The following is a 137,030-nucleotide window of genomic DNA, read 5'->3' as shown; positions in this document are numbered from 1 at the left end:
TGAGACTGACAGTCCCCAGGAACAATGGGGAAAGGCCAATGATTGACAGGGCAGGCAGGTTAATCAGGGAGGCAGGAGGCCAGGGAGGTTCTGTCCTCTATGTTGAGCTGGAATTGCCTGGGTCAGACAGAGTGGGGTTGAGCTAAGGAGAGAGCAGGGGCCCGAGCTGAGCTGGGGAGGAAAGCCTTGCCAGCCAGAGGGGCCAGAAAAGCAGCCCAGGAAGCATGTCAGTGCTGGGAGCAGAGTCACAGAAGCAGCCCAGAGAGCAGATCTGCACTGGGAGGAGGACTGTAGCGACGAGAGCCAGAGGGGCCAGAGAAGTAGCCCAGGGAGCTGGAGGCAGAAAAGCAGCAGCTGTGCTGAGGCAGAGTGGAGCTGGGGCTAGGGCTGGAGCAGTCCGGAGCTGGGTGCGGTGAGCAGCTGGGAGAGCGAGGGGGACCCTGGGCAGCGGGCCCAGCGCAGGGAGACTCCCTCAGCCAAGAGGCATTGCAGGCCAGACTTGGAGGGGCCCAATGGGGTGGGGGCGACGCTAGGATGAAGGGTCCTGTCACCTAAAGCCTGAGGGCATGTGGCCACCCCCAGAGCAAGTGTCCAACCTGCAGCATCCCTGCAGCACTGCCAGGGCCTGAGAAGGAGGTCTGTGTCTTGTGAGGAACAGACTGAACTTCTCTTACATTCCAGAGACTGCTAGTTGTGATGTCCCTGTGCCACTGGGCGAGGTTACGTGTTTTCCTTTAACCTTTCCCATTTTTTCCTTTTTTTAAAAAAAATTGATTGCTGTTTAATCAATTGTATTTTCTTTTAACTGTATATAATGATCAGTGGGTCAGGGAAGCATCCAGTGCAGAGAGAGCACCCCGGAGTGGGGACACCCTAGCCCCTGCCCTAAGTGACCACGACAAGGTTGAGGGGTTGAGCCCCTCAGGAATCCTGGGCCCAGCCTTGTTGGGGTTACGAGGACTCTGCCACACAGGAGAGTGGCGGGGAGCCCTTGAGGTCAGGCAGGCTTCTGGGTAAAGGAAGTGGGAGCGAGGACTCAGATCCTTTTGCTAGCCCATTTCACCTGGGTATTGTTTCCCACAATAGCGGGACCATTCCCCCGCTTACATAATGGCTCAAAGCAAAAGAAAAAAATCATTCTATGGCACAATAGGGCCAAATTTCACAAGATCCCCTAAAATTTCACAACAATGCTAATCATTTGTATCCATGAAAAACCCTAAGGCTATGTCTATACTTAAACTGCTACAATGGCATAACTAACATGTCAGTGTAGCCACTCACTAGTTAATCCACTTTCCTGAGAGGCAGTAGGCCTTCCATTAACCTAGTGCTGTTTAAACCAGGGGTTAGGTCAGTTTTACTACGTTGCTCAGAGGTGTGCATTTCTCACACCCCTGAGTGACATAGCTGGGCCAATTTAGCTTTTTAGTGTAGACCTGACTTTAATTCTCATCCCTTTCACCCCCAGACAGCACTGGATGAAGGCATAGACAGTGTAGGCCTGTGCCTAGGGTCCCAGCTCCTGAAGTCATGTGATTACATCAGTATCTTAGCTTTCATTGTAAAACATTTTTCTAACTCTCATGGGTGCAAAGGAAAGCTTAAAAATGTGACTATGATATCTGCCTGTGTCTGTGAACAGCCTAGAACAACAGCGCTGATGTGTGGAACACCCCCATGTGCAAGGGCAGAGTGTTAATTGCAAGATTCCCTGCTCAAGAGGTGGGGGACTTGCCAAGACCACCCCAGCAGAGGACTCTGTAAAAGAAGAGCTCTAGAGGCTTTGCCCACCCACTCAGACACATGCTGACTACTGGGACAAGTGGCACTGGGAGGCCCCTGCTGCCGTTACTGGCAAAAGAAGGGGACCCCGTTACACTGTCCCTGACTCTCTGGGAGTGGAAAAGGACACTCTGCCACTGTCACTCCAAGTGGGGGCAGAGCCATGGCGTAAGAATGGATACACCAGAGCTCTTCCCTCACCCATCACTCCCCATGTTTCTTTAGAGTGCCTTAAAGCCTTGCTATCCCCAAACGCACAAAATGTGGCCAATAGCTGAAAATATTTGACATAACATTTACCATGCAGCAATATTATTTCTGAGTAGAGGTTTTCTCTGTAGGTTCTCTAGGATCCATAGGCCTTGGCAGTCCAGGTGGCCTGGCTCAGAATCTCATTGCTCCAAGTTAAAGTGAGGGAGAGAGCTTGCAACCAGTTTCAGCAGCTCATCTTTTGGGTTCCCCTGCATTGCTGCATTGTACTATAGCTAGCCCAGCTTACCAACCTGCACTTCTGGCTCTCTGTGATCCCTTGTTGCTGCTGGACTCCAGCTCTGACTCCCCCAGCTCTCTGCTTCCCTTACTTGCAGAGTGCTGCAGTTTCCTTAGCAGTGTTAAGACAGTATATCTTTGCAAATACATGACATGGGCAGCAGTCAGATATGCTGATCTGTTAATAAAAAAGAATATGAGATCACTGTTATGGTTTTGCATTAGCGTGCAAGTTTGATGAAGTTAGGATACGTATTGTTTTTTGGTATCTGTTGGAAATGTAAGTGAAAACCTTATGGAGCGTTGGAGTAAGTTCTCTACAGTGTTGTAGGCAGCACGAAGGTGGAAAGGAATGTACAAATCTTTCCCCTTATTTCTATTCTTTTAAGGTTTTGCGTGAATGGGGTGTGTTCTGATGCAACCTTCCCTGTCACTAAATGTTAGCAAACGAAAACCATTACAATAAAATCAGTTTCATTGGAAAATGGTATGTGGGATGACTGTATTGAAGGGACCATCAAAGCCCTATTATAATGAAAAAACAGATTTGAGGAAACTCCTGTGCAAATATAGGTGACTCGAATACTAAATTCAAGATAACAATTTGATAGATTTGTCTAGGACTATGACTCCTTGTTCAAAGTGGGATGATTTTGGATATCACAGGGTTATAGTAGCTGACAAATTTATATCAGGAGCCCAAAGACTTTGATATATTCTGTATGCAATGATAGAAGCTATGAGCCAGGAATGGAATAAGATGTTAAGTGATGGAATTAATGAAGAAGTGCAAAAAAGGACAACAGGTGCCAAAAGGTAAATTGAAAAAAATAGATTGTGTAGATATAAGAAGTAAATAAAGTTATAGGTATAGAGCACCTGTGCCCTATGCCTAATAATAATAGTATGCTCCAGGCCACATAAGGCTCAAAAAATTACATTAAATTATATGCTAGGAAAGGTTTGTGGCAAATAGTCTTCCCTGAATCCATTCAGATCTCAGGGATGCCTTATTCTGCAGTTAAATTCTATAGGTCCTTTAATGTCCTGGGTATTATGCAGGAGGTCAGACTAGAAGATGTAATGGTCCCTTCTGCCTTAAATTCATAAATTGTTACTCACCATTGCTATTACACATTGTGTAAAGTTCCCCTTTGATTTTTCAGTGCTCCTGAGACTTATTAAAAGGCAATGGATTCAGTACTGTATAATTTATCTGGAATGGTGGGTATGAATTAGAACTGGTTGGAAATTTTCCATCTCCACTTAGTTTATTCAGAAATGCAAATTCACTGGAGTAAAATGCTTCAACTAATCTATTGCAGATTTGACAAAATTTTTGCCAAAACATAGGCAGGCTTCCACTGGAAGCTTGATCTTGTTCCAAGGTTAACAGTACTGCTGAAGGGAACCTGCAGGCTGATAGACTCTCCAGTTGCTAGGTTTCCCTTCTATCCAACCTGGGGATGAACTGTGGTTGTATAGATAAGGAGGCTGTTGTCTGTAGAATCCCTGCCTCGTTTGTTGCAGAATTGAGATGTGTGTACTATTTGTGTGTAGTGGGACAGGCAGGTCTATGCCTGACCAAAGCCAGAGGCTCACCCCTCAGCTGAGAGGGAGGAGTCATTGGACCCAGGCCACAAGTCAGTACTGGGGACAATAAATGAAATAAACAGGGACAGGAGAATTAGTGGGTGCTTAGCACCCATCGGCAACCACGCTCCCCTCCCTTCCCCCAACGCCTCCCATCCAAAAATCTGCCAAATTCTTGGGGAAGGCACACACCCAGTTGGATTTTAGGGCATTGTTTATTAGGTGGCCATCTTGGTCTGCATAAGAACAAGGTGACCTCCATGTTGTGACAGTTTCTTGTTCCCCTAATCTGGGCAAAAGGCGTGAAAGTGAAAAGAGCGTGAATCAGTTGTTGCTAAGTAACTGGTTTCTATATAAACAAATGAAGGGCAGGGTCAAGGGCTCTTGAGCGCTGGAATCTTTGGTGCTCAGGTGTCCAAAAGCTCTCTCTCTGTGGGGTGGTACACCTTCCACATTGGTTACTAGTCTGCAGTAGCCACTCACTGAATGAAGTTGTCATCTTGGGGTTTATTAGTTATTTTCCTTTGGGAAGCAGACGTGCACTCTCAGACTAGATCCAGTTAGTCAGATCTGACATTCACCCATAGATGACGCAAAGAGGGATAGGGTGGGTCTGAGATAGGGTTACTTACCTGGCTTCGGCACCTGTGATCTACCGTTGGAGATCGCAGCAGACTGGATTCTGCAGCCTCGCCACCATCAGTACCTGAAGGAGGTAGAAAAACATCTTTGCTTTATTGAGTGTGTGTGTGTGTGCATGTGTATGCTTATATTCCAAATTTCCAGTGTCCTTAATCCATTTCCCTCCCCTTCCTTCCTTCTCCTTTGGTAAATAAAGTGTTGTTGTGAGTTCATATCCATGTGGTGGTTTCTTTTTTTGCAGCTCCGATAGATGGGCTTAAGGGGGGATCCAGCTGGAGGTATACTGTAAGGCTCCACAAAGTCTTCTGGTCAGATAGGCTCCCTAAAAATCCTTACAACGGGAGATTGTGAACTGTGCCAGGTACACTCCTGTGCTTACAGCTCCATGGAGGAGCTGCCAACTAATATCCCCAATAGGCTGTGGAACACCAGAGTGGAGTAGAGACTGGCCCACCAGGGTTCCCCACCCTCCTCAGTTGGGGCAGGACATGAAGGCCAGGAAGTGGATGATATGAAGTACCAGCTTGTACAGATGTTTTCTGGGCGTGGCTCAGAGACAGACTGGCTGGATGTCATTCAGCTGACTCAGGTGGCATGTTGGGGGAGGCTTGCAGGATGGAGCTCATTGATGAGTTTTAGGGGGCCAGGTTTAAGGGATGGGCAGGGAGCACCCTCCCAGATGACCTGATCTCCAATTCTGGTGATCTCCAATTCTGGTGACACCAGCCAGGATCATCCTCTGATGCACCAAAGTGGACTCCCTCACCTGCACACAAAAGTGAGGGTTGTGTGGCAGAGCTTCTGTGAGAAGATTGTCCCCCTCAGTGGCTACAGATTTAGTTACTGAAACTAGCTTCCAGGTCCTAAGGACATCCTGGTAAAAGACTGGCGGCTCAGAAAAGTCTTGAGGGTGACCTCTTGGGTTATGACAAAAGTGCCGCCAGTCATATTGGAGGCATCAGAGGGAGAAGCACACCAGTATGCTCCATGCCGAACTACTTGCAATGTAAAGGAGTCTCTGCAGGGCCTAAAGGTGGAAGGTGTGGACCTGGCTGCAGATGCATAACACGTGATATGCCTTTTGCCCTCCCCCTGTTTTTCTCCAAGGTGTAGAAGAAACAAGACCCACAATCAATCCTCCAAAGGAGCTAGATGCAGAATTGAACGAAAAGCAGCCCTGGCCCAATGGTCATCAAGGGCCTGGAGCTCTTCCTGCTTCTCCTGACACGCTGCAGAGAGATGGATCCCTGGGGTGAACGGACAGGTGCTTCTCCAGCTCCAAAACCTCTCAGCCCCAGGTGTCACTGCAGAAGAGCTGAGCAAGTGCCTTCTCCACATCCTATACCCACTGTGCCAAAGGAAAGGTATGCCTCTGTCTCTGCCAGGCCAGCCAGAACTCCCGGAAGGACGCTGCAAAGTCCATGCCCTCCAACAGGCTGTTACTGAAATGCCAGTAGGCCAGCCCCAGCTGCTCAGGTGTCAGCACCACCATCAGGTGGTGGTCCGAGAATGGGATCAGTCTGAGGCTGGAGAAGTAGGCCTGCAAGTTGTTAAATGAAGAGACATAAATGCATTCCAACTGTGAGTGGCATGACTCAGCGTCCTCAGACATAAGTGCTTTTCACTGCAGTATGTAGCTATATGTACGATACATGCTGCCACCAGTGGCATGTAGTGTAGCCATAGGCTCCAGCTGAGTGGGTGAGATGAAATGGTGACCTAAAATTGTGGATCAGCAGTTTAGAGAAAACACTACAGCCCATATCTTCTTACTAACCCTCCCAACAGCCCCCTTTTGTAAAAATTGATGAAGAGAATAAAACAAAACCCTATGCAATTTCACAAACAAGCTCCCTCACAGAGCAGGAACAGTTTCTCACCATTACCTTTTGAGAATGCTTTACAAGGAAGAAATGGAGCTACTCTAAGACGCATGAGCCCCTCTGTGACTCACAGTTGAGTCATCATCTCATAATCAACAGGCAACTGATCATCATCCATTGTCAGAAATAGAGTATCTGCCAATGCAACCAACAGGGTCCCTGATCTGTACCCAGATCAGTATCTCATTTTACAAAGGCCTAGATTTGATACTAGATACTGTGAGAGTTGTCTTGCCACAACACTTTCAATAATCATAACCAAAAATGGAAGATGGAACATGGTGATAATTGGTTAGAATGTCAATGTGAAATGAAGATTTCTTGAGCAAGCTGCACAGATGCCTCTTTAAGTGAAGCAGACTATCTCCTCTCCTGCAAAGAGGCATTAACCATCTCTACTAACAGTGGGTCCAGCACTTCCCCACAGGCCAGACAGGAATGATATGGATCCCAATCACAAGTTATTGTATAAAGTTCTCTCAACTTCCCCAAAGTGAGACACTGGCCATAACTCAAGCAGAGAAGATTGGCATTTGTCCCCTAGAGAATTTGCCCTACTCCCATGGAGGCATACAGCCATGACTACCTTTGAGTAATTTTATCTGCAAAGTAAGAATAAAATTCCTGACAACAGGATGTACTCACCTCAATAGCCAAGCAGAGGAAACCTGGATTAAACGTGTTGCCCACCATTTAAAAAAAAAAAAAAAAAAAGATTAACTCACTCTTTGCAGTTGTCTTCTTTGTTTACTGCAGAGACACAGCAAAAGACATTAAAAATCTTTATAATCAATTGGACAATTTAGGTCTGAGACTTCTACTGTGGTTCTAACTGTCTTTGCTCTCAATTTATTTGTCACAGTTAATCTGTAATCCAAGGTGACCTATGAAATTAAACTAGAAAGATGCCATTTAGAGGCCCCTCAGGAGAGGTGATCGTCTATCTTAAATAGAACGTCATGACAAGTGTCTAATTTACAACTTTCTCACCTTCAATTCCAATCCCAAAACTAAATCCGAAGTGTGCATGAGGACTGAGATAATCCCATGGTTACTATAGTGACCATGAAATCCTGGGCTGTTTCAGAAGTCATGCTTAACCTGGGCATTGAAGGCACTCTAGTGTCACTATAGGTTGAAGAATATCTGGGTTTGCTGTGTCTCTGGGTGACTGCTTAGATAGAGTTGGCTGAATTCAAGAAGGGATAGCATTTTGGACAGAACGAACAGGCAGAATTTTAAGGGTGTTGGACTAGGATGAAATTGGTCAGATTGGGATAACTGTACTGAAGAAGATGGACTGAAGAGGTTACTGTATGGGGGTAAGTGTGGAAGGAAGAGTCTTGGATGGAGGTAACTGTACCAGGGAAAGGAGAAACTTAATTGGGCAGTAGTTGGATTGGATTGGAGAAGAGGCTGGGGTGGGCTATGATACTGAAATGGGAGAAATAAGGTGAATGAGTTTAGCTATTGGGGTGGAAGTGAGAATAGGGTTGTGACCAGGATCCCAGGAGAGCCAACTGAGGTCACTCAGTTAGGGTGAACTGCAAAGAATGGGGCAGACAATCCACATAAAGCTGGTGGATATTCCAATACCTAGATTTACCAAGACAGCATAAAACAGTTTCTGTTATATCTCACTGGTTACTCAGAATCCATCAACACAGTTCCCTTAAAGTAACCCAGCCTCAGGCCTCCACCCGATACCCAATTCAAGAATGATGAAGATTACTGACAATCTTATTTCATCATATAAAAAAGAAAAGGTTTTACCAATCCAAAAGGATCAGACACATTACCTCCCAGGTTAATGAATATTCCAGATCTTACCCAAATACATGCTTACAGCCAATTCTTATTAACTAAACTAAAATTTATTAAAAAAGAAAAGAGAGAGTGTTGGTTAAAAGATCAATATACATACAGACATGAGTTCATTTCTTGAGGTCCAGATTCATAGCAGAGATGGTGAGCTTTGTAGCTGTAAAGAGTTCTTTTAGAAATAGTCCAAAGGTTATAGTCCAATGTTTATATTTCAGGGTGGTCCAGTCAGAACTGGGATCTCAATCTTGGACCTCAAACTTTTCCCCGATGAAACTTATGCAGATCTGAAATAAAAAGGATTGGGACCCAAACATCTTTTATACAGTTCAGGCCTTCTTTGACAGGTTGGAGTCCCTCAGGGAACAATAGGCCCTCATTTCCTAAGCATTGTTAATTATTTACACAGATTAACATAAGGCAATTGCCTGTTTTTCCACCATTCACAAATGATTTGCTATACACTTTAAAGAGAGATGAATACAGCGATTTCCTATGTTTACAGTTCTTTTGATCTCTGAATAAACAGAATACAGCATAGACAGGGATTGTTTGATTACATTGTTAACCTTTACCAAAATATATGTGTAAATATACAAAAACACAAACATTATCTCCCCATATGTTTTTAAGGGTTGAATTTGAGTCATTCATCCTGCAGGATGCTTAACCTTTTCTGGTCATGCGTCACAAGAGTGTATCAGGTAATTATAGGTACTGACGAGCATGGATTTTGAGGTAACGGGCTTGGGTTAGAGAGGGAAGCAGCAGCATGGGGGATATATATAGTGGGGTGGAGGGAAGTTGTTTGATTGTGGGATTACTGTATTTGGGTGAGTACTGAGGTGGGGACAAGGGGCTGTAGCGTAACAAGGACTCCACAGATGTAGGAAGACAAGGTTATGTTGTGGGAATGGAAGTAATAAGTGGGGTGGGAAAGGAACAGTAATGAAGCTCTAGTGTGGTGGTGACTGTAATGGCTGAGGGAGGGCCTGTAATGTGGGGATGAGAGTACAGAGTTGGAGGAAGAGGCTGTAATATGTCTGTACTGGGTGACAGGAAGAGACTGTGCCATATGCAGAGTCAGATTAACCCATTACTGGACCCTATGCAAACATAAATTTTGGGCCCCTGCCTTCTACTGTGACTAACAACAAACAGCCAATAAATGGAAAGAAGGGGGAAAAATACCCGCCCATGATGTTCCCTCCCATGTGCCACTGCAGTAAATTCCCATCCAGCCTGTTCACTTACTGCTGTTGGAAAAGGAAGTTGTTTCTTTACCTAGTCCCTCCTGTCTCCTTGGCTCTGTTGGGAATGGCACAATGAATCTCAAGCATATGTGAGGACTATCCCTGCCCACTCACGCACAGATGCAGATTTGTGCATGAACTAAAAGAACTTCACTCGAGTGAGTGACATTGGGACCTGGCACATGGGGTTGTAACACCACTCAAGTTTGGTCTGGCTACCCCTCCATCATGATGGAGGAATAGCCAGGCCTAATTTTGAGTGAGTGGTGTTGCATTCACAATGCCTCTCAAATTTGGCCCAGCTGCCCCTAAAGTCATGACGAGGGATAGCAAAGGCAAATTTGAGTGGTGATGTGACCCCATGCATGAAGTCACAACGCCACTCATTCAAGTGAATTAAATTATTTGAGTTTGCGTACAAGTCTGCATCGATAAACAAAAAACCACAATTTGCCCCCTTCACTACAGTCTGGGACCGAGGCATGTGCATAGTTTGCCTATGCATTAATGCAGCCTTCACTCTATGAGTGACTTGGGTGGGGAAAAAGGGTTACAGTGGGAGGGTGGTAGGTGGTGTAGATCAGGGGTGGGCAAACTTTTTGGCCCAAGGTCCACATCTGGGTATGGAAATTGCATGGTGGGCCATAAATGCTCACAGTTCCCGGCCAATGGGAGCCACGGGGGTGGTGCTTGGGGCAAGGGCAGCGTGCCCTGACTGCCCCTCTGTGTAGGAGCCAGAGGCAGGACGTGCCGCTGCTTCCGGGAGCTGCACAGAGCCACAGCATTCATTGGTAGATCAGGGCAAACCCTGGACCCTGCTCCCCGTCACGAGCTCGAGGGCCAGATTAAAATGTCTGAAGGGCTGGATGCAGCACCCAGGCAGTAGTTTGCCCACCCCTGGTGTAGAATGTGGGGGTGGTTGTATTGGTTTGTGGGAAGAATAACTGATTGAATGAAGGAAAGGGACTGTAATTTGGGGGTGGATGTACTGTATGGAGGAAAATGTCTGTAGTCAGATGGTGAGTGCAGTGAGCTGTGGTGTGGGGGTGAAATGGGGGGAAGAGATAGTAATTTGAGGTGAATGTCCTGTGTTTGGGGGGGGAGGGATAACTCAGTGGTTTGAGCATTGGCCTGCTAAACCCAGGGTTGTGAGTTCAATCCTTGAGGGGGCCATTTAGGGATCAGGGGCAAAAATTGGGGATTGGTCCTGCTCTGAGTAGGGGGTTGGACTAGATGACCTCCTGAGGTCCCTTCCAACCCTGATATTCTATGATTCTATGAGACAGTAATGTAGAGGTGACAATAATGGGCTGGTGGAGGGCAGGCGGGGGGGGGGCTATGGAGATGACTATCACATAGGAAAATATGATGTAGACAAGTGTGGGAAGAGGCTGTGTGTGAGTGGCTGCACTAGGTTGGGGGAAGGGGTGGTTGTGTGTATGTGTGCCCTGGGTTGGAGGAAGGGGCAGTAGACTGTGCGTGTGAGTGTGGGATGCACTGGGTTGGGGGAAGGGGCAAAAGTGTGTGTGTATGCACTGGGTTGAAGGAAGGGGGAGTAGAGTGTGTGTGTGTGGGGGGGGGCATGAGTGAATTCACGGGGTTGGGAGGCAATGGGGAGGCTGTCTGCACCAGGGTGGATTTGATTTAAATCATGATTTAAATCACTAGTCAGGAAGACTTGATTGAATAGTGGATTTCTACATAAAAGTGCATACTTGTTGGTTGTTATAATCTTAATACATATTCTTCATAACTCAGAGATAGATGTAGGTTTCATTTTTAGAAGGTACACACTATACATTTTTAAAGTGATTTATTTTGAAAACTGTTCAGATTAGTTTTACAGCTATATCAGAAAATGAATGATTGTTTGGTTATTTCATTTACCAAAAGTAATTGAAGCAGATAGTTCACCTCCCAATGACTTCATAAACATCTCCAATTCAACAGGTTAATCATTAATATTTGGAGGATTTTCTTGCCATGCTGTCTTAGGAGGAGAACACCACCAGATGGACATTTAAATTGTTTTATTTAACTAAAACAACGACGTTATGTATTGTGGATTTTTTTCTTCAACAGCAAACATAATATTTTAACAAAACAAGCATATGATTTTTGAATTTAGTTAAACATTCAAGTTTTTTAAAATCAGGTTTGGTTTTGTTAACATTGTTTTTAACTAAAATAGTTAAATGAAATATTAAAAAAAAATAATTATTGAGTATGTCAGCCAGGTCAACATGAGAAACTTAAAATATTCGCTTCTGCACCTAATGCCGTTGTCTTCACCTTCATTTTCCTGGTGTTGTTCATAATCTGGAAAAGAAAAACAAGCTTTCCTGCTTTTTGAGGTCCCAAACAATTTCTCAATTTGGAATGAATTAATCCAAAGGAAGAAAATATTCTTTGTACACGGGCAGAAGAAGCTACTGCTGTTGAAAGTGAGATTATCACTTCAACAGTCTCTGAATCCAAGTGCTTAAGTGACTTCCAGTGACTTCCTCTATTTCACTGGTGTGACTTTCTTTAAAACATCATCAGCAAACATCTATTTCTTGAATGGTTCACCTTTAGCTCTGAAGTTTATTATAGTTGCCATTATGGAGGGATGATTGCTGGATATCCATGTCATAGCCGACTCCTCTTCTTCAGCAGATAAGGTTTGACCCTTGTACTAAGTGTTCAGAATATTTGCAAGAAAATGTGCTTGTCCCATTCGTTTTTTTAATGCTTGTCATTTAACTGTCATTGCATATTTCTCTTTTTAAAATCTCACTCAGTTCCTTCTAAATTTCAACAGCTTCAGCAATAAAACAGCTATTTCCCTGCATTTTGTTCAAGGCTACAGAATATATCTCTTAAGACCAATGTTGAGAATTTTGGCTGTGATGGTGCCATCTATTTTTTCACGATTTTGTTCATAAACTGTCATCAGATTAGGCCAGTTCTTGCTATAGTGCTCAAAACCGTCCACTACTGAGTTCCATCGTACGTCTTGTGGGAGAGTTAGCTTGGTTCCTCCCACTTTTTTCAGAGCAGCTGCTGCAAAGTGGTTGTTACAGAAGTATTTTGCAATTTCAACATTAGCCTTTATTTCTGGAACACTGAAATCTTTGGCTAGGAGGTTTCAGAGTAGCAGCCATGTTAGTCTGTATTTGCAAAAAGAAAAGGAGTACTTGTGGCACCTTAGAGACTAACAAATGTATGTGAGCATAAGCTTTTGTGAGCTACAACTCACTTCATCGGATGTGCACTGCACATGAGCACTGCAACCGTACGTTATTTGCTTGGGACTCTCTTCACTCTCTTCTAAATAATTTCTTCTCATCTTGGATACATTTGCACCGTTGTCTGTGACCAAGCTGAGTACTAGACATTTTAAATTTTTTTCACAGTTTGTTATAGCTTTTACTGCTGCAACTTGTAAGTATTCTGCTGTGTGTGCATTTCCTCATGTATCAATTGTTTCGGTAAGGAAAAAGAAAAGGAGTACTAGTGGCACCTTAGAGACTAACCAATTTATTTGAGCATAAGCTTTCATGAGCTACAGCTCACTTCATCGGATGCATTCAGTGGAAAATACAGTGAGGAGATTTATATACACACAGATCATGAAAAAATGGGTGTTATACACACTGTGAGGAGAGTGATCACTTAAGATGAGCTATTACCAGCAGGAGAGCCGGGGGGATGGAGGGGGAGAAAACCTTTTGTAGTGATAATCAAGGTGGGCCATTTCCAGCAGTTAAAAGGAATGTCCGAGGAGCAGTGGGGGGAAATAAACATGGGGAAATAGTTTTACTTTGTGTAATGACACATCCACTCCCAGTCTCTATTCAAGCCTAAGTTAATTGTATCCAGTTTGCAAATTAATTCCAATTCAGCTGTCTCTCGTTGGAGTCTGTTTTTGAAGTCTTTTTGTTTTAATATTGCGACCTTAAGGTCTGAGATCGAGTGACCAGAGAGATTGAAGTGTTCTCCAACTGGTTTATGAATGTTATAATTCTTGACATCTGATTCGTGTCCATTTATTCTTCAACGTAGAGACTGTCCAGTTTGACCAATATACATGGCAGAGGGGCATTGCTGGCACATGATGGCATATATCACATTGGTAGATGTGTAGGTGAACGAGCCTCTGATAGTGTGGCTTATGTGATTAGGCCCTATGATGGTGTCCCCTGAATAGATATGTGGACACAGTTGGCAACGGGCTTTGTTGCAAGGATAGGTTCCTGGGTTAGTGGTTCTGTTGTGTGGTGTGTGCTTGCTGGTGAGTATTTGCTTCAGGTTGGGGGGCTGTCTGTAGGCAAGAACTGGCCTGTCTCCCAAGATTTGTGAGAGTGTTGGGTCGTCCTTCAGGATAGGTTGTAGATCTTTGATGATGCGTTGGAGAGGTTTTAGTTGGTGGCTGAAGGTGATGGCTAGTGGCGTTCTGTTATTATCTTTGTTGGGCCTGTCCTGTAGTAGGTGACTTCTGGGAACTCTTCTGGCTCTGTCAATCTGTTTCTTCACTTCAGCAGGTGGGTATTGTAGTTGTAAGAATGCTTGATAGAGATCTTGTCGGTGTTTGTCTCTGTCTGAGGGGTTGGAGCAAATGCAGTTGTATCGTAGAGCTTGGCTGTAGACGATGGATTGTGTGGTGTGGTCTGGGTGAAAGCTGGAGGCATGTAGGTAGGAATAGCGGTCAGTAGGTTTCTGGTATAGGGTGGTGTTTATGTCACCATCGCTTATTAGCACCATAGTGTCCAGGAAGTGGATCTCTTATGTGGACTGGTCCATGCTGAGGTTGATGTTGGGATGGAAATTGTTGAAATCATGGTGGAATTCCTCAAGGGCTTCTTTTCCATGGGTCCAGATGATGAAGATGTCATCAGTGTAGCGCAAGTAGAGTAGGGGCATTAGGGGACGAGAGCTGAGGAAGCGTTGTTCTAAGTCAGCCAGAAAAATGTTGGCATACTGTGGGGTCATGCAGGTACCCATAGCAGTGCCGCTGATTTGAAGGTATACATTGTCCCCAAATGTGAAATAGTTATGCGTGAGGACAAAGTCACAAAGTTCAGCCACCAGGTTTGCCGTGACATTATCGGGGATACTGTTCCTAATGGCTTGTAGTCCATCTTTGTGTGGAATGTTGGTGTAGAGGGCTTCTACAGTCATAGTGGCCAGGATGGTGTTTTCAGGAAGATCACCAATGGATTGTAGTTTCCTCAGGAAGTCAGTAGTGTCTTGAAGATAGCTGGGAGTGCTGGTAGCGTAGGGCCTGAGGAGGAGATTGTCTACATAGCCAGACAATCCTGCTTTCAGGGTGTCAATGTCTGAGATGATGGGGCGTCCAGGATTTCCAGGTTTATGGATCTTGGGTAGCAGATAGAATGTCCCAGGTCGGGGTTCCAGGGGTGTGTCTGTGCGGATTTGTTCTTGTGCTTTTTCAGGGAGTTTCTTGAGCAAATGCTGTAGTTTCTTTTGGTAACCCTCAGTGGGATCAGAGGGTAATGGCTTGTAGAAAGTGGTGTTGGAGAGCTGCCGAGCAGCCTCTTGTTCATATTCCGACCTATTCATGATGACAACAGCACCTCCTTTGTCAGCCTTTTTGACTATGATGTCAGAGTTGTTTCGGAGGCTGTGGATGGCATTGTGTTCTGCACGGCTGAGGTTATGGGGCAAGTGATGCTGCTTTTCCACAATTTCAGCCCATGCACGTCAGCAGAAGCACACTATGTAGAAGGCCAGTCTGTTGTTTCGACCTTCAGGAGGAGTCCACCTAGAATCGTTCTTTTCGTAGTGTTGGTAGGAAGGTCTTTGTGGATTAGTATGTTATTCAGAGGTGTGTTGGAAATATTCCTTGAGTCGGAGACGTCGAAAATAGGATTCTAGGTCACCACAGAACTGTATCATGTTCGTAGGAGTGGAGGGGCAGAAGGAGAGGCCCCGAGATAGGACAGATTCTTCTGCTGGGCTAAGAGTATAGTTGGATAGATTGACAATATTGCTGGGTGGGTTAAGGGAACCATTGCTGTGGCCTCTTGTGGCATGTAGTAGTTTAGATAGTTTAGTGTCCTTTTTCTTTTGTAGAGAAGCAAAGTGTGTCTTGTAAATGGCTTGTCTAGTTTTTGTAAAGTCCAGCCACGAGGAAGTTTGTGTGGAAGGTTGTTTTTTTATGACAGTATCCAGTTTTGAGAGCTCATTCTTAATCTTTCCCTGTTTGCTGTAGAGGATGTTGATCAGGTGGTTCTGCAGTTTCTTTGAGAACGTGTGGCACAAGCTGTCAGCATAGTCTGTATGATATGTAGATTGTAATGGATTTTTTATCTTCAGTCCTTTTGGTACTATGTCCATCTGTTTGCATTTGGAAAGGAAGATGATGTCTGTCTGTATCTGTATGAGTTCTTTCATGAAGTTGATAGATTTCCACTCCATACTCCACTGCTAAATGCAGTGCCTTGCATAATGACAGGTTTCAGAGTAGCAGCCGTGTTAGTCTGTATTCGCAAAAAGAAAAGGAGTACTAGTGGCACCTTAGAGAAACTATTTCCCCATGTTTATTTCCCCCACCCCCACCCCCACCCCCCACTGCTCCTCGAACGTTCCTGTTAACTGCTGGAAATGGCCCACCTTGATTATCACTACAAAAGGTTTTCTCCCCGCCCCCCGCTCTCCTGCTGGTAATAGCTCATCTTTAAGTGATCACTCTCCTTACAGTGTGTATGATAACACCCATTTTTTCATGTTCTGTGTGTATATAAATCTCCTCACTGTATTTTCCACTGAATGCATCCGATGAAGTGAGCTTTAGCTCACGAAAGCTTATACTCAAATAAATTGGTTAGTCTCTAAGGTGCCACTAGTACTCCTTTTCTTTTTGTGAATACAGACTAACACGGCTGCTACTCTGAGTTCTGTAAGGAAGACATTCCCTTCTTCTGTTGTCACACAAGCACATATGTCATAAATATAAAGGGAAGGGTAAACCCCTTTAAAATCCCTCCTGGCAAGAGGAAAACTCCTCTCACCTGTAAAGGGTTAAGAAGCTAAAGGTAACCTTGCTGGCACCTGACCAAAATGACCAATGAGGAGACAAGATACTTTCAAAAGCTGGGAGGAGGGAGAGAAACAAAGGGTCTGTGGGTCTCTCTTTATGCTGTCTTTGCCAGGGATAGACCAGGAATGGAGTCTTAGAACTTTTAGAAAGTAATCTAGCTAGGTACGTGTTAGATTATGATTTCTTTAAATGGCTGAGAAAAGAATTGTGCTGAATAGAATAACTATTTCTGTCTGTGTATCTTTTTTGTAACTTAAGTTTTTGCCTAGAGGGATTCTCTGTGTTTTGAATCTAATTACCCTGTAAGGTATCTACTATCCTGATTTTACAGAGGGGATTTCTTTACTTCTATTTACTCCTATTTCTGTTAAAAGTCTTCTTGTAAGAAAACTGAATGCTTTTTCATTGTTCTCAGATCCAAGGGTTTGGGTCTGTGGTCACCTATGCAAATTGGTGAGGCTTTTTATCCAACATTTCCCAGGAAAGGGGGGGTGCAAGTGTTGGGAGGATTGTTCATTGTTCTTAAGATCCAAGGGTCTGGGTCTGTAGTCACCTAGGCAAATTAGTGAGGCTTTTTACCAAACCTTGTCCAGGAAGTGGGGTGCAAGGTTTTGGGAAGTATTTGGGGGGAAAGACGTTTCCAAACAGCTCTTCCACAGTAACCAGTATTTGTTTGGTGGTGGTAGCGGCCAATCCCAGGACAAAGGGTGGAATATTTTGTACCTTGGGGAACTTTTTGACCTAAGCTGGTAAAGATAAGCTTAGGAGGTTTTCATGCAGGTCCCCACATCTGTACCCTAGCGTTCAGAGTGGGGGAGGAACCTTGACAACATACAACAGGATCATTGTGGACATTGTTCCACCCATCAAGACTCAGGTTAACAATTTCACCCTCTAGACCTTTTTTATTTTTTTTGGACACTGCTCAATTTCTCTTTCATACACTTTATCCAGCAATTTGCCTGTGACATCTGCTCTGTTGGGTGGACTGTATCCTGGTCTTAATGACTGAACCATGTTAATGAAGTGTGGGTTCTCAATCATATGGAAAGGAGAGTTGTTTGAATAAACAAACCGGGCAATTTTTTCATCAATTACCTCTTTTTGTAATCTGCTGGTTCTTATCACAAACTTATCTATGGTTGTTTCTGGATGATGGAGATTTTTTTTTCTTTTTGCTACAGGTGATATACTGTGGCTATGTGACATACATGATGTGACTGAAACACTATCATTGGCAGATAACTCTGAAACTATAGAAAATGATGGTAATCTTGAAGGTGGATAGTCTTCAGAATCCTGTATGTTGAGGATGGATTCTCCTAAACAAAATAAGTCAATGCATTTATTTAATTATTATTACCATATTGCTCATTTAGTATTACTCATTGCATTCACTGACAGTACTACGTTAAAGGTGAAATTGTAAAAGGGAGATCTGCCTATTTCGGCTATTTTTTTAATCATAACTGCATCTAAAATGTACCATAGAGTAACAATTATATTTTTTACACAGAAATAAGAATTCAAGAATAGTCCAGAAGGAAGAAGGCAGTCGTTAAGAAAGAAGTATGAAATAAAAAAAGTTTACCAACCTGAAGATCCTGCATGTTTGGACATGTTCCTTTCATCATCTTCAACGCAGCTTCCTCCTGAGAAGGAACACTTCTCATGATGTTATGTTTCAGAGTAGCAGCCGTGTTAGTCTGTATCTGCAAAAAGAAAAGGAGGACTTGTGGCATCTTAGAGACGAACAAATTTATTTGAGCATAAGCTTTCGTGAGCTACAGCTCACTTCATCGGATGATGCTGTTTCATTCAGGCAACCAGGCCTTGCATTTCTTTGTTGCACTGTTTGCATTTTGCACGCATGCCTGTCTTACCCACAGGTAAAGGAACTTCATTAAAATATTCCCAAACTGGGTCTCTTTTACGGCCTGCTGCCATTATAGGTTTTCCCTTCTAATGAGAGAATGGTACAGTAGATCTCAAATCAATGAAGGCTACTCTCAGAAAGACCTCAAGACTTCTGGAATATGCTGCTCAAACAGTTTCACTTTTGTTTCTAGTGCCTGTCCCTCCCGTCTCACATTTATCTCCAGACTTCTTCTCCTTGTCCAGATCTATTTCATCCCCAACAATCCTTCTATTCATTGAACTTTTTGGAACTTTGCACTTTTAGAGAGAGGTAAGGGATTGACTCTGGATACACAAATTTGCACCTCTATATATTATCTATTTATTTATTTAAAAACATTTTTGCTGTTAACAAGCATGTTACCTCTGGAGACACAAATCCAGTTTGAGAACTGCAAAACTAAGCATCTCTGATGGTATCTTCTAGACTGAGCACTGAGTCCCATTGGGTAGATAGAAAGATTAACCTAAATAGTCTATACAGAAGCCCCTGGAACTCCATGAGATTGGGTCTCTAATCCATGAACTATTGGAACTCATTTACAAAACTTTTCTTACATGAATTGTCTCATACTATAGAATTAAAATTTATAATCCCTATTCCATGATGAGATATCTTTGAGCTATAGTGTATCTTAATTAAAACTATCTTTAGGGAGGTTTTTTCCTCAAAAAGCATTTTATCAAAAAAATTCAATTTAAATAAAAAAAATCTGATTTTTAATTTTTTTTAAAAAAAGAATTGGTTTTTATCCACCCTGATCTGCATAGATGGGGGGGGGGGCTGTAGTGTGGGGTGACTAATGATCAGGGGGATGGGATCAGGAGTGAGGGGGGTTATAAGGTGAGTGTTTTCAGCCGCTCCTATTCTGAGCGACAGCCACCCCTGCTGCCAGCGGACATAGAAGCGGTGCTCTCCCCTGGCCACAGGAGCAGCCCCGCTCTGCAGCCACCCCCAGGTCATATTACAAACTGCTGCCTGTCACAATTTGCTGTTTTGCTGTTACTGCACATGCACAGTAATATCTGCTGAAGCCTCTGCCTTCCCTGGCCTTTACAGTCTGCTCCCTCCCTGTTGCTCTCGAGGGCTAGAGGGGTCAGAGGAGGCCAATCGGACGGGAGGGTTGGGCGGAGACTGTGCAAGGGGCTGAACTGAATGGTGGGGGTCAAACAACTGGGGGCAGGGGAAGGAGAAGGGCCAGAGCAAAATCAGTGATGGAGATAGGAGCTGGGGTTGAGTCAGTGGCAGAGGGAAGCCCTGGGATAGGGCGGGGCAGAGGGGATGAAGTTTATCCCCGATGAGGTGAGGTGAGCCATCAGCAGTGTTTCTAAAAATGAGTGTTGAGGGGCAGAGCAGAGGGGCTTTCCCCTCCACACTTTCATAGGACAGTACAGCTCAGCACCAGCTTCCCAGGGCTGTGCTCTTTAAAGGCACAGTGTGCTCCAATGCCTAGGCAATACGGGCTCTTCCCTATCTGATATGATGTATTGAACTGCTGAAGGAAACTTGATTCAGCTAAAATATTTTACATATTCTCAACCCCTCCAAAAAGGAAAATTGTCAAGTGTTTAATACAATCCCTTATCAGTTTATATGTCTGTATAAAGCCTCATAGCAGTTCACAAATTTGTCTTAAGTGGTGGTCTGATTGCCTGAACTGGATCGCCTTTTTCTTGTAATCCACTGTAAACAGTGTGTCACGCCTATATTTACTTTTTAAAATGTTATTTTTATTACCCTTAGCACGTCATCGTTTACCTTTGTTAACATAGCGTAGATGGATATCTTTTGTGCGATTCAATTGATATTTTTAATAGCAAATAATCCCTGAAAATATGAATAGTTGCTCGTCACCTCAGCAATCACATTTCACGGTAATTCTAGTATAGCTCTTCCTGTTTATATTGGGATATTAGTTATTCATTCTAAATATTTGTTCTTTTTTCATTTTTTATATACCAGTTTATTCTTTGGAATCATATGACATCAAGGCAGGCTGATTTCCTGGTTTGGTGTCAAAACTTCTTAAGTTTCCTTTGATCCACCAAAAGGGATTGCCTTTATAAACTGTTATTTTGCCTCTCTATCCAGCACCATAGTGCTTTTTCCCATGTCATATGTGTGTAGAACTTGGTTCCCATATATTCACCACAGGCCAGAATTTTAAAGGTTGAAAGCACCTAGATGCTTTTGAAAATCTCACTAGTTGCCTAAATACCTTTAAAAATCTGGCCCGAAGGGCACTATACTATCTTTTATAAAATCCTCCTCAAAGTAAATTTCTACTGTATTTTTTATTTAATATAGGTTAGCTATACAACCCCAAGACAGATTGACAACCACAAGTATTCAAAAATCATGAATTATATTTCCAAAAATCATGACATTAAAGTAGATAGATAAATACGTTTGGGGTTCTTTTAATTTTCCTTTCTGTTTTTGAGCCTTTAGGGCACATTAGCTCAATACTTTTGCTGTCACCTCACCCTAAGAATCATATACCTAAAAGAGTTGTACATTCCCATAACATTCCATACCATTTTGGACTTCCAGTAACATGTGATTTCTACCAACTACAAAAGCAGTTTCTCCTCCCTTGGTGTTCACACCTCAACTGCTAAAAGAGGGCCTCATCCGCCCTGATTGAACTAACCTCGTTATCCCTAGCCTGATTCTTGCTTGCATATTTATACCTGTCTCTGGAAATTTCCACTACATGCATCTGACGAAGTGGGTATTCACCCACAAAAGCTTATGCTCCAATACGTCTGTTAGTCTATAAGGTGCCACAGGACTCTTTGCCGCTTTTACAGATCCAGACTAACCACGGCTACCCCCTCTGATACTTGACTACCTTCTTTTGTAATTGAAAATGTTTTAAAATTCCTTATTTCTGTAAGTAATTCCCTATCCTGAAAATACCGAAGTGCACATTTTACTCTCCTATTACTTCATTTGTTGCACAAATAAATGTTGATTTTTCTATGCAATTGTTTATATTTCTAATTGCATATTTTAATTTCATAGCCTTTTATGTATGCTACATATTTGATTATGATACATTTCAGTGATGTTCTTCTTTCTGACAAGTTTACTGTTCTGTAATGCTAAACCCAAGGATTTGTAAGATGATTTATCCAGTTGCACCTTGCATTGGTTGGCTCGGGTGGCATAGTGCTGACCTCACCTATTTTGCCTTTGGTGAAACTATGTCTAGATACGTCTGCATCCGATGAAGTGAGCTGTGTTGGGGGCTTACTCCTTCACCCACTTACTTCCCTGGTCCTTCTCGCATGAACAGAGAGCAACAATACCCGAAGTCCAAAGGTGCAAACAATTCAATGTTTATTGGGGTGAACTTCCAGCAAGCATGATTCCAGTTTCCTTCCTTAGTATCCTCCTTCCCAGCTCTGACACCACAAAGCCTTACACCTGTGTCCCTGTTCCCATTCCTGCCCTTAGCCAAACATGATTCCAACTTCCTTACTCCCATTCCCTGTTCCCATTTCCCCCTTTAGCAAAACATGATTCCAATTTTCTTACCCCCATTCCCTGTTCCCATCTCCCCCTTTAGCAAAACATGATTCCAATTTTCTTACCCCCATTCCCTGTTCCCATCTCACACACCCACATGCCCACGCCCACCCACGCCCCGTCACTTCCTCATTGACTACAGATTATATAGTAAAACTTGAGTTCTGCTTAGCTATACCTTAACCAATCATTTTCCTGAAATTTAACTAACCAATCCTAACGTATTGTAACATGATTATGTAACCAATTATATCCCACCACCTCAATTAGTTTACACCCAGCAAAATTAATTATATAGCAGACAGGAACAATCACAGAACCAGACAGAGATTATACAGACAAACAACAGCAAAGTGGGAACTATAATGACAAAACAATACAGAAGTGAGGATTTCACATCCCAGCTATTGATAAGTGAGTTCTTGCCAGACAGGATGCTATCAATCTAAGTTTCCTTTTACATTTTCTAGGCACTTCCCTTTCTCTGGAGGTGATAGGAATACAATCCTGTCCTGATAGTGCCTAACAGCCCAATAGCACCTTATTTCAATGTGACTAGTTTGGAATGTGAGGATGTGACCGTTCGCTTCCCAGCTTATGGCTGCCTCTGCTGCTTAGCCAAAGGCCTTAGCCTAAGCACAGGGCCACAAACTGTCACAGTAAGAGAAGGCCCTTACACCAGCAGACAGTGATTTTGATTCTTTCTTTTATACCTCTATCACTAGCCAAGTGATAAGAATACACCTAAATTCTTAGAGTACAGGCCTTTGCAGACAGGCCTGAATATCTATATCCTAACGAAAGCTCATGCTCAAATAAATTGGTTAGTCTCTAAGGTGCCACAAATACTCCTTTTCTTTTTGCAAATACAGACTAACACGGCTGTTACTCTGAAATATGTCTACACTGGCAACTGAACGACAAAACTTTTGTTGTTCAGAGATGTTAAAAAAACACCCCCCCAAAAGACAAAAGTTTTGCTGACAAGTGCCAGCGTGAACAGCTCTTTGTCCGCAGGAGCACTCTCCTTCCGACAACACTAATGCTGCTCATTGGGGGTGGAAGTTTTATGTCGGCAGGAGAGCGCCTGCTCTGTTCCTCTGGCTCCCAGCCACGCCGCCGGCGAGTGCTGGGGGGCAATTCCCCCCAAGCCTGAGAGCCAGGGGACTTCAACTTCCCACAGGAAGTGGCCAGCCCCTCCCCTGCCCATCCCCTGCAGAGGCCTGGGGCCCCACACAGCCCCTCCCTGCTCCTGCCTGCGGAGGCCTGGGACCCCAGGCTGCTCTGCTCTCCTGGCTCCCAGGCTTGGGGGGAGGGAACTGCCCCCCAGCACTCGCCGGCGGTGTGGCTGGGAATCAGGGGAGGGGAGCAGGCTGGAGCCGGGTTGCTCTACTTACTGGTGAGTGCAGGCCCAACTGCTTCTGGAGTCATCAGGGGAGTGGGGGCGGGGCTGGGGTGGAACGGGGCAGAGGCTTAGGGAAGAGCCAGTGCGTGGTCTGGAGCAGCACACAGCTGTGCAGGGCACCAGGGAATTTGGTGCCAAATTTCCTGGTGCCCTACACAGCTGCATGCTTCACATATACGTAAGGACGGCCCTGAACCGTGTAATGCTGTTGCAAAAAAGCAAACATCATTCTGGGATGTATTAGCAGGAGTGTTGTAAGCAAGACATGAGAAATAATTCTTCTGCTCTACTCTGCACTGATTAGACCTCAACTGGAGTATTGTGTCCAGTTCTGGGCGCCACATTTCAGGAAGGATGTCGACAAATTGGAGTCCAGAGAAGAGCAACAAAAATGATTAAAGGTCTAGAAAACATGACCTATGAGGGAAGATTGAAAAAATTGGGTTTGTTTAGTCCGAAAAAGAGAAGACTGAGAGGGGACATGTTAACAGTTTTCAAATATGTAAGAGGTTGTTACAAGGAGGAGGAAGAAAAATTGATTTTCTTAACCTCTGAGGACAGGACAAGAAGCAATAGGCTTAAAGGGAGCAAGGGAGGTTTAGATTGGACATTAGGAAAAATTTCCTGTCTGGGTGGTTAAGCACTGGAATAAATTGCCTAGGGAGGTTGTGGAATCGCCATCATTGGAGATTTTAAAGAGCAGGTTAGACAAACACCTGTCAAGAATGGTATAGATAATTAGTCCTGCCACAAGTGCAGGGGACTGGACTCGATTACCTCTCGAGGTCCCTTCCAGTTCTCTGAGTCTATGAAAAACACAGTGAGGACAAGGCACTTCAGTTTGAAGTGAGGAAAAGGCCTGAGAAAATGTCTCTGAAATAAGAGCTGGGGCAATATACTCATATGTTTTGCCAAAGTGGGTAAGGAGATCAGGTTGAAAACTTGATCAGTATGTGTAACTGCCAATAGGGAGGGGGAAGGCTGCATAAGAAACAATGGAAGTTATTCTGCCTAACAGCTTGTGTTTAAAATGACAGGTTTCAGAGTAACAGCCGTGTTAGTCTGTATTCGCAAAAAGAAAAGGAGGACTTGTGGCACCTTAGAGACTAACCAATTTATTAGAGCATAAGCTTTCGTGAGCTACAGCTCACTTCTTCAGATGCATATCGTGGAAACTGCAGCAGGCTTTATATATACACAGAGAATATGAAACAATACCTATTCCCACCCCACTGTCCTGCTGGTAATAGCTTATCTAAAGTGATTTCCAGCACAAATCCAGGTTTTCTCACCCTCCACCCCCCCACACAAATTCACTCTCCTGCTGGTGATAGCCCATCCAAAGTGATAACTCTTTACACAATGTGCATGACAATTAAGCTGGGCTATTTCCTGCATAAATCCAGGTTTCAGAGTAACAGCCGTGTTAGTCTGTATTCGCAAAAAGAAAAGGAGGACCCGTGGCACCCCAGAGACCAACCAATTCACTAGAGCACAAGCTTTCGCGAGCTACAGCTCACCTCCTCAGATGCATATCTGAAGAAGTGAGCTGTAGCCCACGAAAGCCCACGCTCCAACAAATTGGCTAGTCTCTAAGGTGCCACAAGTCCTCCTTTTCTTTTTGCATAAATCCAGGTTCTCACATCCCCCCCACCCCCATACACACACAAACTCACTCTCCTGCTGGTAATAGCTCATCCAAACTGACCACTCTTCAAGTTAAAATCCAAGTTAAACCAGAACATCTGGGGGGGGGGGGTAGGAAAAAACAAGAGGAAACAGGCTACCTTGCATAATGACTTAGCCACTCCAAGTCTCTATTTAAGCCTAAATTAATAGTATCCAATTTGCAAATGAATTCCAATTCAGCAGTTTCTCGCTGGAGTCTGGATTTGAAGTTTTTTTGTTTTAAGATAGCGACCTTCATGTCTGTGATCGCGTGACCAGAGAGATTGAAGTGTTCTCCGACTGGTTTATGAATAATTCTTGACATCTGATTTGTGTCCATTTATTCTTTTACGTAGAGACTGTCCAGTTTGACCAATGTACATGGCAGAGGGGCATTGCTGGCACATGATGGCATATATCACATTGGTGGATGTGCAGGTGAACGAGCCTCTGATAGTGTGGCTGATGTTATTAGGCCCTGTGATGGTGTCCCCTGAATAGATATGTGGGCACAGTTGGCAACGGGCTTTGTTGCAAGGATAAGTTCCTGGGTTAGTGGTTCTGTTGTGTGGTATGTGGTTGTTGGTGAGTATTTGCTTCAGGTTGCGGGGCTGTCTGTAGGCAAGGACTGGCCTGTCTCCCAAGATTTGTGAGAGTGTTGGGTCATCCTTTAGGATAGGTTGTAGATCCTTAATAATGCGTTGGAGGGGTTTTAGTTGGGGGCTGAAGGTGACGGCTAGTGGCGTTCTGTTATTTTCTTTGTTAGGCCTGTCCTGTAGTAGGTAACTTCTGGGAACTCTTCTGGCTCTATCAATCTGTTTCTTTACTTCTGCAGGTGGGTATTGTAGTTGTAAGAAAGCTTGACAGAGATCTTGTAGGTGTTTGTCTCTGTCTGAGGGGTTGGAGCAAATGCGGTTGTATCGCAGAGCTTGGCTGTAGACGATGGATCGTGTGGTGTGGTCAGGGTGAAAGCTGGAGGCATGCAGGTAGGAATAGCGGTCAGTAGGTTTCCGGTATAGGGTGGTGTTTATGTGACCATTGTTTATTAGCACTGTAGTGTCCAGGAAGTTGATCTCTTGTGTGGACTGGACCAGGCTGAGGTTGGTGGTGGGATGGAAATTGTTGAAATCATGGTGGAATTCCTCAAGGGCTTCTTTTCCATGGGTCCAGATGATGAAGATGTCATCTATATAGCGCAAGTAGAGTAGGGGCTTTAGGGGACGAGAGCTGAGGAAGCGTTGTTCTAAATCAGCCATAAAAATGTTGGCATACTGTGGGGCCATGCGGGTACCCATAGCAGTGCCGCTGATCTGAAGGTATACATTGTCCCCAAATGTGAAGTAGTTATGGGTAAGGACAAAGTCACAAAGTTCAGCCACCAGGTTAGCCGTGACATTATCGGGGATAGTGTTCTTGACGGCTTGTAGTCCATCTTTGTGTGGAATGTTGGTGTAGAGGGCTTCTACATCCATAGTGGCCAGGATGGTGTTATCAGGAAGATCACCGATGGATTGTAGTTTCCTCAGGAAGTCAGTGGTGTCTCGAAGGTAGCTGGGAGTGCTGGTAGCGTAGGGCCTGAGGAGGGAGTCTACATAGCCAGACAATCCTGCTGGTGGAGGGTGAGAAAACCTGGATTTGTGCTGGAAATCACTTTAGATAAGCTATTACCAGCAGGACAGTGGGGTGGGAATAGGTATTGTTTCATATTCTCTGTGTATATATAAAGCCTGCTGCAGTTTCCACGATATGCATCTGAAGAAGTGAGCTGTAGCTCACGAAAGCTTATGCTCTAATAAATTGGTTAGTCTCTAAGGTGCCACAAGTCCTCCTTTTCTTTTTGTGTTTAAAATGTATTTCAAATACTGTTTACAATGCTTTGCACTAGTTTCAGTGTTTCCTGTACATAAAATGTTTGTTTACTATAGAAACTATATGGCCTAATCTACAATGGAAAGAGATTAAGAAAGAACATCTTCATTCAGAGTTTTACATACGCTAGCCCTGCAGTTTAACTCTGTGGAACGGTTTTCCAGATTACCAAAATGTCTGTCTTTGTGTCCAAATTGAAAATGCAGGTTTCACAGTAGTAGCAAATTGTGACAGTGCACCCCCAACCATCGCAAGGCCCTGCCCCAGGAGCTGGGGAAAGGGAGAGCCAGCTGGTTGTGACACTTTCAGAGTCTGTACCCGCAAAAAGAAAAGGAGGACTTGGGGCACCTTAGAGACTAACCAATTTATTTGAGCATAAGCTTTTGTGAGCTACAGCTCACTTCATCGGATGCATCGGATGAAGTGAGCTGTAGCTCAGAAAAGCTCATGCTCAAATAAATGCGTTAGTCTGTAAAGGTGCCCCAAGTCCTCCTTGTCTAATTGTGACAGGCCTTCCCACCTCAGTCCCCATTCGCCGCCCTGGCCCAGAGGACGGGGAAGGCGAGGGGTAGCAGAGCGCCAAGGAGCACCAGGCTGTCAGCGAGCGCGGGGTGTAACACTACACCGGCTGCCCTCCCGCGGGCGGAGCGCCGAGCCCCCCTGCCAGGCCGGCGAGGCCCGCGCCGGGGGCGGACGCGGGGAGCGGGGCCGCCAGCTGCCCGGGGCTCGCACGCCGCGGCGGGCGCTGCCGATGGGGGAATGCGGGGTTCCCACCCAGGTCCAGCTGTTTCTCCGCGCCTGCGACCAGGGGGACTACGAGAGCGCCCGGCGCCTGCTGGGGCTGCCCGGGGGCGGCGCGGAGGCGGCGGGCGGCTCCGCTTGCGGGGCGGAGGAGGCGGCGGAGTCCGGGGCAGGGGAGGCGGCAGCGCCTCCCCCCTCGGTGCCAGTGGACTGCACGGACGAGGCCGGCAACACGGGGCTGCAGTTCGCCGCGGCCGGGGGCCACGAGCAGCTGGTGCGGTTCCTGCTGCGCAAAGGGGCCTCGGTGCAGAGCCGGAACCACTACGGCTGGAGCCCGCTCATGCAGGCGGCCAGGTAGGGCCGGGCCCTGCCCGTATCCGCTCCCGCGCAGCCACTGAGCATGCTCCGGCCGCCCGAGCCCGGCGCTAGGGTGCCTGGGGCTGGGTGGGGACCGCCCTGCTCCGTGGCCGGGGGGCGAGAGCGACTGGAGCGCAGCGGGGCCCTGGAGGGCAGAGGTTGGGTGGCAGCGGCCTGGGCAATGCCGCCTCTCTAGCAGAACGGCTGCTATTGGGGCTGCTCCTCCCCCTTCCCCCCGGCCCGGTTTGACCTGGGTTTGGTGTTCATAAAGGGGCCCTGTTGTTTCTTCATTTCAAGGAAGCCAGTTAGAAAACAAAAAGAAAAGGAGTACTTGTGGCACCTTAGAGACTAACCAATTTATTTGAGCATGAGCTTTCGTGAGCTACAGCTCACTTCATCAGATGTAGTGAGCTGTAGCTCACGAAAGCTCATGCTCAAATAAATTGGTTAGTCTCTAAGGTGCCACAAGTACTCCTTTTCTTTTTGCGAATACAGACTAACACGGCTGTTCCTCTGAAACCTTAGAAAACAAAACAATCCCCACGTGCCCTGCTGAAGAGCAGAGGAAACCTGGGGGAGTGGTCAGCACAGAGCAGAGACATTCCTTCCTGAGCATCCTCACTTACACACGACCTGGAGTGTGTCTGTTCCTCCACTTACCCGTGGTTAGAGCCCATAATAAACCATAGTCAGTTTCCCTAAGAGTAGCCAAAGTATCATAGACCCAGTCCTTTGGGAGAATCAACCTGCACTCTGGACAGATCAGGGATTCTGTTTTTGATCCATTCAAGCTATTAGCAATAGCTCCAAACATCTTGTAAATGGGGTCCTCCTGGGGAGCCAGCTGTGGTCAGTCAATTAGGGTGAACTGCAAAGAATGGGGCAGACAATCCCCATAAAGCTGGTGGATATTCCAATACCTAGATTTACCAAGCCAGCATAAAACAGCTTTTTTATTGTTACTCAGAAGTCCAAACAACACAGTTCCTTTAACGTGATCCAGCCTCAGGCCTCAGTCCAGGTACCCACGTCAAATATGATGAAAATTTCTGTAAATCTTATTTAATCATATAAAAGAAAAGGTTCTACCAATCCCAGAGGATCGCACGCATTACCTGCCAGGTTAACGAATGTTTCAGATCTTACCCAAATAGACTCTACAGCCAATTCTTATTAACTAAAAGCTCAAGGTTTATTTATAAAAAGAAAGAAAGGTGAGAGTTCAAATTGATTAAAGGAATCAATTACACACAGTAATGGCAAAATTCTTGGTTTAGGCTTGTAGCAGTGATGGGATAAACTGCTGGCTTAAGTCAAATCTCTGGAGTACATCCACATCTTGGATGGGTCATTCAGTCCATTGTTCAGAGCTTCAGTTTGTAGCAAAGTTCCTCCAGAGGTAAGAAGCAGGAATGAAGACCAAATGGAGAAGATGCAGCTGCCTTTTACAGTCTCTTGCCATGAGGCCTGTGCTTCCTTTGTTTCAAACACAAGCTGCCCAGTACATGGCTTGGAAGCCTTAGAGTTCTCTCCATAGGCATGTCCCTGCATGATTTTAAGTTTGAAATACAGACATGTCTATAACTCATAATACAAACATATAAACAAGATTGTCATATCTGGCAAATAATAACATTTTTGCAGATATCTTGCATGGCATATCTGGATGATTACTTCTTGGGCGTTACCTCAGGAGCCAACATTTGAAATCCAGGCATAGAGTCAATACTTATAACTTTAAAAACAAAAATGGTACATGCATACAGATAGCATAATCATAACCAGCAAATCATAACCTTTTCATAGACATCTTACTCTACAACCTTTGTACAACATTTTCTGCAAATATATAACAGTAGTTGCAACAATTATCTATATGGTCAAATTTGTATCTGTACATGTAGGAGTCATAATGTGCACTTCTGGATGCTGGAATATTTTTGCTTTTAAAAAAGTTATTTTAAAATATTAGTTTAAACAATCCCATAACTTGCAAGAAAGTTACATTTTGCTCGTGAGGAAAGGCACAGCAAGTGTGAAATTGAATAAATGTCAGAATTTAGTGTTAGCACATTTCTTTTCTCATTGGCCTTTAGTTTATTATAATTACAGTAAATAGTGGTACAGGTCATGAATAGAGATCTATAAATTACATAAATTTTACCAAATCATAAGTGAAACCTGTATTTTTAAAAGTGATGTACAAATAAAAAATAACTGTTTTGCACCTCTTTCTTCCCCTGTGGGAATACAATATGCCTGAAAGTTTATTTTATTTGGTTTTGTTTCTTTGGTTGACTTAGAGAACTTGATCCAAAGCCCACTAAAGCCAGTGAAAAGACTCCTATTTCAACGGGCTTTACCTAATTTTTCTAAAAGTCTCACTGGACAAAATGGAAGACTATTAGTTTATAACTGTCAATAAAGAGAATCAGATTTCATCTGCTGTATCAGTCATAGAATTTACTATAGCATTTGTCACTGTACTGTCTAAGGCCCCAACCCTGCAAATGTTTGCATGTGTTATCTTTAAATGTGTGAGTACTTCATAGGTCTTAAGTCTTTTGCAGGATTGGATTGCAGAACCTAAGAGTTTACTAAAATAATCGAGCACTTGATTGAGAGGGAAAAATATTATTTTTTAGTCCATTGCTTTAAAACATTTGAAGAAAAAAATCTTGTCAAGAGTCAACAGCTTCAGCTAAAAACCACAGAAAGCTCCCAATGTACAAGTCCTTCAACTAGTTCTCAAGTAAGAACAGGGAAGACAAAATTTAACAATCCTGGTATTTCTGAAATAAAAAACAAACAGAAACCTTTGTTTGTTTGTTTTCCTTAAAAATAATATACACCTTCTCTAAAAACAATAACACTGCAAAAAAGGGCACAAGACTTCCTCAGGTCACTTTTTAGAAACTGTCATTTTTTAAAATACTGCACAGAGATTTCTGCTTCATTAAAGCTCATGGAGAAAACTGAAAGTGGCTGGAGAATAGCCTTTGTCTTTAGTGAATTATGTCAGTGGCACAACAAAAAATACTAAGGAAATTTATTGCTTGCACACCCTGTACTTTCACTGACTAATGCTTTCTACAGTCCTTAAAAAGATAGGCTCCAGATCACAGACACTTACTCATATACACCTCTACCCCGATATAACGTGACCCGATATAACACGAATTCAAATATAACATGGTAAAGCAGCGCTCCGGGGTGGGGGTGGGGGGCCTGCACACTCCGGTGGATCAAAGCAAGTTCGATATAACGCGGTTTCACCTATAATGCTGTAAGATTTTTTGTCTCCCAAGGACAGCGTTATATCGGGGTAGAGGTGTACTTAACTTTATTTATGTACATAGTCCAGTTGAAATCAGTGGGACTGCCTATGTGTGGAAGTCAGTTGGGTGCACAAGTATTTGCAGGATCAGGGCCATATTGGGGTAATTTATTGCTTGAAGATTATTTTCTCTGATACATTTCTTCCACAACTATTTCATATGTACCAGAGAAATATGGATGTTAAACCCCACCTGTTAGCATAGTTAGTTCCCTTCTCCTCTTTATTCTAATAATATGGTGATTCCTCAAATATATTATAATTGTATTGCTGTAATGCACAAAGGCCCCTTTTGGGTGCAGAGCTCCATTGTACTAAACACTGTATAAACATATGTAGGAAGACACCCTAGCTGTGTCAAGCAGCTTAAAATAGATATTGTTTGCTGGTTGTTTATAAAAATATGGGCTTCATCTCCATAGCTGAGCAGAGAAAGGGGAGTTCTAACTCACCTTTCGATTTTCACATCATGGGGTCTGCTTTGGCATAAATTCCTGCACAGTAAGTGGAATAGGCCCCTTGGGGGTCATGGGCAGGTAAGAATAACAAGAGAACAGTGGTGCTCGAGCCAGGACATGCAGAGGCAGATAATGGTTTTGTGGGGCCCTGGGCCAGAGCAAATGGGGGCCCCTCCCTACCCCTTCCACGCAGGGTTAGGGTTGCCAACTTTCTAATCACACAATACCCAACACCCTTGCCCCGCCCCTTCTCTGAGACCCCGCCCCACTCCATCCCCCCTCCCTCCGTTACTTGGTGTTCCCCACCCTCACTCACTCACTCATTTTCACTGGGCTGGGGAGGGTCCCTTTTTGACCAGGTGTTGCAGTTGAAAACTGGACACCTGGCAACGGTCCCCCCCACATCCTGGCACTCCTCCCAGGAAGTGGGGTCAGAGTGCGGGGGCTGAATTGGTGCCTGGGGGATAGATTGGGTTTTATATAAATAGAGAATCAGGCTTATTATAACAGAAGTGCATATTTTATCACAATCTATGATCCAGAATAAATACTTTCCTTAAATCTGTACTCTCAGAGTATAAGCGTAATGTCAAATCCTGTGTGGAAAAGGAACAAATTATTTTATGCTAATTGATGATACACGATCACTCTCAAATGCAAATTCAAACACCTTATTAAATTTACCATAAATCAACAAAGTTAAACATTTCTGGTTAACTTTTATATATATACAGTAATACATGAATTACCAAAAAATACTCTTATGTGACAAATATAAAATTATGATAATTTACTGTGGTAAGAAAGGGCAGCATGTTTTATGGGGCAGATGATAATTGTTGTACACTCAGCTACTGGTAGCAAAATCTGACAGGGAGGCATTTTCTGGCTATGCTGTCATTGCTTTTCCTCTTGGAACTTACGAAAACCTCTTTTGTCAGGAGCCAACGGGGGAGATTGTGGGGGAGAGAAGGTGAGGCAAGAATGAGGGAAATATCCTGATTCTTATGATATAAAAAAATATCATGGTAGTGTTTAAACAAACAACAAAACAACCCCCCCTTCCTCCTAACCCTCCCCCTCATACTTGCCTGTTTCCAGTCTCCTGCAGGATACTGTGACTGAGATATTTATTAAAAGCCCCATGCATTTGAAACTGAAATTATTGTACTTGAACATTTCCCCCTTCCTTTGATTTGTACACTGAACGCCAACTTTACCTTTTTTTAGTATCTTTCACCACAGCCAAGCTTAGGTCTTTCTGGTTCATCCCCAATAATAAATATTCTGTAGTTGTAACTTTTTTGTCTCACCCCCCCACCCCCCCACAGGATGGTTAAGAATCTCTCTCATTCTCTCAGAGCTATATTGGCTCTGCAGAGCTCACAGCAGTAGAAGCTTATTTATAGGAAGAAAAATTGAATTTGAAGTTTTGAACTACTAAGCCAGTTGTTAATTGGACTGGTAATTTAAAAGAAACAAATAAAACCTCCCTTCTAAACTTTCAAAAGCTTGGGGGTGGGGAGAAGTTTGTGGTGAAGAAAGATTTCTATTTGGAAAGTGAAATAACCCCCCTAAAAGTGACTATATCTGATCATAGGGATTTACAATGAAAACACCTGTGCACAGTGGCAGATCAACCAGTAATAGTATTAAAACAATACTTTTATTTTTTTAGGCCCTGATTCAGGAAATTCCTTAAGTATGTGCAGAATTTTAAGCATGTAAATTCAATATGGGATTATTCACATGTTTAAAATTACTCATATTCTTAAATACCTTCTTGATCTGGGACATTTGTGTTTTGTTCAGATCTTTACAGTTCTGTGGATTCTTCTAAATCATGGAATCATAATCGGGATTGGAAGGGACCTCAGGAGGTCATCTAGTCCAACCCCCTGCTCAATGCAGGACCAACCCCAACTAAATCATCCCAGCCAGGGCTTTATCAAGCCCGACCTTAAAAACCTCTAAAGAAGGAGATTTCACCACCTCCCTAGGTAACCCATTCCAGTGCTTCATCACCCTCCTAGTGCAAAAGTTTTTCCTAATATCCAATGTCAAAGGATGGGGGCTGGGCAGCGGTGATAGCCTTGAGTCCAGATGGTACATTTTCAGTTGATGTAGGTACAATATGAGAGGTTAGCATACTGGATATCTGCTGTAGCAAAATTTTCTCACATGCTCTCTATAGGAGATATTTGTTACAATAGAATTGGTTCTTTTTTCAATTCTTTTTCCTCCTCTTAAGGTTTGGACATCTAACCGTGGCTCACATCCTGTTGGAGAATGGCGCTGATCTCAATGCACAGAATAAGCTGGGAGCCAGTGTACTTACAATGGCTTCTAGAGGTGGCCACGTCAGTGTCGTGAAATTGTTGCTGGAATCTGGAGCTTTTGTTGATAATTATGACCATTTTAATACCAGTTTGGTTGACAACAGCAAAGAGGAACTTCCCGATATAACACCACTAATAGCAGCTGCACAGCATGGATATGAGGCAGTGGTGCACTTGCTGCTGGACTGGGGAGCTGATTGTAATTACACTGTGAAGACTGTGGGCTGGAGTCCTCTAATGCTGGCAGCTGTTAGTGGAAAGGTGAGCTTGGCACAACAACTCATGGACAAGGGAGCCAATCCTAACCACCTAAATGTGCTGCATAAAACACCTTTTGAAATCTCCAGTGGCTTCAAAGATAAAGACATGAAAGATTATTTGGAATCACTAACAACAATCAGGCGCCTGACAGGTATGGGCTACTATTCTTCTGGTTTCCTTGCTGCAGGGTTTAGGTTAGACATTTTGAGACATAAGAATCAAAGAAGTAGTTATTAATGTATATTTTGTACTTCGAGGCACAGGGATCGTGATCTAGATGTTCTTGGAATGGATTTACTCACCTTTGCCTGCAAGCAGATTTCCTCCAAATAACATGGAGGCATGTTGGTATTTCCATAGTTTTATGGCAACAAGACTGTGAATTTGACTTGAAAAATTAAAACAAAAAAATTGGTGTTCCAAGTGGGATCCTATGTGTGCTCTTTTAGGGGGAAAATAAAAAGATTTACCCAAAGAGGCAAAGATGTTGAAAAACTGAAGACAATTCAGAGAAGCGCTACAAGAATGATTCAAGTCTACAAATCCTGCCTTACAGTGAGAGACTAAAGGAGCTCAGTCTTATTAGTTTAACAAAGAGAAGGTTAAGAGGTGACTAGATCAAAATCTAAATACATCTCCATAGAGACAAGAAATCTTATACTGGAGGGCTCTTCAGTTTAGCAGACAAAGGCATAGTAATGTTGGAATGGAATGTCTAAATGGAAATAAGACTATTTTTTAACAAAGAAAATAATTAACTTTTGGAACAGACCGCCAAAGAATGTGGTAAATTCTTTATTGGTTGAAGGCTTTAAAGCAAGAGTGAATGTGTTTTTAAAATATATACTGTAGTTCATCCACAAATTGTTGGGTCTGATGCAGGAATTGTTGGGCAAAAGAAATTACGCCAGCAAAATATATGTTGCTCAGGGGGTGTGTTTTTTCACATAAGTGCTAATGTAGACAAGGCCTTAATCTCTGCCACACACTGGTTCTAGCTATATACTCAGACACGAAGGGCATTTCTCTTGAAAGGGGCAAGGCAGCAGAAAGGGACACTCACATGAGTTCTGCAGCTCTTAAGTCTCTGCTAATATGCTGTAAGATGGCTGGCTGATGCACCTGGAGAGGGAAGGAGAATTCACCCCCTAAACAACAGGACACTTCAAATTTTCTTCTCAGGGTTTTTTTAAATCTGCAAAATTAAAACAAAAAATCCAAAATATTCTGACTGCCCTTCAGGGTGTTGTCTTAACCCTTGTCTCCAGGGCTTCACAGTCCTTATATGCCTTTGTCCAGGGGGTCTCCAGCTGAAGTTTTCTCCCAGCCAACCGCAGTTCCCTGTAGGTGTCTTCCTATCTGGACTTTAACTAGACAGGTGCAAGGAGTTCCCCTTTCCAGGTCCTTTCCTGACCCAGAGTCTCTCCTTTCTGGCCCCTTGCCTCTAGTGCATGTGACTAGAACCAGGTATTACCTACTGCTCCCAGTTTTAAAGAGACCAAGGAATTCAAATTCTTCCTTTGGTTCTTCCTCCCAGCATTTGACGCTATGCAGTATTTTGGAATTACTTCCTGTGAAGTCCAGTTATGGACAGAAAGCTGTCTGTGTAAAAATGGCAACTTCTAACTTAGTAGGTCTGTCCAGCTTTTCTTGATTTCATTTCAAATATGTCATTACTTTATACTCCTGTTAGCACTGACGTGCCAATAACCCTCTGGAAGAGGGAGCTGGATTTATTATCTGACTTGTATACACATAACAGAATATATCACTTTTTTCCTTAATTATGTGGTGCCAACAGTTCCTAGACACTTCACAGAAATTTATGAAGACAAACTCCATGCCCTAAAAAACTTAAAATTGGAATAATTTCATTTGCAGAATTGTGATCCGCTGACTGCTTGATGCTGGGACTGGACAGCAGGGGATGGATCACTTGATAATTGCCCTGTTCTTTTAATTCCCTTTGAAGAATCTTGCACTGGCCACTGTTGGAAGACAGGATACTGGGCTAGATAGACCATTGATCTGACCCTGCCATTCTTATGTTCTTTTATCATTGATAAGGATGGAAATGAAGGCCTTGGAAACGGAGTTTAGAAAAATAATTTTTTATATGGAACTGAGCAAATTTGATGTGGAAATCCATGAGTAGGAATGAAAATGGAACGCCACAAAGCCATTTTTAGTTATGTTTCAGAGTAGACATGCACTTTGGGAATATTTACCCCAGCGCAGAAGCCCATACATTTTATCCCAGAAATTCACACTAATGCTTTGAACCTTACTGTGGACTTTCTGAAGTGAATGTCATCCTTTAACAGATATTTTACTCTTCCAGAGAGTATACATTTACTGTATAAATTTAAAGATTTCTTTCCCTTATACAGAATAGATGTTGAGTGGCAAACAACTCTACTCAGTCTGTAGTCCTGATCCTGCACTGAGAACCTTGCAGGTGGACCTCTGCTCCCACAGGACCTATATTATTTTCTTTGTGCTTTCTTCTTTACTGATCAAATAGAAGCCGAAATGTACATAATTATACGTAGAATATTGTGACGGTGGTCCCAGGGAGCCACAGTGGGGTACTCAGTTAGGGTGAACTGCAAAGAATGGGCCAGACAATCCACAAAGCTGGTGGATATTCCAATACTTAGATTTACCAAGCCAGCACAAAACAGCTTCTCTAATATCTTACTGATTACCCAGAAGCCAACAACACAGTTCCCTTAAAGCCGTGGTCACCAACGGGTCAATCGCGATCAACTGGTAGATCCTAGAGGATCTCCCAGTTGATTGCGATCTCCGGTGGTGTAGCGTGGCTGCCGCTAAGGCAGACTCCTTGCCTACTCTGGCCCTATGCTGCTCCCAGAAGCACCACCCCTGCAGCTCCCATTGGCCAGGAGAGCTGCAGGGGCAGTGCTTGCAGAGAGGGGCAGCGCGCAGAGCAACATGCCCTGCCCCTCTCCCCCGCCCCCCAGGGGCCCAGAGGTGCATTGGCCCCTTCCGGGAGCAGTGTGGGCCGGCGTAGGTTGGGAGCTTGCTTTGGCCTGGCTGCACCTGCTGCAGACAGGGAGCAGCCGGAAGTAAGTGCTGCCCGGTGGGAGGCCACACCCCAACACCCAGCTCTGAGCCCCCTCCTGGAGCCAGCACCCCAAACCTCCTCCTGCACCCCAAGCCCCAGTCCTGACCCCCCTCCCAGAGCCAGCACCCTGTACCTCCTCCTGAACCCCAACATTCTGCCCCAGCCCTGACCTTCCTCCCAGAGCCAGTACCCCATGCCTCCTCATGCACCCCCTCCCAAACCCCAACCTCCTACCCGAGCCCGGTGAAAGTGAGTGAGGGTGGGGGGGAGCGAGCGACAGAGAGGAGGGGATGGAGTGAGCGGGGCAGGGTTTTGGGGAAGGGGCAGGGCCTTGGGGAAGGGGTGGGGTAGATCCTGGGTTGCCCTTAGACTCAAAGAGTGATCTTGGGCATAAAAAAGGTTAGAGACCACTGCCTTAAAGCAACCCAGCCTCAGGCCTCGACCCAGACACCCAAGTCAAATATGATGAGGATTACTGAAAATCTTATTAATCATATAAGAAAGTTCTACCAATCCCAAAGGATCGGACACATTACCTCCCAAGTTAATGAATACTTCAGATCTTACCCAAATACATGCTTACAGCCAATCCTTATTAAGTAAACTAAACTTTATTTAAAAAGAAAAGAGAGAGAGTATTGGTTAAAAGATCAATGTACATACAGACATGAGTAGAGTTCTGAGATCAGATTCATAGGAGAGATGGCGAGCTTTGTAGTTGCAAAGAGTTCTTACAGAATTAGTCCATAGGTTATAGTCCAATGTCCATATTCAAGGTGATCCAGATGAGACTGGAGATCTCAGTCTTACGACTTAAGCTTCCCCTGCATGAAGCATCAAGCAGATCTGAGATAAAAAGGATCAGGACCCAAGGGATTTTTATACAGTTCCAGGCCTTCTCTTGACAGCTCAGAGTCCTTAGGCAAACAATCAGTAATCATGGAGATTTTGAAGTAGACCTATTTCCTAAACATTACCGGTAATTAGCTACATGGATTAACATAATGCAATTTATCCATTAGGCAGTTTATCACAAACTTTAAAGAGACATATAGACAATGACATTACTTCACCCAAGATTCATCTAAATGTTCATATTCCCTTTTGATCTCTGCATGAATAGCTATAGTGACAGATAGGAAAGTCTGTTTGCATGGATAACATCTAACAAGATATAAGTGAACATATACAATTTGTATCACCTCTAATTCTCTTACAATACAGGTTTGCATTTCACAATTCTAGCCTATCTAACACGGAATGGCTCTAATTACCATTTGCGTACTTTTCTAACATGTCTCTAGGTTGACTCTGGGTCATTTAGCCTGCGAGCCGCTTAACCCTTTCTGGCCATGCGTCACACTTTGTATAAGATTTGTTGCAATTATATAACAGTGTTAGCAACAATGATTTGCATGGTCATACTCTAATCAGATAACATCACCAATATATTTTTACTTTTTATGCTAAACTAATTGTACTACAAATTTTTGGCTACATGACTCAAATTTTAATACAGATATTTGTATTTTCTCAGATAATGACAAGAGGCAGCCTGATGTCTTTCATGCTTTGAAAATGGGTAAGCATTAAAAAAAATTCACCAGCACATCTGTTTCTTGAGACTGTAGGGCATTGTACTTGCTAACATGGGAAATTGAGACAGTGTGTACTGGAGTTATAGGCTACTTTGCCCTTTCCTTACTATTTAGATAAAGATATGAACAAAAGCTACATCAATACTTAGAGTATCAAAGGACGTAAAATCAGAGGTTCTGACAAGCTAAAAGAGACATTCACTGCCTGTGATTTCTTTTGACACACTGGGAGGATATCAAAATGAGAAATCCACTCCGACATTTTCAGGACTCAATTACAAGGAAATACCAAGGTGGATAGGGTGACAGTCATCAAGAATTCTTCTTGCAGTGTTGCAGGAGGACAGTACTGTAACAAGAGCTGTGCCATGCTGATTCTGTCAGTCTTTCAAAGTTTGTATATAGTCCCTCAGTTCCTGCCAGTAGACTAGATGATGTGTAACTAGATTAATCTACCTTTGCCCTGGCTGAGACTGATGACCAGGCTGTCAGGGGATGATGGGGTGGATGCTGATGTCCCAACTGTTATTGACAATCAACTTCTCTAGATGACAACACTGGAGTATCTTCTGTATCCTCATGAGACCCCAGCAAGTCCAGGATATGGCTGTCAACATGGATGAGACTTTAAACCTGTAGACTCCATCAGTACAGGAAGAGACCCATGCATTCTTGAGCATGGCCCTGATCAAACTGACCATCTACATACACCCTTATCTGATATAAATGTTATCAAGAAGTATAACACTTAGGAACACAGGAAGAACCCACCAGTGACTAGAAAGATAAGCAGATAAGAAATTTAAATCCAGTGTACACAGCAAATAGACTACCCAAACAAAGTCAAAACAGATACATTAAAATATTTCAGCCTTATGCTGATCAGTAGAAGTCAGCAGTCAACCATTCATGCAAAATGAGTTACCTAGTCTACATCATAGCAACCTGGCTTGCTGACACCATTTGTCCCATGCTAGGTCACTTGGGCCCACCAACCCAGTCCACAGAATGCAGATTAGTAGGTGATATAGCCATAATTCTCACTTCCAGGTTCAAGTGCAGGAAAAATATACTTGAAACAAAATCTTTGCAATTCATCTATCTGACCTATAAGACCAGGGACAAATCCAGTGACTTTTTAGAAGAGCAGCTTGTGATGCTATCTGACATAGTAATGAAGAGCTGAAGATCTGTTGTCTTAAAATACCAACATTCAAATGGATGATGCCACAGATGCAGCAGCACAAAATCTCTTATGCCTGCTATCAGGTGGGTTCTTTACCTTTCTTCTGCAAACCTGAGGTGGTGTGGTCTAGGTCATTAAGGACAACAAGTCTGTAATATACTAAGTCATCAAGCAAAGAGGAGCAACAATAGCAAAGTGTTGTGGCACTCAACAGTGAAAAAGTTCTTGAAGGGCCTAGCTAATGCTTTTCTACCAGTCAAAGACCCAGTTGCCGTCTGGGATCTGATGCTCACTATCCTATTGAGAAAAAGAGGCTTCCTGATGACGGTGACATGAATGAGGAGAGTGAGTAAACTATAGAGTCTTGTGCCTGACCCTCCATTTCCAGTTTTTCACAAGGCCATGGTTGTTATATGTACCCACCCCAAGACCTTAATGAGATAATTAACTTTCTGGTGTGTGTGTGTTTCCCATAAGCCTCATGCACCTGATGAAGAAGTTAGACTTTACACTGTGGATTTTAAGAGGGCGTTGAGTTATTACTTAGATAAATGTAGAGTGTTTAGAAAATTACTTAGATTTCTTTTTATTCCATATGAGAAACATTGTAAGGGAAATGTCATTGTTTCTTGACATCTGTCCAGATGGATTAGATTGTGCACAGAGACTTGTTTTTATTTTAGCTAGTGTTCCCAAATTAGAAGGACTTTGTGCCAGTTCAACAGGAAGTACCTCCTGTGGTTGTCTTCATCACATTCAAACTGAGAAGCATAAGATTATGTTTACACAATGATAATACCTAAACTTACCTCCAGATCTGATGCTTTTACAATTGATGTTAAATTAAAAACTCTTCAGCCCACCATTTCTGGAGTTTGTACTGCTTGTCAAACTAGTATTACTGGAAATGGGCAGATATTACCCTGACAAAGAAAGAGATGATACTTGTCAATAACTGCAGTTCTTCAAGGGTGTTGCTTCCCTACATTCATGCTATCCACCCATCTTCCCTTTTTTCCTCAGAGTCCTCTCAAATCTGTTAAGGTGCTAGAGTACAGTAGAAGTAACACGGCCTCAGAGGCTAACAGGCTCCTTGGTGGTAAAGTTTTGACACCACGTACAGTCATGAAAGTGAAACAGGATTTTAGGCCTGGTTTAAGTGCAAATCAAATTGCAACCTTAACTACAGAGTCAGTACCAATGTCTGCATAATATTTAATATACCATTTAATACACCTGCTCTAGGGATTTATCCTTGGAATTATGGGATAGTGCTGTGGTGCACAGGAAAAGACTGGAGGGAGCAATTTGTATGGATACACTCCGCCAGTTTATGCAAAACAGGACAGATACGCTGATCAGCTGAAGGAACAAATAGCACTACAAATTCTTAGTTGTAACATTTAAACTTGAAATAGTGCAGTTCTCTAATGTAGATGGAGCTATAGTGTATGTGAAGTAATTATATTTCTGTTGATGTTGCTATTTCATTTAATTTTCATAGTACAATAAAACATTTTAAAGGTGATACATATTTTGATTCTTTATTTTTCTTTTTAAGTAAGAATATTTTTGTCAATGTTAGCAAATCAAAATATATATTAATTTAGAGGCTGAGAAATTGTCTATTCCTAATATACAACATTATTGTGTTTTGTGACTTTCTTCATAGGAAATTTTCAGCTGGTTAAAGAGATTGCAGATGAAGACCCAAATCAAGTTAATATTATTAATGGTGATGGTGCTTCTCCACTGATGATTGCAGCTGTAACTGGACAGTTGGCTCTTGTACAGCTGCTTGTTGAGAGAAATGCTGACATTGACAAACAAGATAATGTTCATGGCTGGACAGCCCTAATGCAGGCCACATACCATGGGTAAGTGATTTTTCCCCTTGATTAGTGGTAGGAGAGGGTTTATTCTACTTCCTAGATATGGACTCAAAAGTAATCAATTAGATATTGGTTCAGAAAAGCAGAGGGCAAGCTAACTAAAAATTCTAGATACTGATGCCAAGGAACAGTAAGTCCTATGCCGGTGAGAAACAGGCCTCTCTTAGGTGCTGAAACTTGTAGTATTGTTGATGTGATTTTCCTTGGTGCTAGCTTCAAAAGAAGCATCAGTTTTGGTATTGGGACCCTCAGGTTTCTCTAGTGGGCCCTATCTCCAGTAAGTGGCTTGGAGACCCAGGCTACCAAGCTGGTACCAAGTGGAACCCTGTCAGTGCGGATTAGCACTGGGTCAGAAGCCTCAGTCTCTAGTTCCATCAACCACTCCTCACCCCAAGGAGACTAAGAGGAGGAAAGTACTTAGGGAGCCCAGTTATTGAACCAGAACTCTCTTCTGAAGAAATAGCAGAAGAAGAAACATTGCGACTATGGATCCAAGAATTGAATGGCAGATCTGGGGACTTCAGTGCTGGAGACCCTGAGTGCCAAACTTGTTCTGCAGATAGCCAGGAGCATTCTAATTTGTTGCAAAGATTTTGATGTGAGGGGTCCACTGTTTTCCCCCCATCAGCAGTGATGCCTCACTTTCTATGTTAGAAGGTTCCTTACTGGCGCCAGTCCCACAGAATTGAGAGCCACCTAGGTTGTCTATAGACAATATCTGGACAAATTCTAATTCAGAAAAAAGAGTGTGGCATAAGAGGGAAGAGATGGAACATTAACACTCTTTCACATATGTGACCAATTCTTTTTTCCTTAAAGAAATAAAGATGTTGTTAAGTATTTGTTGAATCGCGGAGCTGATGTCAATCTACGTGCAAAAAATGGATACACAGCCTTTGATCTGATAATGCTACTGAACGATCCAGGTATGTTATGTCACAGAGCCCAAAGGAAATGCTTGCAATAACAGCATATGCAACAAAGAAAACATCCCTTCTAATTTAGAAAATACACTTGAGTTGTAGAAAATAATCTCCCATGAGTTCCATGTGACAGAGAGAGATTATTTTCTGGAAACAGTATGCTTACTGGATTAAAGGGTCAAATAGAAATGTACGGAAATATATGGGGTATAGCTTGTCCTTTTAGAATCTGTTTATTCCTGCTGCCTGATTTTTCAAGTGTGGTGTAAAAATGCAATGTTTGTGTCACCAATGTCTTTTCAGTGATGTGAATTATGATGGCCCAAAGACTCTCCTGTGATATCACTAAAAATAGAGAGTAAAAATATAGAATAATTATGAAGGTGAAAGCGTCCACTTGCACTGATGTTTTAGTAACCGACAGTAAAAGGAAAGGAAAGAGTGGGTGCCATCATCTGGAAAGTGGGGAACTCCTGGGCAAATCTCTTTTTTAGTTTTGTCAGATCGAGTAAAAGTCACATTTGAGGAGTCCAACATCTTTTTATTGAAAAACATCCTAGAAAGAAAGGAAAAACACCTTAAATGAAGCTTTGTTAAAATGTTTTTAATGTTTCTGTTAAGCTATCAGATAAATGACTTTAGCTTACATTATTTGGCACTTTTCTGTTATTCTTACCTGTATCTGAACTGGCTTTTCTGAAGTCAAAGAATACTGTTTCTGATGGAATTAACCTTTGCTATCTCTGTATTTCCTTCACTCCTTCCAAGAGAGAGAATGAACGAACAGGCAGAGGACTTCAACAAAATAATAATAATAAATAATAATAATAATAATAAGGAAGGTGAAAAAAACTGAACGCTAAATAGTTCTTAGTTCTGTTATCACCCAGTTGACTAGTGTTGAATGGCAATCAGTAGAGCTGTACTGACATCTTGATTGGACAGTGTTCCAAGCTATACTATGGGTTATTGACAGTACATATTGTGACATGTTGCAGCATCACAGGCAAAAACGTAGAGAAAGAAAATGAATTCAGGAAAGCTACTGCTTTGACAGGTCGTTGGCACTCGTGCTGATACAGTGCAGGCAGGGAGCAGAGAGGAGGACTGCAGCAGAAGGCTGGGTGATCTGCAGGCAGTTAAACCCTCAGGCTCACAGATCCCAGTCAGCCAGGCAGAGCACCTCCCACTCCATGATCTTTTTCATTCTGGGCATCACAACAGAGACTCCTTTCTCAGCTGTGTTCTCTAAAGTTTCCCGCTATTGCAGAATCACTTGTGGGAGCTCTGGTGTACACAAGGGTCTGAGGATTGTCAGTTCTTTAATAACTGACAGGTACCTGTATTTTATCTGGATTGGAGCTCTCACTAGTAGAGCTGCACCCAGGGCAGCAATAGTGGGGAAATTTTTTTTGGGGGGGGAGGAGGAAATCTACTGAAGTGTTTTTTCTTGTGGTGAATGTCAACTTGCAGAGCTGATGAAGGCTTCCGGTTTTCTACTCAGTCAGGCTACTGTGTAGGCCAGTTCATTCCTTCTGAAAGTCTCTTCTGGTTCTGCTGGAAATAAGAAAGTTTTACCGAACTTTTTTCAAGCATCAGCACTGCAAAGACACACATATTTAGTTCCAAATACAAAATGTCTATGCTCCCCTAAAAGTCATGTTATTCCACTCCTTGTGCTTACTAACTCTGCACACTCAAGTCTCCCTCCCAGCCACTGTCAAATCTTCCACTAGTCCATCTCCCCTTAGATCATCCTGTCCCTTTCCACTGCAGCATGTAAAATAATCTGGGATTAGATTTTCAAAAGCGCTTAAGTTAGCAAAACCAGTCCCACTGAAAGTCCTAGCTCCCTTAGGTGTTCCTAATGCTCTTGGATCTTGTCTTTGTGACACGTTACTGCTCAGCAAGCCAGAGTGTGACTCTAGAGTGCACTAGCTTTCTGTGCAGTAACATCCCATATAGACATTGCTACAATACACAAAAGGTCCACAGTGTGCTTTGACATATGACTGTTTGAAACAGGTGGCCACACAGTAATCCTTAGACACTTTTGCAGATCCCATCTCTAACCCTTGTGTATTTCATTAAAAACTTTGGGTGAAATCCTGACCCCAGTGAAGTTAATACTAAAACTCCTATTGTCTTCAGTGCTGTCAAGGACCCACACTTTGTTTTGAGAATACGTATTGCCAGTACAAAATACTACTTTGCTAATGTATGTCTCGCTTATGGTTTATTCTCCTCTATTTTTCCCCTTCCATTCACTCTACTTTGTTTTTTTCTGCTTTGTGTCTTGGTGTATTCTCGATCATTTTCACTATCTTGTTTCCCATAGATTAATTTTTACACAGTTTTTAATGGCTTTTAAAATGTGCAATTTATTTTTTCTCTAGGTTCATTGTCATTTTTTTTGTCTCCCAGATACTTTTTTTTATTCTGTCTCACTCTTCAGCATTTTTTCTCTTCAGCAGTCTCTCTCTTTCCCTCATTTTGCCCTCCCATCTTCACCCTTATATTCATTCTTTCCTCTTCCTCTTTTTTCTGTTTTTTCCGTCCTTTCTTTCTTCCACATCTTTTCAGTCTTTTGTTGTGTAATCTGAGCATTGCTCTTCCCTCTGGAATTTGTCTTCAAACTTCCTCCCTCCAGCCTATGCTCAAGGAAAGAGAAGAGAATATCCTTTCTCTCTGCTCTCTTCTTCTGTCTCAGGTAAGAAAAAGTACCTTCTTGATGTTTTTCTTAGCCCACATCAAGCAGCTGTTAGGTTCATTTGTTAAAGTGATTCTCTTGATTCTGACTGAGCAGAGCTCTCTTCTTGCTGTTCAATACTCTTTAGTCTAGTTCTAGTGAATCAAGCACTGATAATGCTTCTGTAGATCTGGTGGTATAAGTACCACAGTGTAAGTCAGCAGCTCACTGCGCGCAGGGCCACCATTCAGTATTTGTGGTCAATCCACCTTTGTATCTGAATGTTACAGAAGTTTCACCTGGACAAGAATAAAGAGGGAGGGCAAAACAGGGAGCCCTTGGCACCAGAATTTTAGGCCTGTGTGTCTGGTGCTGTTGCCTTACACTCTCACAGAATGCATAGGAGCAGCTTCAGCACATCAATCCTGGTTATACATTTGAGATGAAAGGACATTTACAAGTAAAACAAAACAAAAACTGAATTTGTTTTTTCTAGACACAGAACTTGTACGTCAACTAGCATCAGCCTGCATGCAAGTAGACAAAGACAAGGGTAAGCAGAACAACAAATCATCTTTGCCCTGTTCTAGAAGTAGACAATCTTTAAATACCCCGATGTTGCCAGATGACAAGGGAGGATTAAAGGTAAACAAATTTCATATGTACTCTCTCTTTGATGATTTCTGCATAAATAACAAATGTACAATTTACTCCAAGGTATGAAGTATGGAAAGACACCACGCGAAAGTGTTTGGGACCTAGGACATAACTAACATATTTGCTTTCTGCAAGCCAAGTATACATTCGTCCTCTTTGATTTTCTAAGATGTGGATTGTGGTAGACTTTTTGGCTGCTGGAGTGGTGGTAAGGACAGGGGGTGGAACTGTTTCTTTAATTTTAGAGGAAAGTTGATATAAGCACCCTTACAAAGAAACTTATTCCAGAGTGGGAAAAGTCACTGTATAGTTAAGGTTATAACTGAGTTTCCATTTCAATCCTGATTTTGGTTCTCATTCTGAAAAAAGTTGTATTGGCCTAAAATTGGTTAGGTTACATCTGCAGCCAAGTTAGAAGTTTTCTACAGCATTCAAAGTGAATGGGATATGGGGTTTAATTAGTATTGTGAGCGGAAGAGGGGGATGTGGGCTGCTCTTATCCTGACAGTAAGATCAGTTCCCTTCACTGCAGCTCCAGCTCTGCCCATCCCCTCTCTGCCAGAGGAGGAGGCTGAGGCAGGGGCAGAGGTGTAGCAGTAGGGAGGACCAGAGCACTGCTTCATGCTCTGCAATAGAGGGAACTGCTCTAAGTATCAGTGCAGGGCCAGCTGTCTGGCTCCAAAGCTCAGGACTTGTGTGAGGAAGGGAGCCCCTGCCCTGAAAAAAAAGGGACATTAGTGGAGTTCATCTCTGAGAGTGGTGTCAGATCTACATGTCATCCTCTTTCTGTGGTCTCACATGCAGCATCAAGGGTAAGGTGATGGGAGCATTCAGACAGCCACACCAGACTGTCCCCTCGTAGCAGTCCCAAGTGTTGGAGTTATGATTCCCATCCTCTCAGGTAGTGCTGTATTCCCTCTGCCTGGGACTGCAGGTGGGTCACCAGCTAAGGGAAGCTGTTAGAGGAGCTGGGCTGGCACCACAGCACTAAAGTTAGTTTTAGAGGCAAGTCGTCCATGTGCCAGACAGCTGAAGCTGCTGTAGGAGGAATATTGCTCTGCCAGCAGCAGGCAGGATAGGTCTGAACTCTGCATTCCTTACAGACCCCCAGCTCCTAGCTCCTCCCTCTCTTTGTTCCCTCTAGGCTCCTTGCTAGGCTCTGAGGGGGCAGGGAAAGGAAGAAAGCAGGTGGTAGCAGAGGCATCTCAGCTCTATTATATAATGGAGTCTGTGCACTCATGTTTGCATTCCATGTAGGGATCAGAGTAGAGACTCGAAGATGAAGAGCATAACCAGGAGCTCTTTGAATGGGACCCAGGATCCCAATATGGTTGCAGAGGAGGCAGCTAAGCTGGGTTGGTAAAAGGAGGAACCTCTGGGTGAAGGGACTGCTGCATCAGATATGCAGCTTTCTATTGTAAAATGTACTGATGAAGGCTAAGTTTTGTAGGCTGGGGAAATATGGATTCCATCAATGGCTCCTGCAAAATTTGGGAAGCACAATTATTTAACTTCCTCAGTATCTGGTGCATTGGCCATCTGGATCACATGCTGCTGTAATGCACTATAGCCCTGCAGACCTTCACCACAACGACACTCATTGCATATTTCAACCCCCAAATGAGACTCACCTGATTGGTAATTATCCAGAACAGCTGTCTTTCACAGAGCAATTCCCATTTTTTGCAGAATGTCTAGTTGGCAGCCGGTATCAAGTGGAGTGCCCCCAAGGGTCGGTCCTGGGGCCGGTTTTGTTCAATATCTTCATAAATGATCTGGAGCATGGTGTGGATTGCACTCTCAGCAAATTTGCAGATGATACTAAACTAGGAGGAGTGGTAGATACGGTGGCAGGTAGGGATAGGATACAGAGGGACCTAGACAAATTGGAGGATTGGGCCAAAAGAAATCTGATGAGGTTCAACAAGGATAAGTGCAGAGTCCTGCACTTAGGACGGAAGAATCCAATGCACCGCTACAGACTAGGGACCGAATGGCTAGGCAGCAGTTCTGCGGAAAAGGACCTAGGGGTGACAGTGGACGAGAAGCTGGATATGAGTCAACAGTGTGCCCTTGTTGCCAAGAAGGCCAAGGGCATTTTGGGATGTATAAGTAGGGGCATAGCCAGCAGATCGAGGGAAGTGATCGTTCCCCTCTATTCGACATTGGTGAGGCCTCATCTGGAGTACTGTGTCCAGTTTTGGGCCCCACACTACAAGAAGGATGTGGAGAAATTGGAGAGAGTCCAGCGAAGGGCAACAAAAATGATTAGGGGTCTGGAACACATGACTTATGAGGAGAGGCTGAGGGAACTGGGATTGTTTAGTCTGCAGAAGAGAAGAACGAGGGGGGATTTGATAGCAGCTTTCAACTACCTGAGAGGTGGTTCCAAAGAGGATGGTTCTAGACTATTCTCAGTGGTAGAAGATGACAGGACAAGGAGTAATGGTCTCAAGTTGCAGTGGGGGAGGTTTAGGTTGGATATTAGGAAAAACTTTTTCACTAAGAGGGTGGTGAAACACTGGAATGTGTTACCTAGGGAGGTGGTAGAATCTCTTTCCTTAGAAGTTTTTAAGGTCAGGCTTGACAAAGCCCTGGCTGGGATGATTTAATTGGGGATTGGTCCTGCTTTGAGCAGGGGGTTGGACTAGATGACCTCCTGAGGTCCCTTCCAACCCTGATATTCTATGATTCTATGAATAAGGGGAGCCCTCATATCTGTGATCTGGCACTGTACTGTCAGGACTTGCTCACCACTGAGCTACAGAGCAGACACTTTATTCTGAAGTTACATCGCTGCTACAGTTTAGCCCAGGTTTCAAAAACAATTCTGCCCCACCAGCCTGTGGTTGTGCGCCAAACCCAGAAGTGTCATGCCATCTACAGAAGAACTGCAAATAGCATATAAGGCCATCTACTCACACCCCAACCACCAACTACCTGTTACATGAATGCTCTGAATTGCTGGTCTTGTCTCTTTCTTGCCAGAGTTGCTCTCAGAGCCACTACCACTGCCAATTTGCCACTCACTTTCAGGGACCTTGCTGAGCAAGGAACAAGAACAGAGCTTTCATCCTGGCTTCCATTTTTGAGAAAAAGGACAGGAAACAGTGCTGGCATCATGGGATTAACAGGATTTACCCCCAGAGAATTATGGGAGTTTGACTTCTCTTCTGGGTTTTGAGACCCTCAGTAGCTGTACTGGAACTGTAGAGAAGGTAGACAGAGGGCAGGTGGACTGCAGTGGTGTAGTATAGTGATAGTGTTGATGTGAGACAAACTGTACCTGAAACTGCCTGGCTCATATGGACATTGTACACTGTAGATACTCACAGGGGAACCATCCCACCAATTTAATTCCCAATTGTTCAATTATTCCATGTAGGCTAGGCCTTTGGAAGAAGTTAATAATTGCACAATATTGCTCCTTATGTTGCTGTGTAATATACCTTATGAACATAAAATTATTCACTTACTATCAAGTGATGTACTATGACCGAGTACCTCCTCTCGTTGTCCTTGTAACAGTGACCAGGCTGACACTGCCCACATCTGCAGGATCCACAGTAGTCAGAGAGAGCTAGGCGTCACTGCTTCCCCTAGTGTCTCTGAACTGTCATATCCTGTTTATCAGGTCCCCAGCTTACTACAAAAAAACCTGTAGGGTTTGCCTGGAAGCTCCAGTCCTTTCAATCCATTTGAAAGCACCAATAAAAGTATATGGATGTTTGTATTTTAATGCTTTTTCTACCATCAGAGCCATCCCTTGGGAAGGGTGAATTGGGGTGACTGCTCCAGGCCCCACGCTTTGGGGGGCCCTGTGGGCCGGTGCAATTGGCCAGCGAGGTCAATCCCGGAAGAGATGAATCTGTGCATTCCACCCCCGGCCCTGCACCCCCCTAGGGATGGCCCTGTCTACCATAATAAGTTCCTTTGCTCAAGAAGTACAAAGAATTTTTTAAAAATAGTCAATACACATCCCAGTTTCATCAGCCTTTGCTCTAATGCAAAACCTTAACAGCCATCTGTGCATTGTTAAAATAGAATAACTTTACACAGGTATTGATGTTATGACAGTAAGACGTGCTAGATCTTGATACTGGAGAGCATGACGTTAGAGTATGAAGTTGTGAGTTGATTGGAAGATTAAATTACAGTACTTAGTACTGTAGTTTTAAAACTTCCCACCCAAAGTACCTGAGTAAATGCACATGCTTCGCTTTCGCAGACAAAGTGACTATAGTGGAAAAAAATATGGAAAACTATTTACTAGGTCCAAAAATTGATGAGGTAAATCACATCCCTTCAAATTCACAATTTGACAATGAATTTCCTGTGATAGAAAAAATGTGGGGGGGAGACTGAGAGAGATTTTAAAATGGAGCTTGAAAATTCATTCATTCATTTGTTCATTCATTTAGATGTATTCTACTTCAGTGTAGCTTTATATACATAATATTTTGTATGTAAAATTAGTTTTACTTTTTATTAATTTAATAAATACTATAAATCAGATGTTCATGTTAACACAGACAAACCTGTAATTTTTTATACATCTATATCTACCTATATCTGTACATAAAGCTGCAATTCAGTCTAGGGCAAAGGTTCCCAAACTTTTCTTATTGCGTACCCCCTTCCAGATCTACCAGCTGCCCATGTACCCCTACCTTTCTCATCACTGGTACTTTGTGTGTTCTTCTTAACACCCCATGTCTTTAGCCATCTATCCATATTTCACGGTTACATACCGATATCGGAGCTACATATACAACCAAAAACAAAACCCCTGCCTAAGTTCTGAGCTCAGACTGGACAGTTGCTGGGCAACTGAATCCACGCTATACTGTGATTAGAGGTGAAGGCTCTGTACGTCAGCATCTGTATCGGTGTTCTCGTTGGTACATCCTGAAGTAAATTAACTACCACATTTTATGTAACAAATTCCCATGGAGTTTTAAAGCTTCATCTGAGTAACCTATTATGAAAATGTAATAAATTAAGTAATTAATAGATAAAATCCAGCATTATACAATTTCTCCCGTGTACCCCCCAGAGATGTCTTGTGTACCACCAGGTCTAGGGTATTGGGTGACATTGATAAACGGCTCCGTCAACTCTTGTAGTTTATCACTAAAACTCCTTGTCAGAATTATAGCTTTGTGCGAAGCTGAATTAATGTAACTTTTCTTTTACTTATATGTTAGAACAAAGTTGTCCTGTCTTCTCATCCCCCTAGTCATGGTGGAACAGAATGTCCAATAGATTCCGCAAGCTGAAGTTGACCCAAACGTTGCGTCATGGATTTTCCACCAGTCAGTCTGTGCCTTTTACTGATGAGCCCGAGTCATCTCTGAATTCCACAATAAAAGCCACTTCACAGCCAGATGTGAACAACTCTGGAAACTGTGATGCTGCAACAGCTTGGACCACAAATGTCAAAGCTAGCGGTAAAGTCAGAACTGCTTATATGCTATATGGGAAGTGTTCTATCATCTGGTAGTTTAGGTGGTACCATATTTAATGTAATGCATTTGCTACAGATGAAAACATGTAATAAGAATGCAGTATGTGGAAAGATGCTGCACAAAGAGTTATTTTATCAGACTTGCACTGGTTTTGGTTAGTGATTGCCGTTGAGCAATAAATTTAGCATCACCCATGCTTAATATCATGTCATGCCATTAGTGCAGTGGTTCTCCAACTTTTGTATTGGTGACCCTTTACACATAGCAAGCCTCTGAGTACGACCCCCCCTCTTATAAATTAAAAAAAACACTTAATATATTTAATACCATTATAAATGCTGGAGGCAAAACAGGGTTTGGGGTGGAGGCTGACAGCTCGCGACCACCTGAGAGGTCCCGACCCCCAGTTTGAGAACCCCTGCATTATTGTATGCTAGAAAATACCCTTGAAATGGGCAGTCGATTCATATTAGAGAGAGAAGGTGGGTGAGGTAATATTTATTGGACCAACTTCCGTTGGTGAGAGAGACAAGCTTTTGAGCTACACAGAGCTTTTCTTCAGGTCTGGGAAAGGTACTAAGAGTGTCACAACTAACTACAAGATCGAACAGATGGTTAAGCACAGTGGTTCTCAACCAGGGGTACATAGAGGTCTGCCTGGGGGCACATCAACTCATATAGATATTTGCCTAGTTTTACAACAGGCTACATTAAAAGCACTAGCGAAGGCAGTACAGACTAAAATTTCATACAGACAATGACTTGTTTATACTACTCTATATACTATACATTGAAATGTCAATACAATATTTATATTACAATTGATTTATTTTATAATTATATGGTAAAAATGAGAAACTCAGCATTTTTTCAGTAATAGTGTGCTGTGACACTTCTGTATTTTTATGTCTGATTTTATAAGCAAGTAGTTTTTAAGTAATGTGAAACTTTGGGGTATGCAAGGCAAGTGAGACTCCTGAAAGGTTGAGAGCCATTGGGTTTAGCATAAGTAGTTAGCACGTTTTCTAAGGGAATGTGCCAGGATGGGTAAGGAATGGTGTCCCTAGCTTCTGATTGTCAGAGGGTGGAGACGGATGGCAGAAGAGAGATCACTTGATCATTACCTATTAGGTTCAGTTCCTCTGGGGCACCTAGCATTGGCCACTGTTGGCAGACAGGATACTGGGCTGGATGGACCTTTGGTCTGACCCAGTTTGGCCATTCTTATGTTCTTATGGGAATATTCAAGGTGAATTGGCCTGTTAACACCCCTGTTAGTCATAGAACAAAAAGGGGGGTTAGTGGGTTTGAACCCTGCAGTTTATGATGTAAAATACAAAAACAACAATGGCCCAAATTCATCTTGGATACGTTGCCAGGAAAGTCAATGGAGTTGCATGAGGGATAAATTTATGCCATTGTATTTACTGAGTGAAACTGTTGTGGCATACAATACATTTGTCAAAGTTATCCTTGGGAATAAGCATTTGGAGTTTTTAAAAATATCCTTGATGTGTTTTTCAGGTGTGTGCACAAGAGCAGGAAAGGATGATGAATTATTGACAACCATGGTATGTTACAGTGCTGTCAATGTGCTCAACACTGAATAGAACATCATGCAACTCTCACTCAATCATTTACAATCCAAATTAGATAGGCAGTACAGTTCACTCATATTATCATACAAATGATACAGTGGTCACCATTAATAAAATAAACAGCATTTGCTGATGATCACTAGACAGTTGTATCCAAACTGCTGTATTTTTTCTCTTTAGTGAGAACAGGAAATAACTGCAATATTGCAGATGGTATGGATTGGTAATGCTTGGTAAATATTGACTTTTGTAGCAAGTACAATCCATTAGTTGATGGATGAACTTTTTATGGTCAATAGTGACTTAAAAAGAGATCACTTGAATAGTTGGTTTATTGCTGAAAAGCCACATGAAATACTGTGTTCTAAGGAGGAATTTGAATGTAGTAAGGGATGTAACTCAGACTTATTTCACAACCATTTACATGAATGAACATGCTCTGTTAGATAAAAGGGTAAGCTATAGTAAAATTCACGAAGAACAAGGCATCGTGCATTTTCAGCAATTTTTTACCTATCTCAAAACCTTCACTTTTTGGAGAAAGTTACAAAGAGGGTATAATATAGATTCCTCCTCTCCTTTGTTATACTCCAGCTTCAGATTCTGTTATAGCCTAGAGACTGCATTATCTTCAGTTGATAACCCCTTCTTGGCAATTGTAAAAGATCAAATTACCCATGTTGATTTCATTAGATCTTAAAGAACCATTTATTTGATATGAGGGACAATGTGTTGACTGAGGGAACTGGGGTAGAAGAGGGCTTCAGTTTTTCTTCTTCTTTTTTTTTAGGAGACCCCAAAGAGACAGAGTAAGCAATTGTTCATTCTTTCCCAGGGTCTCATCTAGGAACCCACAGAGTTTTTATCTTGTCACTCCTCCTGTTTATCATTTGGAAGTGACTAATTAACTAGTTAACACTCCTGTTGACTTCACTAGGAGCCAGGATTAGGCCCAAAGGAAGGAATGAAATAGATTTATACTTAACAGGGCAACTTGCACTATTTAAGTGAGCCAAGTTCAGTATATTACATAAAGCTAGTGTATGATAACAGCTTTAATGGTCATTTGCATTGCTTCTGTTTATTATTCTGTATTGTACATCTTCAAAGATGTTTATGTCTTGATTAAATTGTTCTTTTGCCTGTTTAAAATACCCTTACTCCCCCACCATCCTTTTATTCTGATGATGAATATTAAAAGTCTTCCATTCTCTACATAGCTTCATTTCCTATTTTAAATGCATATAATTAGAGTCAAATACATCTTTCTAAAAAGAGGTAATTTCTTTTTCTTCTCAGTTAAGAAGTGGTGCTCCATTTACTAGGCTACCTAGTGATAAACTGAAAGCAGTTATTCCTCCTTTCTTACCTCCTTCAAGTTTTGAGCTGTGGAATTCTGACCGAACACGAATGAACAAAGATGGCAAGACTGAACAGATGAGGACTGCCTTGCCACAGCGTGGGATCAAACATGATTTTAACAGCAGTGCAAACTCTGACATAGTAAGTGAATGCATTGTACAACAAAATATTGTATATTGTTACCTCCAGGAAATTTTGGTTGATAAGACACAGTAGTTTGATGCTGTCCCTCAGACTTATGGTCCTCTTGGATTCTTGCAACATGTAGCTGTGAGAACATCTTGTAGAATCATGTATTTTCCATTGTGAGTTTTTTAAAATTTCTATATCTTTAGAATGGGTAGTCCCTGTAAACTCAGCTACTCAGGAGGAGAAGCATTAGTAGAGTAAGAGCTTGCATGCCACACTTTTCCTTGAATACAATAAGCTCCAGCATTAACATGGGTTTGTCACAAAGTTCTGAGGTGATCATAGATTCCAAGTGAGATGGTTTAGTCCTCAAAGTACGCTGCCTCGGTGTATCAGAGCAGGGGTATTTTGAGTTGATAATGAGTTCTAGAAGGAAGGAGGGGGAAAAACAACTGAACTGAAAGAAAACAGATCAGTTACCTGTAAGTCAGTCATTATAAAGATCACAGCAGCATGAGTGGATAATGTGTGGAGGGAGCAAAGCAAAAGAGGACCAAGAATGGAGTCAGGGAGGCATTCACTCAAGGGCTAGAGGAGTGGAGAAAGACCCACCAAACCAGAGACTGAAGGAGCAATCAGACAGGTAAGAGAACCACCATGAGAGGAGATAACTGCAAAAGCCACTGGAAGATGGGATTTCAAGGAGTAAGGAGTGGATATTGATGTAAAAGAATTCAAGGAGGATGTTGATAGAGTTGAGACTTTAGGATTTGGCCAGAAAATCATTAGAGCCTTTAGTGAGAACACTTGCTGTGGAGTGAAAAAGGTTGAAGTGGGATTAAAGAGGTCAGAGGAGAGGAACTCACAGCAGTAGTTGTGGTTTAGTTAGAGGGGATGGTAGTGAAGCAGATAGTGAGCCCAAGGGTGTTTTCGTAAGATGGGGGAATCTAGAGCAGGACTTTGTATTAGATAAATTTTACATGTGATTTTATGTACCGATCTTGAGACTTTGTATTGCTCATGTTATACTGATGACATTTTTAGACAAAAATCAGAAGAAGAGGACTATTTTTATATTACTACTTTATTCCTTGTTGAATTAGGATTTTGTAATGTTCAAGAAAATCATATTCATTTCTGATATCCATTTTGATCCTCAGAGAAAGTCACTATCCTTTGTGGTAAGTAAAATTGTGTTTAAAGCTTTATCTGCCATTTCTTCAAGAAAGAAATTTTAAAAGTGTATATATTTCTTGCTCTTTTAGACATCTGTTACCAAAGGAACTAGACCCATCAAATTGCCAGCCTTTGCAAGAAGACCTGCTTCTCCCTCAAATTCAAGCAACTTCAACCACTCGCCACACTCTTCTGGTGGATCCAGCAACATCGCTGGAATTAACAGACATGGTGGAGAACTCCATAATAGATCAGGTGGATATATATTTTTTAATTTCATATATAAAAATTAAGACAGATTCAGCTAGGTAATCTAAATTCACAGGTAAGGTAGAAATTACACAAGTGCCTGCAAAACTGCCATTAACTTTGCTGGAACAGGAACCACAGACAGTCACAGTAGGGGACTGTAGCAGATCGAGCACTCCCTGCCACCTCCTGCTGGTTATCCGGGAATTAGCTCATTCCAGCACTCGGAGTGCCTCCTGCTAGCCGGTGTCTCTCCTGCCTCAGGCCCCCGTGTCCCTCCCTGATCCCGGTGCCATCTTATCTTGGGGTGCTGCCCCACAGCAATGCCCCCACACTCTGGGTCTCCCCTCCCAGGGGAACCCCCAACCCTCTAAGCCCACCTTCCTCATCTAGCCCCGTTTCCCTGGGGCAAACTGCAGTCTGTAATGGCCACTCATCACTGGCAAGGGGCTTGGACCAGCTTCCTCTGCCTATCCCCGGGCTGCACCTCTGTAGCCCCAGTCCCTCCTTAAGTCTTTAACAAGGCCTCAGCCTGGGGAGTTGCCTGGCTGGAGCTCCCCAGCTCCTTTTGCCCTTCTCCAGCACTGCTCTGCTTCAGGTACCCTTGTGCTCCCAGGAAGCTAGGTCCTTCCCACTCCACAGCTGAAGTGAGTCTCCCAGCTCCTCCCTTAGCCCTTCTTATGCCAGGCCCTGATTGGCTGCCTCAAGCCCACTTATGATTGGCTCCCAGGGCAGCCCTTTTCCACGGCTGGATTTAACCCGTTCCAGACTGGAGCGGGGTGTCTGCCACGCTGCAGGGACTATGGGCCCAGTCATGCATTTGGAACCACAGAAGCTGACCCTGAATCTGAGAAACCTCAGTGACTTTAATTGGGGTACATCCATGTAGCTTAGATTGCAGGAGTGGGTATGCTGTCCGAAAGGACATGTTTCTACCTTAATATTTCTTTAAAGAATTTTAGTCTTTTTTTTCACATATCACTTTTTTTCTGGGTGAAAATTTCTGATGTTTTAATTAAAAGAAAGAAAAATCAAACTACCAGCATTCATGCCAAGCCTATCCAAAAGAAGACATTCCAGGCATAAAAGCTATTAAAAATACATGCCTGCTTTATCCCATTTTTGCATATATTATGGTAGACTTTCATAGCATGATCGTATAACATTGGATAGTGTAAGATACTGAAATTGAAAAATATTTATTTTGTAAGTATGGGTTAAGTCTGTGGAGGTACATACATATTTCATAAAGTAATTGTGGTAATTTTAACATGCCAGAAAAGATTTTAACTTCAAAACCTGTTGTAGTAATTTAACATGTGACAGGTTCCCAAAACACAGAACAAAAGATCATATCACTAAGAAATGTATCTGATACACATCTCTGGAAAGAATCTAAAGATTAAACCATTTTCTCAATATAAAGAAATATATTTGTAATATTTTGACACAGAACAGAGGGTACTGGCACCTGTCCTCCCAGGGGCATGAACCTGTCTGTAGCCAGCTGAGGATTCTTTACTGATTATTTCCAAAAGAGCTGCATTTACTAGGACGTATCACTACGTGAAATTCTGTGGCCACTGTTATGCAGGAGGTCAGACTGGATTGTTGTAATGCTTCTTTCTCGTCTTGAAATCCATAAAAGTAATACTTCTTTTGTCTGCCATTTTCCTCCGCAGTTCAATGGGGTTATATTATTGCAGCTGTAGACTGGGAGTTTTTTCCATGTATTTTCATCTTGAATGTAAAATGTGTTTTTCACCAAGAGGGGAATAAATGTAGTTTAATCAGAATTGCTAGGGATTTCAGATCTGGGGTGGATAGAAACACCCATTTCATTCTACGCATAGATCAGAAACCACTTCAGCTCATGGTGGAAAAGAGCTGAATTATCCTTCTCCGTTGCATCAAGCATTGGCCACCCCATGTCCTCAGGAACTGTTGCTGGGTCAGATAAAGCCTAGCCTTACTAGGGGGATGCTATGATTTTTGCATTCAACAACAGATGATCATTGGACATTTTTGGGTTGTTTTAGAGTTTTCTCCTCATCTACCAAATATATTTTATTATTTGTACCAGGGTAGTGCCTAGAGGCCCCAATCAGGATTGGGACCCCATTAAGCTAGGTAAAGCACACAGATTAAAAGATGGTCACTGCCCCAAAGGGTTTACAGTGTAAACTCTCAACCATGAGAAGAAAGAACCCTACTGGATACCCTCTGTAACTCTGAAATGTTACTGCCACTGCCCAAATTCTTCTGACAGCAGCATCTTCTCCCCATATTTTATTATCACCTGAGAATTAGATGGGCTTCTCCCTATTCTCTACCTCTCCCCAGCCAATCTGCTGAGTCAGAAAACTAATGTATAGATGGAGTTTAGCAGCCCTACTCCAGTAGATCTCTGCTTAGTTGATTTAATAGGATGCACCTCCTCCCAAACACAAAAGTGACCCCCAAAGACCTACAGGGAGACCACCAACAGGATCTCCAAGGGGCTGGCCTATAAAAGGTCTCCCACCTTGGGGAAGAGAAGACCAGGAGCAGCAGAGTGGTAGAAACAACGTGAATGTGTTTCACAAGCCCAGTGACCTGGTGGGTTCATCAGAAACATCTGAGTGATTTTCCTTCCTGCAGGCAGTGCCCCTCAGTAGGATTTGAGGAAATACTTGCAGCTAACAATGTTTGTCTGTCATCATCTCGATCACTTTGCTTACATGCATCTCTTTTCTCCACACTTTGTTTGTATCTTTTCATATTAAGAAATTCTTCAGGATAGAGACCAGTGGTTCAATTCTGGTTCTGTTAAAACCAGTGAAAATTTTGCATAATGTCAGGTTTCAGAGTAGCAGCCGTGTTAGTCTATATCCGATGAAGTGAGCTGTAGCTCACGAAAGCTTATGCTCAAATAAATTTGTTAGTCTCTAAGGTGCCACAAGTACTCCTTTTCTTTTTAGTGAAAATTTTGTTGTTAACTTCCATAGATCCAGAATTTCACCCTATGTCTTCATAAGGCCCCTCACACAGTAAGACCCTGTTACAGGGAAAGCTGGTCCTTTAAGGAGAATTTAGGCCTATCTCTTAGCAGTGCCTAATTTCGTACTGGATCATGGGACTTCAAGTCCAGGAAGCATTAACTGAGAGTGAGCAAGTCCACTGGGAAGGAAGAAGCATCCTATCAAGAGCTTCATGCTGTCAGTAGTGGGAGAGATTCAAGAAGAGTAGCAGCTGCTCAGGGAAACTCTCCAGGATCTGGTGTCTATATCAAGGCTGACATGTTTCCCTGTGAAGGAGCCAGAAACAAAACCTGTGAGAGGCTTGGCTGAAGAGACCTGAGCAAGACCTGACCAGAGACAGGCATTGTAGGGGATGTCCCAAGGAAGATAATGGAGAATGGCAGTCTTGGGTTTGGAGCAGATTGCTGCTCATGGTGTAGGGGCCTGTAGTAAATGGAGGGCACAAGACACCTCCTAGAAATGTCATGTGCAAGCTCCTGCATTGAGGAGAAAAAGGACTGTTAAGCCTGAGGTATTACAAAGTCTTACTGATCCCTGCAGTGGAGATTATTGTCAGCTCTTGATACAAGGGGAGAAGGAGGTCCCCTGTGTCAACGGGTGAAGGACTACATAGCCAGTGAGGGGAAAAGGACTGCTGAAGCCTGAAGCACCTATATTTGTGTGTTTGGACTTATTTACCCTGGAAGGAGAGAATTTTTACTTTGACTGTTGGGCCAGAGAACCAGATCATCTTATTAGTCCAGGAAGACAGTCTCCAGTGGAGGAAATGAGGCAACAGCCACACACCTGACACTGAAGAGAGAAACACAACCTCAGCATGCCCCAGTTGTGACTGGGACCTTTTGGCGCGACAAGTAATAGTAAGGCCAGCATGACTACTCGTGTGTCAACTAAACACTTCCGCCTTGCTCTCCTCAACCCAGGCAGCATTTTCAAAGACGTTTATGATGCCTGACACCCTTTGTCCAGAAGGCAAACCCATCTCTGTTAGCAGTACATAAACCTGGAACTGGTACCTGGAGCCTGTTGTCCTTTAGGGTTCAGTGACATGGATAATGAAAAAAAGTTTGACTTTGGATAAAAATAATTGAAAAACGTTAAATTTCATTTATCAGGCATCCCCCTCTTCTGTCCTGCTGGAATCGCAAAACAGCAGGCGAAACCTGGAGACAAAGAGTCGTGGAAGCCCAAGGATATACATAGACTGACCCCCCACATCCAGCCTTTTAGTCTTTGCTTTGCCGCTTTCCTGGAAGCATGGAGAGCAGCTCTCAGCCTTCTGTCTCCAGCGCTTTAGATAGTCTTTGCTGGCTTTATCTTTCCCCTCATTTGTCTGCCTTTCAAGTATTTTCCCTCTCCTGGTGTCTCTGTTCACTTGCGCTGGTGGCAAAACAGGCTACAGCCGCTGTGTTGATACTGCCCAAAGGTGGTGGCTGCCTTCCCATATTTTTTGCTCCTACTACACCTGATACGCTAAGGGCTACCACAGGATTTTGGGACCAGCAGATTAATAGGTGGGCAGGTGAACAGTTTCTGATAATAATGCTTTACCATTTATATTGTGCTTCATGCATTCAAAGCACAGTACAGAGATTAACAGATAAATGAGGTGGTGGATAAGTATTATTGTCCTCATTTTACAGATGGGGAAACTGAGACAGAAGGTTGAAGTTAATTACCCAAGGCCACTCAGTGAATCAGTAGCAGAGCCAAGATTAGAATTTAGGAACACCTATACTCATGTATCAAGTCCACGCTGCCTTCAAAGTATCTGCAACTCTTTTTCCCACTCCCCCACAACAGTGGGAATTTCTTGCACTGAGACCAGGGATTTGGTGGATTTTCCCATTCTTGCTAGTTTGCTTCTACTTTCCTGCCCCCCACAGGCCAATCCAAGAAAGACAGAAGGCTTTCCTGGGAGCCTAACTTTTCCCCCGGAAGAAACAGTAACTCCTACAAGGACTACCAGCACTGGTGTGGAGAGATTTTTGTCTATGCACTGAAGTTTTTTGGAGGGTGTAGGGTGGTGGAGGAGGTGGCTAGAACGAATCTGTTTTTTTTTTTAATTATATCAATTTATTTAGTATGTTGCTTGTTGGTACCTAACTTTTTTTTTTTTTTTTAATTTATGGTTCCTCCTCAGGTGGCAGTGCAGATAGTGTTTTGTCTCAAATTGCAGCTCAAAGGAAAAAAGCAGCAGGCTTACCTGAACAGAAACCCAGCCAGCAATATAGCTCAATCCACACAGCTGCTTCATCCACTCTTCCTGAGCTGCAGCAGTGCACTCAGATAGCTGGCAATGGACGTATTGCAAAGGTATATATATGACTTTTAAGTTTTCCTGTTGCTAAAATACCTAATACTTAACAAAGCAGTTAATGAAACATGCCTTAGTCATGTGTGGTAGGAAACACAATTACACAACATATAATGGGGCTAAAATGTGTGAATGTCTGACACAGGGGTAGAAACATGTCAGCTCCACCAAACTTTCCCTTAGTAACAAATCTGTACAAAGGCAGGCAAAAATAAAGGGAAGTTTTTATTTATTTTCTGCTTGGTTCATTTTAAATAAATGTAATCACAGCCCAGACTTTAATAGATTTCCTGAAAATAACTCTGTCAGCCTGACATGGGCCTGCTTAGCATGCAAAGCCCCCTGAATCTGACTCTGCTCAGCAACTAATTCTTTGGAACAAAGTTTTCACAACCAGACTTGAATATGCACAAAGGGGGTTAGGAGGCAGCGTTTTCCTGGAAATTTAAAAATAAATAAATAGCAACGTTGACATCCTTTCTCTGTAGCAGAGGCAGTAAAACAAGATGGGATATGCAGCTGTAGTGGAGTATATGCCCTTTCCAAGAATTAAGGCTCTGATTTGGCAAAATACTTAAGCATATGCTTAACTTTAATTTTGAAGCCAGTGGAACTTAAGAACATGTGTGAGTGCTCTCCTGAACTGGAGCCAGAGAAAAAAGCTTGTGTAATAAGGAAGAGATAACCCAAACATTTTTCTAGGGAAGCAGAATAATATAACTTTAAGCTTTAGCTTCATGAAGAAATTTATTTGTAAGCACTTAGAAAATGTCCAGCTGAAGCTCAAGGTTCATAAACAGCTAATTGTGGCAAACAATTCTGATGACCTTTTGCGATACTATTACGAGTCAGAGCCACAATTCAGCAAAGTACTTAAGCACATACCAAAATTTAAACACATCAGTGGGACTGTTGATGTACCTTACTGAACAGGGGCCTTGGTGAAAAGAAGGAATCCAGATTAAACCCTATTATGTCCGGTGATCTTGTTACAGTTGTTTCACACTGCTTTCACTCTAGTGACTTCAAGACAGTTTTTCTTAATTTACACCAGTCTGTGATCAGGATCAGGTCCAGTATTCTTAGATTTTGGTAAAGTTTTTGATGTGGTCCTGCCTGAGAATCTAATGGAAAAGTTAGAATATTTTTTTGCAACAAATTCCAGGGAATGGATACAAATTGACTGATAGACCATTAGTGGAGAGAGAGAGAGAGAGAGAATATGCATGTCATTTTGCAGGGATTACTTTAGCACTCAGTATTGTATTAATATTATTATAATTGATCTAGAGCAAGGTTTCTCAACTTCAGGGCTTTGGAGCTGTGCTCCGGCTCCGCTCCAGCTCCAGCTCCAGGCAAAAACCTGCAGCTCCACTGCTCCGGAGCTGCTTCGCACTCCAGCTCCAGGCTCCGCTCCAAAGCCCTGCTCAACTTCTCCTCTGCTACCCCCAAACCACTATTTTTTTTCTTCTGTGATTGTATAAACAAGAATCTTTTATGCAGTTTCAGCTAAAAAGGCCAAAAATGCTGTAATAGGAACAGGACTGCATTTGTGATTTGTGTAACTGTAATAATAGCTGTAACATTGTCTGGCAACCATATGTCTGATAGTTTTTTGAGAGTATGTCAATGAGGATCCCAATGTAGGTGCACATGTGGCTCATGCACAAGTCTTTTGAATAGCAGTGTCTATTGAGGCTATGCATGCGCCCTGTGCCTCCTTGTGGTTTTGTGCAAGAGTATAAAGGATGGAGCTGCCACAACCTTCCCTCAGTTCCCTCTTGGTAGCAGGCAAGGAATCCGGTGAGTGTCTGAACCACTGCCCTTTTCAGAGCTTTATAACCTTTGTTTTATTCTCAAATCTACTGTGAGAAGAGCACTGTCCTCCCCCTTAATCTGTACTTAGGGTCCTACCAAATTCATGGCCATGAAAAACGTGTCACAGACTATGAAATCTAGTCTCCCCCGTGAAATCTGGTCTTTTGGGTGCTTTTACCCTATACTATTCAGATTTCATGGGGGAGACAAGCGTTTCTCAAACTGGGGGCCGCGACCCCAAAGGAGGTTGTGGGGGGAGGAGGGGATTGCAAGTTTACTGTATGGGGGTCGCCATATTGCCACCATTACTTCTGCACTGCCTTCAGAGAACGGTGGCTGCTGGGCAGACACCCAGCTCTGAAGGCAGTGCCTCACCAGAAGCAGTGCAGAAGTGAGGGTGGCAATACCATACCATGCCACCCTTCTGTGCTGCTGCCTTCACAGCTGGGTGGCTGGAGAGTGGCAGCTGCTGGCCAGTGTCCCAGCTCTGAAGGCAGCAGCACAGAGGTAAGGGTGGCAGCACTATACCATGTTATCCTTACTTCTGCACTGCTGCTGGCAGGGGCGCTGCCTTCAGAGCTGGGCTCCTGGCCAGCAGCTGCTGCTCTCCGGTGGCCCAGCTCTGAATACAGCGCCACCACCAGCAGTAAGGCTGGCAATACTGCAACCCCTCCACAATAACCTTGCGACCCTCCCACATCCCTATTTTGGGTTAGGACCCCTATAGTTACAACAGTGAAATTTTAGATTTAAATATATGAAATCATGAAATTTACGATTTTTAAAGTCCTATAACCATGAAATTGACCAAAATAGTGAATTTGGTAGAGCCCTATCTATACTTGATTGCTATTGGCATTAAAAAATTAATCTAAATTAATCTGACTACTCCCTTGTCCAGCGAAGTGAGGCATTTTGCGCCAACCACCTTCTGGACTCTAAACTGTCTGGATTCAAACCTTGTCCATCCTACGATGGCCTTATCCCCCAGACCGATGGACACACTTGATGCCTTTTATGCCTGTCACAGGTACTCAGTTTGCTGGTCTATCTCCTTGAGGACCCATAAGTCAAGGGACGTTTGTCTCAAGCTATACCTATTGAAGAAGTCCAAGAGGGTCCCTTTGGATCTGGAGGCAGTAACTGCAAAGCCAGAACTGAAGAAGTCACCTGGTGCCCCCTCAAGCAGGCACCATGCTCCGGGATCCAGTAGTGAGAAGAAGACACCCAAGAGGGTGCTGAGAACACTGGGACTGGCTACCTCAGTGCCAATGGCCTCAATTCCACCAACCTTAGAACCAGCAGTCTCAACACTGGCAGCCTTGACATCGACCCAGATACCAAAGGATCCAGCACCTACGGTCCCCACACTTCAGCCCTTACCACCCAAGAGACAAGCCAATATGTAGTATAAAGATTGCTTCAAACATCAAGCTGGTTCTTCCTGAAGGAAGCATACCAAACAAAACTACTCAAAGTATTTTGCCACCCTAAGGGCAGGGGATGCAGGCCAGACCACAAGTGCTGTGCAGGAGTGATGACACTGAAGATGACATCGGTACTGGTGATCAAGCCAATCACAGCCTCAAGATTCATGACACTTGAAGAATCAACAACACCTCCCAAGGCCTGCTGCACATTGAGACCTTGGTGGCATAGGTATCATCAGTACTGGGGCTGTACATCCCACATCACCACCGTTTGAGGAGGTATATTCCTCATTCCCTTCATCAAGCTATTCATTTTTGCCAGTGTCAAATATGGAATCAGGAAGTGACCCCAGAAGGAGACCAGAGGTCAAGGCTCCGCCTCAAGCCTGATGTGAATGGCAGTAGACTGCCAACTGCAACTGGACCAGTATCCATATGCCACCCTGGCCATTTTGGTCTTACTGGGAAACATCGTCACATGAGTCCTGGAGCAGATCCCCTTTCCACGCTTAAAAAAAGTGAAGGAGTTCTCACTCACTAGTGGTATTGTTTGTTAATGAGGCCTCCCACATCAGAGAGAGACTGGGATCAACCGTAACCAACAACAGAGGGACAACAGGAACCCCAGACCTTACCCAAGGAATCAGACAAGGCAGTGACACTGGTGTCCACTTCAGTGACTGATGATTTCATGGTATTCCATGATCCCCTGACCATGGAGACCCTGGGCATTGAAACCACAGTGATACAGTAAAAGTCCCACAACCTCATTGACATCTTGAACTCTATGACAATGGCCAATATCACCCTTTCCATCAGCAAGGGTATACTCAAGCTGGTGAAGGGGCTTTGGCAGACTTTCTGCCACATCCAAATGGGTGGAAAAGAATATCAAATATCTCAATAGGGCTTTGAACACTTCTATGCCCATCCATACCCAGGGTCCCTGGTGGTGTCAGCAGTGCAAGAGAAGTCCAAAACTAGAAAGGGCACCCTGAAGGACAAGGACACTAAGACACTGGACTTCTTCGGACACAAGGCATACTCCTTGACCTCATTACAATTTCACATGGTGAACTGTCAGGCCCTGTTTGAAAAGTATAACTTTCTCACATGGGTGAAAGTGACTCCCTTCCTATCCAAGTTCCCACAGGAGTATAGGGAGAAACTGAAGGAGGTTATAAAAGAGGGCCAGAAGTTCATTAGAACAGCATTGCAAGTGGCTATGAATGCATCCAGTGCTGCTGCTAGATCAGTGGTCATGGCCATAACCATTATATGGGCTTGAAGTGTCTAGTGTCCCCAAAGAGGTCCAATCCACTATAGACTATAGAGGGGATAGAGCTCTGGAGCTCTTCAGCAGCCTCACTGATGAAGTGCGCCATTCACCTAAGGACTCAAGGGCCAAGCTAAGATCCCTGGGGATCTATACCGCAGCCCCTACCACAAGGCCCATAAATACCAGAACCAACAAAGGCAGTGAACACTGACCTACTCTCAAGAGTGACAGCATCCATCATTCCATCCCTTAAGGCTAAGGACTGGTTTGTGACTTTTGACTTACAGGACTTATAAGTCCACATAGACGTCTGTCCAGCCCACAGGATGTACCTCAGAGTCACTGCCACCAGTCATTTGACTTTTCACAAGGACAAGGTGAAACCAGATTCTAGGTTCATCACCACGGGGTCTTTGATTGAGATGGAATTCTATACATTGATTTACCTGTTTTCTTCCTGAAACCTCACTGTGCACTGGGAGAGAAGAAGTTACATACTCTGGATGTTTTCAGAGCCTTACTCTATTACATCAACGGGACCATGCTGTTCAGATGTTTCCCCAGTTATTTCTAGTGTGGCGAGGCACCTCCTTCACTCATCGGGCTCAGCTTTTCCCCTTTGCACATGCGGGGACCTGGTGTAAATCAGTCCTACTCCAGAGAGTTTTTATTCCTCATGGGGGTGGTTATTTTCTGATACTACAAGTTGGGCCACAGGGTAGGCCCAAGCAGTACTCTTCAGCCAAACAAAAAAAAAAACAAATTCATAACACGAAAAGGGAATACCTTTCTCTTCTCCCTCTCTAGGCTGTTGCCCTGTTATACTGGCTTCTGGGTGCCAGTTCTTCCCCACACAGCAGTTAGCTTGGTTGCTGCCCCTACAGGGAGTAGAGGAGCCTTCCACCCAGGAGAAGCCTTTTCTCCCTGTTGCCACTACCCTTGCTGCATCTTGTCTCTCCTCTCTCTCTCTCTCTCACAAGAAAGAGGGGGTTTTAAATGTCACAGACAGCCATTCATTGGACTCAGGTGTCCCTAGTTGACCTGAGGTATTCTCTTTTCAGCTCATAGAGAAAAGGGCCTTTACCATTCTGTTGCTGATACACCTGCCTTCCACCACTCTCTCCTAGCTGTCCAGCCTGACTTTGTCACACTGGGGATGGCCGGCGATTCCATAAGTCAGACCATCTCATCACAAAGAGTATCTATGTTGATAAAACAGTGCATCTCGCTTTGTTACCACTGGTTGGTCTAGACCTATAGAATGCTAAGGGTCACTCCACTAGAGCTCAAGCAACATCCTCCACCTGCTTCTGATATGTATTGCTATCTGAAATCTGCAAGACAGTGATGTAGAGTAACCCACTGACCTTGCTGAACATGATGCATTGGACTTAGATGCTAGGTCAGTTGCTAAGTTTGGGGGAGCAGTACTGATGTTACTATTTGACTAGTGAAGCTGAAACTCCTCAGTCCCACCATCTGATGAGGATACTGCTTGCCAGCCACTTACAGTGTGATCCTCACTGACACACACTGGAATAATAAAGAATGGTACTTTACCCTATAGTAACTGTAGTTCTTTGAGAGTTGTTGGAATTGTGGGATCCACAACTCCCCTCTTTTGAAGCCCATAGCACACATGGGCTTTGAATTGCAAGGAGGAAACTCACAGAAGGTTGCAGCCACTCCACCATATGTTCCCTCACATGGGAAAATGAGGAGAGACAGGCGCATGTGTGGCCCCAGCTGACGCTGCTATTCAAAAGACACCCCTGTTGCACACATTAAGTGCATGTGCCCCTACCGTCGGATTCAAAATCTTGAAGAACCTCAACTACTTAGGGTAAGTAACCATTCTAGGTTGAAAAAAAAGGGCTCTGACAGTTTTACATATTATAAAAATGAAGCTCGTCTGTATTTCTCACAGAACTACTCAGGGCCCAACTTGAGGGTCACAGCCCCAAATCTGAGAATGACTAGTGTAGGAGGTGTAGTGATTTTACGTTGATCAAGGTTGCAGGCAGTGTCAAACTAGAAGAGATTAGAAAAGCCGCGCAGAAAGGAAAGCAATTGAAGAATAACCTACAGGACTAAGGATTAGAGAACTGAGCATAAATCACTGAGATTGTAATTAATTTAGGTAAATGCAGACAATGCACTTGAAGAAAAAAACCCTCTGAAGAACAAAATGACAGATAATAGGATAGAAAGAGGTAATACAGAGAAGGATTTGGGGATTCAATTTGAGAGAAAAAATTAGATATGGGCTTGGAGCTGCTGCTGCAAAAAAGCAAATATCCTATTAGACCAGCGGTGGGCAAACTTTTTGGCCCGAGGGCCGCATTGGGGTTGCGCAACTGTATGGAGGGCCAGGTAGGGAAGGCTGTGCCTCCCCAAACAGCCTGGTACCTGCCACCTATCCACCCCCTCCCACTTCCCACCCCCCTCAGAAACCCCGACCCATTCAATCCTTCCTGCTTCTTGACCCTTGACCGCCCCCTCCCAGGACCTCCACCCCAACTGCCCGGGGACCCCACCCGCATCCAACTCCCCCTGCTCCCTGTCCCCTGACTGCCTCCCCCCACCCAGAACTTCCGTCCCATCCAACCACCCCCTGCTCCCTGTCCCCTGACTGCCCTGGGGACCCCCTGCCCCTTATCCAACACCCCCGCTCCCCGCCCCTTTACCATGCTGGAGCCAGCCACCCTGCCGAGCTGCCTGGCAGGAGCAGCAGGCCAGAGTGCTGGCAGCACGTCGAGCTGAGGCTGTGGGGGAGGGGCCGGGGGCCAGCCTCCCCGACCAGGAGCTCAAGGACCGGGCAGGATGGTCCCACGGGCCGTAGTTTGCCCACCTCTGTATTAGACTATGTAAATCATGGCTGTTTGACATGCAGGACTAAGGAGGTAATAATATTAATAAGTAATAATACAATTTCCAAAGGACCAGGGAGCAAATTTGTCCCTGCATAAATTCCAAGATGTGCTGGTGGCTAGCTCAGGCTAGGGTGGCCTAAGAGCTTCACTAACTTACAACCCTATAGCAATGACCTATATGAGCTTCTGCAAAGATACAGAATCACTAGGATATTATGTCTTATGTGTGCCTTATAGCCCCCTTGCATCAGTCTAACTAGCATAAAGGGGCCTTAAGACAACTGTGAATCTAGGAGTCCAGGGGAAAGTCATCTAGATTCCTTGGGCCCATATATAATGCAAACTTTAAACTAGGTGGTGCATGGCTTCAGAGTAATTTGTAAGATGAGGTGTAATGGCTCCGTTTGGCAGGGTCTGTTCAGAAACATGTATGCTCACATTCATCATCCATGCCATTTTTCCATTTCCATGCTGTCATATATTTAATAAATATATGTGAAATGAATATATACAGAACAGTTTGTCACTTGCCCTAGTGTTATATAATCATATAAATACTAAGGATGTAGTGAAAAACTTCACACATCATGGCTCCAGTTCAGCAAAGCACTTAAACACATCTCTGACTTCTAAACTTTTAATGAAGTCCTATTGATGGTGTGACCAGGATTCCAGGGGAGCCAACTGAGGTCACTCAATTAGGGTGAACTGCAAAGAACATGGCAGACAATCCCCAAAGACGGTGGATATTCCAAGACTTAGATTTACCAAGCTAGCACAAAACAGCTTCTATAATACCTCACTGGTTACCCAGAAGCCAACAACACAGTTCCCTGAAAGCAACCCAGCCTTAGGCCTCCACCCAGAAACCAAGTCAAATATGATGAGGATTACTGAAAATCTTATTAATCATATAAGAAAGTTCAACCAATCCCAAAGATTTGGACACATTATCTCCCAGGTTAATGAATATTTCAGATCTTACCCAGATACACACTTACAGCCAATTCTTATTATCTAAACTAAAATTTATTAAAAAAGAAAAAAGAGTACTGATTAAAAGATCAATATACATACAGACATGAGTACAGTTCTTGAGATTAGATTCATAGGAGAGATGGTGAGCCATGTAGTTGCAAAGAGTTCTTTCAGAAATAGTCCATAGGTTATAGTCCAATGCCCATATTCAGAGTGATCCAGGTGAGACCGGAGATCTCAATCTTATGACTTAAGCTTTCCCTGCATGAAGCGTCAAGCAGATCTGAGATAAAAAGGATTGGGACCCAAGGCATCTTTATACAGTTGGATAAGCTCGGAGTGCTTATCTTTATACAGTTTGACAGCTCGGAGTGCTTCAGCGAACAATAGGCAATTATGGGGACTTTTGAATAGATCAATTTCCTAAGCATCTCTGGTAATTATCCACACAGATTAACATAAGGCAATTTATCCATTCGACAGTCTATCACAAACTTTAAAGAGACATATAAACAATGACATCATTTCATCTGAGATTAATCTATATGTTAATATTCCCTTTTGATCTTTGAATCAACAGCTATAGTGACAGACAGGAAGTGTCTGTTTACATGGCGAGCATTAAAAAATATATGAGTACACCCATACAATTAGTATCACCTCTAATTTCTAACAATATAGGTTTGTATTTCAAAGTTCTAGCCTATCTACCATGGAGTGGCCTTAATTACCATTTACATACCGTTCTAACATCTCTCTAATGGCTGACTCTGGGTCAATTATCCTGCAGGATGCTTAATCCTTTCTGGCCATACATCGTACTTTGTATAAGATTTGTTGCAATTGTATAACAGTGGTAGCAACAATGATTTGCATGGTCAGATTTTAATTAGATAACGTCAGAGATGGTCAATCAGATGATCTTAAGTATGTTGTTGAATCAGGGCCTAAATTATGTTTTTAAATCAGTAGTGTTTTAGTTAAATCTGTGAATGAAAAACTTGTATCCAAAGTTAAGATAATGTTATCCTTTATAAACAGTTATTTAAATGAACATTTACATCTCTTTTTGTTTGGAGTGGGGAATTACTGCTTTATTCTAGTCCTGAGAGATTAACAAATATCCTTTCCTTTTGGGGTGATATTTTCAGTTGGTATGAATCAGTGTAGCTCCATTGACTTCAATAAGCACAATCTTAAAGATCTGTTTAAGTGCTTTGCTAAATTGCGACCTTAATTAAAATAATTAATTGAAGGTAGTTTTAGTTAACAAAAACATTTCTATTTTTAACTGTAGCAGAAACTGGAGATGAACAAAAGACCTCCATCTGGGACCTCATCTACATCTAAAAGCACATCACCAACTCTCACACCATCCCCGTCTCCATCCCCATCCCCTAAGGTTCACAATGCGGAGTCCTCTCTCTCTTCCTTTCACAGACAAGCCAAGAGCAATGGTGGCTCCAGCAGTGGAACTATTACTGATGAAGGTGCGTGGATCACTATTGTCAAGAAAATAAAGTTTTAGAAGCCATAATGATACTGGTTTTGTGTATGAGGGGAAAAAATGAGTCTTGTTTCCTTTTTAGAAATTTAAAAGTATTCTGTTTCTAACAGTTTAAGATTGGCAGCTCCTTAACTCTTAACTCTTCAGCTGCTCCATCCCCCAAAGCCTTTGAGTCCCATCCACATGGAAGAGTTTCTTTGGTGTGTGATGGGCAGGACTGATCATGTAGCAGCGCTACTCTGCCCCACATCCTCTATTATGAATCCTCTTTTCTACAGTTTGCACAGTGTAATTTGAGCGTAGCAAGTGCCTTTTTGATTACGTTCCAAATGGAACTGAAATGGATATGGTTCTTTTTATTGAACAAATTCATTTAAACGCTACATTATCTTATGACAGTTTGGGTTGATGATGTCAGCAGGTACTAATAATCTTTAATTAGAGCAGTGCATTATTTTTATTTTATTGATTTATTATTCTTTGAGAGAGTGAGGGGTTTTAAAAAAATGTTTAGGACTTTCCCAGTTAGATTACAACTTTTTAAGTTGAAATTTTGGGCCTAAGCTATTGTCCTGATAAAAATTACCCTGTTACGCTGTTGAAAATAGAAAATAGTTGATTTTGATATTTCTGGAAATTGGATTGTTAATATATGAGTCCTCTTAGAATTTTAGGTAACACATCCTTAAATGTTTTGTATCATTTCTGTTGATGCACTGTATTCATTTTGAGAAAGTCAGGACTGATTCTACTTTCACATATTCTAATTTTATTTTGGTGGTTTAATTCCATTTACTTTAGGGAGTGACTTCCAATTTATATTAGCATAAAGGGGAGCAGAATTTGCCTCACTAACTGTTCTTGTACTGCAGACTGGCTGTTATAGAGAGGACCTACTAATGGAGGAAATCTTTTCATATTTTAGTTCATGCAATTTTAAGGGGACGGCTTAGTAGTGTAAAAATTTTAGGTTTCCAATAACCTAGAGACAAAAGACTCATAGACTTTAAGGTCAGATGGAACAATCATGATCATCTAATCTGACTTCCTGCACATTGAAAGCCACAGAACCTCACTCACCCACTCCTGTAATAGGATTGCCAGGCATCTGGTTTTCGACCAGAACACCCAGTCAAAAAGGGACCCTGGCGGCTCCGGTCAGTACTGCTGACTGGACTGTTAAAAGTCCAGTCGTCGGTGCAGTGGGGCTAAGGCAGGCTCTTTGCCTGCCCTGGCTCCGCATGGCTCCCTGAAGCAGTGACATGTCCTCTGGCTCCTAGGCACAGGGGCAGCCAGGGAGGCTCCTCATGCAGTCCCTGCCCTGAGCGCTGGCTCTGCAGCTCCCATTGCCCGAGAACCACGGCCAATCGGAGCTGCGGGGGCAGCGCCTGCAGGCGAGGGCAGCACACAGAGCCTCCCTGGCTAGCCCTGTGCTTAGGAGCCAGAGGACATGTCGCCGCTTAAGAGAGTGCCTCGGGCAAGCGCCACCCGGAGCCCACCTCGCACCTGAACCCTTTCCCCAGCCCTGAGCCCCCTCCCATACCCCAATCGCCTGCCCCATCCCTGAACCCCCTCTCGCACCCAAACTCCCTCCCAGAGCCTGCACCCTACACTTCCTTCTATACCCCTACCTCAGCCCTGAGCCCCCTCCTGCACCCCAAACCCCTCATCCTCAGCCCCATACTAGAGCCCAGAGCCCCAGTCAGAGCCCTCACCTCCTCCGCCCCACACTCCAACCCCCTGCCCCTGCCCTGAGCCCCCTCCTACACTCTGAACCCCTCCGACTCAGCCCAGAGCCCCCTCCTGCACCCCGATCCCCCTGCCCCAGCCCAGAGCCCCCTGTTGCACCCTGAGCCCACTGCCCCAGCCTGGAGCCCCTTTCCACACTCTGAACCCCTCAGCTCCGCCCAGAGCCCTCTCCTGTACCTGAAACCCCTCATCCCCAGCCCCATACCAGAGTCCGTACCCTCAGCCGGAGCCTTAACCCCCCCCCCGCTCCCCAACCTCCTGCCCCAGCCCTGAGCCCCCTCCCGCACCCTGAACCTCTCATTTCTTGCCCCACTGTGGAGCTCAGCCCCCAGCCAGAGCCCGCACCCCTGCCCCAACCCCGAACCCTTCTTGGCTTCACCCCCTCAGCCCAGAGTCCCCTTCTGCACCCCAAACCCCTCATCCCTGGCCCCACCCCAGGGCCCGCACCCTCGGCCGGAGCCCTCACCCCTTCCCATACCCCTGCCCCAACCCGGTGAAAATGAGCGAGTGAGCAAGACTGGGGGAGAGCAAGCGATGGAGGAAGTGAGTGAGCGGCAGTGGGGCCTCGGAGAAGGAGCAGGGCCAGGGCGGGGTAGGGAGTGGGGCAAGAGCGTACATGTTTTTGCAATGAGAAAGTTGGCAGCCCTATCCTGTAATGGACCCTGACCACATTTTGAACACTGACTGACAGGTTAACCACATCCCTGAAAGCCTTAGAACCAGCTGAAACTCTTCAAATCTGGCATCCAAACTGCTCCCCCTACAAAATCGTGGAACTGTGTCACAATCCCAGACTTGATGCTTCTGTGCTACAGTAAAATATGTTCACAGTAGGTCTACTCTGAGATTGAGGATTAAGGCTCTATGGCTACACCAATAGTGCTGTGGCACTATAAACTTCCTCACCTCTAATGACATAAGGGTTCAGAGACCCTATGGCAATGCCAGAGCCGCAGTGCTGAGCTTACTCAGTAGTAGTGCACACACACTCAGAAGCCCTATGATAAGTAAAATGAATAAACTAAAAAAATAATAAATTCAAAGGGCTTGTTACAATACTTAAGATTTTCTTTATTTCACACAAAAAAGTAGGCAGTTGATTTGCACATATTCTTACAATATAGTTATGGTGAGCATAGTGTTTAAAAGATTTGTGTGGTTTCTTTTTAGGCAACCAGTTGGTGGACCATCAAAAACCTGTCCACAGTTTGAGAACCTCTGACATAGAGAATCATGAAAGAAGAAACCATGTGAGAGTAAAAGGAGTTTGTGAAAACTTGGAGAAAGGTAATCTCTCCCGTGCAGAATGTCATTGATGGGGCTTTAAATCTGAGCACAGTAGAAGTATTAGTAGATAGATCCCTCAGAGCCCTCTTTCTCTCCAGTGACATAACTGATAAAGTTATACATTATTATCAACAAACAAGTTCTGGTGAAAAAGGGCTAGAGAGCACAATATCTTCTGTGAAAGCCCAAAATCCAGATATTTCAGGATTGTTCAGAGAAATGAGAGAACTAGTTAAGGAACTGAGGAAAAAAGGGATATAAAATACAAATGGGGTTTCCTAATTTACCTTATCTTCTCCTGTAAGAATAAAACCTTTAGATTTTACTGCTGACCACTGTTAAGCGTTCACAATCAGTTTTACTGCTGACCACTGTAGTTCACAATCTGACCCTTTGCTTTTAAAGATCTAAGGATGTCTACACTAGACTTTTCCCTGGGATCAGTCTATGGTGTAGAACAAACATTTGTAGCCTGGATCAAACGTGTGAGCAGTGTCCTCACCAGCTTTTAGAAATATGTCAAGTATGTTGAATTAATTGGCAGTCAATTAACTTGAGGTAAAAGTGTCTAATGAAGATGAGCATTAAGATGAGGACTGCTTCCTGAGTTGTCCACAACCTTGAAGCACCCCTCATTTGTAAAGAAGGATGCTCCCAAGAGGGACTTAAAGGAGGAATCAGTCCTTCAAGATATCTTTTATTTTAGTTTGAGTTTTTGTAAAACTGAGAGGGATTTCATAACTGCTAAGGCCAGAAGGGACCATTGTGATCATCTAGTCTGACCTCTTGTATAACAAAGGGCCATAGATCTTTCCCAAAATAATTCCTAGAGCATAGAAAAACATGCACCCTAGATTTAAAAATTGTCAGTGATGGTGAATCCACCATGACCCTTAGTAAAATGTTCCAGTGATTAATTACCCTCACTGTCAAAAAATTACACCTTATTTCCAGTCTGAATTTCTCTAGCTTCAACTTCCAGCCATTGGATCATCTTATACATTTGTCTGCTAGATTGAAGAACCCATTATTAAATATTTGTTCTCCATGTAGATACTTGGAGAATGTAATCAAATGACCCCCTTATCCTTGCCTTTGTTAAGCTAAATAGATTGAGCTTTTTGAGATATAGCTATAAGGCATGTTTAATCATTCCTGTGGCTCTTCTGTGAACCCTCTCCAATTTATCAACATCCTTCTTGAATTGTGAGCACCAGAACTGGACACTGTATTCCAGCAGTAGTCACACCATAGCTAAATACAGAAGTAAAATAACCTCTCTAGTCTTACTTGAGATTCCCGTTTATGCCACTCAGGATCTCATTAACTCTTTTGCCACAGTGTCATATTAGAAGCTGATGCTGAGTTGATTATACACGATGACTCACAAATCTTTTCCAGAGTCATTGCTTCCCAGTATAGAGTTCCCCATCCTCTAAGTATGGCCTACATCTTTGTTCCTAGATGAATACATTTACATTTGGCCATATTAACATGCATATTGTTTCCTTGTGTCCAGTTTACCAAGTGATCCAGATTGCTGTTTATCAGTGACCTGTCATCTTATTATTTACCACTCCCCCAATTTTTGTGTCATCTGAAAACTTGATCAGTGATGAATTTATGTTTTCTTCCAGCTCGCTGATAAAAATGTTAAATAGTGTAGGGCCAAGAACCCATCTCTGCAGGACCCCACTAGAAACACACCCACTTAATGATTTTTCTCTGTTTACAGTTAAATTTTGAGAGCTATCAGTTAGCCAGTTTTTAAACCATTTAATGTGGGCCTTGTTAATTTTATATCATTCAATATTTTTCATCAAAATCTTGTTTGGTACCAAGTCAAACACCATACAGAAGTCTAAGTATAATATGTCAACACTGTTACCTTTGTCAACCAAACTTGTAATCTCATCACAAAAAGATATAGTTAGTTTGACAGGAACTATTTTCCATAAAGCCATTTTGATTATTATCCTCTTTTAATTCTTTATTAATCGAGTCCCACATCAGTTGCTCCTTTATCTTGCCTGAGATTGATATCAGGCTTACAAGTCTATGATTAACCAGGAAATCCTGTTTACTCATATTAAAAATTTGCACATTAGCTTTCTTCCAGTCTTCTGGAACTTCGCCAGTGCTCCAAGACTTTTTGAAAATCAATGTTAATCGTCCAACAAATTTCTGAGTCAGATCTTTTAAAACTCTTAGATGCAAGTTATCAGGACCTGCTAATTTAAAAATGTCTGACTTTAGTAGCTGTTGTTTAACATCCTCCAGAGATGTTAGTGGAATGGAAAGAATGTTATCATTACCATGTCATCTATTTTTTCCCCAAATATGGAACAGAAATCTTTACTGAAGATATTTGACTTTTCTGCATTATCACTGATAATTCTACCATTTCCAGCTAGTAACTGACCAATATCATTGTCAGGATTCTTTTTGTTCCTAATATATTTTAAAAACTCCTTATTGTCCTTAATTCTGCTGGCCATATATTTCTCCTTGTGTCTCTTTGCTTCCCTTATCAGCTTTCTACAGTTCCTAACTTCTGATTTATATACACTACTCTCAACTCCCCCTTTCAAGTCCTCTTTGGTGTGATTGTATTAATGGGGGAAAGAAAAAGATAGTTAAAAGTGGAAGAGGAAAATATAAAGAGAAAAATGTTTGTGAGAGGATTGCAAGTCTCATTATTTAAAGTAAGTCTGTAGGATCTCCAAGGGAAATGTTTTTACAATAATATTATTATTATTATTGTGTAATTCCATAATTTACATTTTTGTAATTTTCAGTTTGGTTGCTTATTTTACTTTGGCTTCTCAAAATAAATTGTCTTTTTTGGTAGAATGGCAGAAAGAAAGTATAAATCAGGTGAGGAGACGAAGCTACAGAAACTTCTAGGACAATATGTCCAGTCTAATATTAGCAGCGATGACTATTTGTAGAACTCTGTTGATATAGTTTAAATATTTAACTAAATTGTGATAAAATTTCAAAGTGTGTTTGAAAAAGATTTTTAGCTATCAAGGCCTCCAAGTTTTAATTTCTCTAGATCTTGCAAGGGAAACCCAAGCCCACAGATTGAAATTCAATAATCGGATTGTGCAGGTCTTTGTTGTGCAGGAGAAAGGGAAGAGCTGTTAGGAAGCCAGTTATGGCTTCTGTATTCTTAATCTGCCCCAACCCTTCACTTACTGGACCATATGCAAACTATGATTGACACCAATTGCACAAAGCAGCTCAGGTGTTGCAAAGAGATCAGAACTTGAACAGGGAATCTGGCCCCAAATATTTAAAAGCAGTTCCAAATAAGATTAGTGTACAGAAGGCAGCATTTTATCTAACAAAGCTGCATATTATGAGAATAAGAAATATGTTTATCTTGACTTTGAAACTTGATATTTTTAATTTTCAAACCGTCCTAAAACAACTTCAAAGGAGAGTCAGTCGTTTGGAATTATTAATGACTGATTTTTTCAAAAAATAGATTGTTACTATTTTTCTAAGAAGAACAAGCCCTTAAGCACTCAAGTTATTGGAGTTTAGAAATTTATTCTTGATGTGTGGAAAATTGATACTGTTTGAGTTATGCAACATATCTCACTTGCAGCACCATGACAGATATTTATTTATTTTTCTTCTGTCCAGCTAAGATATAATTCACTTATTTTTCTGAGGCTATTATACTACGTGTTCTGTTTTCTTCCCGTATTTTTGGCTAAAATACATTAGGCTATTTTTTATGTCATCTTTTAAAACTGAGACATAAAATAAGGAAAGGAAAATCTAAAAGACTTAGGTAAGAAAGTTCTTTGATGCTAAGGGATGCTCGAGGATTCTCTGTAGCCTGGTGAGTAAGTCATTCACCTTGGAGGTAGGAGATGTGGAGTCAAACTGCTCATCTGAGTCAGGCAGAGAGAAGATCTGAATCACATTTCCTGCACCTCCCAGGAGAGTGACTTAATCATCACACTGTAGAATCACTTACTCTGACCCAGTGAATAATTGTGTCTTTATACAAAGTGGAACAGCTTCAGGGGGAGAAATTGAGAGCAGTCCTCCCCAGAATAGCATATAACCTGGTAGTTAGGCTTCGCATCTGGGAGGAGGGAGATCTGAGTTTAAAAGTCCCTTCTGCAGAGTGGGGATGCTAACATGGGTTTCCCACATCCCAGGCAAGTACTTTAACCATGGGGCTAAAGATTATTGTGGATAGACAGACACACACACACACAGTTTTCTGAAGCTGATCAGACCTTTTCCAATTTGCTGACAAATACCAAAAACATTTTTTGAACAATACTGAATATTCAAGAACAGAAGTACCACAATTCTGGGCCAGACCAATGGTCCATCTTTCACACTATCCTGCTTCTCACAGTGATCAGTACCAGAGTTTCAGGGGAGTGTACAGAACAGGACGGTGGGAATAATCCAACCCGTGTTCCTCTTCCAGCTTTGGGTAGTCAGAGGTTTAGGGTTGTCTGATCATGGGGAGGCATCTCTGACCATCTTGATAATAGCCATTGATGGACCTGTCCTCCATGAACTTATCTAGTTCCTTTTTTAACCCAGTTATACTTTTTGACCATCACAACAGCCTGTGGTAATGAGTTCCACAGGTTAATTTTGTGTTGTGTGACAAAAGTACTTCCTCTTGTTTGTATTAAACCTGCTGCCTATTAATTTCATTGGCTGACTCCTGATTTTTTGTATTGTGGAAAAGAGTAAATAACACTACTCTATTCACTTTTTCTGTACCATTCATGATGTTAGACTTTGATCATATCCCATTTTAGTCTTCTCTTTTCTAAGCTGAACAGTCCTAGTCTTTTTAGTCTCTCCTTGTATGGAAGTTGTTCCACACCCTTTATCATCTTTGTTGCCCTTCTCTGAATCTTTTCCAGTCCCACTGTTTCCTTTTTGAGATGGGGCAACTAGAACTGTACAAAGTGGTGTGGGTGCACCATGGATTTATATAGTGACATTATGATATTTTCCTGCTTTACTTTCTGTCTCTTTCCTAATAGTTTCTAATATTCTGTTAGCCTTTTTTACTGCTGCTGAGCCTTAAGCTGAAGTTTTCAGAGATCTATCCACTGTGACTCCAGGATCTCTTTCTTGAGTGGTAACAGCTAATTTAGTTATGCATGTGTAGTTGGGATTACCCCGCTATTCTGATTTTTTTGGTTTTCTGGCCAAACTAAAAAAATCTATTATCCTCCGAGCCCTAGGTGGACATGATAAGATTTCTCATATTCGGTAGCCCTCAACAATAATAAAAAACAACAACTGTGCCTCTGATATGTGAGTGTTACATAGATTTTTTTTTCTAGCAATCATTGTCTTGGAGATGATTGTTACATGGGAAATGCTCTTTCTGTCATAACATAATTTGAATAGTTATGGAGTCATTGTTAGGCTCAATGATTGATTGATTACATTATTAGCAATATATAATTAGAAGTAGCATACTATTCACTTGAATGCATTGTTTGTTTGTGTATTAAAATTAATGGTAACAGTCTTAATAATGTAGTAAATAATGAAAGGCAATAACTGAAATTAAGAAAATGCAGCTTCGTATTACCCTTCTACATACAATGCACTTTAAATTGGGATAAGGGGATTCTTTAGAGGCTGCTTCATTTTGGTATACATAGTTTGTATCAGTACCTATAAAACTGTTGCTATTTTTCCCCTCATGAAAGAAAACACAAGACATGAAAAGTAGTTACTGTTATGTGAGGAGTTACTGAGTGGTGCTGTTAACACATAATCTTACAAATTCTTTTTCTTAGCATGTGAACAGTGTATAGTCTTTGAATAAATGCTGCATTTTTGTTACATTTGCAATGGAGATTCTTTGGGGGTAATTGTTGCAAACAGCAAGTGTGGTTTGCTTTCTGCCCTAATCTCTCTAACTAGAGATAATTGCTTGGAGTAGAGTGACTTCCTGGGAACCAGGCAGTAGAGTTAGGGCTGAGATTCCTGAGAGAGGGAATTGCATGTATGTTGTTTGTGAACCACTGTAGTTCAAAAGCAAGTGCATAGAGTGTAAATAAATAACTTGAAATTAAGAAAATATCCTGACTTGGCATCCTTGATTTCTCCTCCAAAGGGAAGCCAACCTGCCAGGCCTCAAAGTCTGCTTCCACTTAGCACAGAGGCAACTATCTATTTTCTAAAAGGAGTCTTAGTTGAAGAAAATGCTTCCAGTGGGGCCCATATGTGCTTCTAAATCAAGGGCTGTCAGCATTCAACACCTGTTTTAAGATTCTAGACATGATTAGAGGAGGGCAACTTGTGGTAGGCAGGAGCTTCAGTTGCACTATAGAATCAAAAAGAAAAGGAGTACTTGTGGCACCTTAGAGACTAACCAATTTATTTGAGCATGAGCTTTCGTGAGCTACAGCTCACTTCATCGGATGCATACCGTGGAAACTGCAGCAGACTTTATATACACACAGAGAATATGAAACAATACCTCCTCCCAGCCCACTGTCCTGCTGGTAATAGCTTATCTAAAGTGATCATCAGGTTGGGCCATTTCCAGTACAAATCCAGGTTTTCTCACCCTCCACCCCCCCACACAAATTCACTCTCCTGCTGGTGATAGCCCATCCAAAGTGACAACTCTTTACACAATGTGCATGATAATCAAGTTGGGCCATTTCCTGCACAAATCCAGGTTCTCTCAACCCCCTCACCCCCCTCCCAAAAACCACACACAAGAACCTGGATTTGTGCAGGAAATGGCCCAACTTGATTATCATGCACATTGTGTAAAGAGTTGTCACTTTGGATGGGCTATCACCAGCAGGAGAGTGAATTTGTGTGGGGGGGTGGAGGGTGAGAAAACCTGGATTTGTACTGGAAATGGCCCAACCTGATGATCACTTTAGATAAGCTATTACCAGCAGGACAGTGGGCTGGGAGGAGGTATTGTTTCATATTCTCTGTGTGTATATAAAGTCTGCTGCAGTTTCCACGGTATGCATCCGATGAAGTGAGCTGTAGCTCACGAAAGCTCATGCTCAAATAAATTGGTTAGTCTCTAAGGTGCCACAAGTACTCCTTTTCTTTTTGCGAATACATACTAACACGGCTGTTACTCTGAAACCTGTCACTATAGAGTCAAAGCTTGATAGGGCTGTGACCGGGTGTCTGGATGGGCCACACTGAGAATGCTACACTCAGGGCAGATTGTAGGGAATAGGGAAGACCATCTCCAAAACTGATAATTTATTCTATAATGAGATTCACCAAGCCAGTAACAAAACAGCTTCTGTAACACCACATTGATTAGCAAGAAGCCAAATACTGTCCCCTTTAAATTATAATCCTTGGTCTCCATCTAGACAGCCAAGTCTAATATAGTGAGGGGTTACTGAAAACTGGATTCACCATATGTGAGGTTCACCAATCCCAAAGGACCGGACACTTATCCCCAGGTCATTATGAGTCTCAGATCTTACCCAGTAATCGCGCAGATGCCTGACTTTTAGTAAATAAAAGACTAAAGGTTTAATAATAAAAGGAAAAAGAAAGAAAAAAAAGTTGCAAAAGGCTAAAAGATCAATATACATACAAATATGTGTAAAATCCTTAAGTCAGTTTCATAGCAGAGATGGTGAGGCTGCTGATTTATACAAGTCTTTCTGGAATCAATCTAAAAAGTTTTTGTCCAATAGACAGTCCAGGTGTAGAGTACAGTAACTCCTCACTTAACGTCCTCCCGCTTAACGTTTCAAAGTTACGTCGCTGCTCAATTAGGGAACATGATCGTTTAAAGTTGTGCAATGCACCCTTATAACGTTGTTTGGCTGCCTGCTCTGTACACTGCATGTAAGATTTTGTGGAAGAGCAGCGACTTTACAAGGGAGCATTGCACAATTCCCTCTTCTCGGCCTCCTCCCCCTCCCTCCCAGCACTTCCCCCACCTCCAAACAGCTGTTTAGCGACGCTTAGGACTTTCTGGGAGGGAGGGGGAGGAGTGGGGAAGCGTTGCATCTCCACTCATCCCCCTCCTTCCCAGAAAGTCCTAAGCGCTGCCAAACAGCTGTTTGGTGGTGCTTAGGACTTTCTGGGGACGGGGAAGGAGCGGGGATGCAGCGTGCTCTGGAGAGGAGGTGGAGTGGAGGTGGGAAGAGGTGGGCCTGGAGTGGAGTGGAGGTGGGAGGAGGTGGGCCTGGAGTGGAGTGGGGATGGGAAGAGGTGGGCCTGGAGTGGAGTGGGGATGGGAAGAGGTGGGCCTGGAGTGGAGTGGGGATGGGAAGAGGTGGGCCTGGAGTGGAGTGGGGATGGGAAGAGGTGGGCCTGGAGCATCCCCCAGCAAAGTCAGCGCCTGTTCTTCTCCAGGTAAGCTGCCACTGCTGCTGCAAAGGTGCTTCCTAGTGTCCTTGCCTGCAGCGGGCTGTGCCTGTGTGGGGTAAGCCAGGGGCACTTCCCAACCACAGTACAGTACAGTAGTGTACAGTATATAATGCCTTTTGTCTTCCCCCCAAAATTTCCTTGGAACCTAACCCCCCGCATTTATATCAAATCTTATGGGAAAATTGGATTCATTTAACATTGTTTCACTTAAAATTGCATTTTTCGGGAACATAACTACAACTTTAAGTGAGGAGTTACTGTATGTTCAAGTCTTTCCTTGCATTTCCAAAACGTTATTTGGAAGCTCTCTGTCTTATGACTCAGACTTTCCCTGTTCAGAGTTTAAGCAGACTGTAAATGGCAGGATCAGGTGCAGAGCTTTTCTCTATAGTTCCCTAACAAGCTGACAAGCCTCTTGTCATAGCAGGACATGAATAAGCAGTGCAGATTGTTGCTTTGAAGCTAATCTTCTATTTCCTGTGCATACACAGGTAAACTAGTCACATTCATTCACATAAGGCAATTAGCCGGCAGTTCATTATAGCATAGACAATTAAGTTGAAGAGAATATAGATAATATGATTAGTTTTATGTAGTATCTTACATCTTTGATTTTAAGATTAACTGACCCATTCACATGCATATTATAAAGCAGTTAAGACATGAAGGGAATTAGCATCTATAAACTAACCTGGTTACATTGTTAAACTTCTAACAAGATACAGGTAAACACAGACAAATACACTTAGCATCTACCCTTGATTTCTATTGCTGCAAATAAATGGGTTCATGATTACTGGTCTAGAGCATCTCTTTGAAATTCATATACAAGTACATTGTCTTGATAACATTTCAGAGCCTCTTGTTAAGTTGTTATGGGTCATACCCAAGTTGACCAGTCTGTCAATGTCACAAGGGCGTATTGCAGAATTCCAAAAGATGAAGGAATAAGCACCATTTAAACTATGCTAGGATATGGCTGGAGAAGTGTAAAAATGAAATATAAAGATTACACTTATTTCTGTTGCCCTACTGTCAAGGTTCCTTTCCCACTCTGAACTCTAGGGTACAGATGTGGGGACCTGCATGAAAGACCCCCTAAGCTTATTCTTACCAGCTTAGGTTAAAAACTTCCTCAAGGTACAAACTTTGCCTTGTCCTTGAATCCTATGCTGCCAAGCGTGTTAAACAAAGAACAGGGAAAGAGCCCACTTGGAGACGTCTTCCCCCCAAAATATTCCCCCAAGCCCTACACCCCCTTTCCTGGGGAAGGCTTGATAAAAATCCTCACCAATTTGCATAGGTGAACACAGACCTAAACCCATGGATCTTAAGAACAATGAAAAAGCAATCAGGATCATAAAAGAAGAATTTTAATTAAAGAAAAAGTAAAAGAATCACCTCTGTAAAATCAGGATGGTAAATACCTTACAGGGTAATCAGATTCAAAACATAGAGAATCCCTCTAGGCAAAACCTTAAGTTACAAAAAGACACAAAAACAGGAATATACATTCCATTCAGCACAGCTTATTTACCAGCCATTTAAACAAAAGGAAATCTAATGCATTTCTAGCTAGATTACTTACTAACTTAACAGAAGTTCTGAAGAGCATTCCTGACCTGGTCCCGGCAAAAGCATCACGCAGACAGACAGACCCTTTGTTCCCCGCCGCTCCAGCTTTGAAAGTATCTTGTCTCCTCATTGGTCATTTTGGTCAGGTGCCGGCGAGGTTATCCGAGGTTATCCTAGCTTCTTAACCCTTTACAGGTGAAAGGGTTTTGCCTCTGGCCAGGAGGGATTTTATAGTTCTGTATACAGAAAGGTGGTTACCCTTCCCTTTATATTTATGACACCTACAAAATATACACACCGGTCAATACAATTTTTTTTATCACATTCCCCCTTACAGTTAAAAGGGAACATCACAGATCATACCCCAGTCTAAGATCATGCCCCAATCTCTCTCTGTGTGGAAACCAGTTTTGTGAACCCTTATCAATTCATGATGATTAGATTGCTTAGATAGAATACCTGAAGAAAAAAAGAGACCATTCTAAAGGATAGTTTTCAATATGTTGAACTTAGAAATAAATGTAACATTAAAAGCGGCTTCATGGGGCAGGATGCGGTGAGAGAAAAGAAAAGTAGGATGGATATGGGGTATCATAACCATAAAGGCCTCTTTTGTACCTCTGTCATCCCGCCACCTCCAGCCAGTATGAGCTTTCTGTATTTTCTGGTTTGAATGACCCATCCCTCCCTGTTTTGTGACCGGCCTGGAGGGGAGATGAGTGATGGGAAAAATAGCTGAAGTGATTGAACTTCCATACAGGTTATTGGAACCTTAGTTCAAAGAGACAGAGAAATCGTAGTCATCCAGGCTTTGGGGCTTACTTCCAATTTCCCTCATAACATAATTGCATGTAAAATGTAGTTAAAAGTAAGACTAGATGTCTAACAAGTACAGTTTGGTATAGTAGGAGTGAGATGCATTTGAGTGCATAGGAGTGAGATGCATTTGCACCTACAGTATATACATGGAATAAAGACAATCTTGTTTTGCAATTTTATATGAGTGGGTTCCTGGAATGTTTGTTTTATTTATCTGTATATCTTCATCAATTAAAGTTTGACATATTTCCCCGACAGGTTACCAAAATTGAATTGTTTTAAACATTGTTTCTTTTTCTTTTCTGTTATTAAAGATGAGCTGACTAGTATCCTTAAAAAATTGTCACTTGAGAAATATCAGCCTATTTTTGAAGAACAGGAGGTAAGTCAGTTTTTTATTTTTGTTTTTTAAGTTTTAAGTGTTTCAGTATTTTATTTCAGCATTTTAGCATGAATAATCTATTGATCTGTTTAAAACCTGTATTTTATTATCCAAGTAAAATCATGGCTCTGTGTTCACTACAGCTGTGCAGTTTGCAGCACACTTTACTATTTGCTGCAGAATTGTTATCTAAAAATCTCAATTTTCATTAAAAAAAAAGACCTGGATTCTTTCAAGTATTTCTGGTGGCAGCAATAACCCGGAAAATGTGAACTGAATTTTAACAGATACAGCGATGAGTCTGCATAATCAGGAAGACAGCATGAAACAACAAATCTGAGAGGTGTGAGCTACTCCCTTCATCTCAGTCAGGTCTCCCTGGATTCTGTCATCCTGTGGCTGTGGAATGTGACATTTTCCCAGAATGCCATAAAATTCAACATGTTTGCCACTGAATCTGCCATAGTGCCACAAACCAGATGTCCAACTTTTTTTTTTAGTCTGGCACCTGTGAGCAGCTCTCTCTTCCTGTGTATCTCTCCACACAATGGCATTAATTGGGTTATACTCTATATTCCTCTACACTGCTCCACAAAACCAAAGCTGGAATCCAGTGTACAACCAGAAGAGCCAGCAGTGCAGAGAGAACAGTGCTTGGGGAAGCCAAGAAGATGAGCCACTGAAGTGGGCTACTATCTCCTCCTTTTCCTGAACAGATGAGGGATAGGATGTTTGAACTGGACCATGCAGACAGCGCTGTGGCAGCTGAAGAACTGGGCTGCATGGAGAATGCACGAAAACCATCGTTGAAAATAATCATCACATCTTTTTCATCAATGAGTATTTTCCACTCTGAGTCAAAATTGTGTGCTTGTTTGTAGAAGGATAGAGGATGAGAATGAAGAGTACTTCATGGACATACAATAAATGAACATTGCCACAGAATGTCTGGGTGCAAGTAGAAGAATTTGGCCCCATTGTACCACAGAGTGTTCAGGGCCACGCGTAAAGGTTATTCAGTTCAGCCACAAAATATTGGGCTTGAATAATATTCACCTACATAATAGGGAAGGTAATTGCCTCCACTGTAAGAATCACTGGGTGAAACGCCATGTTGTGTGATCATCAGACTAGATGATCATAATGGTCCCTTCTGGTCTTAAAATGTCTGATCTGAATTTTCAGTAGTGACTCAGTACGTTAGGTGCCACAGTTTCTGGATACCAAACTGAGACACCTTACATGGGCCTAATTTGCACAAAATGCTGAGCACCCAGCTTCTGAAAATTAGGTCCCAAAAACAATTCTGACCATGACAGTTTGAAAAGCTTATGTTTATTTAATCCAGACCTGAAGAAGAGCTCTGTGTAAGCTTAAAAGCTTGCCTCTTTCACCAATAGAAGTTGGCCCAATAAAAGCTATTACCTCACCCACCTTGTCTCTGTAATATTCTGGGACCAACGCACCTACAACGCATCACTGTGAACAAAGGTTTATTGTAACAGACAAGGGTGTTGAGCTAGGTGCACACTAAAGAAAAGTTATTTTGAGAAGTGCAAAAACAGACTATATATTATGGGCAGAAAGGCCCCCTTACACTTCTCTCCACAGCCGCAATTCTATACACACTTGAACACATGCATTTAAGTTTGCACACATGAGCAGGCTCACTGAATGGGACTATTCATGTGCATAAAGGCAATCATGTATTTTCAGGGTCAGTGCCCAAAAATGTAAGTGAATTTTTTTGAACATTATACTTTGCTGTGAGCGTCTAAAGTTAAAGAAGGAAGAGAAATAGCATGTGGCATTTTGGGTTTTGTGGAACATATTTTGCTATAATATAAATCTGTTTTTTTTCTCCTAGGGAAATTTTGGTTTGTTTTATCCAATTATTTAATGAAAAGGAAAGCTGTGCTCTGCAAGTCTGAGAATAAAGTGATAAATAGGAAAAAACAGCACCAGTGTTTCAAAAAAACCAATGAAGAATATTAATTATAAAATTAATCAAGAAAGAATATTAATTATAAAATATGCATATGCTATGTATGTAGAGGTCATAATGTGAAAAATGGAAAACTCATTTTATCACATGCTTATAAATGCATCACTTAACTGTATTCCATTTCCCTGGAGCTTTTTCTGACATTCCATACTCCTCAGCTACTTTAAAGAGCTTCTTTTTTTCCTTAAACCTCCTCCAAGAGAAATATTTCCTTCTCCCCCATGTCTCAAATTGTGTAATTGTCCCCAAAATTATCTACCCAAAAAACTAGAATTGGCAAGATTTTGTCTTGGGCCAGTAACAGCTTTTCTAGATACATAAAAATGTCATAGCTTTGAAATCCAACATTTCACCAACAAGCAGGACTAGAAATGGGAGTTTTGTACCACTGAGTAGGAGTACTTTTCAGCTTGCCAGTGGGATATATAGCAGTTGCTTCTAGCCCTAAGAGGGCCTGATGTAATGGATTTTAAAGTAGTGGTGGTTTTATGTTTAGTTTTTCTATTTTAGTTCATTTTAGCAAGTATTTAGCATTTATTACCTTTAATGTTTCCCTCCTTAGGAGTCTTGCACAGTTTGATACATGATTACCAAGACATCTGCCTTTACGGGTAGAAGGCTGTAAGACATAGTCCCAATTAAAACTCTATAAAATAGTCCTAAAATTCGTTTTTCTGCAATATGTATATAGAGTACATGATGGTATGATATAATATAAATGTTAGTAGCATCTTATTGTTCTGTTAAAATGAGATTGATAGCTAAGAGAGTGATAGAGAGAGATAAGGTGATGATGTCACTAGATATGACCCCATACAGGACACAATGTGGTATCTGATGTGATGTTATGTCCTAAACCAGTCCCCTAATTTGGGATCTAATCTGATACCTTCTTCCACCTGACACTAAATTGGAAGCCCTGCCATACCAAGGGAGCAAAACCACCAGGCTTTGGTTTATGGCCCAGAATTGATAAAATCACTGACTAATTAATGGTGCCACCCCAAGAAATTATGAGGAAAAAATAGGTAAAAGCAAGAAGACAACTAAAATATAAAAAGAGAGGTGTTTTAAAATACTTGCAAAAAGACCTGTTAAGGACATTTGTAAATGTAAATGTTAAATTAAAAACTCCTCTGTTTTTCCCCACATAATAATTGGAGAGTTGTAAAAGAACTACATATTTATAATGATACACTATAATAATCTGAGATACACGTTATATATTTTAATTGTTTTTATTTAGGAAGAAAATTAGATGTTTTAAATTTAAAAATAAACAGAATTGATCATAATATAGAACTCATGAACTGGAGTAACTGTAATTGTGGGAAATAGATATCCAGTGACGGTTTAATAAGTAGAAGGACACATCCAGTCACATCTTTAGAAAATTTTAGGCAGTTATAACTAGACTTTATACAGCACTCTGTGGCTTCAAATTGTGGTACAAGCTTTAACAATGCCTGTAACATCCCCGTGAGACTGGTAGGTCATGGGTTCTGCATACCCAACTGTAAAAACTGAGGTTTGGCGCAACCTACTCAAGGGCACCCAGTGTAACAGGGCAGAGCAAGGATTAAGAATGGGGATATCCTGGATACCAGACCTGTATTCAGCCATTCTGAGGTTATGAATTACACATGTGTGACAACAAGGCGTGTATCCATGCCAAAAGGAGAGCATTGTGATATGAGAAGTAGCTCACCCAATCACTGCCTTTGCTTTACAGCTAATTTGAATGCAGCAATTCCATTGGTTGTCTGGAGACTGCACAGATGATGGATTTCCTGGCCCAATTGCCACGCCTGTTTGAGAACATGGGGTTTCTGCTTCTAGTATATAAGTAACATAAAATAAGTTCATAAAGTTAGATATATATGAGAGAGAACCAATCTGCACAGTAAATGTATACCTGTGTATCTTTTTTCCAAAGGTGGATATGGAAGCCTTCCTCACACTTACTGATGGTGATTTGAAAGAGCTGGGTATTAAAACTGATGGATCAAGGCAGCAAATTCTAGCAGCTATTTCTGAACTGAATGCAGGAAAGGTAGGTATGGTTTGAAATAAGAAAACTGATAAACTAGTTTTTCAGATTTGCTTGTGTTTCAGATCCAAACAATGGATGTTGAAAAAAAACCTTAGTTTTATAAACAAGCTATTTAATGTAAATTATTCGTGATAAACATTATATTTCTTTGATATTTCCAGGCCTCCTCCATTAATTCCTTCCTTGTTCAGTAACTGGACAGTTATTCACTTTTTGTACTCATTCATAATAATAAGAAGCTAGTGGTGATTTAAATATTGGTCATATTACAGCTATTTGGCCTTCAACCATCATGATGTCAAAAAAAATTCTATAATTTATCCTTCCCTAGAATAAAGTTGTGCCTATCAGCCTTTTGGTCTCCTTTCAACTGGACTCGTATAGCATTTCTCTCAGGCAGCACAGTTTTGTTGTCTTCTTGTTTGGTATTTACAGTTAGATGGAAATAAGGAGAAAGGCAGAAAAAAGGAGAATTCCCTACAATGGATTTCTTTAGTCACAGACTGTGAGCTGGTGCATCTCTGCAGCTAAGTCTTATGGTTCTTCTCAAGTCTTTCAACTCCAAGTTCCATTCTGTCTTTGATCTTTTATACCAGTCCAGGCATACAGGACATTAAGGACTTGGCTACACTTACATTTTATAGCGCTCTAACTTGCTGGCTCAGGGGGGTGAAAAATCACCCCCCTGAGCACAGCAAGTCAGAGGGCTTTAAAGCGGGAGTGTAAACAGGCTCCGAGCACTGGCAGCCACATTCCCAGCGCTCGGAGCTAATTCCCTCATGGAAGTGGATTACCAGGAGCGCTGGGAGACCTTTCTCCCCGCGCTTGTGCGCGACCACACTCGCGCTTCAAAGCACTGCCACGGGAGCACTCCCGCGACAGCGCTTTGAAGTTTCCAGTGTAGCCATGCCCTTAGACTTTTGATCACATCAACCCACATTGCGAAAGCACTATTTGTGGTTCCGTTTCAGGAGTGCTCTCAAGCTGTATCTATCTGTAACGAGGTTGAGACTCACCAGCACGATGCCTCCTGCTGGTCATCTTGGGAATTGCTCAACTCCAGAGCACCTCCTGATAGCCGGTGTCTCACCTGCCACAGGCCCCTGTGTCCCTTCTGGACCCCGGTGCCCCTTTACCTTGGGATTTTGCCCCCAGCAGTACCCCCTTATTCTGGGTTTCCAGGGGAACCCCCAGTCATCTAAACCCAGCTCACCTCAGAGGCTACTGCCAGTCGTCATCTAGCCCCCGTTCACTGGGGCAGACTGCAGTGTAATGGCCACTCATCATTGGCAAGGTGGGTTGGACCAGCTGCCTCTTTCCAACCCCGGGCTGCACCTCTGTAACCCCAGTACCTGCTTTGTCCTTTAGAAAGGCCTCAGCCTGGGGATTTGCCAGGCCTGAGCTCCCCAACTCCTCTTGCCTTTCCCCAGCACTGCTCTACCTCCGGTACCCTGAGCTCCCAGACAGCCAGTCCTTCTCTCTCCACTGCTAGAGAGAGAGGGACCCAGCTCTTCCCTGAGCCCTTATAACAGGGCCAGGTGTGGCCTGATTGGGGCATGGCCCCAGCTGTGGCTGCTTCCCCCATCAGCCTAGCTTTTCTTTACCCAAGTGGGGTAACTTCCCTGCTACACTATCCTTATGTAAATACTTAAGGTGCCAGTAGACTGTACTGCAAAATATGTAGCCTAGTGTGTAGATTTTTCATGAACATAAAATTTGTTGTTGTGCACTTGTGACGTTCCCCCTGTGTTATCCAGACCAGAAACCTGCTAGGTCACTCCAATCCTTGACTCTGGGAGCCAGCCTTACCCTGCTCTGCTGTGAGAACCTCCACTCCTGGGCTGTTCACGCACAGCCTCTGGCATGTAAGCTGCTCCTTGGATTGTGCAACCAAATAACACTAGCCAATAACGCTGGTCCCAGACACAACCCTAGCTAGGAACCTCTGTCTTACAGTGTCCAGTTATGCCCGCTGGACGCTACAAGCTTATATGGGTTCGTCAATTTAACAAAGAAATTGATATGTACCCGGCTTGTTATCCCAAGGAGAGTCTCTGACACACTTCAAACCAAACACACTGCTTCAGGTAGAATTAAGAAACAGATTTATTCACTACAAAGATAAATTTTAAGTGATTATAAGTCAAAGCATAATAAGTCAGATTTGGTCAAATGAAATAAAAGCAAAACATATTCTAAGCTGATCTTAACACTTTCAGTGCCCTTATAAACGTAGATGCTTCTCACCACAGGCTGGCTGGTTGCTCTTCAGCCAAGCTCTCTCCTTTGATCAGCACTTCAGTCGCTTGGTGTGGTGTCTGTAGATATAAGTGGAGGAGAGAGAGAGCCCATGGCAAATGTCTCTTCTCTTTTATCATATCCTTTCGTCCCTCTTGGCTTTGCCTCCCTCCCCCTCCTTAATCACTGACAACACCTCTCCTGCCCCTGCACTTGAGGGCATGTTGTCTTCTGCTGGAAAGGAGCAAGTCTCAGCCCCTCCCATACTTGGAAGCACACTGCTTCCCTGTGTTACAGGGTCACAGGAATCCTCACCCACCTTAGTGGTTTCTGGGATCCCCTGCCCCTGCTCTGGGACACATTGCTCTGTGCTCCCTAGAGCCAGTTTTGCCTCTGGTTCAGCTGCGACCTGCTAGCAGCTAACAACTTGGATAGTTCTTTCCCTGGCAGGCATTACACCCCCATCCCTTCCTGATGTGGTGTTGCCTCCAGCTGCAGTGCAGGAGTTGATCTCAACCACCCTCCCACCTGGGAGCATGTGGCTTCCCCCAGCTGCAGAAGAATCAAGGAGACTCTTTCCCATTCTCTCATCAGTTCCTGAGACCTTACCCTTTCCTTCAGGGTCCAAGCATAACACTCCTTCTTGCTGCAGGCAAATACTTTAACCTGAGCTACACGGAAAAAATTATTACTAAGGAGCAGGTCGACTAGGAGGCATTCCATTATCCCCACAGTCAAAACACTTCCCAAATCTTCCCAGAACATATGGATTTTAGCTAGTGGCATGAGGAATCTGCTTTCACCCACCCCCACAATCTCTGCCATTTGGCCAGGTAGCATATTGGCCTTTGGGACCACACTCTGCTTAACCAGAGAGATCTGGGCCCCTGTATCCCTCTGCCCCAAGTACTCCCTGCCATTAATTTTGACAGCCTTAACATGCCCCATATCTGGTTCTGCAGAAGCTAACCTCACAGAACCAATATGGTAGGGTTCAATTGCTTGGGGGGTTTCTGTGTTGAGGACAGCAGAACTAACATGAGCTATTGGTTGCCTGCTTCCTCCTAGCCCAGGGCATTTATTCCTCAGGTGATCAGTGGAATTACACTGATAGCACCTTTTGGGCTCTTATGCTTTTACAAGAGATTTGGAATGAGAGTTACCGGTAGAGGAATGTTTTTGCGTAAGAGAATGTTTAGGCTCCCAACCCCCTTCTCTCTTCCCAGGGATCCTCCCTTCCCACCAGTTTGGGGTCGGGGGGTTCTGGTTCTGCTTCTCTAGAAGGTCCAGTTGGTGTTTTCGCTCTCTTTCCCTCTCTCTTTTTCTTCCATGGCCCTTCTGTGTGCAGCCTCCTCTCTGGCTGCCTCCCTGGCTGCTTCTTTTTCTTTTTCTTCTCTCTCTCTCTTTTTGCTTTATCTCCAGTTCTTTCATTTGCAATAATCTCTGGTGCTCCCTCTCCTTTTCTGCAATCTGCAGCCTAAAAAGCTCCAACTTCCCAATCGCTTCATTGCTTTCACTCATTTTCCTGCTTTTCTGTTCCTACTTCCCTTTCCTGAAATAAGCAAATAGAAAATAACAAAACTGTGACCTCCCCCTGACTGTTCTTAGCCACTGCACTTAAGACTCACTTAAAATCACAAATATCAGTGTTTAAAGTGTGAACTTCACGTGGAGTAACAAGCTGCACATACACCCTGCTCACTGCGCCACTGTGACGTTCCCTGTGGTGTTATCCAGACTGGTGATCTGCTAGGTCACTCCAATCCTTGACTCTGGGAGCCAGCCTTGCCCTGCTCTGCTGTGAGAACCCCCACTCCTGGGCTGTTCACTCACAGCCTCTGGCATGTAAGCTGCTGCCAGCTACTTGCAACCGAATGGCACTAGCCAATATCTCTGGTCCCAGACACAACCCTGGGAATCTCCAGCTTGCAGCGTCCATGGACTATAGGGCTAGAAGAACATGTTTGCACCTCTATCTACCAGCTATTCCCAATAGGTTCCATGGCCATGAGGCTGGGCACACAATGTCTACAGTACAGCTCTGTGAAGGCAAAGTAAGGAAACAGAATTTCTTTTTTTTGTTTTCAATCCAAGTAAATCTGAATTGTATAATTTCCAAAATTAAGAAAATAAAATAAAAACAATTAAATATATATTGCTTTGTGTTTGCAGAGTATAAGTTTTATTATGTTCAATTCATATGATAATTGCTTTCCAGGATAGACACAAATTTTCATATTTATGTTTAACCTTTATAAATGTATTATCGAATGAGAAATTTAAGAATGCCTTTTTTGTTTGTCTGTTTCTTTTACAGGGACGAGAGAGGCAGATTTTACAAGAAACTATACACAATTTCCACTCTTCCTTTGAGAGTAGTGTTAGTAATACCAGACCTCCTGGCAATTCTCAGTGTAAGTATTATTCATATGTTGTTGGATCAACTTCAAGCAATTTTTCTTAAATCAGGGTAAAGTACAATATGTGCAAACATACTATGTGTTGGTTTAAAGATTCCTGCATTTCTTTCTCTTTCAGACTGTAGTGAAGATTTCAAAGTAAAAAGGCAGAAAGTTTATAAGATTTTTGTATAGGGATAGTATTTATGTGTTTCAAACACATTAGTGTGTATTTGGTTAATTCAGAACTTTTAAAATTGACAATGCATTGCATTTTACATTGAAAGCCACTGGGGGGGGGGGCATGTTTTTCATATGAGGTAGGTCTCAACTGCATAATGAGATAGCTAGGGTTGCTCCTTGTCTAACCCTAGAAGCAGACCAATTTCTCGCCTCTTATGGTCATCAAATAGGCTATTTAGTGGAGTAATGGCTACTGTACTTGTTGTGCTGCATTTTTGCAGTACATGAACATCAGTGCTGAGCCCTGCCTCTTACATTCTGTATGGAAAGAAGAGGAGATCATTTGGACATTGCTAGTGAGTGTCTCCAGACCCACATGGAGAAACTCTGCTTTCTGTAAATTCACGGTTACAGAAACTTTTGGAAGACTGACAATTACTTCACCTCCAGCCAAGGCTAACTGGCCTTATGCAGTTTCTCCTGCTGGGGGTCTTTATGATGGTATAACAGCTCTCTGATCCTTCTATGGCTGCAGAGTCTGCAAATATCCGGGATCCCAAGGCAGATTTGCAGTGTAGGTCTGTCCCAAGCAGTAGAATCAGTTGTTTTGCCAAATGTAGGAAATAACCAATTCCATTATTTTTCCATGCCCCCAAACCCCTTGTACTGGCCATGAGCAACTTCTGTCACTTGAATGACAATTGGACCCTCTGTATAGGACAGTAACCTCTAGTTCCTCTACCTGAGGACAGTTCAGGCTCCCAGTTTAGCAATTCAGCAACTTGACTCAACTGGCTCTCTGTTATAGACGTTATAGTTTTCTGGGGCGATTACTTTTAGTTGGTGTAGCTGCAAGGTTGCTGTTTTAGTTAGGTCAGTGGTAACAATTTCCCCACAAATCCTGGAATCCCCACAAAGCCTCCCAAATACACTAATGAAATCAGAACAATGAGAGAGACATTACTATTACCTAACTGTGCATATGCTGCCCCCTTGTTACCATCATCCCCAGATGTGAGACTGGTGAACAGTGTAGAACACAACACATGCAGCAGAAAAGTATGTATTTCTCCTGCCAACAAGGTTCCAGCCAGATGCAGAGATGCATTCAGGCTTGTAGCAGTGATGGAATAAACTGCAGATTCAAATCAAAATCAAGTCTCTGGAGTACATCCACAGCTTGGATGGTTCATTCAGTCCTTTGTTCAGAGTTTCAGTGTAGCAAAGTTCTTCCAGAGGTAAGAAGCAGGATTGAAGACAAACTGGAGGGGTTTCCAGGACCTTTTATGTCCTCTGCCATGTGGAAGGACACCCCTTTGTTCTTACTGTGGAAAATCACAGCAGCAAGATGGAGTTTGGAGTCACATGGGCAAGTCACATGTTTATGCATGACTCAGTTCTTTACATGGAGAGCAACCATTGCTCACATGCTACCTTGAACGTTCCCAGGAAGACTTTTCATGTGAATTGGAGTCTCCCAAGGTCCATTGTCAGTTAAGTGTTTTTTGATTGGGCACTTAAGCTGCAAATTCCTTTCTCAAGAAGCTGACCAAATGCTTCACTAATGCTACTTGGAATCAGACACATTGAGATACAAGTAGATAGCCAATATTCATAACTTCAACTACAAAAATGATACACACATACAGACAGCATAATCATAACCAGCAAATTTCAACCTTTCTATAGACACCTTACTGGACCTCCTTTGTACAAGATTTGGTGCAACTATAGGACCTTGGTTGCAACAATGATCTATATTGGTCACAGTTCTTGTCAATAATGTCACAACTAGTGATTGCTGAGGTAGTCTGTCTGGTCCGATTTCTACTCTCCACTACACAAGGGTCAACTTGCCCAAAAGCTTCTTTTTCAGTACAAATATCACTGAAAACATGAGGGAGCTAAGTTTTCATTTTCAGAATAGAGAATTTCTGGTGATATACCCGTGGCAACTTCTGGATAACTTTATTATCAACATCTCAGGCATGAAAAGCATCTTATGAGCATAGTGCCAGATGGGCAGAGGCTGATGTTTGGATTCTGATATGGAGTGAGCTGGAGATTCAGGCAGAGCGGAGTGACTGCAGAAGAAACACTTGGGTATATAGCCTTACCAAATGGCCAGTATTTGACCAGCCTGGCTGTTATTTATGGATTTGCCAGTTGCCAGAAAGATAATTTAATCTGCCAGGTTTTTTTTTACATAGGTTTAAAGATTTTCATTATTATGACAATACACTGGGATATCTAATGTTAAAAGTTTCTGTGTCCAGCTCAAGATGTTGCAGTGTTCCCACTTCCGTAGTATAAACAATAACAGATCAAAAACTGTTGAAAATACAGCAGCTGTCTGCCTGAAAACATGCAAGCACATTGTGGTCATGTGTGAGAGAGGATTTGAGTCACGTGAGAGTGATAACATTGCACGTCTCCTTGATCTTATCTATATGTGTTATCTCTCTAGATACTATAAGTGGCTGTTCAAGGGACGAGGGGTTGCTGAGTTGCCTTATGGTTGGTGGTTGAGGTTGCTGTGGGCTTGCCTTGGGGAGTTGAGGCGGGTGCCAGGGTTTTTTTCCATTTCAGAGGTGGTAACCCTAGGGTATATCATCATATTTAGGTCTTGTGATGGGGTATACTGGGTGCGTTGAGGCTCCCTGCTGGAGGCCTCATGGTCCTACCACACCCTGCCCCAGAAAAGAAGCAGAGAAGGTGGGTCCTCCAGGCCTGCCTAGAAAGCCTGCAGGGAAGCAGCCAATCTGAGTTCAGCAGGCTCAGTTAAAAGTTGCTGCAGGGCCTGAGCAGGTCAGTTCCTGGCTGGCACCAGAGGAGTAAAGACGGATGCTCCTTGCTGGAGCTCAAGGGAGAACCAGCAGATGGGTTCTGGTGGCATTGGCATTTGGTGAGTAAGGAGAAGAGTTGAGAACTTCAGCCCTGAGTTAAGAGTGAAGCGAAAGAGGGTAAGTGGAAAGTGGCCCAGGGAATAGCAGCAGCAACTATTGGAGGAAGCAGTACATGGCTGCTGTCTGTAGGATCCCTGGGTTGGGACCTGGCGTAGTGGGTGGGCCCAGGTCCCCTCAGTGGCCAGTGATGAAGTGGCCTAAGCCCCAAGGAAGGGATAAGACTCTGCATTAAAAGCCCAAGAAAGGGGCTGGGAGTTTAAACAGGCCCAGGGACAGGGCTGAAGCTCCTGAAGAGGTCTAACCATTGGTTGTAACTTTGTTACTCCAGAAGGAGTTCCTTCATGCAGTGGACTGTTTGTGATTTGGCCGGAGGGCTGAGCCACTGAAGACTCACCTGACAAGGCCTAGAGCTGATGGAAGGTGCTCATGAGAGGTGAGCACGTCCTGTCACATGTCTCCAAGCAACTTGCTAAGCTCTGCACTATCCAGATTGGAAATCTGTGTTGGCAGAAAATTAAAAGTTTAAAAGTCCTTTTGAAGAAAACAAAATGTAATAATGAAAAGTCTAGGGTTACATGAAACACTACAAGGAGTTGGCCAACAGTTGCTGTTGAACAATCAACCAACAAGATGCTGGTGGCTAGATCCCCTGGGAGGAGTGGAGGCTGCAAACAGCCAGGGGATCAGGGATCCAAACCTGCTAGTCTTGCAGGTCCTCTTTGGGGAAGAGAGGCCAGGAAGCAGAGGTGGCTGTGGACTAGTAGCAGAAATATTAGCTGTCGAGGAGGAAGACAAATCAGATTGTGAAGGAACCTCTACACTAGGTCAGTAGCTTTGTATGGTAAAATTATTCATTGGACACTTTTATGCAGCCTCTAAATCATAGGGAAGTGATTTCTGGGACCTCACAGGCATTAGCGTTTGTAAAAGGATGGGTGTAGGTTCACAAGTGTCCACTTCTTTTCCTACTCTGTCAGTACCAGTGTTGTCAACTCTTGCAATTTTATCATGAGTCTCACAATATTCAGTGTTATTCTTAAAGTCCAACCGTTGGAGTCAGGTCATTATAGGAGAATCTCAGCTTTCATTAAAAAAGTAGGTTTCAGAGTAGCAGCCGTGTTAGTCTGTATCCGCAAAAAGAACAGGAGTACTTGTGGCACCTTAGAGACTAACAAATTTATTAGAGCATAAGCTTTCGTGGGCTATCGCCCACTTCATCGGATGCAGAGAATGGAACATATAGTAAGAAGATAGATAGATAGATACATACAGAGAAGGTGGAAGTTGCCATACAAACTGTAAGAGGCTAATTAATTCAGATGAGCTATTATCAACAAGAGAAAAAAACTTTTGTAGTGATAATCAAGATGACCCGTTTAGACAGTTGACCAGAAGGTGTGAGGATACTTAACATGGGGAAATAGATTCAATATGTGTAATGACCCAGCCACTCCCAGTCTCAATTCAAACCCAAGTTAATGGTATCTAGTCTGCATATTAATTCAAGCTCAGCAGTTTCTCATTGGAGTCTGTTTTTGAAGCTTTTCTGTTGCAAAATTGCCACCCTTAAGTCTTTTACTGAGTGGCCAGAGGGGTTGAAGTGTTCTCCTACCAGTTTCTGAATGTTATGATTCCTGATGTCAGATTTGTGTCCATTTATTCTTTTGCGTAGAGACTGTCTGGTTTGGCCAATGTACATGGCAGAGGGGCATTGCTGACACATGATGGCATATATCAAAGCAGTAAGTTTCATTGAAACTGGCACAATCCTGCAAAATGTTTGTCTCAACAAATTGGCATTTTCTGCCAAAAATAGTAGTTTCCTGACTCAGAAATGAGAATGCACAGAAAAAGAACACATAATTTGTCATTAAAAAAATCTCATGACTTTTAAGCCAGTCTCACCCTTTGAGGAGATCTGACTCATAGTTTTGGAATACTTAGGACTGGCAACACTGCAGCACTCAGTGTTGCCCTCTGCCATTCCTCGCTGCTCTCACAACCTCTGCACAAATAAGAACTCTACAGTAATTGTCCTGTTCCAATCCATCCTACCCCAGCCACCCCTATTTGAATCATGGACTGCCATTACCAGTCAGGACTGATCCAAAATGGCAGACAGTGTAGGGGAGGAGGATGGATTTAAAAATGTACTCACTGTCTGCAATGTAAAAGAGTTAGCAAAAAACAAAATGTAATTTTAATCCTAGAAAATAAACCATTGTCACTATGACCAAAGCAATTTCATCAGCTTGTATCTGTTGGTATTTGGTTCCTCTGAAGCATGCAGACACAATCACATCTTTGGTTTGCAGGCATGAAGAGCAGCATCGTGCTGGCATTTCAAACAGCAACACCTGAGCAATTGCAAGACAGATAATTTTAGACAATTGTAAACACAATTTTGGAAATCTATTGAGGTGCAACAACCACACTTAAGCGTGTACTTAAGCGGCCTAGCATAACATTCTGTTTATTTTCCCCTAGACTGCAGCACAGTCTTAAACAGCAATATCAGATAAATGCCTATACGCCAGTCTTTCTCGACAATTCTGTTTTATTCAGATTCTTAGACTACTCCTATCAACAGGGAGTCTGAGCGCCTTCCAGAAGTGCAGTTAGCATCATGAATAGCATCTGTCACATCTGGTGCTCTCCTTATTCTCTAAATGGGGAAAAACTATAGAAAAACTTTCTATTAAATTATATGGCAATGAGCTTATCCCTCGGGACCCTACAGTGGCTAATAAAGTCCCTCCAATCCAGGGAGCAGCTGTGGGGTAACCATATGGGAAAATAATGCTGTAGCATTTGTGTGAGGATTATCACTAACTCTTTGGAATAATTCCTTTTTTCCTCTGGAGCAAGGTGATATTTCCTGGAGAAATGGCTGCCTGTAACAATTCAACTGCCTACATTTTAAATAATTACTAAATTTGCTCTGATCATAGCATGCCCCCAAACCTCTTCTTGCCACATTAGTAGCTTCCCCTATCACTCCTTGATCTTGCTAGGGACAAGTCCTGAGCATGAGCCCATAAGAAGCGGGCTGACCTTACCATTGCACTCTAGGGACCAGACTATGCTTACACTAAAGCTTGGTATTCAAAAATATATTGGTATTGTTATCTTTCTCAAAACAGTTTGCATTCCCAGCTTGTGTGATGGAGTGCTATAACTACCAACTTCATTATTTTCAATTCAGTCACTGGAATGGATGATCCAGCTCTTGAGGGAAGGTGTGCAGACTGCCCGCCCAGGTTCACACTCCCAGAATAATCAACAACAAGCACAAAAGCAAGGAGGATCTGTGTGTGGAATTAGAGAGAATATACAGATTTAAGGAGATGTAGTACAAGGAAAACAAAGACAGGCAGAAAAAGTATTAATAGGTGACAAATTCAGTTGGGACAAAGACCTAGTAGACGTCTTAAAAGACAAACTCGGCCAACCTAAAATACATAAAATGAGCCGGTGTTCCTTTAGGGAACTGTCCCGACTTAGACGTCTGGTTACCCATACAGGAGGACTTTACACACCAATCACACAAGAAGAAAAGTCGGGTTCGTCAGAGCGATGCCCGGTGCAACACACAAAAGGAGCCCACAAGCTACTGCCTCAATCGCCCTTTCTTTCACACCAAGGGTTTTACCCAAGGCGTGGTGCGGCTGTGATTGTGCAGATTTCACTCACTCAGACCGTGGGGACAGGAACCCTTTGGTCAGCCGATCCCCGAACGGAGACGGCACCCAGACTCAACACACCACAGGGAGGACGGATAGATACAGAGACAAGACAGTCCTCAGTCCGGACAAAACACAGAAATAATTACCTGACCAGTTTCCTGATGTCAGATCCCAGGATCCCTACCAGAACAGAGTTGGAACCAACAGGTTCGATGGCATAAACTTCACTGTGGTCATGCACCCTTCCGTTCTGGCGGAGGACCGCTCGGGCCAAATGCCCCGGTGCCGGCTTGCCACGGCCATCCTAAGAATGGTCAGGAGTCACACGGCCCCAGTGAAGATGGTTGCCATCTCGGTGGAACCTCCAAATTGTCAAAGATTCAAGATTCACTGAATTTGTCAGACCACTCTGTTTATTAGCAAAGCGCTTTGCCAGTGCACCCAGATATGTGTGAGCCTCCTGCGAAAAGCTCAAGCCAACACATTTATACAGACAAGCCAAAGCCAATCCAACATAGGAGACAAAAGGAAGCAGAAACTGACAAATATACATACATATCTTATTTGCATACTAACGTTTACCAATCTCCTAGCTCAGTAGGAGCTCTAAGTTAATTAGTTTGAGGACCCATTGTCTCACACTCCTTAATGTTTCTCTTCCTGACAACTATATTTCAACAAATCTTTCAAGCAGCATTTCTTTAATGAATTATAATTTCAATATAATTCATTCTACTTTCACATAGGCTAGTGAGAAATAAATGGGTGATTATATGGCTAACTAAATGCAACGTGAGACAGACTTGTGGAGGAAGGCAGATTGTTCCACCTATTGCTTTTTAATGTTTTTTTGGGACTATAAACTCAATTGCTGACTGTGCCCTCAGCCACCCAGTACCTCCTGCCAAGGTCACTCACTGCTTCTGGAAAATATATATGAAATTCACTACAAGAACCTTTGGAAAAGTTGATGTGTATATTATATTTTTGGCAGCCAACCTGTTTCATAATAAAGTTTATTGTTGAAATAAAGGTTTATTTGTACTTAAGTTATGTCATCTCTCCCTGAAAACATTGCATTCTGTAACCTAGCTCATTACAACACAGAGAAACATACATTAACTTACTCCTTCACCCTTAAAATTTAGAACAGAGGACCAAACTATGGGGGCCCAAGCAAGATGGTTGTCTGAGCTCTGAGGGGATTATTCTATTGAATAATCTGTCTCCATCCGTACCCTAACCTCACTGTAACACCCCAAAAGCAGGGCACCAGAAGGCATGGCTCCCATAACAGGCTACAAGGATACAAGGCTAAAGTCATTTGACTACTAAAGCAGATATCAGAGATTTACGGTCTGAATTCAAAGCTGATTTATTCTCCAAGATTTCTGCAATCAAAGAGGAAGTAAGTATAGAATTTGTAGGCTGGATGCTGCATTGGGAGAAATATCAGAGAAGAGAGAAAGCTGCTTCTTCCTTGTGTAAATTTGCTGGAGCCAAAAGAGAGAAGAAGCAACCTGAGAATTTAAAAAGTGTCTGAAAAAGATGAGGAAGGAAATTGTATTATCTTTTTACAAACCTTTATGAATTAGTTGTTAAATTTCATGTCAGTGGCAGAGATTAAAATAGAGTACCCCGCCTTAGGCTGGTAGCAGACCCAGGGATTTCATTATGAGCTTTCACCTTTACCAAAAAAAGTCTTGATTATGAAAAAAGGCTAGATATCACCCAGAGTCTATACTCCAAGGCCACAATCTTCAGTTTCTCCTAGATCTTCTGCTCTAATTTTTAAAAAGAGTAAAGCGTTGAGTAAAATTAAAGCAGCAATTAGAAGGGTAGAGATTCTCTGTAGCAGAGAATTTCCATTCAGCTTCTAACATCGGATTTGTACAGCGAGAGCCTCTCGGGAAGGGAAAACTACACTCGGGATAGAGATCCAAAGCTCTATCATGCAAGAAAAGTCTGTGGTAGTAACTGTTGAAGAGCTGGTCAGAAAATAATGGCAGAGAGTGAAGCTGAAGAAAAGGAGAGCGAGAAAAGAAAAGAAAGACCTTCTCTAGTAGAAGTGGAGCCAAGGGACTTAGATACCAGAAATGTAATTGAAGATTAACTAGAAAGGATTTAAATGAACAGTTGAACATTAGCTATGATTATGGTGAAAAGAAAAGATTGTGCAGTTCAATTTAATTGTGGTAATCAATTAGCAGTAACTGCCCCCCCCAAGTAAATTAAAGTTATTAAGGGAACATGCAGTGAAATGGAATTTGTATCGGGGGGGGGGGCAAGAGAGACCCTCCCCCATAGGGATGGTAAAGATTGGAGAAAATAGATAGTGGGTGTGTAGGGACCTATAGGAAGTTTGTATAATTCATTATGTAATTCAAAATATCAGGTGATAGGCTGTTCTCCTGGGGGTGAATAATGAGGTCTCGGTGGTGGAAAATTTACCTTACTTGGACTGCAAGGGATAAGCAGCACAAGTATTCATGGAGAGAGTATGGGGGTTTGGTGTTCAGCCAAGTATATAATTCATCTAGGGACTGATTTATATGAAAAGTCAAAACAACATATTTGGATTCAAAATTAGAAATATACATTAAATTTATCCAGAGGAGAGAACTGGGGAGGAAGTGAGGGGCTTGATAAAAAAAGGGAAACAACTATGAAAACTTACAAGCAGAAATCATGCCATATTCAAGTACAGTTTGACAGTTGTGGGAACAATACATTTAGTAATGAGATGTGTATCATAGAAGGGGTTTGTGTCAGTAAATGGCCTCTTCATAGTCAAGTTTAGAGTGTTGGTGTTCCAATTCAACAAGGCACTTAAGCATGTACCTAGTAGCAAATATCTCAGAGCAAGTAATTAATTCCTGGGGGAGCAAACAGCTCTGCATCTCTCTCTATCAGTGTTATAGAGGGCGAACAATTTATGAGTTTACCCTGTATAAGATTTATACAGAGTAAAACAGATTTATTTGGGGTTTGGACTCCATTGGGAACTGGGTATCTGGGTGCTGGAGGCAGGAGCACTTCTTAAGCTGTTTTCAGGTTAGCCTGCAGCTTTTGGGGGACGTGGTTCAGACCTGTGTCTGTGTTTGCAGCAGGTTAGCGTGTCTGGCTCAACAAGGCAGGGTTCTGAACTCCCAAGCTGCCAGGGAAAATATGCTGAGACTACTTCTGAGCCCATCAGGTGGCAGTTCACAAGGGGGTTTCTGTGACCCAACCCGTCACACCTGTTTTTTGGTTGTGTTTTTTTGCCTTCCTCTGCAGCATGGGGCACAGGTCACTTGTTGGTTTGAACTAGTGTAGATGGTGGATTCTCTGTAACTTGAAGTCTTTAAATCATTATTTGAGGACTTTAGTAACTCAGAGGTTAGGGGTCTATTACAGGAGTGGGTGGGTGAGTTTCTGTGGCCTGCAATGTGCAGAAAGTTAGACTAGATAATCATAATGGTCTCCTCTGGCATTTAAGTCTATGTACTTAACATTAAGTACCTGAATAATCCTATTGAAATCAGTGGGCTACTCATGTAATTAAGTACCTTGCTGGATCAGGGCCCTGGTTAGAGGAAAAGACTCCATGAGCTGGACTCCATAATCAGGGTCTTTTCTCCTACAACTTGTTATTGAGTCATGGGATCAAATAGACCACTGATGAAATCGAGTGCAACAACACTGAACATTGAAGTCAGGAGTTTTGTGTCTGATGACGAATGTAGTCCATTTTCTTTAAAATATTGCTATGATTGTTAGTTGAGCATGTTGTGGGAACTGCCAGAAACTAATAATAAATGATCTCTCTTTCTTTGCAGCATCTGGATACTGGATAAAACCACACGAATCTGTGCCTACCAGGAGGTAGCTTGGATAAAGATATTCTGGTATTTTTAAGCCTGGGGCATGGATGATTGAACTCAAATGTACAGAAGAAAATATGTAAAGCTAGGTGCTAACCACGGTGTCTCAGCACAGAGTGTGCAGGAGGTTGCTGCAGTAACCTTGTTATGGCTCCAGTTCAGCAAAGTATCCCTTTAACTTTGAGAATAAATAGGTTTACTGACTTTAAGGGGACTACTCACATAGTTAGAGTAAAGCACATGGTTAAGTGCATAGCTGGTTCTGGGTCGATAGGAACAAGGCTAGAGAGAATAGTGGCATAGGGAGATGTGTAGGTCACCCTTCAGAAGTACCAGTTTGAAGAGCTCACAGAAGACTTATGAAGGCACAGCCAAGCACCACAGAAATTCAGGAGGCAAAAAAGTTGTTGCAAATTCTGAGAGCTTGTAAATGTGGAAATCTCTAAATTGAATATGCCACTATAGAATGTTATGTCTCTACAAAGGACAGAGGCCACGTTACAAGATTGAATAGTTCTGTGTGAAGGAGTAGAAAGGAAGAATATTGATGCATATTAACTAACTAAAACATATTTAATTTAATCAGTGCTAAGAACACTAAATACAGTTATGCTGATTAAATATTTATTTGTGTAAATATAAAAATATCACTAAGAAAATGCATAATCTGTCACCAATATTTACACAGAAATAATGTAAAAATGAGACATTTTAAATTGGTGATGTTTTGTTTGACATTAAAACCATCTAACTGATTTTGTATTCTCTACTTTTGATTAACAGACATTGTAACAGGTTACAAAACAATTTTCGTATTCCTAATATAATTGTTTTTTAAACCATGAATGCTGAAAGCATTAGCACAAGAATTATGGATGGAGCTATTTGTTAGTATTGTGCATAAGAGTTTTTGTTGAGCAATTAAAATACAAGCTATGATAAACTTCTAAAGTTAGTTTTCTCCTTTCTTAAATTTGCAAGTGACAAATGTTCAAAATTGCACTATTGGCTAGATTCAATGTGAGTCTGAGGGTGTGAATACAGCTAAGGTCAAGCAGAACTTGCTCAGATCATTGGTGCAGAGGACAGAGCTTTAACTAGTTCATTCATTACATGAAGAGGCCATAGAATTCCCATGGGCTTGCTGCAAACTGGTATTTTTAATACAACTGCACATACTGTATAAGTGCCACATAGTAGTACTCCCTAGATACCTTGGTTACTGACTCCTGGCTCTGGAGTTCCAGTGGGGACCCTTTTAAACTGCTCTTCCCCTAGGTGGGGGCTGGTTATAGTGTGTCAAGGGCACTGAAATTGTTGATGGTGAGCATAGTTGCAGGAAGGGGGGTACAAAAAGGGACCTGTAATGAACAGGGAAGATGGGGGCATAGCACCAGCGGCTGACCCTACTTTCTCTGCTGCCCATCTATTTCAGTTCCGCCAGACTCTGGCAGGTTTGACAGCCTCTTCAGTAATTGCCCTCCACATTTGGCTGTGTAACCTAATGTTCCAAGTAAGGGCAGAAGTAGCCAGCAAATGGAGCTGCTCCGAGTAGGTGGACTCAGCTTGGCAGCCGAGTGGAGAAGGATTTTTTTGAAGTCAAACGCTGAAGTACAGACGATGTCAAAGCAAGAGAATGTAAAGAATTAAATCTTTGTAAAAATATCCTTTAAATAAGATAACCAGCCTAAGAAGGGGAAACAAATGGCTGGTGAGAGAAACACTAAAATAAAATTATCAAGTAGTAACCACTGATGTGGATCTGTTGGAGGAACACGGATATAAAGAGAAAGATACGGTGGAGAAGGATTCTCTGTAGGGACTTGAATTGCCACTATGATTGACACTGGATAAAGAAAAAGAGAGTGAAGATGAATATAATCTGGTGCTTCGAGCACTCACCTAGAGACTCAAGTTTCCAGTGACTAATTATTTTATAAAAATTGGGAGAGTTTTGGAATGCCCATACTAAAATATCCCATAGCCTAGTGGCTAGGGCACACTCATGTAATGTGGGAAACTCAAGTTTAAATCCCTTTTCTACATCAGGTGCATGGGGGAGTTAAACCTGAGTCTCCGACATCTCAGTTTAGTGCCCCACCCACTCAGCTAAAACTTATGATGAAGGTGGTAGGAACCACCTGCCCCTTCCAGCTGTTTTATGAATCCTTTCTTTTGCTTTTGTCAAAATGCCTGCAAAATTTTAACAAAATGTATGGGTAACACCAAAATGAAATGTTTAATTTCAACGTTACCAGAATGGTTTGCCCTTGTTGTTTTGGACAAAACTATTCTGTGACCATGCCATGAAGTTGCAAATAGTTTTGGTAGAAACTTCATTTTGATTAATAAATTGTTCATCCAAAAAAATTCACCCAGCTCTATTTAGGAGTGAGAAGGGGCAAGTAGTGCTTCACCATTGATTAAGATATTTAAAATTTATTTGTACACAGCACTAGGAAAAGTGCTAGGAGTAGGTCCTCCAGCATAGACAAAAATATGAACTAGATGGCTTTTCATCTGTACATTTTATACTCCATGACCATTCAACTCTTGGTTACAATCATTGTTTGTATGCTGTAGTCAGTTATCCACTGGGAATTTGACAGAGACCACCTCTTCATTTCACATAGGTCACCAAACAGCCATAATCTAATAAAGACTCATCATTAGTGATCTGTCCTGGATTAAACCAATCTTAGAATATCAGGGTTGGAAGGAGGTAATCTAGTCCAACCCCCTGCTCAAAGCATGACCAATCCCCAATTTTTGCCCCAGGTCCCCAAATGACCCCCTCAAGGATTGAGCTCACAACCCTGGGTTTAGCAGGCTAGTGCTCAAACCATTGAGCTATCCCTCCTCCCAAAAGTGAAAGGCTCCGTGTATCATTCTCCTCTGTGACCCTGGTGCTCCTTTCTATCCTGTTTAGGTGGAAGATTTTGTAAATGTGGCTTGTATTTCACCACCCCGGTTAAAAAATGACTCCTTTAGAGTTTCATAAATGAAAGAAATATTTATTTTTCTCTTTACTCTAGAATTATGGATTCAGCTAAACCATAGCTTCTAACTCATGGCAGTACTGTAACACCAAGTAGCAGGAGTGTAGTGTTATTTTATAATAAGCTTTTACAAAGGTACTTGAAATTTTGTTTTCTTTTTCTTTATTTCTAACATTAATCAAGATCAGATTTTAAATAGAGATGTGTCATTATTTGGAAGTGATTCAGAATGTTGTCTGTAGTTCTTTATGCCTCAGAAAATGCCTCAGACATAGTGTAGCTTCTCAGGGGACCAACTCTGGTTTCCAGAGTGAAGGGGGAACATAAAGGCTTTTACAAATTGAGATATTTTTATTGGGATCACCCCTGTTTAGAAGCTGTCTGGCTGAGTTTGCCTCAAACTAATAGCCCCAAATTTACCACTTTTAGATTTTTGTTTGATTTCAAAGTCCTCTTGACAGTACAAGGTACATTTACAGGGAACAGGCTTTGTCCATTAAACCATCAACTGTTGGGAATGTTTAAAGATCATTTGAAACAGTTAACTTCTATAGTTTCTCAGAAGTTTTGGAAAAAGCTCTTCCATTGACTCTGGTACTCCACTGGAATGAGAAGCATAACGTAAGTCGACTTGAGAGTTTCTCCCATCAACCCAGCGCCGACCTAAGATACGTCGACTCCAGCTACGTTATTCACGTAGCTGGAGTTGCGTAACTTAGGTCGACTGTGCCCCGTAGTGTAGACCTGACCTTGGGAAAGGAGGACAGGAAGGAAGAGAATAATGAAGATGAGAGAAAAAAACAAATGTGGGATGAGCCCTACTGAATGAAGAAAGAGAAGTGGGGGAGAGACCCAAAGAAAGGACAGAGGGAAATGGCTGATAGAAACAGAGATAGCATTGATGATCACACCACTGGTTTTCCCACTTCGGGGTGGTATGTTAGTGATGGAGGTCTAATAGAAGTGAAATGTCTCTTTTTAACCTGCTGGTAACCATGCGATAAAGCAAGGAGCCAGCTATACATCACTATAAATTCAGCATAACTCTGCTGAAGTCAATAGAGATCCCATACTAAGGATATATGTGGTTATAACAGATTTGAGTCTGGCCCAAATTAGTTGTGACGCTTCCTGGGAGTACTCAGGGCTGTGACAGAGCTCACCACCACCTGCCCTTCACATGAGGTAGCCTTGTCTGTGCCTGCTGGGGGTCAGCTCCCCAACTGCACTGGCTAGCTGTGAGGCAAGCACTCCCCTCCCCGCCTCACAGATCCTGCTGTTGTTTTACAGGTTAGCAGTTGGCACATCCCAATCCTTGAGCCCTCTGTGCCTCTTCCTGGATTGTCCAGCCCCTGGTCCACTGGACACCCACAGATTTCCTGCTTCCAGAGGTGCTCATCTGTTGCACCTCTAATCACCGCTCTGCTTAACTCACAGCACTTAGATTTGTTTAGAGTGAAATCAAATATAAGTTTATTTAACAAAGAATAGAGAGTCAAGTAGAAGTATTGGAAATGGTTACAGATAAAACAAAATCATAACATGCATTTTAGAGCCTAGACTTATTTAAGATACTCATGTCTTGTAGAATATTGCTCACCCAATGTCCTTGCAGCATTTCACAGCCAGGCTGGCCTCTGGCCCTCCTTTCATGAGAGAAGAATGCTGCCAGCTTGCCTCCCAGGCAAAGAATAAGTGTGTTTCTTTGCCCCCAAGGTATACCAGTTCCATTCTTTGTCTTTATTCAGAAACAGGACAACCTTGCTGTTTTGTTTCATCTTGTAGATTTCCTTTCTTATAGATTTCACAATCCTCATTTAGCAACTGGCTCAGTATGTAAATAGGCATACAATACACAATACCCAAATGGCGAGACAGGGCGATAAGTGTCTGCTTCCTTCCAAATGTTCTTTTCAGGCAGGAGGTATGACAATGAATATGACAACAAGTGGGTTACTGGCCCTCAGTAGTGAGCTCACATGCCACCCTTCAGTGAACCATTATGCATATGTTTGACCCAGGGTATCCTGTAAAACCCTACGAACTCCTGTGCCTCCGAGAGGTCCCTGGACCACAGTAGTTACCCTGGCTAAGATTTTCAAAAGTGACTAGTGAGTCTTAATTTTTTTGATGCTCATCGTGAGACGTCTTAAAAGATCTGATTTTCAGATGGTGGGTGCTCAGCACTTTTTGAAAATCAGGCCCCTTAAAGATATCTCAAATTAGGCACCCAAAATCAATAGTCACTTTTATATCTTTTCCTTTGGCTACAGGGAAGAATCTTGTATTAAACAGTAAGGAGATGGAGAACATGCCTTCGGTCTCCCTTTAGATGGTATCTTAATTTGTTGGGGCTCACGTGACATTTACCCCAACCTTGCTTAAAATCAAGGAAAATCCTGCTACTCTGTAACATTATAGACATTAATCTGATAAAGAAAGTGTTATAAATGTTAATAGCTGCTCTGTGTTATATTGCTTCTCTAACTTCTATTGGATCAGGTTAGCATAAAAAACAGTGTGAATGAAGTGATGCAGTACAAAAGTGGCTTATGTAGAGAACCTTTTTGTTCTGTTTGTTTTTTAAACAAAATAATCCAGTTTGGACATTATGCAATGTGAAGTTGGAACGTATACTACAGATTTTTATTTTATCCTGATGCCTTGACCAGTTTCGTTTATCTGGCAGGGTGTCATTTATTAGAACTAGCTGAATACTTTAAATCATTTATTTGGCAAATTTAACCTTTTTTCTCTTTTTGTCACGTAGCCATGCACGTGTCATGGTTTTATGTTTTTGTTCACTATTTAAATTGTTCAATGGGTCATTTGTGTAAACAGATTTTAGTGTCTAGGTTGTTTGGTTTATAATAGGTGACTTAAATCACATATTGTTTTTTTCCCCTGGCTGAAGGACCTAAGCTACATAAGCAAGGAGTGCACCTGAAGAAATCACTCAGGCTTTAATTGTCAGCAAGAGAATAGGAAGGAGAGTAGAGGAGAGAATATTGGATACGTAGAACTAAAGAATTTTTATGTGTTAAAAACAATCTGAAAAGGAAAGAGCATTATATTGATTATGTTTATATTTGTGTATTTGGCTATGTACAGCTTGGTTCTCTTGTGACTGAAGAAGATAACATAAGAATGGCCATACTGGGTCAGATCATCTGTCCAGTATCCTGTCTTCTGACAGTGACTGGCGCCAGATGCTTCAGAGGGCAATTTATAAAGCTGTTCTTCAGTCCCAGCTTCTGGCAGTCAGCAGTTTAGGGACACCCAGAGCAAGGGGTTGTGCCTTGACCATCTTGGCTAATAGCCATAATGGACCTATCCTCCATGAACTTATCTAATTCATTTTTGGACCCAGTTATACTTTCAGCCTCCACAACATCCCCTGGCAACGAGTTCCACAGGTTGACTGTATGTTATGTGAAGAAATACTTCCTCATGTTGGTTTTAAACCTGCTGCCTATTCATTTTATTGGGTGAGCCCTGGTTCTTGTAAAGGGGTAAATAATACTTATTCACTTTCTCTACACCATTCATAATTTTATTGACCTCTCGCCTATCCTCCTCTTAATCCTCTTTTCCAAGATCAACAGTCCCAGTCTTTTTAATCTCTCCTCAAATGGAAGTTGTTCCATATCCCCAATCATTTTTGTTGCCCTTCTCTGTATTTTTTCCAATTCTAATATCTTTTCTGAGATGGGGCAACCAGAGCTGCACCCAGTATTCAACATGTGGGCAAACTGTAGAAATATATATAGTGCCATTATGCTATTTTCTGTCTTATTATCTATCCCTTTCCTAATGGTTCCTAACATGGTTTGCTTTTTTGACTGCTGGTGCACATTGAGCAGATGTTTTCAGAGAACAATCTTCAATGACTTCCAAGAGCTGTCTCTTGAGTGGTAACAGCTAATTTAGACCCCATCATGTTGTAAGTATAGTTGGGATTATGTCTTCCAATGTGCATTATTTTGCATTTATCAATATTGAATTTTATTTCCCATTTTGTTGCCCAGTCACTCAGTTTTATGAGATCTCTTTGTAACTCTTCGTAGTCAGCTTTGGATTTAACTATTTTGAGTAATTTCGTATCATCTGCAAACTTTGCCACCTCACAGTTTACCCTTTTTTCAAGATCATTTATGAATATGTTGAACAGCACTGGTCCCAGTACAGAAACTTGTGGGGGGGGCCCTGCTATTTACCTCTCTCCACTGTGAAAACTATTTATTCCTACACTTTATTTCCTATTTTTTTAACCAGTTACTGATCCATGAGAGCATAGGCGCCGACTTCTGCTCACGCCGGTGGGTTCTTGACCCCCCCTCTCCCCCGAGCACCACCCTGACTCCACCCCTGCCCTGCTCCCCCACCTGCCCTGCCCCCATTCCAACCCCTACGCCAAAGTCCCTGCCCCAACTCCGACTCCTCCCTGCACTCCTTTCCCAAATCCCCACCTTGGCCCCACCTCTTCCCTGCCTCCTCCCCTGAGTGTGCCACGTTCCCGCTCCTTCCCCTCCCGCCCAGAGCTTGCTACACTGCCAAACATCTGCTTGGTGGTGGCAAGCACTGGGAGGTAGGTGGAGAAGTGGGGACGCGGTGCGCTCAGGGGAGGAGGAGGAGGTGAGGTGGGGAGGGGATTTTGGTGCCGGTGGGTGCAGAGCACCCACTAATTTTTCCCTGTGGGTGCTCCATCCCTGGAGCACCCACAGAACAGTCACTTTAATCTCTCTGCATCAGTTTTCCTGTCTGTAGTATGAGTTTTGTAGTGAAGTGGTCATGATAGGGTTAAGTTGGTTACCCAGAGCATGATGGGATGGAGCAATTCTCCATCCCTCCCTTCCATTTTAGTCAAGTGGGAGTCCCCACATACACACCACTCTGTTGTGATGCAGTTAAATAAAACAACAAGTTCCCAGCCTGCAGTCCTGTGGTTAGACTTATTTTTGTAGCACTGAGTGGTCTTTCAAAAAGATTAATAACACTTAAGCCAGTCTCCGCCCCATGGCTGGTTGTACAAGGCTAATAGTCCTCAACAAAAGGCTCCAGAGAAGGTTAATATTGGCCTTGTTTCTAAGTTGCCACAAAGTGCTGATATGCCCTCTTCCGTTCTTAATCTTTTTATCTGCAGATCTGGAGGGAGAGGAACCAAGATCATGACACCAAAAGTCACATCTGATGTGACATTCATAAACATGCTGGTGACCAGGTAAGAATGCCACAAGGGTCAGCCTTCTTTCCGCAGACACCCAACTGATTCTACGATGGATGCAGTTTAATTATCATTGCCTCCACCTCAATACTACACTGAAAAAACTGCCATCAAAAATGGCCCAGCCCTTTTGTATCAATTCCAAAAAACATCAGTCTGACTTTTGGTGGAAACAAGGACTTGAACAAACACTCTGTCATCTTCAGATATACAGGAAAACTGATGCAGAGAGATTAAAGTGATTAAAGGTAGGTAGAGTCATGATCAACTATTCCACCAGCACTTCTACTTCACTAAGCCAGAAGTGGGAACATAAGCCTTCTCTTAGGCAGAGTGGAGCAAGGTATTACATGGTGCTGCTCTGCGCTCTTAAATAGTTAGCATGTTTCAGCCAAGAGATGACTACATTTCAGTAAAGGGCAAAGTAAATTGCAAGCCAGTATTAATTTGTAAAGTGCTTTAGGATTTGTCTAGATGAAAGGTGCTATGTAGAAATCATTATCATAATTTTAAATTGTGCATTAAAGAAATAGTTTAACAGTTTAGATTTAGTTTCCAAAAGTTTGAGTCTTGTTTGATCTTTTGATACCCTTATCATGGGTCTCTCATACTTTGTGACAACATCTTGAATTATTCATGCTTATTGACAATCAGAGGAATTAACATTTCTCTCAGCAAAAGCAAGAAGATACCCTCTGCATTCCATGATAATAATGATCAAAGATGAAGCGAGATTACTGGTGATACTTAGGAGCTTACACACACGTTTTACCAATTCTTGAGAAATCTTTTTAAGAATAATATCAACCACCAGGGGGCACTCTGAACTAAACTTTGGAACTAGGAAAGTCTCTAGTATGTTAATTGTTCTTTCAAAGACATCTTCAACTCAACCAGAAAGCAGCCTAAATAATAAATAAAAATTGTATCCAGTTTGTTGGTTTTCTTAGAAGGAAAGGATGTCAATCTCCAGCATAAGTATGACATTAACTAGCAGCAGGAGCAGCAGTCTCCTTTGTTTATTGTAAGAATATTTTAAAGGATTGCTTTTTCACAGTTTGACCTATTGACAAGTTGTCTTACTCATTCACTTGCTTGCACAGTGCACTTCTGGAAAGAATTTACAATCACATAGGCCCCAATCCAGTAAAGCACTTACCTATGTACTTAACTTTAGGCATAGTGAATAGTGCCATTGATTTTAATAAGACCGCTCACGTGCTTAAAGTTGAGCACTTTGATTTTGCTGGACTGTGCTCAGAGTAAATAGCATAGGTTTCTAGAGGCTCACCGCTCTGTTTACTAGTTACCCCAGAATGAGGGGTAACGCAGACTTTAGTTATGTTGCTGCTTATTTCATCTGTGCATACTGTGTAAGGTAAAGTGCACATATTCCCTGAAGGTTGTCATCCCTGCTAGCAAGCAACATTGTGTCACTGTAGTCAATGTGGGAATTAGAATGAGAGAATGAATGTTTTGTTTTACTATTTTTGGTGTACTGTAAATACAGGAGAAAGATCATTTTAATTTAAAAAGAAAGATGGTTGAAATCTGAACATAATCAAAAAGTCACCTAGCCTGTTAATAATTTTCGAAGTGTGGCTGATAAGCATATCTACATTGACATAACTACTTAAGCCACACTCTTGTTTGGATATTTTGCCAGTAGTTCTCTCATTTAGCTCAGTTATTATATATGAATTGGCTAACTGACAGCTGTCTGAGAAACTAGACGAGTTATCTACACTTTTTAATGTATGAATCTAAACTTCCCTCTGTGTGGGTGCAAGAGAATAATACCCATACAATATTGGGGAAGTGACTGCGAAATTAACTACTTTAAACTTTAAAACCTGGTATTGCTATGGTGAATTCCCTACTCTGCTCTTTTTGATGGATAGTTACTGTAGCAGATAAGGACAAAGAAGGTGAATTTGTATAGCACTTGGACTTGATCCATCTGGATGTCTTGGAATCAAAGGTTCAAATCCCTGCAGGGTCAGCTCAGCTCTTCATTTTTCTAGGGTAGATAAATTAAGTCCCTTGCAACCACTGTGGGTAAGTTTTTTGAATGAAGTGTTAAAAACAGAGGCCCTCTTTGTACTATGTAGACACTGACGATCTCCTGGTCTTTTTTGTAAGGGCATAGATGTGCCCTGGGCCAAAATTTCTCTTCACATTGTTCTGTGCTAACTGACATGTAGAAATTCTTGCAAGTCATAATCCACTTATTTCCTGAGAGATATTTTTCTGCTGCTAACCACATGGGTTTCAAAGTATGCTAATGTTAGCCTGCGTTGCATTCAGCATGACAAAACCTTAAAAGTGGTCTCTTCAGGGCTCTTTAAAATGTGTGTATTGACTTAAGTTATATAAAATGCACCATCACAAAGGTATGTTTAAGTCTGCTTAGATCCACCCAAATTTGTTTTTGAAATCGATTCATCATGTGGCCTTATCTCCTGTCCAATTGTTTTATGGAGTCACCTAATATAATGAGATGTGATCTGCCTGGAGACATCAAGAATTAGAAAGGTTCATGGCAGCAGACATCGTGGGAAAGTGTGGCTTTTCCATTAGAAGCCTCTAATTAGAAAAGAATGGGTCAGATATCAGGACAATGTGGGGAGACTACAACTATCCATAAAAGGAGGACAAATAGCACAGATGACAGTCCCCACAGAAATAAAGTGATTTAAATACTTTATAATGAACTGAACTGAAGCTGCTTCATTTCATCATTTAAAATGTTTGGCTAGCCCTTTCCCTTTTAGGGAGGCAGCCCAAAAATGTATTAAAAACAGAAAACAAAACAACACCACAAATACCAAATTCCACAAATGTTTTATAACACTAACTATAATAATATGGGGGGAGTTGGTTATTCTCAACATACCTGTCTTTCAACAGCATCTCACCCAGGTGGGAAGCAACCTAAGTCAGCCCTGTATAGCACATGGGGATATTGCTCCATGGATTGCTTAGCAAAGCTGATAGGGTGAGAGAACACAGTGCACAAGCTTAAGAAAATTATGCATTAGAAATACAAGTACCCAGCAGTTTGGCAGGAAAATGTATTCCTGAACCAAGGATCATATTAGCATTAAATCCAATACCATTATCACATCTAGTGCTTACTGCTAGCTAAGATAATCAGAGTTGAGAATGTACCTTTATGCTGTTATGATAATGACAGAAGTTCTATAATTCCAAAGAGAACAGTGGGGGCAAAAAACCTAACTGGTTTCAAGACTGAGCTTGGTAAGTTTGTGGAGGGGCTGGTATGATTAGACTGCCTACAATGACATGTAGCTGACCTACAACTGCTAGCCGCAAATATCTCCAATGGCCAGTGATGGGACACTAGATGGGGAGGACTGAGTTACTACAGAGAATTCTTTCCCAGGTGTCTGGCTGGTGGGTCTTGCCCACATGCTCACAGCACAACCCAGGCGGGAAAAGTGACCTGGATGCATGGAGCCCAGACCTTGCTCTGTGTTCCTCCCCTCACAGCCCCCTAGGGGAGTGGGGAGGAGCAGAAATGCCAGCTGCTCTTTGCATTCTGGTCAGTTTCCCCACATGGGCGCAGGAGAGGAGTGCAGGGTTTATGGGTGAAGGGTTAGGGGAGAATGGGGTTGGGATACAGGAGGGGGTCAGCGGTTGTGGTGCAGAAGAGGAGTGAAGGGGGGACTGCAGGGGTTAGTGGCAAAGGGAGCACATGTAGGGGTTAAGGGTGAATGCAGGGATTAGGTGCACAGGAGGGGAGTGCAGGGGTTGGAGTGAAGCAGGAGCTGGGGAGCCCACATGAGCCAGGGGCAATGCAGGGGGGCAGGAGCACTGCACCCACGGGTCCAGGAGCGCCAAAATACAAGTTTGCCCAAGGTGTCATTTTTCCTAAGGCTGACCCTGCTCAAAACAAAACATATTAGCGACTTATTTTGTAAGTCATCTAGTATGTACATGGCAAAATCAGAAATGTTATTTTTTTCTCTATCCAACAACATAAAAATGACTTTTCTTGGTTACCTGAATGTGGGAGGGATAAGACACAGGACTGCCAGTGCCAACCCTCGGCTTCAAGATGCCCCCATATTTTGGGTGGTATTTTCCTGCCAGCTGACTATAATAAACAATGAAGTAAGTCTGATATTTTTCTGTAGTGCACATGTATGTTTGTAAATGTCCTTGTTGTGTTCTACCAGTAAGATTTATCTTGGTGACAATTACAGACATTTGCTTTATTTAATAAAAGCACCAATCCATAGATTGCTCCTGAATACCACAACATATTTACAATCAGTAGTGCAAACCAACAGTTCCTTCTTCAAAACTCTGTGAACATGTGGTTCCAATATCATGAATTCTTTGACTAAGTGCATGTTTCCTTCCTGTTACTTGATTAGTATATGGACACACATTATAACCAATCCTGAAAGCATTCCCCCCCAATGATCTCAAAACCAACACAATTTTAGAGAGAGAAAAGAAAGGGTTTAGCAAACAGATTCCCACAATTTCTTTTAAATTACAGCAACTGGATGATCCAAGGCATGAAATAAGAAGCATATACATTAGTGCAACGAGGCTTTCCCCCTTAAGTTGTTGAATAAAATTCAGCCCATGTCAGTAGACCTGAGAGTGATTACGATCTGATGTCTTTTCTATGGCCCTTGTGAAACCAGTTGGTAGCCTCAAATCAACTCTTATATATCGCCACATTTGATATCACCTTGGTGAGAGTTTCATTGGAGAGGCCAAGGATGGAAGAGACACTGAAATTGAACTAGCTTCTCACAGCTAGAAGAGGTCCTTCCATTACAGGGTTGAGACACACAAGGAGGGATGCATGTGAGATTTAAGTGTTTGTGTGGCCAAATTGTACCATTTGACTGCAAAAGTAAAAGACTTCTGTTTCTAGCACTCTCAGTCTGACTCTTCCATAGACATTATGGCAGGCATTACAAAGGAGCCTAATGGAGTTAAGTGCCCCAAATCCAATTAAATTCAATGGGGTTGAACATAGCCTACATTTCACACAAAAAATAATTAAAATGTAAACAATCGGTATAGTACTTAAGGTATTTTGTGACTGTCCCTTTAAACTGCTGCATTGAAGCTTTTATCCCATTGTTAATTTATCCTTCTCTTTCTTAAATTGAACCTTTCACCACTTATTTAATCCAAAGAGATATAGGGGGCCTTCGGAGGGGATTATAAAATTCACCTTACTTTCGTAAGTCATTAGTATCCTGCATGTGTGCTTTTAATGAGCTGAAATGAGAAGCCTTGTAAACTAATTTGAACAAACTACAGTGTATTACTCACAGCAGGAGATCTCAAACATCAATCAACTCATGAAAGTTTGGTTGCAAAATATTTCTGTAAGAATCTTTCATCCTCAAAATGATACTGAGAACTCTGCAATAGAGCTTGACAAGATTCTTGTGTGTGAATGCCCAAGAGATAAATGATGCATTGTTCTACTGTGTAAGGTGATAAAAATATTCCACTTCTAAGACTATGTCTAAACAAAGCCAACCTGCTCATTAAAACATAATGCAATCTGACTGTTTTACATAATGTTTTGTAAATTAGGCTTCACAAAACAGACCTTTATTTTCAAGTTTTCCCTGAAAACCCCCAGAGGAAGACAAGTTTGCAAAACAGAAGATTTCATACAAGTTTAACAGCTAGAATGCCTTCTTCAGAAGTGTGCTATGTAGGAAGATTCCATGCTGCCATCAATGAACTAGACTTTTTAAAAAACTTTAGTTTCAAGTTAAAATCTTCCTGAAGCCACAAATGAGGTCTCAGCTCAGTGCTTTGTGAATACAAATACAAATCAAAATGGGCACTTTCCTCAAAAGGACACTTTGAAGATTAGCTGTCCACTTCGAATGAATGAAGCACCTTCAAATGTAAGCATATTCTAGTGCTACAGGACCTTCAAGGTTTGGAATACCTTCAAGCATTTCAAAGGAAGAGTATTCTACAGCATTAAACAGTAGCTGTTCAGTGCCTTTAAAATCTGGGACAAATTACATGAGAGGAAAAGATAGAGAAAGCACTTGGAGCAAAATGGTTGTTTTTTGGCAAACAGAGGTCTTCACTTATCTGAATGGCATTATCCTAGGGGGTCTCTCTCACATTTTAAAAGTCTCAGTTCAAATATATGTAATTCATACTACAGCTGCTTGACCTTTAGATATATGGGCATAAAGGCCCTATTTAATATCAGCAAGAAGTGTATGGATACCCAGGCTTTTTATTCGTTTGTAATTTGCTACACAAATCAAAATAGGTAAAAGGCCGACCTTTATTTTGTTCTGCAACCATCTCTGCTACCGTCCAGGCAGTTACTGGATCCTCAGTCACTCAGGGACAGTTTTCTAAAGGTCTTTTGGTGCCTAAATATGCAGATGTGGAATTTTCAAAAGCACGTGGGTACCTAACTCTCATTGATTTCAGTGGGTAACTCACTAAGGTGCCATCAATCCAGCTAAGTGGAAAGGAAAAAAAAAAGTCTTTTGAAGGGCGAAGCAGTAACTGTACATTAATTACTAGTGTGTTGGTACTAAGCTACTTTGGTGCTAAGAGGAGGCAGTATGGTCTATTGGGTTCGAAGCTTGGATCTGCCACTAGTCAGCTTTGTGACTCTGGGCCTGAAATACAACTAATAATAAGATGATGAGTGCTGTGGAAATGCCTCACATCCAAAGAAAGATTAGATAGACATTGCTACTTGGTGTGTAGAACTGAATAAAATTAAATTCAGAAAAATGTCAGGGTACCATAAAAAGTAACTCCTAGCCAGACATCTCCAAGAGTACACAAACATCTGTGTCATTTCACTTTCAATGGATGTAAATGACTAAATAAGGTGCAACACAGTAAAAGTTCAGGCCCCAAGCCAAGAGATGCCTGTGCCACCTTCAATTAAAATGGGGCAAAATAAGAGATGAAAGGTCAGGGATATGAAGTAGATTACATTTTAGATTAAACAGACTGGATATGTCCCCATGGATCCTATCTACAAACCCTGTGAGCAAGGTCCCAGCAATTTGCCGACTTCCTTTCACTGTGCAAAGTTGCTAGTTCCATCTGATCAGGACCATCTTCAGCCATAGAGTTTGGGGGAAAAGAGCAGGATTTATCCCTTTGTGTGTGTGTCTCTCTGTGTGTGAGCGAGCAAGATTTTAAAGCTTGTGAAAGATACTGGACTGACTGTTCAAAGACTGAAGTGCTAGTTCTTCACAGAACAAGTGTAACATCAGCAGCCATACTGAAAGCTTCCACACATTTCCCTGCTAAATATATCTTAGGCCATGTCTACACTTACAGCTAGATTGGCACTGCTGCAATCGATGCATCAGTGTCAATTTAGCGGGTCTGGTAAAGACCCGCTAAGTCGATGGCAAAGCGCTCTCCCATCAACTTCTGTAAGGTAAGTTGGCAGGAGAGCATCTCCCGTCGACACAGCACGGTGTAGATACCGCTATAAGTCGACCTAAGTTACACTGACTTCAGTTATGTAACTTATGTAACTGAAGTAGTGTAACTTAGGTCAACTTACAGCTGTAGTGTAGACCCACCCTTAGTCTTCATCTCTAGGGGTTAAAGTTCATATTCCCTCTCATTTTTGAGGGAGTCCAGAGAAAATTATGTTTTCAGAATAATTAAAAAAAATCTCATTGGTACATTTTTACTGAGCACCTGTGAGTAAAAAATCATGCCAAAATGGATGCAGTCCATGATAGCAGATACCTGTGCTTATTATCTATTCACATTTCGTACTGTAAATCAGTTTGCCACCCTGCAATCATTAAGCTCTTTTCATTGTTCTTGGGGAAGGACATTGACATTGCAACAGCACTTCCTTGATATCATATCCCCATAACTGCCATAATTCCAGCTTCATCATCTCTGCCCCTCCACAGATCCTTAGCTCTCTCACCCTGCTACCCATTCTGCTCTCACTGCTTCAGTGGCCCAAGTTCGAGTTCACATGTTAGGAGCAGACTGCAGGCAGAGCTATATGCACCTGGTCCTGGAGAGGCATATGTTCCCCTCCCGTTTCCTTATTACTGCTTCTTTACCGACAGGACTGCAGCCTGTCCTCCTTCTAGGCCTGAAAACTGTTTCTCAGGGCCTGGATGTACTGGAGATATGCATATCACTGCAGCAATATAAATGTAGGAACACCAGTGCTACATCAGTGCAAACTTCCTGTGTAGGCAAGCCTTAAGACTGTAAGGCAAATGGGTAATGAAAAATGGCAATATAGTGACAGGAGGTGGGGGGTTAAGGTGTCCAGCTGGATCATGTAGAAATTGGGATCAAGACAAGTTTATTTAACATCTGCATTTAATGATTTGGATCAGGGAGTAAACAGCACATTAATGAAATTCACAGCGAGGCCTTATGAACACAAGTGGGATAGAGAAATGCCACACAGAGAAGACTCTGCAAGGAGCTCCTAGACTGCTGCACTGGCTTTTGACCCTCAACAGCTCTCTACTAGCACAACTCCACTGGATTTGCAATGCCAGAGCCTATCATTGGCTGCAGTAGTCCCCGCTGTGCTGGACAACCAGACTGGCCCAGTTTGGGGAGAGAAGAAGTTGGTGGAAACAATTAACATTAGGTGCCCAGAGTCTTTTTATCTGACTAAAAGGAGTACTTGTGGCACCTTAGAGAGTAACACATTTATCTGAGCATAAGCTTTCATGAGCTACAGCTCACTTCACTGGATGCATGCCTCCGATGAAGTGAGCTGTAGCTCACGAAAGCTTATGCTCTAATAAATTGGTTAGTCTCTAAGGTGCCACAAGTACTCCTTTTCTTTTTGCAAATACAGACTAACATAGTTGCTAGTCTGAAACCTGTCTTTATCTGACTATGGTAGAGATGTGTTCTTAGAAGACTGGTTTCAGAGTAACAGCCGTGTTAGTCTGTATTCGCAAAAAGAAAAGGAGTACTTGTGGCACCTTAGAGACTAACCAATTTATTTGAGCATGAGCTTTCGTGAGCTACAGCTCACTTATAATTTAGAGATGCTCCCTAAGGACAGTATTATGAACATGGGAGTTTGGAGATGTGCCCTGGAGGCAGGGGTTGGGTACACCACATGGCTGTATGCAGCCGTTCAACAGAGATGCTCTCTGTTGGGAGGGGGGAGAAGGAGGCAAGGAGGGGGAGTGTGGGTGTGGAGCACCCGCTAATTTTTCCCCGTGGATGCTCCAGCCTCGGAGCACCAACGGAGTCGGTGTCTATGGTTATTACCCATTACCTTGTACATGTTGGTTTGAATAAAACAGTTTTATTACTTACTGTCATTCTGACCTTATCTTTTAGGCGGGGTCAGTGTGTTTCTGTTGTCCTTGGGAAATGTTTTTGTACCATCCTTAACATCATCATGCTCTGGTTACCACTTGATAGTGGGATGTGTTTGCATGAGTACTCTGTGACTAGCATTACTGGTTTACCAAAGTACACCTCTGGAGAATGGGGCTTTTCTCCCACTCGGCTGTTAATGGGAAGAAGAATCAGATTTAATTGACTAATTACTGATAACTTGCTATAATCTCAGAACAACGAAACCATATGGAAGATGAAAGAAAATCAGAAGTGGAAGCCGAAATATTATTTTGAGAAAAGGTCCCATGAGATCGTCTCTTTTAAGCCAGGTGACAGAGTGTGCCTGAGGGCCAAAGGGGTACCATTAAAGAACAGCTACATCCCAGATTTTATATAGTGCAGATAGACAAGGGCGACACATTTTGACATAATCGAAAGGATTTACGAATAATCCCAGAAAGTTCCAACACGTTGACAGTAGTTGTGGACTCTGGCATTTCCCGTATGACTGATCCTTTATCATCAATGCACAGAGGAGAAACTGTCAAGGAACAAGAGAACAACTCAGATGCTAATGAAAGGCTGATACTGAGAAGATCAGAGTGGGAAATTAAACATCATGAAAGGCTCATAGAGAGTTGCTAACATGCTGGAGAAGGGGTCTAGGTCAGTGATGGGCAACCTGTGGCAGGCCACGAGACAGTTTGTTCCTGGCAAATGGGCGCTGTGGGAAGTGGGTTGCCCACCACTGTTCTATGTAGTTGACGCATTGGGTTTATGGAAATGTACTACATGGGTTGAGAATTTAATGCATGTATTATTAGATAATTATCAGCTGTTTATATATATGTATATACAAGTTAATTTGTTTTTCTTTGGGAGGGAAGATGTAGCGATAGCTTTGTTGAAGATTATAATTTAGAGACGCTCCCTCATGAGGGACAGTATTATGAACATAGGAATTTGGAGATGTGCTCTGGAGCCGGGGGTTGGGAACCCCGCATGGCTGTATGCAGCAGTTCACCAGAGATGCTCTCCAGTTTATTTTATTAAAGTTTTATTTCTTTCTCATTCACTGGTTTGTTATTTAATGAACCCCAAGATCTTTACAAATATAAACATCAATAAGTATTAGCACAATTTTTGTATATTTTTCCAGTTACTGTGGAACTGAATATTTCTGCAGTGGAAGTAGTTTCATGCATTTGCCTTTTGACTGAAAATAAGAAAAATAATCAGTACTAGAGTATTTAAAACATAGCAAAATCAGCCAGTGTTCATGTCAATTAATATAGATATATGCTATAATAAGATCCTGGAGCTAGTTCTGGCAGGTCTCATTTACCTGGTTTCATTGTAATTTTAATTAAACACAATGTGTCTGTATATTTTTATTTCCATACGCAATAAGAATTTGTTTGAAAGGATGCAACTATTAGGTATGTCCTATTAAAAATGATCTCAGTTATAGATATATATGAAACAGTCCAGATGGAATTATTACAAATATGCACAAAGACATCAAAGAGTTTTCTATTCTATTTGACTGACAAGGCTGAAGTGGTCATAACTGTGCTAGATTGCTGCAGCTTCTACTTTGCATCCCATGTTCTTTCAAAGCAATATGCAGTTTCTATTTCCCTAGCACTATGTTGTTGTTATGATTGTATGAGACAATTCCTAGCTTAAAGAAAAAAAAAGGGCAGCGAGTCAGGGCATTAAAATTAAAGGGGAAAAAAATCTACACAAACCACTTAAGTACATTCATTATTATGGCCCTTGCTACCTCGGGCCACTGGAGAACTTATAATTTAGTCAGCATTATGCAGTTTGAAGTGTTTTATGTTCTGCATGGAAGCAGGCTGCAATTCAAATATCAGTGGCCATGAAAAATATGCACATACATTTAGTATGAAAATCTCCGCAGGCATAACAGAAGAGATGGGCACATGTCGCCGTAGTGTGATGGAGAATTTCTGTGAATTAATCATTTGGACATAGTTTATCACCATTTTATATTTTGCCAGAGACACTTCCTCTCCATTTGTTGGTAAAGCTTATTATACATGCACATCTTAGAAAGCTAATAAGGCCAAAGCCTTTGATGCTTAAAGGCAACAGGCTTTGTTAGATTCTGTTATGACACAGACAACTTCTCCACTGACAGAGCCATTCAGATAACAAGAGTAATTGCTTATTTTATTGAGTTTAGGGAATTGTGCTTTATTCTCCCTCCTTGCCTATTACACCAGTTATTATGACCCGTCTTCTATCATAATTTAGAGAGAGCAGAGTATATGCATTTTGAAAGCATTTCTTGGAAGAACAGAGTGCTCTGTTTACATGTTTCTTTCATATTTCCAAAGTGCACATATTTAATACATTTCTTATAAAGCAGCATCATGGTGGTTTTGTGTGTGTGTCCCAGTATCCAAAGTGCAGAGGAGCAAGGGGACTCACCTGCTTGTTTCTGTCTATCCTTTTCTGATTGGAGACGCTGCCATTGTAATAGCAAAACTACAAACAGAGCAATTGCTTTTGACACTTTAAAAGAACATTATTGACATTCACAAACACACTGGGAATTTTAAAGTAGAACTTTTCCATCTGTAAGACTTGGCATGATCAAAGATGACATAGCAACTTGAGATTAGTGAAAATGAGGCTACAGAGCAGAGTTTTCTGTTCCTCTTGGAGAAAAGAGCTTGAGTTTGAGTCATGTTAATCCTCCCCAATCTTTGCGGAAACTACCATCAGGTGGAAACATTTTTTACTTTTATTTCCTTCAGTTTTTGCAGCCTTCAAAATATTTCCAAAAGTACAAAAACATAATTTTGAAATTCGATTCAATATTTAAAATGTTACCTTCATTTTACATTTTTATCACATAGTACATCACTTGTTATTTTTTTCTAGCATCAAGGTATATTTAAGGAAACTAAGGTTAACACGTAAACAAAACACACACTGTAGAAACTTATAAAATGTTTCGTGGTTGGTATCTAAAACTGTACAAAACAATATTGAGGTTAACAGGAGAGTAACTTTAAAATTTGGAGGCAACAATAATGAAAATAAATGGAATGGAAAATAAAGTGAACCTACACCATCCTGAGCCACAGTCTCTCTCAGACAGTTCACTGCCTCTCTCTTCTTGGGCTTCTCAGCTGCAAACCCTCCCTTCTCTTAGGTTTAGGAGTCTAAACTGGTTTTTCAAGAGGGCATTAGCGAGAGACCTCCTTCACAGCTTTTATCCCAATGGTTAGGCTAGACACCTGGGATGTGGGAGCAGGGCTGGCTCTAGGCACCAGCAAAACAAGCAGGTGCTTGGGGCGGCACATTTCTGGGGGCGGCATTCCGGCACCGGCCATGCCACCCCTAGAAATGTGCCCCCGCCCCAGCTCTCCTCTGCTCTGCCTCTGCCTGCTCCCCTGAGTGCACTGCCACGGCTTTGCTTCTCCCCCCTTCCTCCCAGGCTTGCAGCGCACCAAACAGCTGTTTCGCGTGGCAAGCCTGGGAGGGAGGGGGCAGAAGCGGAATGGCGGCGGCGGCGCGCTCAGGGGAGCAGGCGGAGGTGAGCTGGAGCGGCGGGGGCACATTTCTAGGGGCGGCATGGCCGGCGCCAGAATGCCACCCCTAGAAATGTGCCGCCCCAAGCACCTGCTTGTTTTGCTGGTGCCTAGAGCCGGCCCTGCCTGAGAGGGAGGGGGTAGAAGCGGAGCGGTGGTGTGTTCAGGGGAGCAGGCGGAGCGGAGGTGAGCTAGGGTGGGGAGTTGCGAGGGGGGGAGCCGCAGGAAGCAATGTATGTGTAGGGGAAATGCGGCATGCCTGCGGGAGGAAGTGGGGCCGGGGATTTGGGAAAGGGGTTGGGAAACGGCGGAGTTGGGGCGGAGCCTGGGGTGCAGGGGGGGGGGTGGGGACGAAAAAAAAGCTGGCACGGCCAAAAATTTTTTTGCTTGTGGTGGCAAAAATCCTAGAGCCAGCCCTATGTGGGAGATCCTAGTTTAAGTCCCCTCTATGATTGATAGGAAAAAGGATTTGAACAGAGCTCTGCCATTTCTTAGGGGAGCACCTTAGCCATTGGTCCATAGACTAGTCGGGGTGCAGGAGGGGATGGGACAGAGGCTCTCTCAGACTCTCCTGTTGAAGCAGTTCCACTGTGGCAAAGTAATTTTGAACAATCATTGGTATAGGACTGGATTGTGGGTCCTCCACTTCCCAGATGCATGCTTGAATCTACAGATTCATTCTCATATGCTCACTCTCTCTTGCTCACCCATTGAGTCTTTCATTAGTTATTCACAGCGGAACAGCTTCAACAGGAAAGACTGAAGACACCCTACATCAGACTATCTTATATCTCTTTGGCCCTGGCACTCACATAGGAAATGGCGGAGCCCCATTTAATTACCCCCCTTTTTTCTCCCTCAGACAGAGGGTGGATTTGAACTTTGGGCTTCCCACATCCCAGGTAAGTATCTCAATCACAGGGCTAAAAGTTAGGAGGTAGCCTTTTCCCACCCAGACTTTTTGTGTGAGCTCGCTTGTCAGGAGACAATTTGGTAGGTGAGCTCTTTGCATGCTTGCAAGATACTGTGCCACAGATGATTAGTTGAAGGAATGCCTTCTTCCCCTGGTTTGTGCATCACTCTGGGGATTAGGCATCTGGAGACTTAGAGGGGAGCAGCAGTGTGCATGTACACAGGCAGAAATATAAAGCCCTTTACTGCAAACATGTAGGCACTGAATGAGTTTAGGCACCTACAGTGGTCAGGAGCAGCTGAGTGGGGGTTTTGTGAATCCCAAAGAGGCTGGATTCTGGGATTTAGGCACCCAAAGTGGCATTAAGGTGCCTAAATCCTTTTGTGAACCTTGCCCATAGTCTGACATTATAAACTATGGCCCTGATACAGCAAAGGATGTGCTTAGAGTTATGCACTTCCCCAAGATCTTTGTAGGATCAGGGGCCATACATCTTGTATTGATTTTAAAGTCATATCCAGATTTTAATCAGAATATCACATACATCTACAATTCAGTAGCAGGCAGTGGTATACCCACACAACAGCCAATATCTCTAGATTCATGATTCTCAGGCTGGAAGGGACCATTGTGATAATTTTGTGTGACCTCCTGTCTAACACAGTCCATAGAACGTCCTCAAAATAATTCTTAGAGCATATCTCTTAGAAAAACATCCAATCTGAATTTTAAAAGTGTCCATGATAGAGAATTTGCCACATTCCTTGGTAAATATACTCTCACTATCTACAATTTGGGAGCTCATATTCAGCTGATTATCCACCTGGACCCCCAAATCTTTTTGTGTGTCACTGCTTCTCAGGATAGAGTAGGTGTAAGAATGTCCTACATTCTTTCTTTCTAGTTGTTTATATTACATTTAGCCATAATAAAACATATATTCTTGCTTGTGCCCAGCTTATCAAGTGATTCAGATTGCTCTGTATCATTGACCTGTCCTCTTTATTATTTACTAATCCCCCAATTTTTGTTTCATCTGCAAACTTTATCAGTGATGAATTTATGTTTTCTTTCAGGTCATAGATAAAAATGTTAAATAGCACAGGGCCAAGAACTGATACCTACGGGACCTCACTAGAAACACATCCATTCAATGATGATTCCCCATTTACAGCTTAATCCATTTAATATGTGCAATATTAGTTTTATATCTTTCTAGTTTTTTAATCAAATGTCATGTGGTACCAAGTCAGATGCCTTACAGATGGGTAAGTATATTACATCAACACTATTACTTTTATCAACCAAACATGCAATCTCATTAAAAAAAATATCAAGTTAATTTGACAGGATCTATGTTCCATAAAACCTTGCTGATTTGCATTAATTATATTACCCTCCCTTAATGCATTATTAATCCGGTATCATATCAGATGCTCCATTATTTTGCCTAGGATTTATATCAGACTGTCAGGCCTATAATAAACTGGGTCATCCCATTTAGCCTTTTAAAATATTGACGCAACACTGGCTTTCCCACCATCATCTGGAACTTCCCTGATGTTCCAAGACTTTATTGAAAATCAACAACAACAGTCCAGTGAGCTCCTCAGTCACTTCTTTTAAAACTCCTGAATGAAAGTTATCTGGACCTGCTGATTTAAAAATGTCTAACTTAAGTAGCTGCTCTTTAACTTCCTCCTGAATGGAAGGAGTCTTATCATATAATGATATGAGTCTTATCATGAATGAGTCTTGTCATGTAATATGTCTTCACATCTTTTTCTTTCCAAATAGAGAACAGAAATAATTATCGAATGCTTTTTTGTATGATAATTTATGATTCTACCTTTTCCATCTAGTAATGGACCAATAACACTTTAGGGTTTTTTTTGTTCCTAATATGCTTAAAAAACTCATTTTCCTTAACTCTGAAGGCTATAGATGTTTCCTTGCATTCCTTTTAATTCCTTTTCAATTTTCTACAATTCCTAGCTTCTGATTTATATTCATTATTATTAGCTTTCCCATTCTTCCCTTTGTTTTATATATATGATAGCTGTTTTCACTTTCTCCCTAAACTAGGTAATTTTTTTAACCAATAGAGCCTTCTAAAGATTGTGATATTGTGGCTTTTTGAGCATCTAGTAAAGTGTTCTTAAACAATTCCCAGTTATCATTAACTGTTTTCTAATTAAATTCTTTCTCCCAGATGATTTGATTCTTAAATGTTTTAAGATTTGTGAAACTGGCCCTTTTAAAGCACCAAGTATATATATTACTGATCTGGACTTTATTCTGTTTGCACATTATAAATGAGATCAAGTCACGATCACCTGTACCTAAGTTACCATTATTTTTTAGTTCTGTGATCAGTTCCTCTTTAGGTGGTAAGATGAGGTCTAATATCGAATTCCCTCATGTTGGATGCAATACTTTTTGAGTTAGGAAATTATTGTCTATAATATTTAGAAATTCCAAGGATGTTTTAGTACTGGCAACATGGGAGCTCCAGGATGTATCACTCAAACTGAAGTTCCCCATGATCACACAGCTTTTCCCCCTACACATTACAGATAGGTGCGTAGGAGCTCGTCATCTTGTCCCCTAGTGTGGTTTGATGGTCTGTAACATACACCAACTTGTACCCCATATTGTACTTTATTTGTTTGGACATTGATCCATACGCATTCAAGATAATTTTCTTCTGAGTTATTAGTGACTTGAACACTAGTAGTGCCACTTCTGGCGTAGAGTGCCATTCCTCCTCCCCTTTTGCCCACTCAATCCTTCCTAAATAGGTTATAACCATTGATTATACAGCTAGATCTATTTATGCTGAGAAATGAACAATTCCAATTCCTCCTGTTTGTTACCCAGGCTCCTAGCATTGGCATAGCGTCAATTAAAATATTTTTTCTCTTCATATGCTTTTTGGTTCCTTGATTAATTTTGTTCTTAACATCTCAATTTTGTGCTAACTGAATATGAACAGAGCATCCTAATAATATTGTTCATTGTGAATTAATTTTCACATGAAGAAAGTAGATGAGGAGTCATCCAATGAATATTTGTTATTCAATATCCAGTAATCAATATTGTTACAGCATCTGGTTTCGTGGAGTTCTAAAGAGAAAGAAAGAAAAGTTACTATATTAATTATTTTTTAAAATATTTTCATGGGCTAGTTCGAGTTTCCCTAAGGAAAGCCAGTCTCACAATTTAAGCAACACTGTTACAAGGTATAAAATCAGATTAAAACTAAACTATAAAGCAGAAAGAAGTGATATCTACTTTTTCAGGGACAGGGATAAGAAGCCCACAGGAAGGGAAAAACAGCATGAGGTCATCCTGTCTCTTGAAATGAAGTCATTGAACTTTGGAAGATATAAGCGAAGACGGAAGCCATTTTTGGCATCTATCACGACACAGGTACAAAGAAAAAGAGCTCTTGCAATCTGAAAAAGATGGGTCTTTCAACCAGGGGGAGGTTGAAATCTCTGGAAACTAAATATATGTGAGAATCCATCTTGAACAAAGCTCGTATCTAGCTAGATTAAGTTTTAGATTTTTAGATGTGTTTTCAATTTGATTTGCTTGTAACCATTTCTGACTTTATTTTTTTTTACTTGGCATTGCTTAATCTATGTCCCATAATACATTTGTTTTATTTTCACTATAAAAAACCCAGTGCTGTGTTTAAATTGAAGGTATATTTACCCCAGTTATACGCTGGATTGAGCTTTTGTGTCTTTACAGGAACAAATGAAGCTTATTATTTCTCTGAACTGCCCAGGAGTGGGATGGACATGGCAGAGCACAAGAAAGTTTAAGACCAGTGTGTTGGGGTCTCCCTGCAAGTATTAACCAAGGCTGGTGGAAGCCAGAATGGGACTGTTTGGCTGTAGACAGGCTGCGGGGGTCAGAGCTGCTGAACCAGGTCTGTCTAGCACACAGACACCCATGCATACTGGTAGACTTTTTGTGAGCATCCCAGCCTGGAGTGATAGCAGCAAAGCATTGTGAAGCACCCAGGGTTTCAGTGGTGATACAACTGCTTACTGGTCTGTCTTGCATCCCAAACCCTGTAACACAACTGGTATACCTTAACTCTAACTGCATGGCCTCTACCACACTCTTTCCATTGCTCACTTGTTAACATATATTTTCACCCTTCAGTTCCACCTTCAAGTGCTCAAATGGGAAATATTTTTGAATAATCTGAGAGTTGAAAAAGTCCCTTTTCTATAATAAAGAGACAACTTGAGTAAGTATAGAAACCTCTTAAGTTTACATTAATTGGTTTATCCATTACCTATCTAACTAGATAACTACTGAGTAGCATTTAGACCCCATGGAATTGCTTCAAATGTAATAAGTGGAAGAAAGGACATCTTCAAGGAGTTTCTATCTTTGGTTAATGGGCTCTGTCTCTTTCCCCATCAGCCTTCAAGTCACTATGCTTTCATATTTCTCTTCTGCAGACAATACTCCCCAGTGTTCAGAAAGAAGACATTGGCACATAGATGCTTCATCGCAGATATTACAGCTACTAAGTACTCCTTTCACTTTACCCCAGATGTGAGTTTCTTCTGATGAAACAAAAAGCACAATCACAACTATAGTTTTTCTAAACAAAAACGAAGGTCCATATTATAGCTGGTAAGGCACAGGCCACAGGGAAAGGATGGGGGTGAGAAGGGGGCACTGCACCAGCAGTAGCTGTAGGAACTATTGTGTCTGAGGGCAGCAGACTATCTCCAAAGGAATTGGAGAGCACACTTTTAAAGGCTGTAGAAAGTGCTCCATCAGAAAAGGCATTTTCAGCCATGCTGGTGCAGAAGGGAGGGTTGAGCCAAAATCCTGCCTTACCTGTCTTGAGTCCTCTGGCCCATCTCACATGCCCTAGAATGACCAGCCACCATTTGGCCTCAAATCTCTGCTTGCTCACACTAGATTATTATTATTGGTTTTCTTATGAATTCTGGACTGTTTGCAATGTTTTTTTCTAGCAAATACATTACCAGGGTGGTGTGACTGGGTGGACTAGGCCTAGAAGCCCCCTGCTGGAGGCCTCAGGGTTCTGCCACACCCTGTCCCAGAAAGGAGCAGAAGAGAAGTCCTCCAAGTGGCCTAGAGTGGCTGCATGGGAAGCAGCCAATCAGAGTGGCTGCTGAAGGGCCATATAAATAGAAGCAGCAGAAAGCAAGTCAGTCAGTTGCTGCCTGGAGCTGGAGGAGAGAGAACTGTGTTCCCGGCTGGCTGAAAGAGCAGCAGGACCCCAGACAGCTCAGTGTGGGCAAGGACTGGGGGAGCTAAGAAGGAGCTCCTGGCTGGCTGCTCAGACTAGCCCTGGGAGGGCTACAGAAAGCGTGTCTCCAGGGAGGAAGTCCTGGGGGTACAGCCCCATATCAGGGTTGGGAAAAAGTAAAAACTGTATATGCTGGAAGGGGTTTGTTCTGTTCCACCTACAGACAGTGCACATGACTTGGCTGGAAGGCTGAGTCACTGAAGACTAGCTGAAGAATCCATTGACCAAGGGGGTGGGGTGCTTATGAGAGATGGGTGCCATGCTGTTACAGCACCACAAACTGAGAGACTGCAAGCACACACTCAAACAGGGGGGCACTTGTGAGACATGGGTGCCAACTCTGTTACAGATGGATTGTTTTTTAATCAAATAAAGGATTTCAGAATCCTGTTGAACATTCATAGGCAAAGAGAATGAGACATTAAATTTGGGGGGTTTTAAATGTCCACATTGGTGTTCAGTTTGTAGTCCTCGAGGGTCTAAACTGTGATACTCAAGAGTTACTGTATTAAAAAGAAAATTGTTCAATGAGGAAGGTTTTCCCAGAACTGTGCCCTCTGATTTTTAAAATGGGTAGGAGATAGGGGCATTGCATGCCTGACTGCTTCCCTTTCAGGGCCAGGAGCTGCTCAGATATGAGCCAGATGTTAAGGTGGGCATATCTGCTGAACAATAAATGTTTTTGTGGGTAATATATTTTAGTTGTGAAATACTAGTACAAACAAATGTACAGAATTTTTTTTAAAATGTGCTTGGTCATTACAGCCAGCTTCTGACTAAACAGAAATACATGGACATTTCTAAGAGCAGAGGATTTGTTCTAGTAACTTTTATGAAGTTCTGGGTGAGTTATGATGAAACACTGCACAAGTGTCATTAACTTTAAGTGAAAGCACAGTACTGATTGTGACTGCATCATTCAGCTTTTTACTCCAAACAGTGTTCATTACACTGAACACTCATTACAATGGACTATTTGTTCCAGGTAAACACAGGAAAAAATTCTGCTTTGTGAAGTTGTACAACTTGAACACATATTTTGTAATTGGTTATAAAATAAATTGATGAAAAGGAAAACTGGGACATTTTAGGGGTCCTGAAAACATATCCCAGAACAGTGGAACATCTTAAGAAAAATCCAGACAGTTCTGGTAAAATTGGAGAGCAGGACAGGAACTTTACTGTCTATACCTGAGCCTGGGGGAGCAGATAGCAGAGGATGGCTCCTATCCCTCACATAGTCACCCATGGCAGCCCAAAAGAGGGGAAAAGGAGAAGCTGAGAATCAGCAACTGGTTATGGCCTCAGTATACCACAATTGTCTTCTGAAGGGACCTTACTAAGAGCAAGAAGGTAGTTCAGTCTACATGTCCTCGCTGTTATCATACAGTCAACAAGGTTGCCAACTGGTGCCAGATCTGATGATGGATACCATGTTAAATGGCATAATTTTGTGAGATGGTTACTTATTCAAAAGAATTTAACTGAAGCCACCATTCTAGTTCATGTAGGACAATGATAGCAATGATTTTTTGGTCATAGTAATGTTCAATCTGACCTGGATTTAAATTTATAGCTAATATATGTGAAAACTGATTCTTGGTGCCAAAGAATTTTAGAAAATTTAAAGAACAAAACAGAACGTATTGGATTCCTTAACTTGCCTTTGACATGAGTTGACACGAGTTGATATGTTACCTTTGAAACAGTGTACTAAAATTTTAATAATTAGATATTATGTATCATCACTGCATCTTAAAGTTGTGTAATTAGTGCACAGTACCAATAGCCTAGGGAATATGCTCTGTATTCTGTATTGCAGTTGTTGGTGCACTTAGAATCACAACTTGTTAAAATGAAAGTAAGAATAATGCAAATGAGTATAATTAACAGCGAGGGTGCAGTAGATGTATAGTAAAGAGCCTTGATTAGAGTCCAAAATTACTCAGTGATCAAACATTTCTTGTTCATGGCAGATTGCTCTTTTCTATGGTGTAATTTACAAATGACATGCTGTGCTTTATAAGGTGAAAGAAAAAACTTTCTTCTTCTTTTAAGCTATTTTTATTATGACTTCTTAAGCAGAAAAAAGCTGAAATAGAGTGGTTTACTAATGAAGTATCAAGTGAAATTAAGTTTTAGGCTTCTAAGGAAGGTACCTTCTGGTATCCAAGAAAATAAACACTTCAGTAAAATAAAAGCCTATAAAGGTTAGCTGCTGAGTGGCTGGCAAGGTCCAATAGCTTCCTGGTACTGCAATGTTTCAGAAACAACTGATAATCCTACTTTGTGTATTTCACCGGAGGCATACATTGGAATCCTGTCTGGGCAATCTTGGTTTCTGAGGTTTCTATGTAAAAGTGAAGTACTGGTAATCACCTGATCCAAAGCCCATTGAAATCAATGGAAAGATTCCCACTGTCTTCAATGGAAGCTTGTTCCGGCCCTACATGAATTGCTCAAGGTAATGAAATGAGCCAGCTATAAATCAAGGAACAGAACACAGCTGGCTTTCCTGACTCTTATTCCTGTACCTTTCCTACTGAACCAAAATGCATATAAGAGCCATTGAAAGTGCAGGAACAGTAAAACTGGCACAATCTAACCAGGCGGGGTCAACTCAAACTGATTTTCTCACAGTTCCATCCATACAACTCTCCAGAAAGGATACTAAGTTCCTCTTAAGGTCCAAATCTTTAAAAAAAGCCCCATGGAATCTAGTTCTTTCCTCAAACAACTGGGAACAAAATAGGCACAAGGTCCTAGTTTATACTGCAACTCAGTGACTTCACAAATTGAATGGCTGAGAGAGTCTGAACTGTCCTTATGCTCTGGATGTAAACCATATTAGTTTGGGTCTGAGGCAAGAGACTTCTAATTCCACTGCCCTGGCCACACCTTTTCTGTGCCTAAATAAAGAAATGAACTCCCCAGGGCTTTCAATCTGTCATCTTTCATAAGTGCTGAATTCATACAGTGGGTTTTCTTTTGAAAGAATGAAAAAAGTGAGTTTGCTTGCAATCAATAACTTTGTGCTTCAGCTTTACGAGGGGGAGGAGGGGAGAAGAGCCAGCACATGAGAGGAGAGAGGGAGACTGCCAAAATTTCTCCTGTATTTAATGAAGCACTATGAATTTCCAGCTCTTTGGGGAAGGTATACTATTAAAAGTGATTAATGGGCTTAAAATACATCCAGCTGAACTGCTGAGTGGGGAAATGTCCATGTAATATGTAATGTTTTCCTTTTTGTGAATATTTTAGAATCTTTTTGAATTTTTGTAGGAAAAAAATGATGTTACACTTTTTACCATTTGCTTTGAAAAGGATTTTCTACTCGCTCATTTCCAGAAGGTTATCTTTGAGCTGTACAAGCTAGCCCTTCATTTAGGTCTCCTCTTACATTCATATTTAACTTTCTTTCATTCTGTGGCCTTTATTAGCTGAGCTCAAGGAGCTTGTAGCACATTTTAAACAGCAACGCTGGGAGGATGTAAATGCAGAATAATGTATCAGGACTCAAATTTGCATGGTCAAATGTCAAAAAAATTAGGCCTTCCCCAGAACCATGTCAAGAGAAATAACGTAAGTGGCCAGCTCAACAGCAGGCATGCCATTATCAGTTAGTTCAACCTGTCATCACTGACTGGGAGTGGAAGCAGTGGTCATTAGCTTTAACTCTGCTGGGGGAGGTTGCACTTCTTTTTATTTTATTATATATATATATTTTACACCATCTGACAGTATTTCACAGAGCACCACAATGTTATGGTGCCTTCTTGACAGGGGAGGGAATCGGGGTGGGGAGGACGGGAAGAAGGGAAGAACGTTCATAATCAGCTATTGTCAGCTGGAGGGCGCAGGAATTGCATTGCCTATTGGATAAATACTCATTTAGAGTAATCACTTTATTTCAGCCCTGTAATGACATTAACAAGCTTGGAATACAGGGAATTACATGAGTCAGAACAAATAATTGAATATTCCACTGCTGGGGAATGCAGCACAAGTCTGACTTAATGTCATGCTATTTCTGAAGCCAGCACAAGCATGCAATTAGATAATAAGCTTAAACAGCATAAAATTGGCACTACTTGTACAAAAATGAACCAATTGTTAAATTCTCACCTGCTTGCAACATCCATGAAACAAAAATACACCCATTGTCTTTTCTTTTTATTTTAAAAAGAACTAGCTTAAATGTTTCAGTAAGTTTTTAAGAAAATGAAGCCTAAAGAAAAGGCAGTGATTAGTCATTAGAATTCATCAATTACCAGAAATTATTTCAGTAGGAAAAACTAGAACGCTTTTTCACAAGGAGTTTGGTAGGGATAGGATGTGAATTCTAAATTATTCAGAATATGTTTTCCAATGCTATCACATTTTCATATCTAAAGGGAAATGTCCAGGTTTGTCCCTCTTTCTGCCACAGGGAGGGGTCAATTCTTTTTTTGCTGCAGGTATGTATCTCAACTAGTAACGTGGGCAATCAGCTGAA

The 137,030-nt window shown here is 42.3% G+C and overlaps 1 protein-coding gene and 1 long non-coding RNA gene across 9 annotated transcripts in view; one reads left to right on the top strand and one right to left on the bottom strand.

Annotated features, from left to right (window-relative positions):
• The first annotated feature begins 27,578 nt into the window (after positions 1-27,578).
• Positions 27,579-106,094, top strand: ANKS6 (ankyrin repeat and sterile alpha motif domain containing 6). 8 transcript variants are annotated; one of them, XR_012157400.1, is made up of 20 exons: positions 27,581-28,000; positions 34,050-34,549; positions 39,024-39,068; positions 41,943-42,147; positions 42,982-43,088; positions 45,736-45,795; positions 46,271-46,419; positions 51,671-51,881; positions 53,424-53,470; positions 54,797-55,000; positions 56,254-56,419; positions 61,577-61,749; positions 71,426-71,618; positions 74,555-74,671; positions 85,762-85,829; positions 89,771-89,887; positions 94,443-94,539; positions 97,945-98,046; positions 99,286-99,355; positions 105,118-106,094. XR_012157400.1 is itself a non-coding variant. In XM_073332461.1 (18 exons), exons 1-18 carry the CDS (start codon positions 27,657-27,659, stop codon positions 105,165-105,167), a joined length of 2,853 nt encoding a protein of 950 aa, XP_073188562.1. In that variant the 5' UTR covers positions 27,582-27,656; the 3' UTR covers positions 105,168-106,094. The 8 variants fall into 8 exon arrangements, 2 of the variants coding, with proteins under 2 accessions (XP_073188562.1, XP_073188563.1); XR_012157397.1 differs by having other exon boundaries at positions 97,942-98,046; XR_012157398.1 differs by lacking the exon at positions 105,118-106,094 and adding an exon at positions 100,819-101,151 and having other exon boundaries at positions 97,942-98,046.
• A 24,185-nt stretch (positions 106,095-130,279) lies between these two features.
• LOC140905980 (uncharacterized) overlaps positions 130,280-137,030 on the bottom strand; it is a 10,945-nt gene continuing 4,194 nt past the window's right edge. Inside the window, exon 3 of the long non-coding RNA XR_012157011.1 lies at positions 130,280-130,350. This is a non-coding gene — a long non-coding RNA (uncharacterized LOC140905980). The remainder of the gene's footprint in view (positions 130,351-137,030) is intronic.

Source organism: Lepidochelys kempii, chromosome 2 (assembly GCF_965140285.1).
Source record: "Lepidochelys kempii isolate rLepKem1 chromosome 2, rLepKem1.hap1, whole genome shotgun sequence".
NCBI lineage: Eukaryota > Metazoa > Chordata > Testudines > Cheloniidae > Lepidochelys > Lepidochelys kempii.
Note: the sequence above shows the minus strand (reverse complement) of the source record. Positions and strands in the feature narration are given on the sequence as shown.

What these genes read in the sequence shown, in the direction of transcription:
- ANKS6 (XM_073332461.1), top strand. Translation starts at nt 27,657, where the DNA reads ATGGGGGAATGCGGGGTTCCCACCCAGGTCCAGCTGTTTCTCCGCGCC. An exon ending in AACAATCAGGCGCCTGACAG is followed by an intron (nt 34,550 to 39,023) that starts GTATGGGCTACT and finishes GTATTTTCTCAG; the next exon opens with ATAATGACAAGAGGCAGCCT. An exon ending in CTTTCATGCTTTGAAAATGG is followed by an intron (nt 39,069 to 41,942) that starts GTAAGCATTAAA and finishes CTTTCTTCATAG; the next exon opens with GAAATTTTCAGCTGGTTAAA.